Source organism: Melanotaenia boesemani, chromosome 7 (assembly GCF_017639745.1).
Source record: "Melanotaenia boesemani isolate fMelBoe1 chromosome 7, fMelBoe1.pri, whole genome shotgun sequence".
NCBI classification, from domain to species: domain Eukaryota; kingdom Metazoa; phylum Chordata; class Actinopteri; order Atheriniformes; family Melanotaeniidae; genus Melanotaenia; species Melanotaenia boesemani.
The window spans coordinates 4,110,979-4,255,157 of NC_055688.1; the positions used below are offsets into that span (position 1 = coordinate 4,110,979).

Genomic DNA, 144,179 nt, shown 5'->3' on the forward strand with positions numbered 1-144,179 from the left:
GGATAAGAAGAGGTTGAGTGGGAGAAATCTCATGTGAAATTGTTTGTATGATTTACTGACAATATCAGCTTATTTCATGCTTGCATGGATCTGCACCCCCTCCTCTTACTCCTCTGATTGTTACTCCGTTTTACACCTGAACAGCATGAGATGATTCAGTAGGTGTACTGAAGTCTGCTGAGAGAATCAGGATGGTGACAAACCAGAACAAAAAACTGCAGCAGCTTTAAGACGCCTGTGGACCACAGCTGTACAAAGTCCAGTCAGTGTGTTGATGCCACGTAGTCTAAAAACATCATTAATCCACTGCAGATCCTTTTAACAGCAGCTGTGATGTGACAGTACGCTCACTAAACAACAACAAAGCCAAATTCTGTAGCCATGCATTGGAATAAATGGGTAGATCATGGATGGAAGGATTTTATGACTTCATACAGGGCTGCCAACGACATGTGAAGCAGTTTCATGAAACAATAGCAGTACTGATGAGGAATAGATTTATGTCCAGCTGTTTTATAGGCGTGAATTTGTTGATTTGCTGAACTGACTTCATGTCATGCCTTAGTGGGGAGGCCGTTCTAAAGGTTTTATGTCAGCCTGGTGAATAATACTGTTTGCCTATCCTGGATACTCAGGGTTGCTTGGAGTGGAGCCTCCAGCTGCTGTCATAGTTTTCACCAACACAGACTTGTTTTCTGATGAAAACAAGATGATAACTAAATGAAACCCAAGGCATGAGGACAGCTACGACAACGTATGAACAAAATGGATGAACTAATTTATTGTGTAGAAAGGTGGGAAGAGATCCAGTCAGACAACCTGTGTGTGGTAAGGAGGAAGGCCACACATACGGGGGTAGTTCCCTCTAATCAACAGCGTAATTGTTTGCTTTGAGAGCAAGATTTCCTGTTTTTACACTCAAATATCATCTTGCTCTCTTTCTCAAAACTCTGCTCCTCTTCTCAAGTTTAGTGTTGTGGGTTCAAATCTCCTCTTCTCCAGCTTGGTCTCTGTTTCTCACACTCAGACACACTCTCAGCTCTCTCAAAAATGTAGTAATTCAGTAATTCAACTTAAAAGGGGAACTAATATGTTCTATAGATTCATTACATTTAATGTGAGATATTTCCAGCATTTATTTGTTATAATTTCGATAATTATGGCATACAGCTTATGAAAACCCAAAAAATCTAAATCTCAGAAAATTAGGATATTACATGAAATACGACATGTGAAGTCCAGGTCCAGGATCCGTCGGCGTGTGGTGGCTCTGGAAGCACTAACTCCAGCTTCAGTCCACTCCTTGTGAAGCTCCCCAACATTTCTGAACAGCCTTTTCCTGACCATCCTCTCTAGGCTGGTTCATCCTTGCTGGTTGTTCCACCTTCTTCTTCCACATGTTTCCTTCCACTCAACTTTTTATTGATCTGCTTTCATGCAGCACTTTGTGAGCATCCAGCTTCTTCTGCAAACACATTTTGAGGCTTTCCCTCCTTGTGGAGGGAGTCAATGATGGTTTTCTACAAAACTATCAGGTCGGCAATTTTCCCCATAATGGTGGATTCTACTGAAATAGAGTGAGAGACCATTTAAATATTCAGGAGTCCTTTGCAGGTGTTATGGATTAATTAGCTCATTAGAGTTTTTCCCTGGACATAGCGGGGACAAATCGGATTGGACAATCAAACAAGCAGGATGGATGGATATATATATGTATATATATATATACAGTACTTTTGTCTGCTTTAATTAAACTTGCAATCCAACTGAAAACATTGTTACCCTAGTATAACGTAAATAAGTTAGCATAAATTCAACTTCACACACAATTCTATCAACAAGTGGCTATGGTCGCTAGATGCTAAGAAGCTAATGTAAGTTAGCCAGCCACACAAAATATCAACAACTGGCTGACTGCAGCTGAGAGCTGTATGCAGCTGCTAGGACCAAGCCTTGTATGAGTGCTTTTGGACGGGGGAGGGGTCTGCGCAGCACTGACTCCAAATGAAAAAGTAAACTATGTTCATTCACGTCAGTCCCCAAAATTTACAATACTACCAGAAAAAGTCGCTAGATTTGTCGCTAGTCACTTTTGTGAAAAAGTCACTGGAGGGATCTGACAACTCGCTAAATATAGGGACAAAGTCGGACAAAGTTAGCAACATCGAGGGTGTGTCGCTGTGTGCATGGCGGAAGGGCAGAGGAGAGAGGATTTGACTAAATCATATCATAAAATAATATAATTTTTGTCCCGTCTTCGTTCTTGAACTAAAATGTCCATAGATTTTAGTCCAGTTTTTATTTAGTTATTTTTGTTTTAGTTGTTTTATTAGTCTCAGTTATTGTTTATTAATGGAGATATTAGTCTCATCTAGTCTAGTGTTTTGTCCGGTGAAAAATGTGTGTTGATAAAAATATTTTCGTTTAGTTTTCGTTAACGAAATTAACACTATCTTGAGGACCTGGAAACCTCAAATAAAGAGGAACAATTTTTACCTGTCAGGACCATTGCATATTGATTGGTATACAGCATCCTGATCATTGATATAAAATCCTCTCCAAATCCCATTTTTCCTAATACAGACCACAAATAGGACCTCTCTAAGTGGTCGAATGCTTTCATTCACTTAGGAACATTAGTTAAAAGGTAGGCTAATGCATTGTCCTTCTCCTCACCTTCTTTAGGATATAATATCCATAATTATTCCTTCTGTCTCTATCCTCCATGTCAGCAAATTTAGCTTGAAACTTATCCCTCATTTCGCTATTTTGTGTGACTGTTGCTTCCACTTTTTGTAAACGACCCTGCATCTTTGAAATTGCTGCAGTCTGAGACTGATTTCTTCATCATGTTTGTTTAAAATTGCTTGCATTGTAATAAGCTTGTTCATATTGTTTTCTAAAAGGACAATTCCTTAAAGGTAAACATCTTGAAAATGTCCTTGTATTTATTTGCATTAAAATAAAGGGGAATTTGATGAAATTGTGCTGTATATGGTCCCTGAGGTTTTTCCTGCTATTTGGTCGCACTCATAAATCCCCCCATAAACCACAACTAGTCCAAAGCTGTTCTGCACGTATTTTAACCAGAACCTAACTATATTCACCACATCACCCTGTTCAGCAGCAGCTTCAGCGTCTCCTGGGAAGATTTAACATCAATTAAAAAAATCAGTCTGTACATATTTACAGCCATTCATCGCCTCTTCCCTCCATATCTGTCTGACCTACATCCTTAGTTCCACCTCAGGTCCTCCTCCTCTTCACCCCACTACCCCTACCACCCTCCTGGGGATCAGATCTTTCAGCTTCTTTCCCTCCCTCTCTGCACATCAGAAGCATCAACTCTCCATTATTATCATCTGAAACAACAGAGGAAGTTTACTGACAGTTCATGGCACATTTCTCAGTCAAAGCTGCTGCTGCCACCATTGTGTTTAAAACGGAAGCATTTCAGCTTTGTTACAACAACGTGATAATAAACTCTCTAACTCCTCCCTATCTACATTAGCCAGATGTAAAATAGGTGTGCTTCACCATCTGTATGCCTACCAGGAGATGAAGGAAATATGTTCATGTCCCTGAGCAGGCCTGAAATCACAAGTTTATTCATTTAACAGAGTATTTCTCAAATTAATGACTTTTCTAACTTCTAGTTTGAAGTCTTACATTATAGTTGTCGAAACAAATGCAAACAAAGTGGAAATGACAGAAACATTACATAGTTTTCAATGAATATGGAGCAAAACAACCTCAACAACCCTCTTTAAAAGTGTTTTCAACTGTATATTGTGAAAATTTCTCTTTTGTCAGGCAGTTTTCTACAAACCCAGAAAACTATGACCACAGCACTCCTAAAGACAAGCAGTTTGGACATCTCAATAAGGAATAGCTATAGACCCATCTCACATCGCACATTGTGAAGTTAAATAACTTAAAAAGCTGTTTATTTCAACAGCTTTACAAATTCTTGGCACTTAAAACTAGTTTTGATGTTTTTTAGTCAGGCAGTTTCACTGCTGTGGTCCAAATCCTGGACCACTGCAGTTAAACTGTCTTCGTCAAATTTTTTTAACCACATCTATCTAAACACAGATAGGGTAAGATGTTCTAGAACATCCTAGTTGACCATCTGGAAAATTGGCTGGGAATCTGCTGCCCGGTTTTGAATGGGTTTGAAACTACATCGTATCAGGAGTTAACTATAGATCAACCCCCCGTCCCCCAAAAAAGATAATGTAGAGTTTCCCAAAGCTCCCAAAGCGGATGCTGAACAATAGAACCCCCCTATTGTTCAGCATCAGCTTCCTCCCACCAGCTCAGATCATAGAAACAAACCAAGTATCTGATCATAACTATGCTGATGACACTCAGCTCTATATTACTATCTTACCAGGTGACTCTGGTCTCAGACAAAGCTTCCATTTGTGTCTCAGTCAAATTTTCTTCAGCTAAATGAAGATCAATCTCAAGTTATTGTATTTGGCACCAAAGATCCAAAGTGTCCAGCTTCAGCAGGCAATGTTAAAACCAACTGATTAATCCTTAAAACACAGATCAACAGTGGCTTTCATGGGGAAAATTATTGGCACTGAAACAAACACACAACAGAAACTATTCAAATATTTTCTTGCAGGGGTGCTGTTGCTCTCTTTGGAAAGGTTCCAAAGAGTGTAACTCCTGATACAGTAAAAGTTTTTGCGTGTTCTTTCAGTGTCTTGAGATACGGAACAGCTGCTCGTTTGTTGATCTTTGACTGTTCCTGATTTGAAAAGAAGTGGCTTCATCATCATGTCCAGGTCTAAATAGAGGTCTCTTAGCAACATAGTAGTGATAGTGATGTTTTTATGATGAAAATTTATTTTATGATAAATAATGCTGTTATCATGGATCATTGTGGATTTACCAGATCTAGTCTCTGACTAAACACTACATTTTGTGGCTGGATTGTAAACCTCCTGGATGGGATATAAATGCCTGTAAAAGTTCTGTAGATCAACTTAAGGGTAACAATCCATGACAGTTTAACCCCATAAAGCTACACACTACCACTCCTGAGACATTGGTGATGATAGAAGAGATACCACTCGGGGGTGCCGTTTTAAGGGTTAATCAGAACCAAATCAGACTTTTCCCACCTGAAAAAATATCTCGAATAAAGGGACTAATAGCATCCTGATTTCAAAAATTTTCATTTGTTTTAAGTTTTAACCTGGTTCTCTCTAAAAAAAATTGCTAAGAGAACTACAACGATGTTTGAAAAGTACTGTATGAAAAAACTTGCCTTTAATAACCCAGAAACGGACCTATTGTGGAAAAACGTCAAAGCAAAAGACAAATGTGTGTGATTGAGTGAATAGATTCAGATAAAGACATAGATGTAAGCAGCTGTTCAGGCAGTTATGAACAGTGTGTTTCATACAGAAACAAGGTCCTTTCCACCCTCTGGCCAATTCTGGCATGTCACACTTCCTGTTAGCAAGTAAAACTTTTGACCTAAAATAACTGCAGGATATCCCAGCTTTTCTTCTCTAACGTACCAAGCTGTCTTTCAGCCGGTCAGTACAGTTGAGTGCAGTAATTAATCCATGCGGGGAGCTTGTTGTTTGTGGAACATTTCTTCCTCACCTGTGGCTCTTTTCTGTGAACTGCATAATCCCTTTGCTAATAATATATAAAGAGAAGCTTTTTTAAGTACATGCTTTCATAAATGCACAGAAACACTGGACAAGATGGTTGCTCTCATGAGAATACTGGATTTTTCGCTTTCAAATACCTGGAATTAACTGTTTGCTGGTTTTATAGAACCATGCTGATCTGAAAGCTGCAATCAACATGAAATAAATGGAGGGAATTTGAAAATATTGTTAAAATTTGACTTATTTTTCTCCAGAAACTTCAGGTTGTTCAGAATATTTTCTAAAAGGATAGTTCATTAACTGTAAACATCTTGATATGAAGAAGAAGATCCACAAGAGGGTCAGACGCATTGCAGCTGACCCCACCCACCCGGGTTTGTACCCTTTCCATTAGGAAAGCTGTACAGGAACATTAAAAGCACCACAAAAAGACTTAAGCTATGTCCAAACGGCGCCCAAGCTGGTTCAGGAGTGAGAATGGCGGCAGAAACTGGGAGAAAGGCTTCATCATCCCTACGAAACCGCTGTAATACATACTATACTTGTACGTTGGCGATGGCGCCGAGGATGGCTGCTGCATTATTTACCATTATTTATTCCTTATTTATTCTTCTTATTATTAATTTTTTCTTAGTTATGCAACCTGCTAAAGTGAGCCCTATCATACAGTATGATAGAGATAAACTATTATACAGGTCAGTATATCAGGTCGGTGGTGGAAAAAACTTTTTATCGCAGCCACCACTGCCACCAGCTTACAATGGGGAATCTCCATGGAGGCACCTACCTACTGTTGTACCTGAGTGGCGGAGGTAAAGAGGGTCATGTGCTAGAGTCCTGGTCCTGGTTTAACTTATTAAACATGTGCCGATTGTATATGTGTCTTATGAGTAAATTTTTCAGACGGTGGGTTTATTGTAACTCGTGTTCTGCTTTTCAGACGTTGCTGCAGCTCATTGAACCTCCTCACCGTCTGGCTGGTCCGGAGCAAAGCTGATAACTAGTGGGAAAAGATTGTTCTCAATTTTACCGATGAGCAGTGGACAGAGAATTTCTGTATGTCCAGGGAGACATTTCAATCTGTGGCTGCCTGAAGCTGCACTGGAGAGGATGGACACAACCACCTGCTGCAGATACTGAAGGAGATGGAGAACAGCCTGGATGTTTTACCTCCTGCCTTCCAGCTAATCACTACACACCTCTTCATAATAAGCATCATGTTCTGGAAGTTCCACAGACAGAACATACATGTATACATGATGTACACATTTAAAGAGAAAATGTTCCATAGAAAACGCATCATTTCATTTTTTTTTTTTTTTTTGTGTTATGTGTAAAATAAAGATCTCATCATCTGCTTTAAGCTTTGTGTGTTTTATGGAATCATCAGTAGAAAGGTGGAGGAGAAATCCGTCACTGAAGGGTTGGTTGTGACTGAGTTATGGTTTAGAATTATGAGGACATAGTCACACAGATTTAGCGTATATGAAGGTAAAAATATAAAAAGGGTGGTGAAATGTTTACAGGTGTGTAATTTGTGTCAGATCTTGGTTAAACATGATAAACTTCGTTCTGTGATATGGAGCATATTATAAAGTTGATAAACTAATGTAATTTACACCCAGGGATAAGACTTAAAATGTAGCGACCAAAGATGGATTATTTAATATTTCATAGCTGTGATAAGTTAATAACTACTCAATATTTTTATTAGCTAATATTTTATAGATGTGGCCAAAGCACATCTAACAGACACAAACAGAATACTTCAGACTCTTTACAAAGTCATTTATTTTTTTTATAGTGAATACAGCAGAGCAAAAATAACTATTTACATGTGTGTATATGCTCTGCATATCACACTGGCTTTTCCTGCCGCACGCAGGAGTCATTTGCTGCGGCTTTGCCCGAGTAAACATGTCGGTGGTACAAACTGTCCAATTTACTGTTTGTTCGGTTCGTCCCGCTCCGGTTGTCGTGGTCCTTAATTTATTTGTAGTCTTGTGTGAGTTTTCTACGTGCACTGCTTCGCGTTATCCCGCGTTCTCTGACTGAGAGCTGATCGTCAGGAATATTTTTATATCAAAACCTCTCTGAAAATCCTCTGTGGCGTAGACGGTCAGAAGAGCTTCGACCTCCTCGTCGGTCCATTTATCGCTTGCTCTGTTGTTGTTTTTGTCCGTATGTGCAACCGTGTTTTTTAAATGTGGCGGGGACACAAAATGCGGAAATCTGGCAAGGGGCGTAGCTACCAGTCACCTACGTCATGAGGGTTCCTATAGAACCCCGCTCAGACCCTGCCTCGGAGCAGGAGCTAAAATGGTTATAGGAACTGGGGGCTTTGGTCCCGAGTTCCTGTATGTCGGAATGCGCAAAAAAAAGGCCTGGTTCCTGAAAAGGTTATAGGAACTGCAAAAGGTTCCTACAGTCGGAAAGAGCCTTTTGTCTCCACATGGTCATAGTGCCCCAACCCATCAGCCCTCCCCCACTCCGGGGTCCTCCTACATTCAACATTTCTGAGTTTAACTGCTTGTTCGCAACCTGCTCATGTTGCTGTGTCTTCTTTTCAGGCAGCAGTCAGAGATGCTTTGAAATAATCTGAATCATCCCTCTTTTTTCTGGATTGGTAAAAATTAAAAATTTAATTCCCATTTGTGTAATTTCAAATGATCCCACCCTGTCAGCTTGTTAACACTCTTGTGAGATTTCACTGATGCACAGCTGATAAATAAGGCCTCACCCTGATAAGACCAGACCAGCGGAAGCAAGAATCTGTGACCACAGAAATCAAAGTAGAGCTCACTGCAGAACAGATGTGGGTATTTAAAATATTTTTTTATATCAGGACATGATTGTCTATTTGGACTTACTGCATACATGTGCTGCTAACATTCGCTGACCATTATGTCAGGCCCACCTTGTTAGAACCAGGTTGGAACTCCATTTTCCTTCAGAACTGCCTGAACCCTTAAAACTCTGCTAGAGTTTTACCAACCAACCAGCACTGTGACATTTATTGTTAAGCATTTCTCAGAAACGGTAGGATATAACTCTACAGGAGGTTTACAATCCAGCCACTAAATGTAGTTTTATTCAGAGACTCTATCTGGTAAATCCACAATGATCCATGATAACAGCATTATTTATCACATTTCACCATAAAAACATCACTATTACTACTATGTTGCTAAGAGACCTCTATTTAGACCTGGACATGATGATGAAACCACTTCCTGTCAGACTTTCCACCAATCAGAGAGCTTAGATTGACGGTAACGTCCAATCAGGAACCGCCAAAGATCAACCAGTGAGCAGAAAGTTCTATGTGTGTGTGAAAAGAAGAAAAATAATGCTCCTCTATGGCTGGAATAAAGCCAAGAAGACGTTTCTGATGCACGGTGGCGCCACAAAGCAGCTGAGCTGGAGTTGGTTTAGTGAGGATAGCAGGTAAATAGTAGCAGGAATAACTGGAAATGAGGAAAAAGTGGAAACATGGAAATAGTTTCTGTTGTGTGTTTGTTTTAATAACAATATTTTTTCTCCTGAAAGCCAAGACTTGAGAGAATAATGTACAGATGAGAAAAGGCTTGGTCACTGTTGATCTGTGTTATTTCTACAAAGTTCTGTTAGTAACAAATTCTGCTTTCTTGGTTTGGTTGGCCTTTATGCTGCTATATCAAGAGGCTTGAAAAGAAGTGGAAGAAAGATGGGCTACAGGTCTCATGTAAAAGTAAAGGCTGCTAAAAATAAGTATTTGTCTGAAATTTTTGCTGCTAACTCACATAATTCTCGTGTTCTTTAAAACACATTGAACTTCATTTTAAGTGCGAATGAACCTGACCCTTTGCAAGCCTCGAACAAGACTTTGTTGATAAAGTTGTTAATATTAGAGCTCTGATTACACTGCCTTCCACTGATTCATCTACATTAGTGTGCATTTCAGGCTTGCTTGACCAATTCCAGCCAGTTCTTCACACTAGTTTAGAGAAGTTTGTGTCTAGTATGAATCCATGTGGTTTTCCATGTGACATTGTTCCTCCTCATTTGCCTAAGGAGGTCTTTCCCACCGTGGGACCTTTTACCCTAAGCTTAATTAATTTCAGTCAGACATCTGGCCAGGTACCAAAGGACTTTAAATGGTAAATGGACGCTTCTCCAGTCAGTTTGACCACTCAAAGCGCTTTACACTACTTATCACATTCACCCATTCACACACACACACACACATTCACACCCCAATAGGCACATCAGGAGGCAACGTGGGGTTAAGTGTCTTGCCCAGGGACACTTCAGCACGTAGTCAGTGGAAGCCTGGAATCGATCCGCCTACCTTCCGGTTGAAAGACGACTGCTCTTCCTCCTGAGATACAGCCGCCCACTTTAAGCACGAGGTTGTTCATCCTCTGCTAAAGAAATCTAGTCTCTTCATTTATTTATTTATTCTTACACAGTCCTTTTGTAGTTGTTGTCCCAATTGCCATCAAGACAGTGTCCATTTCCTGCAACTCTGTGTGCACCTAGTTAATAGTGGTGATCATGTCCCTCTGCACCTGCAGGACTGGGTCTCTGGCCTCATCCTCTCCAATTAAAGCTGCAGCACCACCCATCCAGCTGGAACACTCAATAAACTGCTATCAAGATCAGGTGTATCTGTACATATTTATTTTATAAATTAAAACAAAAGACGACATTACCGACATCATTACTGTCATCTAGCAGATGCTTTTCTCCAAAACCATTTACTGTGGGCTGCAGCGTCTTGTCTAAGGCCCCGACTGGAAGGTGTCACTGTTCATCACTGTGGGATTCAAACTTCGATCTCCTGCATGGCAGACGGATGCTTTACCGACTGAGATATCCAGCCGCACGTTGATTCTGACTTATAAACAGAAACAGGCGTGGGATGTGCGTGGCTTTGATAAATCCGATGTCACAATCAAAACTGCGCCCTTGGTCAATATCCAATGAGACAATGAGAGATGATTTTTCTTTTCTTTTCTTTTTTTTTAATTGTTATTTAACTTAACACGGTTTTACTTGGGTGGATATGAGTTTTGAGGCAAGACAGGTGAGACATTTTCAGACTATGTCTTACAAACGTAAAGCATAAAGGCCTTCTTTTGACTCTGGTTCAGTGAATCTTGGTCATAGTGAGATGAAACTTCCAGCTGTGGAATCTGTGAGATGAGAGCTTTCAGTAGAGGAGCCGTTTGTTCGTGTTCATGGGGAAACATCATCTGTGTTTATGTATTTTTCAGACTTTGTGTAACAGGTCTTTTATTTGTTGTCTTAACTGTGTTTGTTGGTGATAGAAATGGTTTTAATGAGCTGGTAGCTGAGATTCTGGACTTTCTGCGGATACCACACATGTTTATAGTTACATCTACAGACCTGACGTTACACCTGGAAGCGAGATGTTAACCCTTAACTCCCTGTAGTGGAGGCTGCAGGTGCAGTCAAGCTAAAAATGAAAGTTTAGAAAAATTATAGGCCAGAAATGTGGATAATGAAGCAGCGAAGGTGCATGGATGGAAGTTATTGTGCATATTGTGAATATTTCTCTCTCCTCACCATCTAGAAGCTGTGAGATTCTCATCCTGCTTTCTGTCTGTTCACCTGATGCTGATATTCATCACATATTGTTCCTTCTGTGTTTAGAAGGAAGCAGCTTCACAGCTTTAAATTCATCCTGCTGACTTTTTACCTTTTAGTTAGTAAATCCTGAACATTTCATCCTTCTTTCTCATAAATATTTGATTTTATAAATAAATATCAAGGAATATTTTAACTGTTTCTGTTTAAAGAGAAAACTGCTGCTAAATCTGTTTATGTGTTTAGTGCAGGGGTCTGCAGCCTTTCCAATCCAAAGAGCCATTTTTCCCTCAGCCAGCTAAATAAAACTGCTTTAGAGATGCAGATGTTACAAGACTTTTTGAAGAAAGACAACTTATAATTTTTGATAAATATCTACTATAATAATAATAATAATGGATTAGATTTATATAGCGCTTTTCAAGGCACCCAAAGCGCTTTACATTGTGTGAATCCATTATTCATCCACTCCTCACTCATACCTGGTGATGGTAAGCTACATGTGTAGCCACAGCTGCCCTGGGGCAAGCTGACGGAAACGTGGCTGCCAGTCTGCGCCTACGGCCTCTCCGACCATCACCGAACATTCATCCACACATTCATACACCAGCGATGCCAACACTGGAGGCAAGGAGGGTTAAGTGTCTTGCCCAAGGACACAACGACAGATGACTGCGGGAGCGGGAATCGAACCGCCGACCTTCCGATCCTTGGACGACCTGCTCTACCGCCTGAGCCACTGCCGCCCCAATTCCTATAGGAAATGTGTTGTCATCTTTGAAAAACCACATTTTTTATTTCTAATTTTAGGTTTTAAAATAAAGAAAAATATTAAACTTTTGCAAAAAGAGAATAGACGGACTTTCTTCTATGGGATGTAGATATTTGTGGCAAATGATGTATAAAAAATAATAAAATAAATAAATAAATAAAGTCTATAGTTTCCAACCTAATAACAAAACAATATATAAAAAAAATATTAGTGGTATTTTTAGAGTTATCATGTTGTGGAAATTCAATTAAAGTATCCCATAAATCAATAAAAGTTGCTAAAAACCTGTATTTGTTATTCTATATATATTTAAAAACATTAGTTCTTTAGCATGTTTAGCCATGTATTAAAAGTCATTGTGAAAGGTCCAGAGGGCCACTTGCAGCTCCGGAGCCGCAGGTTGAAGCCCCCTGATTTATTGCTTGAAAACCAGAATTTACTGCATTTTCTTCATATAGCAGTAGCTATCTTCTTTTAGAGGAAAAGGACATTTTGCACAAACAATGAGATTAAAAATTTCAGTTGTTGCTCAGCACTAATAAATAAATATGTTATGGTTTGGTAAACTACATCTATTGATACATTCATTTTACATATCCTGAAAACATCATGTCTGCATGCTGACTGGGATTTAAAGATTCAGCTGCTACAGGTTGGTTCATATATCTATTTAAAAAAAAAAAAACAGGTGAATCAAAAATAGCAAGCAAGAAATGGCTTGAGGTTTTAAGGGTAGAATATGTGACAGTGGTACAAAGGGACTAAATGGAAAAGAAACCATGTGTGTACATGACAATGTTAGCAACATGATGTTTCCTCCAGAACTGCTTATGGTGCATTTCCACTGGGTGTGTGTGTCGCGTTCCGGCTGTGTTGCAGTTTCGTTCCAACCTTCATGGCGGGTCGATCCACACCGGGAGCGTCTCAGTTGCTGAGCACCCACGAGTGCAGTCCGCCTAGCTGGATCCGTGAGATCACAAAATCACAGGAAAACTAGAGAATCTTGTAATTCTGCACTTCCAGGATAAACGTCTTGTCGTGCATGATGAAAAATAAATACTGAGACACCCTGACCAGTTAATGTCGTAATGGTTACATGGTTCAGTATGCGCAAATCTGCACGTGTGCTTTTATTTTGAAACTTACCAGAAGCTTTTACACTGCTCCTGTGTCTGATTTTCTGCCTGCCCCTATCTGAACGGCCTATTTGACGCATTCTGGATGCGTTCTCCGTCAAAAAAAGTCTTGACATGTAACTCCTCCTCTGGTCCGTGTTAGCCACATTAGCCAGCTGCCTCTGCTGCTGTTCGCAGCCCTTTTAGTCAGTAGTTTGGTTTACCGGGTGCTTCTGGGACACCTCTGACACGATAGAGGGAACCAACTATTAACAAAAATGGCTGTGAATAGCTGCAGAGGCTGCGGCCTCATATACACACACCTGGTATAAATTGGGGGTTAATTCTGTGCTGGTTAAACCAGGCCACATTGGTACTAAGGGGCCCAAAGTAGGACAAGAAAATCTCCCCCCACCATTACACCAGCAGCAGCCTGAAGCGTTGATCCGAGGCAGGATGGATCCATGTTTTCATGATGTTTCCAGCAGATTCTGAGCCTAGCATCTGAATGTGGAGCTGAAATGGAGACTCATCAGACCATCAACGTTTCTCCATCTTCTATTGTCCAGTGTTGGTGAGTGTGTGTGAATTGTAGCCTCAGTTTCCTGTTCTTAGCTGACAGGAGGCACCCGGTGTGTCTTCTGCTGCTGTAGCCCATCTGCTTCAAGGCTGGACGTGTTGTGTGTTCAGAGATGCTGTTCTACAGACCTTGGTGGGAACCAGTGCTTATTGGACTCCCTGTTGTCTTTCTATCACCAGTCTGCCCATTCTCCTCTGACCTCTGACCCCTGACATTAACCAGACACTTCTATTGCCACTTACTAGATTAAAGACAAACGTAAACATTAATTCTTCATTTATCCTTTATTACAACTACATTTGTTGTTGATTATTAATGATAAGCATTTTCTCCATCCTCAGTCTAAGTGCTTATCATTCATGTGTCGATTGGTGTCCTTGGAGACAATTTTTCTCTTTTCTTTTAATCAACATGAAAGAAATGGCTGATGGGAAAGCAGTTTCACAGCAGGTTGTGAAACTGTCATTAACAGAGTAATTATCCAATTTCTATCAACCACCAAAACTCCACATTAGATAGAAGAAGAGAAACAGTCAGAATCAGTGAAAGTAAAAGGCCATCCTCACTGCTGAGTGAACCTGTTCACTCATATGGCAATAAAAAACCTTTCTGATTCTGATTTCTGATTCTGATTCCACAGGAATTCAGATGGTCAGTGTCAGCCGGGGCTGTCTGATCAGAGGTAGGTGGAGGGGTTACAGGGTGCATGCACTCCAGGATAGTCCACTAGCCTCAGTACGATTGAGTTTACGCTGCATACTCAAACGAACAGGATCTTTTAAACAACGTGTTCCACTCCCCACCAGAAGAGGTGTTGAATCAAGAATTACTGAAGGAGAAGATGAGACAACAAACAAAGAAGAAAACCGGTTCATCTATTGGTTAATGCAGAACAACTTGTGCTTCCGTCAGAGTAAAACATGGAGCAGCTTTAGGTCTACATTTCTATCAGAACTTTTACTGAGTTATTCAACTCCCATCTAGAGCTTCCAATCCCACACGTGTGCCGTTGTGGTCGCTCCTAAACCGTGGAACTCTTTGCCGTTACAGGTTAGAGACGCCCATCACTCTCCATTTTTAAAACCCACCTGAAGACCCATTTTGATGACCTGGCCTTCAATCTAGCATGAGTCTTGATTTCTTGTTTTAATTGTTTTAATGTTTGTTTTATTATTTTATCATTTTACTGCTACTGTTATTTTTTATGTTTATTTGAAGCTTTTGAATGTGGCATAACAGTAGAAGTTCAGCATAAATTGTGATTATTTCTAGATGGAGACGCTTCAACTGATTTGAATTTCTCAGTGATATGCACTGTCAGACAACATGACCAGAACTCCGTACAAATATCTTACTTTAGAGGTTGTCTGGAATGTGAGAATTGCAACAACTCCTAAATACAATAAGAACTTCATGAGTTCTGAAAAATTCATGTTTGCTGTCCATCTGACCAATTTGCCACTGATTTTAAGAGACTTGTATTTTAACTTAATCCAGTCAGTGGATAAACCTACATACCATCTTGGGCACACCTTGGACCTCATTTCTTTCAATCTCCCTTTGAGATTTTTGAGATTGCCGTCTCAGATCATTCACTGATTCTTTTCGAATTTGTAGCCCCCCCCCCTACCAGTCAGCAAGCCTGGACAACACTGAGACATTTAAAGGTATAACACTTTCATTAAACACAAACTCATAAGGCCACCAGGAACTAAGGCAGAGTCTAAGTGCTACTAGGGGGTGCTAGCTCCTCCCCCAACTACCCCTGCCCTATAAAACAACCTCTCACATTAAAAGCACATTACGCACTGAAAACACATGCAATAAAAAAAGTCCATACCACTGCAACCAGTTTCCAAAAGACAAAACCACACAACATGCAACAAAAACCTGGTAACCACACAACAGGTAGGCAGATGTCACTATCAGCTGGAGCCATTGAGTGGCCTTCCCTCTTGCAGCAGCCAAACTCCAGACCGCAGGTTAACAGTTAAACACAAAAAATAAACAAGAAAAAAAAAAACTTGTACTTGTCAGACTGCCCTTGACCAGTACAATAAAAAAAAACAAGGGAGTCTCAATACCTGACACTGGGGTATATCCCCACATGCTCCTGATCCTGCTCCTGATCCTACTCCGTTCCCACCGCGGGATCCCCAGGATGACTTCAGTCTGCCAGGGATTTCCCCGCAGCACCTGGCTCCGCTGCTCCGTTCTCCCTTGGAGGAAGTGAAGGTGGAATTACTCCCAATCACGCACAGCACTCAGGATTTGCGAGCCCATGCTACCGACAGGAATAAAGGACATTCCTTTAACTCACAGCACCATAGCAGTATGGGTCTCAAATCTACAAATTGTCTACTGGATGTTGTTCCTGTAAGAGTGCTGAAAATGGTTTTAATACTGTAGGACCTAGTCTTGTTGTTCTTATCAATACCTGCCTTAGTCTAGAAACCATCCCAGCTGCTTTTAAACATGCCATGGTTAGGCCTTTCCTTAAAAAGCCTAATCTTGACTCCTCAGTTTTATCAAATTTTAAACGTGTTTTCCACCTGTCCTTTCTGAAAAACAACTCTGTTCCTGAGAAATTTCAATCTGGGTTTAGGTCTCGTCATAGCACTACATCGCTAAAGGTGCAGAATGATATTGCATTGTCTGTTGATGCCATATGTCCTGTTGCCTTTGTGCTGTTGGATCTTACAGCTACCTTTGACATCCATGGCATGGCACTTGAGTGGTTCATGTAATATTTGTCCAATAGAATGTTTTCTGTGATGATTAGTCAAGTGTCTTCTTCTTGTGCTTTGCTCTCCTGTGGGGTTCCACAAGTTTCTCTATTTTGTTTTCCTTATACATGTTACAGCTTGAGTTGATCATAGCCAGACACAAAGTTTCTTTTCATTGTTATGCAGAGGATTTGAAAATCTATCTGCCACTGAAGTACAGTAACACACGACAGTGGTTGGCCCACAATTTTCTACACGGAAATGAGCACCAAACTGAATGTATTGTGTTTGATGACATAGTATCAATATTGATTTGCCACCTTGCCTTTAACACCAATACTAGCTGTCAGGAATTAGGAATAATATTTGATAGCTATTAGGAGTGATAATAGATAATGTTGTCATGACAAGTTTTTTTCAGATACATCTTTTGGCCAAAGTTAAAATGTCCTTGAAAAAGCTATCTATGCTCTAATTAGCTCAAGATTAGAAGATTAGATTATTGTAATGCACCATATGTTGGTGTCTCCCAGTCTTCCCTTAGCTGCCTTCAGCTGGTGCAAAATGCAGCTGCCCGGCTTTTAACTGGCACCAAGAGAAGGGAGCACATCACTCCTATCCTTTACTCCTTCCACTGGCTTGCAGGCCTTTTTAGAACTGATTTTAAACTTTAGTTTGTTTTTAAAGCTCTTAATGGCCTTGCCCCATCTTATTTATCTGTGATGCTAACTGTTCGTGAGTGTGGCAGGGCTCTGAGGTCATCTAACCAGCTATTGCTGGAAGTGCCCAGGTCCAAATTTAAACATTGGTGTGACCGAGCCTTTTCAGTTGCCGCACTCAGGCTCTGGAATAAGCTCCCAACTGACATGCTTCTCATCACGGAGCTGGGCCTTTTTAAATCTCAACTTAAAACTAGGATGGCTTTTAACACCCTGTAGAACGGTGACACTTCTATTTTTATTTCTTTTTTATTTTTTGTGCTGTAATTATTTATCTTACTTTTACTTATATACTTGTTTTCTGTTTCTGTATACTTGTTTTAATTGTTTTAATTGTTGTTTTAATCTTGTGTAAAACACTTTGGTTTACCAGTGAGTTGTTGTAAAGTGCTATACAAATAAAGCATGGTCTGTTGTGTTCTCTAGAAGCCTTTAGGATGTTTCCTGCTTCTTTCCAGGTGTAGCAGTGGTTTAGTTTCTCTGTTTCTCTTTGACTGCAGTTGTTGTAGTTTGTTTTCTACTCTTTGTTCTTCTTTTGTCTGTCTTTTCTCTTCCTAATTCTCCTCTATCCACTTTTTTCCTTTTTTCAGTTATAAGCACAAAACACATCTTAAAAGAATAATAAAGAATAACATTTAACATTTAAGGGGAGCCCCATATCCAGAAGGCTCCTCGTAGCAGAGTAAATTTGTTCGGCACAACACGGCAGTCAGACCATCATTCTGCTGTCATGATGCTGGACAGAACAGGTTAAAAATAAAATAGATGGCTTAAAGTAAAAGCAACCTTATCAGAAGCAAAGAATATTTATAAGTGACCACAAAGGAAACCTATATCACCTACAAATCTTTACAGATATGCAGCAGTTGTGATACATGGGCAGAATCATGTGTCTACTGGGGGATGGTGACACTAGAAGAGCAAGAATTTACTCATTATGAATTTACTAATTATTCAAAGAAAATTTTGCAGCATCTGGTGTCTGGTAGGCAGGGAACTGCCTTCACAATAACTACTGTAAACTCCCTCGGGAGATAAAAGTCAGAACCTCTAAATCAGAGTACAGCTTGTGTCAATGATCCTGATGTTACTGGACCAGACGTGCAGGTAAACATAGAGCTCCTCTGCCCTGCTCTTAGCCGAGTCTCTGTCTCTGTCCTGTCGGGATCAACGGGTGAAGCCTGTGACAAAAATAACACTGCAGTTCCGTACGAAGATGTTTGTGGCCATCAGTAACTCCAGTTTTTTCATTTTGAGGGTGATGAATTTGAGAGGAAGATGCTCGGTAGTGCTGGCCTGTGCAGTTGTTTATGTAGCCGAACATCTGCACCTGACCGACATCCACCCTTTCAATTCTTCTCTCTCCACTGCCTCTGTCACTTGCTGGGTGGGCTGACCATCCACAGAGAGCCGGATGGTTTCACAATGACCTTCAGGATGTTGAATTTCTGGTTAAAGTGATTGTGGTTTTGCAATAGTCCAGAAACAAACAAACGAAAACTAACAAAAACAAGCACCAGACTGGAGTGCTAATGGCCGTTGCACCCGCCGCTTCGCTGCCATCTTAATCTAATGTGAAACAGCTAAATTATGATTAAACATAGTTTTACAGAGCAATATCTAATCAAATTCTGCAGCTTTACATCAACCATATACAATACAAGATACATATACAGTACATTTTATATAGTATACCATATACAGTACATTTTATACAGTATACCATATACAGTACATTTTATACAGTATACCATATACAGTACATTTTATACAGTATACCATATACAGTACATTTTATACAGTATACCATATACAGTACATTTTATATAGTATACCATATACAGTACATTTTATACAGTATACCATATACAGTACATTTTATACAGTATACCATATACAGTACATTTTATACAGTATACCATATACAGTACATTTTCCTATTAGATTTAATGGGAAGGTGTGTTCAAACTGTTACTATATCATCATCATCTTCATCATTCATTCAGTCATCTGATATGAATATAAGTTTAGCCACTTTTGATGGATGAGTATGAAAAGGTTATTGAAGTTAGTGTGGTGAGCTACTCCAGAAATATATGATGCAACTTTGCAGCACAACCAATTTTGTTTCCATCTATTTTTCCACTTATCGCCCCTCAGCAGTTTGCCACTGTGGGCTGGTTGCGCACCTTTCACATTAGTGCCACCCCCTAATGCCTGTGCAAAGTTCATCCCAACCACCAAAGTTACAACAAAAATGCATAGGTTTGCACAGATTTATCTGCACTGTCAACAGTGGAAATTGCAGGTGGGAAGTGGCTTTGGCTGTTTTAGAGTAGTGGGCAGACTGTTGCGGAATTTGTTCACACAAGCTAAGCTAGCTTATGTTCGTGTCTGTGTGCCCCAGTGCTAATGGCCTCTTTGACTACCACACATTCACAAGTCTGTGATAACAAAGTTTTCTATTGTGTCATATCACAGATGTGAAGATAGTAAAGGAATGATCTACTTTCAGTTATCAGACCCCTCACTGTGAATGAATGATTAAATTTATTGTCACTGCCAACAATTACATCAGCAATCATTGGCAGTGAAATTCTTAAATCCCAGGCTCTCCTAACAATGCTAAAAAAAATATAAACCACAATAAAAAAAGTCAAACACAAAAAGCAAGAATACAGTAACAATAAATTATACAGTAAAATATGTAATAAGCAATAAGAAGATGCTGTTATTTAAAGGTGGCGTTGCTGCTGACAGCATTTAGAAGTCTTATGGTCTGTGGTATGAAGCTGTCCCTGAGCCTGGTGGTAAAGGCTTGAATGCTGCAACACGATTGGACGGACCGCTGCTGAATGGTCCACGCCACTGGTCCATGACACTTCAATTTCTGTCTGTAGGAAGGCAGCAGCAGAACTGAGGCGTGATCAGAATTCCCACAAGGAGATTGAGGGAGGGCTTTATACGTGTTTGCGTAAGGGGTGTAAACATGATCGAGTGTGTTCTTGCCACACGTAGAACAGCTGATGTGTTGGTGGTATCTCGGCAGGACTTTGCTCAGGTTGGTGCTGTTAAAATCCCCGGCTACAATGAACGCAGCCTCCGGCCATGAAGTCTCTGCCCTGTCGATAACTTCAAACAGTTCCTCCATGGCCTCGTTGGTATGAGTGTGAGGCGGAACATTCACTTACTGTCATGACAACCGATGTGAACTCACGCTGAAGATAATAAGGCCGGCATCCGATCATAAAGTGGTCCAGGTTCTGGAGTACAGCCCGTAGAAATAATTCTCCCACATCTGAGCACCAACTTGTAGTTCACCATGAAACAGACACCACCTCTTTCCTGAATGTATAGTCCAGACTGGCCGAAAACCGGAGAGTCCCTCGGGAACAATGGTGTTAGTCCGGGATCGAGAGGTTGTACCATGTTCCGTTACAGATGTTAATCTCCCGTTGAAAACGCCATCTGCTCCGACTTTCATCCAGCTTGTTGTCCAATGACTGAACATTTGGCAGAACGAATACTCCGGTAGTGAGGAGTTGAAATAGCTGACTTTGTTCGTGTCATTCATTCATATTTCTCTTCTTTCTCAGCAGGAATCCCTGGATTAGAGTTCTGCTGCTGGTTGACCCCTCTTTCCTGTCCTCTACACCCCCAACTGGTGCAGGAAGATGTCTGTTCTTCCTGGATCTGGTCTTGAAGGAGGTTTTTCCATTCTGGTTCTGACAGAGGGTTTCCTTCCCGGTCCTAGTTTGGATGGAGGTTTTCCTTCCTGGCTGTGGTTCTGATGGAGGTTTTCCTCTCCACTGTCTCTTCATGCAGCTCAGGCATGGAGGATTGACTCAGAGAAGAAGCGCTGATCCAGTCCTTTGGCTTCCTAAGCGCGGTCATATTGATATAAACTGGTTTATATGAACAAAGTTATTTTTAAACTGAACTAATGTGGATTATATAATGGATTTTTTTTCTGGATTTGATCAGTCTTCCAGTGACCCAGCAGATGCTCCTCGCAGAATTTTTTTTTTTCCCTTTCATGTCCCTATTAGCCTTGATTGAGCTACAAGCCACCACTTCCTGAATCCGGCCCAGCTAGTTGCTCTCCTACCCATCCAAGTCCTATTTGCTGGCTTATTTGGTAAAAAACTGGATTATTCATAGTCACATGATTTATGGTCACACAATGTGTGAATGCATTCATTTCACTCAGCAATCTGGTGTCTGATGGAGGTTTTCCCTCCTGGTTCTGGTTTATGGCTTCTGGATATCTGGGCCTGGTGCTTGTTGCAATTTTGCGACTTTGGCACCTAAAGGGTCAAATGAGCTTTTGGTCCAGAGGAGACGGCACTGTTTCTGGTTCCTGTTCACATCTAGCTTCTTCTTTGCATGATGGAGCTTTAACCTGGATTTCAGAGTGAACTGTGTTTATAGACAGTGATTTCTGGAAGTCTTCATGAGTCCATGCAGTGGTTTCCAGTAGAGAATCATGTCTCCTTTTAATACCGACCACGTGTTCCTGCCATCAATTTCACAAACTGCGTTTTTCGCAAACTATAAAGCAATTTTCTCTAAACAATTCGACAAAGTTCAGTTGCGTTTTGCAGGTGTTTTCCGTGAATGGTGTTTAGCGCGTAGCCGTTATTCTGCTTAAAAATCTTGTCCTGCGAGACTCCACTTTGAGTAGGAAGGAGATTTCTAATTCTTTGTAAAACTGCATTTCGCCGTTGTTTGCTATCAAGGATGACAATTAGATTTTTTTACTTTAAAGGATTTCCGTTCTCCTTCCTGCGGTCCTACTCATGCTGCACCATCTTTACTTGAAAAGAACTGGTCACATGACCCACTACACCATGTCCAGTGAAGCATAAATGCCAGAATTATTACACTGTTTCCATTACACTTTTGCGATATAGTTCCATATCAACACGTCTGGAAAACCACCTCATGAGAACGTAAAAACTCTTATCGATATTTAAAAGTTTTTACTAAATGTAGATGTTTCCATTACCAGTTTTTTTACTGTGATATTTAGCTTTTGTGCAATTCTAGGGGTAATGGAAACAAACCTGCTATCAGCTCATCTTTTCCATCACATGGTAAAATGTCTCAGTTTCTTCATCTGACGTGTTGTTTATGTTCTGCTGGGAATAAAATATGGGTTAGAGGGTTAGGGTTAGATTTGGAAATCATTGCATTCTGTTTTTATTTAGATTTTACTCAGAGTTCTAGTTGTTTTTGAATTGGTGATCAGACACACTGAGTGATCTGATGAGGGGTGACCAGTTAATGCTGCTCATCAGTAAGTGGAACACACAGACACACAGTTGGACAAAAGACCTCCATGGTGGAACCAGATGTGCACACAAAGAGATTTACGATGCCACCGTGAAGCATCTATTGTGATGGTAGTTGTTACTTGTTGTGATGTCACAGCGCTGTCCACCATATGCTTCTCCCCCAGAGAGACCAGGCTCTCACTGATTAGCTGAACAGCTTGTAGCCCAACAGGCCATGATGTTGAATGACCTCTGGGGGAGACGTAATTTGCTTGATGGTGTAAGGTTATAACACTCATCATAAAAATGGTCTTCCTGATTACATTTAGTGATTTGTATGGAGAAACTGAGAAAGCTGTGTGTACCTGAACACATCGTCGTGCAGGACCCTTGCTCCCCTGTCTGCTGCTGATATCAGGCTTATGATTATGTTCAAAACAAAACCGGACAGTTTATTTCAGTTTCTATTTATCTGGCTTCCCGTCGTTCGCTGAGGACTAATCTGTTACACTCAGGTGTAGGCATTTTCCAGATACTCACCCATAAAATCTAAATGCCATCTCAGCTGATTCTTCAACAATTACAGGAATTGCATTGTGAGGAAGTGTAAGCTCATGATGGTGGACTGGGCATGTTACAGCTATTTATGCTTTATCAGCCTTAAAAGTGTCTCCTTTAGCTTCTCTCTCCTCCATTTCCACCCTCATCCAGCTCATCAGTGAACCTGGCTGCCCACAGGAGCTGCACAGCTCTCCACCACTGAGGAACAAAAACACAACACAATGAACCCACACATGACGAGCAATAAATGCTGTCGACATAATGTCCTCAAACATTACAGACAAATCATTCAGACACAAACTTCAACTAAAGCCTCAAAGCCAACTAAGTTTTTCCCTCGTAGTGAATTGGCAATATTTCTAACACTGATTACATCTTTTGTGTACACATAATTTACTGTTTTTCAGCATTTTCATGAGACCAGCATGCTTACAGATGTTGTGTATGGTGTACACCGTAAAGAAAACCTTTGCAAATGCTGGATGAAATGTCTGGAGATCAGTGCTGTTATTTGCAGTCTGAACCACAATCACAGAGAAATGTGCTCATGTTCACGGCAACGTGATGGGGCTGCAGCTGGTTACTGGAGCAGTTTGGAAGAGCATTTTCTTCAATATTGGAGGTTTTGATGAGAGTTCTGCAGATGGAAATGTGCCTGTGGAATAATCCTGTGCCACTGTTTTATAGCAGAATCAGAGCACACAGGTATACAAAGGTATTCTACAGATCCTAAAAGACCAAATTTATTTTTTAAAATGTAAAACTTGACAGAAAATGTCAGAAAATTAGTGTTTGATGGGTTATTTCTTTGTTGTAACAATGCATATTAATAATTAATCTTTTACTTTGGAAAGTCTGTTTATTTCCTTTTAAATGGAGACTCATTTGTGAAGAAACTGTATTTGTGGGATGAGCAGCAAAGTTCAGTATGTTTGCTTTACCCATGAAAAACGTCAATCATCCAGTCCAATATAGCAAAACAACACCAAACGAGACTCATCTGCAGAATCAGCTGAGAAGTTTTTCATGCTCGCAACCCACATACTCAACTCTGCTGCTCATCCCACAAATGTATTTTCCTTACAAATGTGGCTCCATTTCTATCCTGTATCTTCCTCAAATTCAGCCCCCCGTTGTGATCTTTGTGGCCAAAAATGTCCAAACACAAAAAGCTACTATAAAATAATTATAAATTAATATATAAATCAATATTTTTCTACTTTTTCATGAATCACCTAAACAATTTCAGACCTGCTCGATTCTAGCAAACATTTCATTTTTAAGATATTAAGCCTTTTTAAAACTGTTTGATTATTTTTCCAGTTAATAGTAAGGGGATGGGTGTATTGCAAAGATTACCAGAAAATTTGATTTGATTTCATTCATCCATATTTTATGTGGTATGAGATTCTTTCTCTGGGAACCTTGGTGGCAAAAAATGTCCCACTGACTTCCATGAAAACTACATAATTTAATCTCACAGTCATTCCACTTTAAAGTAATTTTTTTAATGACAGCATTTCATTTGGAAGAAAAGTGGTGATATTTGACATTTTACTGGATTCCACCAGGTTCAACTGTGTTGAACCGTTTTACCGTAGGACAACCAGAGAGCGTTAAGACTCAGCTTGTTTGTGTACGAAATATAAAAGAGTTTGAAAATGTTGACTTGATGTTGATTAGGAAATTATCACACCCATACAAACCCAAATCATCCCCCAAAAAAATGTACCAAAATGCCCAAAGAGGCCATCAGGGCTCAAAAACACAAACTTTCCAACAGTATAAGATTTTTTACAAAAAAAGCATAATTACAACAAACACTCATTTACTTACTTGTCCTGCTCAAAGTTGAGTATTGATAACTACAGCAGATATTTTGGATCGCCACATCGCAGCTATGACAAATAACCTTAATGATGAGGAATTAACTTGTCACATGCTGATGTTTGGTCAAGAGCCCTCTGAGACCGTTTTCATAATACAGTGTTTCATACAGAGGCTCCATTTTACATTAAATTAATGAAGACAGGAAAGAAAAATCAAGCATTCAAAATAAAAAAAATGTGTTTTGTAAAGGTTCTTCAGTGCCTTAGTGCATCCTGTGGCTGTAGGTACCCTGTGTGTTGGAAAATAATAATGAAAGTAAAATAAAATGAGTAACTTTTATTATAGTTGCTTTTTGAGAATTTATTCTAATAAATGTCATATCAGCAGAGACAGACTCAATCAGAGTAGATATTACCACAGAAACATTTCCATTCTGCAGGCAGTCTGAGTCCTTTATGATCTTGTTGTTGTTGCATGTCCAAATGAAATGAAAGTGAAGCTGCAGTGGTTTAACAGGTGGGGCCTCCACAGCCCTCTAAATGACCCCACTTTGTAATCCACCGCCTCTCAGAGACAAAATAGCTCTGATGGCTGCATGTGCTGGAAAGTAGCCCATTATTGTAATATTGCATAATTCCTTCAAAAGTGCCTGCTTTCATGGATTCCTTCTCAGCCGATGCTGCTGAATTCACTGCAAAGTCCCTCATATTGCTGTGGTTTTTTCACGTCTGTGTGCTCACTGAGGATTTAAGTAAAAACATCTGCATCTATTTACTAAATTAAATCATTTAGGACATGATTACAGCAAACAAATAACATGGCTCTTATCATAACAACCAAACAAGAAGACGACTGAATCATCCAGAGGAGGATATTCCAACTTTTCACCATATAATGTTTGCCACATATGAGCTGTTGTTGTCCTGCAACATGTTCAGAGTTCAGAGAATTTTCCAGAACACTAACCCTTTCCCAGCAGTGTCTCGTTAATGAATGCCAGCATCTCTCTTATGATAGCCAAAGCAGAAGCAATGCCATGTTTTCTGTTAGACTGGGTGGGATAAATGTGCTGGATTGTTGGTGTTTCAGCCTCATTATGTTTCCACTGGTGCTGTTTGGTCCACTTTAACCGAATCCTGGTCCACTTCCACAGATAGTACGGTCCGTTTGGAGTATAGTACACTCGTTCTCACTCTGCTGTGGACCAAAGTCAATCTTTTCTTTTACATACACACCAGCTGTTGATTTCCTTTGTAGGTGCAGAAAGACAAACATATTCTGTACAGGCTAAAGATTACCTTTTATTATACCTTGTTAAACTTCTGACCTTTGCGTCTAAGATGTAGAAAGTAGAAATCCATCTATAAGATAGCATGTTCACCACGAGCTCCCAGTTTAGTATCTCACCTACCAATGAGTCTGTGTCTCATCCATATGAATGTGTTTGAACTGCGTAGATGGAACTGAATGTCTGCAAAGCAACAGTATCATGGTCTGGTTTCCTGAAAGGTATGTATTTGAGAGTGTGCACTGAGGAAGTCAGATTCCTCGCCGAGGTGAGGCCTGAGATCTCTGCTGACTGTAATCCCTCTTATAAAACTAAAAGACACAATGGCAGCTGTTTGCTGTGACTCTTTATTTTAGCAATCCTGGTTTTTCTGAACCTTCCAACACGGTTTTAATACAGAAGATGTGCTGGAGCATTATGACTCTTTAAGATTATATTTACAGCTAATGTAGGACATTAATAAATAAACAGAGTTTCCAGAAGCATTAAGCCTGTCCAGGACACATAAACTCCACCACAACGCAAGGTAACTTCCAGCCATACCCCTTAGTAGTGCGTAATCAGATTTCTTTCCTATAAATTCTATAACTTAACGTTCTTCCCACACAGCGAAATATTTTTGGCCCAAATGTGACCTTAACTTACAGGGTAAAGGTACCATCTGAGTTAGCTTTACAGTTTAGCTTTTACCCGTTAAGGCCCGACCCATGAAGAAATGGTAAGAAAAGTCCAATTTCTTAAATATGAGGTCTTTATTTGGTCCTTTAACAAAATGTAACAAAGAAATTAACTTTTTTTTTTTTTTTTTTTGTGATACATTAAAAATATTATAATAAGGTTTTCTGCTTCTGGGTATCTATTAGGGGACAGAAGACGAATATCAGACATTGCTAAATGTCTCAGAAACTCTATGTGACAAATATGTCACGTCGGGCTCTTATGGGTTAATTTGATATTATCCGAGACACTCAGGAACTCACCAGAAACAGGACAGACGAGCTGCAGGATTAAACTGAATAAATTGAAATGAACTGCGAGCTTTGCAGTGATGTGTACAGCAAGAAGATCTGGTACCTTGTGGAGCCTCCATGTTCTCTTCATGCAGGTGTGGCTTTGAGTGGTTGGTTGTCTCATTTGTCTCATGCCATGACTGAGCGTGTGACAGATTATATAAACTTGTGGACAGCATCGTCCCAACAAGGACAGTGAAATGCTTCCCCAGTAACAAACCCTGGATCACCAGTGACCTGGAAACAAGACAACCTTTGGGGACGGAGACAGGGAGTTAATGAAGACAACAGAAAAACAACTCAAAACAAAGATGAAGTGCAAAGAAGACTGGAGAGAAAAGTTAGAAAGCAGCTCCAGCAGAACAACGTGAGGAATGTGTGGTCAGGAATGAAAAAGATCACTGGCTTCAAGTTAAAGGGGATCAGATCAGACAATCCAGCTCTGAGTCCTGTCGTCTGCAGAAATACTCTGATTACTCTGCAGCTGTGGGGAGTATCAGTGATGGAAGCTGAGTCCAGAGAACTGGTCAATGTGTGAGATGGCGCAGAAGCAATCACCTCATCTAGAACACAAACAAAAGAGGAGGAACAAGAGTAAACAGTGTTTGTTTCAGGGGTGCCCAAGTCCAGTACTCAAGATCTACGATCCTGCAACCCTTCCTCAACACACCTGAATCAAACGACTGGCTCATCACCAGGCGTCCGCAGAGCTGAATGACATGTGGATGAGGGAATTGAGCCATTTGATTCAGGTGTATTGGAGAAGGGTTCCATCTAAAAGTTCCAGGGTAGTAGATCTCGAGAACTGGACTTGGGCACCTCTGGATTACATCCTGAGAGAAGAGGTGGAGGTGGTGGAGGAAATCCTCAGAGTTCAGCTGGACAATAGACTGGACTGGAAATGCAACAGAAGCATCTAGAAGAAAGAACAGAGCAGACTCTCCTTCTGGAGGAAGCTGAGATCCTTCAGCATCTGCACCAAGATGTTTAATCTTCTATCAGTCTGTGGTGGAGCGTTCCGTCTGCTCTGCAGCATCTGGGTCAGCTGAACCAGAACCCGAAGAGTGAAGAAGCGGAGCAAACTGATCTAGAAGTTCCGATTCTGTTCTGACCTGGAGTTCCTGGACAGGGGTGTATCCAGGAAAAATGTTAATGGTGGGGCCAATCAATAGATTTCAATATCTCCAATGTCCATCTGGATCTTTCCTAACTTTGGTTAGAATTAGAGTGAAATCGAGGAATTCTGGAAAAACAGCTTTCAGCTCTTCCCAATTTAAAAACTAGAAGTGCTCACATTTTACTTACTGGTTGGCTGTGTCGGCCAACATCGGTTCTATTACCAAATACATCCATAACATTTCTTTTCACTGCTGTCATTAAATCAGAAGTCTGTGTACCGGGAGAGGGCACTACAAAAGTCGGGCCAGTGATCGGTCATAATCATAATGAAAACGTCTTTAAAGTTAAAGATGTTTTATCCTTGTGAACAGAGAAGTGTGATCCAGTGTTAGATACAGGCTGCTGCTGGCTGTAACCATGGCAATAAAAAAACATTAGCTCTGTAAGACTCTCTTCGCCCTTTTTCCACACAAACAGAAAACATGGAACCGCCCCCTTAGCTTCCAGCCAATCACAGAGTTTCACTTTGATTGACAGGTGTGTTATCTCTGAGCTTCTGCTGTGTTCAATGACACTCTGTAAATGTCAGAATTCTTCCAGTTTATTATGGTGGTGATAAATTTTATTTATCTTATGTTTGGTATCATCATTAATCCAGAAGTATCTTGTCATGTTATTATGATTTTACATCCTCATTTTACTCTATTTTACTTACTTACTTTTAATTATCCAATTTTACTCTGATCTTACATTGTAATTTCCCTCTGAGATAAATAAAGTATTTTTTAATGTCTCATCTTACAGTAGTGTGGTGAAACTGCTGCTGATATTGATCTAAATCTGTGAGAACATTAAATATTAAAACTCATGCTTACATTTTTGCTAGTCTGGCTGCTAGTTTGGTTGTTAGTGGATATGACACAATTCTTCATATGAAAGTCTCTTTTCACAAGTTTTAGAATTAATTAATCTGTCAGTAGTTTATGTTCATGCCTGTAATGGAGCTGAATTTACTGGTGAACTGTAGAAATCACAAATTTGACTATCTAGAAAATGAATCCCTCACGTCACAGAATGCATCTTTTGTAAGTCAAGGTCAGCTTTATTGTCAATTCTGTAGCATGTTCTGAACAAACTTTGATGTGATGAAATACAAGCATATAAGCCAATAAACAAAACAAGCCAAACAAGTACTATCACTAAGTAAATAAACATAATAATAAACAGACAAAGCAAATTACAGTCAGCAGACATGTTTATGGTTATAGTGCAAAAAGAAGATTGACTCAGCTTATTGTCTGATTAGAGTGATTAAAGTGGCTGCACAGGCTGCATAGTCTCCTTCCTGATGGCAGCAGGCTGAAGAAGCTGTGTGATGGGTGGGTGGGGTCTCTCGCCATGCAGAGGGCTTTATGGGTGAGGTTAGAGGTGTAGATGTTTTGCAGGTAGTGGAGAGAGGCACCAACGACCTTTTCAGCTGCTGTTACGATGCGTTGGAGGGTCTTCCTGCAGGACGTGGAGCAGGCACCGTACCACACGGTGATGCCGCTGGTCAGGACGCTCTTGTTGGTGCCTCTGTAGAAGGTGCACATGATGGGGGCGGCGCTCCAGCTTTCCTCAGTTTGCAGAGGAAGTAGAGATGCTGGTTGGCTTTCTTGGCCAGTGATGTGGTGTTGATGGTCCAGGAGAGGTCCTCTGTGATGGGCACACCCAGAAACTTGGTGTTGCTCATTCTCTCCACCATAGCCCCATTGATGGTCAGAGTTGCATGCTGGGGGCGCGTCTCCTGAAGCCCACAACAATCTCCTTCGTCTTCTCCACGTTCAGAGAGAGATTGTTGTGTTCACACATCAAGGCCAGGCGGTCCACCTCGCTCCTGTAGTCTGTCTCATCCTCTTTGCTGATGAGACCCACCACAGTCCTGTCATCTGCAAACTTGATGAGGAGGTTGGAGCTGTGCAACCGTGCAGTCGTTGTTCAGCAGAGTGAAGAGGAGGGGGCTCAGCACACATCCTTGAGGGGCCCCCGTGTTTAGTGTGGAGATGCTGGATGTGTTCCTGCCGACCTGAACTGCCTGTGGTCTCCCGGTCAGGAAGTCCAGCAGCCAGTTGCACAGTGAGGTGAAAATTCCCAGCTGGTCCAGTTTCAGAATGAGCTGAGGATGATTGTGATGAATGCTGAACTGAAGTCTATGAACAGCATTCTGACGTAAGAGTCTTTTGCATCCAGATGTGTGAGGCCTGTGTGGATGACTAAATGGGACATTTTTGTTCTAAAAAAAGTGAGGATAGAAACAGGAGTAGCATCAATTTATCAAACTGCCTTTTAAAAGGGTAAAATCTCTGAAACTGTCTGAATGTTTGGTATTTTTGAACAGGATTGAAATTTTTCCCAGGAAATTTACGCAGAAAAAAATATGAATCTGCAAAGTTTTATCAGTTCTTTGGATGTAGACATTTTTGTCTGTGATGACTTAAGAAGGTAGTAAATTAAACTGATGCCTGAGGGTATAGTGAGAATTTACTTTAGAAATAAAGACAACTGTGCTGGTAAATATGGAAATCGTCTTCTCTTTTGGGCGGCTGTGAGGGTGTGTTTGGGGGGCCCATAAAGCAGATGTGGCTAGAAGTGCCCCTGAAACAATCTTCTGTTCAGGTACACCAGATTTTTGTTAATAAATAAAATATTTGTGATGTTTTAATTAATAATCTGAATAAATATGTTCTTGTTTACTGCATAATGTTTAATGAACTATAGAAACATAAGTTATGTAGAAAACAGGAGATCATGTGACTGCTCTATAATGACCTAAATAAAGGACTATTTCCACCAGACTGTCCCTAAAGGTGAAGATGGTGATGGTGGGAGGGGAGGAGGAGGAGGAAGAGGGGCAGGGAGGAGGGTGTCAGCAGTTAATAACCCCAGCCTCCTCTCCCTGGCAGCATGATGATCGCAGAATTCTCCGGGACTTATTTTCCAGCGGAGCTTGGTGGTGATGAGCGCCCGCGCGCAGAACTGCAGCGCGTGACGCCTGACATTTCCTCCATCTGAGCTGGTAGATTTCACCAAGCAGCGCAGTGTGTGAATGCTGGAGCTTTGGCACACACACGCGCGCGCACAGTCCGGCTGAGAGGCTGATTTTCAGAGCGCACTTCTCTCCGACAAACCCCCCCCAAGCCTTCCTCTCCCTGTTCTTCCATCTGGGGATTGGAAAGTTCAGGACCAGGCGGAGAACCGCACGCGGACGGTCTCGGCTCGGCTGCGTCCCGTCCCACGTCCCTCCGTGTCAACCCGCACCACACCGGCTGTCCCGAGCGGCAAACATGGGTCTCTCCGGGATCGTGCTCGTTCTTCTCTTCCCAGGTAGGAACCCTCCGCTCGGACTGCTGGAAGATGAAGCAGAATGGTGAGATGAAGGAAACGTTTCAGTTTTGGCTTAGAACTTAGATGAGGATGAGGAGGACGATGAAGAGTTTAAATCTTCTCTGAAGTTGTGTTTTGGGGTCATTCACTGATGGAAAAGGACAGAAAAGCTGCAGTAAAAATAAAAAGGTCATTTCGTTTGGTCAGCCAGATTCTGGGCAGGAAAAACGAACCAATGGGAAGACAGAAATGATTTCATCATGCAAAGAAAAATAAAAATTCTCCAACTTGGCCTGAAATTCTCAGCCTGCTCGGGTCTGATGAAGGTCTCTGTGTCAGAGGAGGAAAACATCCACATTTTACATCATTTAAAGTTTTCAGGTTTCTTCTTGTGTCTATATTTCCTGCGCATCCACGATCGTGTTTATTTAGATATAAACAGTTTTTTTAAGGACTTTTAGTTTATTTTCAGCTCTAACTGACATCATGACAGTATTTCATATTTTTTCCTGACACAAAGATGCATTTATTCTTTCTTTTTAATTCATACTTAAAAGCAGTAAAACGGGACTTTGACTTATCAGCACAAACACTTAAATCCAGATCCACTTCCATCCTGACACCTGCATGGCAACGCTTCTTCAACACTTCCATTTTCAGTATTTTCTGCTTCAGTAACGTTTTTTCTGTTTCTAATTAATGAATCTATTGCTGGGTGGTGAGCAGGAGCTCGTCCTGAAAAATCGCCTTGCTGATTTTGAAATGAAACAAAAAGTGGAACGAAACTAACATCTTTCTACTTTAGTGTAAGAGTGGCGGGTTCTGATCTTATGTGCTAAAAGCTTGCAAAAAACAATTAATTAGAAAGAAATAAAAAAGCCCTTGTAAGGGTGTGGTTCAGCTTGAAGTTATGGGTTATGATATCTGTAAATGTTCTGGCAGGTGCAACAGTATGGAGGAAGATTTGGACCAAATGCCTGCAAATTTCAGAGAAGCAAAAGAAAAAATCATTAGATATTTTAGTAGAAAAATCCTTTCTTTTTCTTGTTTTTGCTGATTTGATGTGAAGGGTTCAGTGTCAGAGGGCGTTGTCTGAGCCTCATCAGGATGCCTCATCCAGCCACATTCTGTCTGCAGGATGTGATGAAAGCTGACAGAATTCCCTGGAAAACCACCTGACATCACCTTAAAGCTAACAGGATGTTAATTCTGTTTCAGATTGACTTTAAACGCCGCCTGCATCCATAAACGAAGCCAAATCACAAACAGGGGCTGTGCGCTAATAAGTTAATGGCTGAATTTTCACGTTGCATTGGGTCTGTTTACTGCAGGCTTGTCCTTCCTCTTCTTATTTAAATGGACTCTAATGAACCCCAACCAGCCCTTTGACTGCAGTGGTTAATATGGTCCCTTCAGTCTGAAATGTGACTTTTCTACATCACAGTCATTCTCCACCACCTCAACGTCTCATGCTCCTGCACCCAACAGGCTTGGAAGTTAATCTTTCTCCTGAACACATATATTCGTGTCCATGTTTGTTTGTTTTTTCTGTACATGAGGTATTTCAATAATCTCAGACCTCCAGTGAAGACACTTCTGGTTAAGGATCTTTTGTTGTGATCCGAGCTGCAGCAGGACTAATGAAATTCCCCCACAGTGCTTTTATATACGGGTGTGTAGAGCAGCAGGCCCTCTGTGTTCATTAGCCGTGTTAATGATTGTCCACCTTGTAGTGAAGCTGTAATGTTGAGTGACAGCCTCATATATCTCCCCGTCTCTCCCCTTTAAGCTCACCCATCTCTGTTTTTTCCTCCCCCCCCTCAAGGCTTTCAGGTCATGTCTAAATTTTCTTCTTTTTTTTCAGTCTCAATCTAAATTCCCCTTGGATTTTCAGCTGTGGCGTCAGAATAAATGTTCAAGTAGTTCAATGAGGAAGTGCAGTCAACGACGCCAGCGTGCAAACACATTTGGAGCAGCGGTAGTTGACCATCTTAATCGTGCACAGACAGGTGTGCATGTTTGTGCGTGTTTTATAGGTAGGAAAGGTGTGTAACATGTGGTTTTGTGAATGTGACTGTGAGGGTGACTCATTTTTACCTCATTTTTTGCCACAATAAGAAAACCTTTGGTTTCTTTGTTTTTTCCTTTACTTTCTTACTCTGCTGTAAAATGTAAAATGTTTATTACTGCTTACAATTATTGCTTTAACAAAGACGGGTGGTTATCAGATAAAAAAATACGTGATAGACAACCATCTGTTCCACCATCAGACCAAAACATCTCAGGGATGAACATGTGGTCGTGGAAACCGACCTCATGTGCTCGGACGTAAAGAAAAGAAATGGATTTTTAAGTGTTAGTGAATATTCTAATGATGAGGTGTAGACTGGTAATACTTATATCATCATCAGTGTCTCAGAAGCGGTAGTGTGTAGCTCTGTGGGGTAAATTATGATGAATTGCTACCCTTTAGGTGATCTACGGAAGTTTTCCAGGCATTTTTATCCCGTCCAGGAGGTTTACAATCCAGCCACTAAATGTAGTTTTATTCAGAGACTCTATCTGGTAAATCCACAATGATCCATGATAACAGATTATTATCACATTTCATCATAAAAACATCACCATCACTACTATGTTGCTAAGAGACCTCTATTTTATACCTGGACCTGATGATGAAGCCACTTCCTGTCAGACTTCTCCACCAATCAGAGAGCTTAGATTGACGGTAACGTCCAATCAGGAGCAGCCAAAGATCAAACAGTGAGCAGAAAGTTATATGTGTGTGTGAAAAGAAGAAAAATAATGCTCCTCTATGGCTGGAATAAAGCCAAGAAGGACGTTTTCTGATGCACGGTTGGAGCCACAAAGCAGCTGAGCTGGAGTTGGTTTAGTGAGGATAGCAGGTAAATAGTAGCAGGAATAACTGGAAATGAGGAAAAAGTGGAAACATGGAAATAGTTTCTGTTGTGTGTTTGTTTCAATAACAATATTTTTTCTCCTGAAAGCCAAGACTTGAGAGAATGATGAGATGAGAAAAGGCTTGGTCACTGTTGATCTGTGTGTTATTTCTACAATGTATAATAGAGAAATTGGTTTTTGGAGTTTTTTGTAGCATAAATGTTGGCAACGTGGCTGCATCTGCTTTGTCTTTTAGGTCGTTTTGAACCAATGTCTGATAGAAGTCAGAGGACAGTATATTAAGATTTACTTAGACCATTAGACCATTTACACAGCAAAGCAAAAGTTACTCATGTGGAGCATCACAACTACTGGAAAACAGCAAAATACGGAAAATAAACATCATGTCTACATATCTTAATGAGGGATGGGTAACAAATTTTGAATTTTTAGATAGTCATTTAGTTAATCCAACTATTGACTATACTGTACAACCGTCTTGTTTTCACCAGCACCTAGTAGCAATGCCTTACTACCACCACAAAGTGATGTCAGATGCCAAACTGCAGGACAGAAAGAACACTGCACTGTTGCTAGATTCTGGTGCAAAGTGTTTGGTGCTGTGAAATTCTATGCGAATGGAGTCCAAACATGCAGAACCGAAGACAAGATCCACCAAAAAGTTCTGTGTAGAACCACTTCTGCAAATAAAGCTAGCTTACACTGCTGCTAGCTGTCCAATCATGCTAGCAGGTGCTGAAGCTGAAACTTGAAAATACACAGAGCTGTTCTGACCAACACCCTGTCCAGACCAGCTGTCCAGACCAAAGCCCTGACAGAGAAACAAGCTAATGGAAACATCAGAAACTGAACACTGGAGACTAAATGGAAAAGTAACAGTACGTGTAGATGACAATGTTAGCAACATGATGTTTCCACCAGAGCTGTCTTAATTTTGTGGTGGTTAAACCAGACCACGTTGGTACTAAGGGGCCAAAGTGGTTCAAGAAAATCTCCCCCCACCATTACACCAGCAGCAGCCTGAAGCGTTGATTCGAGGCAGAATAGATCCATGTTTTCATGATGTTTCCAGCAGATTCTGAGTCTAGCATCTGAATGTGGAGCTGAAATGGAGACTCATCAGACCAGCAACGTTTCTCCATCTTCTATTGTCCAGTGTTGGTGAGTGTGTGTGAATTGTAGCCTCAGTTTCCTGTTCTTAGCTGACAGGAGGCACCCGGTGTGTCTTCTGCTGCTGTAGTCCATCTGCTTCAAGGCTGGATGTGTTGTGTGTTCAAAGATGCTGTTCTGCAGACCTTGGTGGTAACCAGTGCTTATCGGACTCCCTGTTGTCTTTCTATCATCTCCAACCAGTCTGCCCATTCTCCTCTGAGCTCTGACATCAGCAAGACATGTTGGTCCAGACAACTCCTGCTCGCTGGATATTTTCTCTTCTTCAGACCATTCTCTGGAAACCCTAGAGATGGTTGTGTGTGAAAATCCCACACTCAAACAACCATGCCACATTCAAAGTCACTTAAATCCCCTTTCTTCCTCATTCAGATTCTCTCTCACTTCAATAAAAGAAGGATAAAAATAGGGGGTGTTCTAAAACTTTTGACCAGTACATTTACAGAAATGTAAAAGTTAATACTTTACTGGTTTAGGACATAAACATACAATTACAGAATTGGGATCCCCTTAATCTTGATCAATCTATTGAAATAAAAGCTAACAACAGTAGTTGGTATCCCACAACATGAAAGTGTCAATGTCTCAATAACTTGTCATGCGTTAAGGTTCATTTCTGCTTTCTGTGTCAAATGTCATCAAAGATCACTGCCCACATCCTTCCATTCGGCCTTTACATCGGCATGGTTGTTCAGTGATACCTGCACCAGAGCGCAGAGTTCAGAGTTCACCTCTGAGTTTCAGACAATAACAAACAGGGTGACGGCGGAGGAGATCATCATGATGTTCATTCTCAGAAAGAGACATAAAAAGAAGCAGAGCTGTAGACGGAGGAGGTCTGTGCTGACATTAAATACGTCCTGCCGCACAGATTCAGACGCTCGTACAGCATTTCCTTACATGCTCCTGCTCCTTCTGTTGTAGTTTTCTTCTTGTGAAGTTGGGTATAGTCATTTCCGAATGTTTGAGGGTTGTGTCTTTTGTTCCCAGATAAACTATTATTCTTTGGAAAGAGGACAGAAATAAGTGGAGGAGATGCAGAAGCTTCGCTATGAATTTTGTGTATAAATTCGTCATGAGATTAGAGGATTATGGTTTTAACAATGCCTGCGGAAAGCAGTGTACGATATAACTCTGGACTCTGGAGGTACTGGAGAAAGTCCTTGTACAGATTATAGATATAATTTATACCCTTTTCTGTATTGCCTTTTTTGTGTGTGTGTGTTTTTTTTTTTTTATTATCTCTTACTTCTTATATGGACCAAATTGTGAGTCTTAAAAAAAGATTTAATTGAATTTGTGTTAGAAGCTTTAATTTGGCAAAATGATCCCTATCTCCCAACAGTAAGGAATCCTTTAAAAAATTCCTGGATCCAGACGGTGATCCGGACCACCCCCAAAATCTAATGTCTTGTTCCTTTATTCCATTTTTGTTGTTTCCTGAAAATTTTACCAAAATCCGTCTATAACTTTTGGAGTTATGTTGCTAACAGGCAGACAGGCAATCCAACCTCCGCCTTGGTGGATGTAATCAGTTGATTTCACATATTTGGAGAACAGATTTTCTCTTCTTTTTTGGGCTGATTGAAAATGTCTGAATTGGAAAAGTGAATGTGAGGTAACTGAGTTTGTTAACCACCAGAGGTCAAATCTGTTGATAAGGAGGGAAGTGCGTCTACTTGGTCATAGATATGTGGGGACGTGATGCACCTTAACACTGGTTGCAATGCTTCAGACACAGAAGAACAGGACGGGTGGTTTTTATTTTTTCATGAGTCTAAGATATAGGCACGTTGACAAGTGACGTCACGCCCACTTGCTCTTTGACCCAGTTTCCAGTTGGAGGGCAAAAAGCCGGTGCCCTCCGCTGTCAGAAGACGTGAAGTTGACAGCAAGTTACGCTAAATCTAAATCTAAATCTCACTCTGAAATATTATTAAATCAGTGTGGTTAACACGTGTAGCTGTAGGCTGTACAAATAGACGAAAGGACAGTCATGTCAAATTTAATAGGTTTCCAGCGGATGTAAAACGCTGAAAGCAGTGGATAACCGCCATGAGGAGAATGCGACTGGATATGAATTCTTACTCTGCTTTGCATGTGCAGTGGGCAGACACTACGTGGCCTTTTAATTTTCCCAAGCAGATCCACACCTGATGCTTCCGTTTCTTGTCGGTTATCTTCTGCGATGGCATTACGGCACACTTTAAGAAACACACTACGTTCATGCGTTCATTGCTGTGGTACAATATCTGCCCCACATGTCCAGACACAAAGAAGTTATGGCCATCTAGTGACTTGTATGCCTTCATCGCCTCTGCTGTATAAACTCTTCGGCGTGTTAATGAGGTAGTTGTAGATATCGCCATACTGAACTGGCGGTCATTTCTGAGGACTTTGAACCCATAGATCGTCAGCTATTTTAAATGGGTCTGTAAGCTTTTCGCTAAATACAGTTAGCTTTGCACTGTACCTTTTGCGATCATCTGCACAAAGATGATCTAAACTAGTAATACCTAAGTCTTTAGTTTTCATTATGTCAACAGATTTGGTCAAAATGACGATATACTTGTACACTACAATGTTTTGGTCATCACGAAAGCTGAGCTTTTTGCCCTCCAGCGTAGTGCAGCATGCGCGGGATTACCGGACGTAAATAATAACATTCAACGTGCGTATAAGTTAAACAAAATAATTTCTTGTTTCCAAGATTAAGGAAATCATTCATGACTTGCATGAACACCTAACACTTGTTAGATTCAGCCATGATTCAGTCTGGCCAAACTGTGGTCATGTGACTTTAAGACGGAAGGTCTTGCGATATCATGAGATCACGTGAGACCTCCAACCATCTTGGAAACAGGACGGCAAAGATCCACACGCTCTGAAACGTGAAAAAAAACACATTGTCTCAGTAAAAGCTAAATCCTGAGCATTAGGTTTATTTCCAGGGATGTTTGTTGAGGCTCATTTGTTGTCTTTAAGCACCTGTTTTTGCATCTTTAGTTCACTAATATGGAAACACGTGCAAACATTTTATACGCTCAGATAATCAACATTAAAAAAAATGGAAAAAATTCCATGATTAAATTTTCTTAGACGAACTTCATTAACAGGAGTTGGATGAATTATTTTTAAAACATAATTGCATTATTGGGAAATTACTTTGGTCAACTATTAAATTAAGTTGAGACCAAATCTAGTTGGAATGAATCTACTGAATCAACTTGAAGCAAAATAGTTTGAAGTCAAACTGTATCAGGGGCCGTAAATAAGTTGCATCATCATTAATTAATCAAGCTGCTTTGACCCAAACACATGAAGTTGGAATAACAGAACTGCATAAAGTTAAAATAAAATTTTTCCCAGACTCAGAGAAGCAGACAGGTGGTTTTCAGTGTGGGCCATCTCACTGCTCAAAAACACCTATTACAGGTGACTGACTGCAGCGGAGGGGGGTGTTTGAACAACAGGAGCCCTCCAGCCGAGCAGAGCGAGACGAAGCGAGGACGTCTTATCTCTATTGATCTGCAGTGACAGACGATGACGTCTATGAAAAGCAATGAGGCTGCTGAAATGAGCACCATAAACCTGCTTTGATGATAAGTGTGGAAAAAAGCTGTTTGGAGTCGGGAGGCGAAGCGATCAGCCTGGGTCAGAGCAGGGAGACGAGGAGGAGGAGGGATGAAGAGGATAAGAAGCTATATGAAGTGAATGAACTTAGTAAAAGAAGTGAGGAAGTCCATCTTCCTCCTCCTGTTGCATTTAATGAAAAATGAGCAACTTACCTGGCCTCCATCCACCTGCCGCCAGCAGTGTGTGTGGTGTGTGCATGTGTGTGCGTTCGTCTTCTCAAAGGAAATGGTGTAGCCAGGGGGGTAGTTTGGAGGTCCTCTGTGTGGTTTGTTGATAACTCGGATTTGGAACTCAAACACCACGAAGGCAGATGGTGTGTTGGCTTCTGCTTCGGCTGTGAGTTCGTCAAGTGTGTGTGAACAGGCGTTGGTTTGAGTGTGTGTGTCCTTACCTAAACTCAGAGGCAGTGGTCCCAGAAGGTCCGCCTGCTCTCTGTGGTGAAAGCCTGGGTTGTTCTCAGGCCGGCTGCAGCTTGACCCTGAGCCCATCTGCTACCATGGTGACAGATGTGACAGAGGCTGGCTTCAGGTTTGTGGTTAACTCAATTTAAACGTAGGATTTCTGACACACATCTGCTGTGGTTCTAAGAAACCTAACTGTCTGGAAACATGCAGCATCCAGCCCTATGTCACACAGAGAGGAGCTTCTCCTGCTGGAACCTCATTATTTCAGATAACGGTCTTTAGGGTTCAGGTTTGATGTTTTCTGGAGCCAGGAGGTGTTCATAACCTCCTAGTCACATCACCAAGAAACTAAAGACTACACATATAACATCAGATGAGCTTATAGCTGAGGTACGGCAGATTTTAAAGTGATGCAGTAGATCTCACAAACTATATTTATCCAATATGATAAATTAGACCAGGGGTGTCAAACTCAATACACAGTAAGCCAAAATGGAAAAACTTGGAACAACCTGAGGGCCAGACGGGTTCAATGTTTATTAAAAATGTATTAAAATGACCTTATTGCACATATTGAACCTGGAACTAACAGCCTATAAATTATCGGCTATAAAACAACATTAATCATTAAATAAATGAAAAGAATTGAAAATAAAACCTTTCCATTTATTTGTTATGACGCACTGGCAGTGCATTGTGGGAGGTGTATTATAGTGGTGTGTGTACTCTATCAGCAGGTCAGCTGCGATAGTAATTAGATATGATCATGCGGGACGAAAATTAATCTTTCACGGGCCGGATGTGGTCCACGGGCCTCGAGTTTGACACGTGATTAAACGTTAGAGGGTTGAAGACGCTTGTGCAGAAAATTCAACTCGGACTTAGACGATCCCAACCATCAGTCTCTATTCATCTATGTATATGTATATATATACATATATATACATATATGTATATATATAAACATGTGCGAAGAGTTGTGTGTGGAATTTGTGTGTTCCATAACAGTGTTTTGTTTTTTGTTTTTTTTTTCATTTATTTATTGTATTATTAACATTGCGTGGGCTCTAGTGTCCTTTATTGTTCAGCAAGTAGATGAGAAAGTGGGTCAAGGAGACGGGATTGAATCTAGTCTGTCTGTGCTTATGAGGCGGCTTCTTTGCAGGGGAATTAAACACCACAGGGTTTTTGGGCATAAGTTGAGGAACCAGCAGCTAGTTTATATTGTTGATCTTGCTGTCACGTTTTATTTATTATTAGATTGGTTGAGTGACCCTGGTGCTGCAGAACTAATTTGACCAATATGATGAAGTTTGTGCTCTGTTAAAACGGTCATTCAGGCTCCAATTACTGGCTGTCAACATAAGCTCTTACCAAGGAAGCACAGAATGAGGCGCCACGGTCCATGCTGTAATGCTTAGATGTCCTAAAATCATCCATCCATCCACCCAGCATCGTCCGTCTTGATGCTGGGAAACTTGAGATGAAGTTACTGGGATTTTGCTACATAGCCAGCTTTACAGACTAGTCGCTGTGGCAATCCCTGCTCCAAACTTCCATCTTTCTGTATCTTTGTGTAAAACCAGTAAGTGTATTTTAATCCAGCCAAATTTCCCACAAAACTGCTCTAATAGATTTTCCATTCTTTGGTCAAATATTGGGACTAAAAAGCAGCTTTTTAGCACTTCGTGTCAACTCTCCGTGACTTTTCCAGACTGTCAGTAAATCAATAAAACTAAATAATACATAAATAATATAAAATAAAGACATACATAAGAGTAAATAAAAACTAAAAATTATTAAAAATGTAAAATAAATTAATAAATGTATAAAAACTAAATGATAAATAAACAGAATAAAATAAGTATATGAATAAGAATTAAAACAAACAAATAAATAAAATAAATAGATTTAAATTTATAGATTTAAAGAAATTAGATAAAAATAAAAATTAATGTTGTGAAATTATTCAAATTTTAATCAGATTAATCACAGCTTACAAATTAATTAATCATGATTAATTTTGATTAATCATCATTCGCAACAATACTGAACTTTGCCCATTTTTACTGTGTTGTATCAACAGAAAGAGTCAGAAGCTCACTTGCGTTTTTCTTTCTTTTCTTTTTTTTTTTTTATCATACAGTTGTTAGTTTCCTGGTTTCCTGGTCAGTCCCCCTGCCTGCCCCCCCATCAAAACCTTTCTAGACCCGCCCCTGCACAGCTGAAGCAGAAATCCTGTTTACCACCTGTCAGCTACTGTGTTAGAGAAGTCCTGCTCTGATTCTTATCTCAGAACCTGTTAATAGTTTCTCTCTTCCCTTTCATGGCCCCTAAATGATCAGACCTGTGTCTCTAACATCTGCACAGCAGCAATAATCTAGAGAAGACGTCTCCTTGCTTCCTTTTGCTGTTTATCTCTCACTACATATCTGAACCTAATCTGTCTTCATAGATGTGTACATGGCTGTTTGATGACTAGCAGATTTTACAGCTGTGTCACTAGCAAACCTCATTAATAGTGAAAAGTTATAGAAAATAAAGGAAAACAATATCTTAACTGGCTGCTGTTATCAACATTTTTATATTCAGCTTCATGTGACAGCGACATGAGTCTGACTGACATGAAGCTGATCGATGTAGCTTCGTACTTTAGCTTGCGCGTCCAAAAACAACACTTTGGGGTAAATACAGTGTGTGCAGAATTATTAGGCAAGTTGTATTTTTCAAGATTTATTTTATTATTGAACAACAACTATGTTCACAATGAACACAAAAGACTCATAAACATCAAAGCTGAATATATTTGGAAGTTGGAGTGGGGCTTTTTTAGTTTTAGTATCTTAGGACGATATCTGTGTGTGCAGGTGACTATTACTGTGCATAATTATTAGGCAACTTAACAAAAACCAAATATATACCCATTTCACTTATTTATTTTCACCAGGGAAACCAATATAACAACTCAAAATTTACAAATATACATTTCTGGCATTCAAAAACAAAACAAAAACAAATCAGTGACCAATATAACCACCTTTCTTTGCAAGGACACTCAAAAGCCTGCCATCCATAGATTCTGTCAGTGTCTTGATCGGTTCACGATAAACATTGCGTGCAGCAGCAACCACAGCTCCCAGACACTGGGAGGTGTACTGTTTTCCCCGAAGAAGTACTTGGATGCGTTTGATGGAGCATTGTCCTGCATGAAAATCATGTTTTTCTTGAACGATGCTGACTTCTTCCTGTACCACTGCTTGAAGAAGGTGTCTTCCAGAAACTGGCAGTAGGACTGGGAGTTGAGCTTGACTCCATCCTCAACCCGAAAAGGTCCCACAAGCTCATCTTTGATGATACCAGCTCATACCAGTATCCTTCCTCCACCTTGCTGGCGTCTGAGTCGGAGTGGAGCTCTCTGCCCTGTACTGATCCAGCCACGGGCCCATCCATCTGGCCCATCAAGACTCACTCTCATTTCATCAGTCTATAAAACCTTAGAAAAATCAGTCTTATGATATTTCTTGGCCCAGTCTTGACGTTTTATCTTGTGTGTCTTGTTCAGTGGTGGTCGTTTTTCAGCCTTCCTTACCTTGGCCATGTCCCTGAGTATTGCACACCTTGTGCTTCTTGGCACTCCAGTGATGTTGCAGCTCTGAAATATGGCAAAACTGGTGGCCAATGGCATCTTGGCAGCTTCATGCTTGATTTTCCTCAGTTCATGGGCAGTTATTTTGCGCCTTGTTTTTTCAACACGCTTCTTGCGACCCTGTTGACTATTTTGAATGAAACGCTTGATTGTTCGATGATCACGCCTCAAAAGCTTGGCAATTTTAAGAGTGCTGCATCCCTCTGCAAGACATCTCACTATTTTTGACTTTTCAGAGTCCGTCAAATCTCTCTTCTGACCCATTTTGCCAAAGGAATGGAAGTTGCCTAATAATTATGCACACCTGATATAGGGTGTTGATGTCATTAGACCACACCCCTTCTCATTACAGAGATGCACATCACCTGATATGCTTAATTGGTAGTAGGCTTTCAAGCCTGTACCGGTTGGAGTAGGACAACATGCATAAAGAGGATGATGTGATCAAAATACTCATTTGCCTAATAATTCTGCACACAGTGTATGTGCTGGTGTGAACTGTGAACTGCAAGTTTCCTCCTTCTCAGCTGAAGCATAAACAAACGCAACAAGAGAGAAAAGACGACCAGCTGATCACCGACAGCCGTCATGATTCACAACAGGAGAGGGAGGGGGAGGATCACGGACACGACCGGAACAGTAACAGTGTTGGAAAACTACGAGAATATGTTTTTTTTTTTTTAAATGCAAGAAAAGTGTGGATGTTGAACCCTCTCACAAGGAAAATTGTGGATGTTCAAACACTGTCATCTCCACCGGTGTGACGCCCTCAAATCCAACAAATCCAACCACAGAGCCAGCCACCTAACACCTTGTTCATCTTCTCTCCAGGTCTCACCGTCATGATGACGGATGTCGCACATGCATCAAAATTTTAATGCAATTCATTACATAAATTAGTTACTGCCATTTTTTTTCAAAGCTTATAGAATAGAATAGAATAGAATAGAATAGAATAGAATAGAATAGCTCTTGCAACCAGCAGCCAGCTGATCAGTGCAGAGGAAAATGTCTAATAATAATAAATGAATAAAAATAAATAATAATAATATAAAATCCTCCTTCTGCTGTTATTTTAGTTAAACTGGACCTTAATAGAAATCTCTGTGAAGTCTGAGTCCCCGTCATGAAGCCAGAGGGATCTTTTTAAGACTTAATGTGTAAATGAGCAGGAAACAGAAGCTCTGTATTAACCTGTCAGTAAAAACGTCTCTGCAGCGACAGCAGGAATGAAGCCTCATGTTCTAATAACAGAAACATCCTGGTTCTGGTCCAAAGACCACCAGGGTCTAAAGGGTGTCAAGTCTCTTGTAAAACTGTAATTAGACCCATGAAGCTGATGGATGAAATGAAGCTGACTTCAGATTGTTCATTTAGTGACATTTTCTCAGATAATAAAGTTTTTATACGTCGTCCTCTGAACAGTTTGTGTATAATTTAGATTTACTGTGGTGGGGGGCGGCAGTGGCTCAGGCGGTAGAGCAGGTCGTCCAATGATTGGAAGGTCGGCGGTTCGATTCCCGCTCCCGCAGTCATCTGTTGTTGTGTCCTTGGGCAAGACACTTAACCCTCCTTGCCTCCAGTGTTGGCATCGCTGGTGTATGAATGTGTGGATGAATGTTCGGTGATGGCCGTAGGCGCAGACTGGCAGCCACGTTTCCGTGAGCTTGCCCCAGGGCAGCTGTGGCCTGCACACGTAGCTTACCATCACCAGGTATGAGTGAGGAGTGGATGAATAATGGATTCACACAATGTAAAGCGCTTTGGGTGCCTTGAAAAGCGCTATATAAATCTAATCCATTATTATTATTATTATTATTATTATTATTATTACTGACACAGACGACACCATGACGATGATAAACTGATGAGAAGAACTGATGCCCCTGAGGCATAGAGACAGTCCCCAGAGTTGGGGAAAATTCAGCATTTTGATGTTCTGGTTCCTGGAAGAAAAGAGATAGGTAGTAAAAGAAGTCAGAGTTGAGACAAATGGAGGACAGAGAGGTTAGACGTGGGAGATTTGTCAAACGAGGTGTGGTCTTTGCTCCTTCATCTCAGGTTAATCAATTTTCTGTGTTCACAAGTTGACTTTTCAGCTTAGAAATATTATTAAAGGTAAATATTTCTTACAAGGGCTCCAGACTGCAAACATTTAGCTGCATTTTACCATCAGCGTTGGAGACAGGAACTGAGTTTTATAACCGTGAGCACCAGAGTGTTTTTTTAATTCCAGATATCACAGGGTAGGAAGCAGAAGACACACAGTCAGGTCTCCAGTCCACTGAGACAACCAACTACGCTCACCTCTACGGTCCCATTGGTCAGCAGCTAATCAAGCATGCAGAAGTACACCCTACCCTTACACCACTGCAGTACAGCTGAGAATGATGTATGACGTCAACCAGCCAGACCGGAGCCGGTTCCACAGAGAGGGGTCCGATGACTGAGGGCTCTGCTACCCGAAGCCAGACCGGGAGCCAGTTCCACAGAGAGGGGTCCGATGACTGAGGGCTCTGCTACCCGAAGCCAGACCGGGAGCCAGTTCCACAGAGAGGGGTCCGATGACTGAGGGCTCTGCTACCCGAAGCCAGACCGGGAGCCAGTTCCACAGAGAGGGGTCCGATGACTAAGGGCTCTGCTACCCGAAGCCAGACCGGGAGCCGGTTCCACAGAGAGGGGTCCGATGACTGAGGCTTCTGCTTCCCGAATCCAGACCGGGAGCCGGTTCCACAGAGAGGGGTCCGATGACTGAGGGTTCTGCTTCCCGAATCCAGACTGGAGTCGGTTCCACAGAGAGGGGTCCGATGACTGAGGGTTCTGCTTCCCGAAGCCAGACCAGAAGCCGGTTCCACAGAGAGTCCAGATCCATTCTACAGAGTCTAAAGTTGGATCTATTTAATGTTCGGACCCAGCAGTCTGGCTCAGTTCTGGAAAAGTGCAACGAATGAAATGTTTGTGAATATTGTGAAAATATTGCTGCTGCTTTCTTGTTTGTCCAGTAAGAATCAGTTTGATCTAGTATGGCTGTTAGAAGGTTGAAGGGAAAATAAGGACTTGGTAGCACGGCTTTGGTTGGCAAAGCTGCATCTGAACAGACCCACCAGCCTTTTGGAACAAGGTCCTCTGGACAGACCAGACCACACTGGACATGTTTGGTCAGAATGTGCAGCATATCAGCACAAACAGCTCAGAGCAGCTGTCAGCACGGTGGTGGAGGGATGATGATATGGGACCAACAGGCTGAAGGGGGAGATGGAGGGGGTGGTCCGGTCAGAATCCAGACCTCAACCTGACTGAGATCCTGTGGTGGGAGCTTCAAAACTCCACCACAAGCAGTTTTTCACACTGGATCTGAATTTAACTAACAGATTATATGTCAGAAGTACAATATGTGTGGTTTACCTGAGGCTAAGACAGAGTCCACAAAAGTTAGACAGATATGAACAAAGCGTAGAGGAGAAGGAGAACTGAGTATCAAGAATCCAAGAGACCAAAACTCAGTTGATCACATGGACCAGGACAGCGTATGATTTGCTCAAGTATTCAGAAGTAAAGTCTCAGAATGGAGATGATGCTGCGGTTACTGCGGAAGCAGATATGAGTAGATGGTATATTCTGACCAGGTATAGCAGAGTGTCGTGGACTCGTTAGAGAAGTGGAATCTCACTGTGGATCATCTTTAAATGAATCCCGAGCCTCCATGTTAACTTCAACATTGTAATCCAGCAGGAGTGTAAAGACCAGGAGCAGCTGTTTGTATTTGTTCACGGTAATTATAATGTTTAGAACAGCAAAAAACTAATAAAATTACATTCTTCAGTCAATATTTGTCTGCGCAGCACCCAGTCCTCATTGAAGAGTAAACTATACGCTCTCTCATGTCAGTCTCCTCCAAAAGTCTCCAATATCACCAGAAAAAGTTGCAAGATTAGTTGGCAACACAACTAGCTGCCGACTGTAAAAGGTGTGCGCCCTTGTCCTTTAGGCAGCTTAATGAAGCCTTGGCCTTGCTTTCGCCCCCTGGTGGTTGGCAGACTACTGGCTGAGAATGTGTGTGATCAGAGATGCAGCAGAGCTGCATTTTGAATGTAAATATGGTTGATGATCAGGTTCATTTAATTGTGGCCACCAAAATCATGATCACAATCAAAATTCGATTAATTGTGCAGCCCTATATCACAGCGAATCAAAGCCTCCTGCAACCTGTGTTTATGTAATAAATGTTTCATATCCAGAACCGTCTGGGTATACAGTGGAACCTAATCTTCCCTGAATGTGTGCTGTGTTTGTTCACACAGCTTCCACATAAAACATACCGACAAGCTTTCCACCATCTACAACCACACTTCAGAAAAAGTCTGTAACATGACTGGGTATAAAAGGAGCATTTCAGAGAGGCAGAGTCTCTCAGATGGAACGATGGACATCTTGCTTGATATTTTACAGAGTAGAAGTGAGTTCCAGAGTTTGGTTGACCTCTACTAGCCTTTCTGTAAAGTGAATGTTACCTGTCAGGTTTGTAACTGGGGTTCCTCCACGCTTCCTCCTTGACTGGATGTAGAAGTTTGTGGAGTGACCAGATCATAATGAAAACATCTGAGCGGAGCATCTTTGTAACTGATCAGGTTCTTGGTACAGGTCCTGCTCTCCGTCACAGCTGATAATTTTTTTTTTCCCTTAGTAACAGCAGAGGAAAATACTTTTTATGGTATACCTAACCCTAACCAGCTTCAGACTGGGCCACATATTCACTTATTAAACTGGAATTTGTCCTAAAACCAGTTCAAGTTCACTTCATAGTCAGCACCGTCCACATCAAATGACTGGCCGCTGTTCTGTCAGTCAGCATATGCATCAGAGTAGCACACATTACAATAATGCGCATGCGGGTTTAGGTGAGGGCCAGGGTTAGGGTTGGGGTCAGGGTAAAGGCCAGGGCTAGGGTTAGGGTTTAGGGGTTAGGGGCAGTCGTCAGTTTGCACTCTGCGTATGTTGATCTGATAATGTATGCTTCACTGACAGATCACCGGCCTGTTACTGTGTCCTGGCGCAGGGACTGTTTGCAGATCATAGCTACTGTTTATAAATCTGCACTATTTGATTTTACTGTTTTCTGTCAGTAAACAGTCTTGATCATACTGAGCTGCGCTCTTTGAGTTATTATGGATCAATCAGCTCCAATATCACTTTTCAGTTTATGTGTTTTTTCTTTAACGGTTATCTCTTTCTTTTTAGACAAATCCTCGCAGTAAGTTCATTACACATTTTGTGACTTTTATAACCTTTGTCTGCATCTCTGTTGAGTCCAAATCTGAAAATTGATTCAGTTATAAGAGCTGCAGTAATGGGTGGAGTCAACAGAGGTCTAAAACAGAGATGGGCTCCTCGAGGGCCCTCAGGTTTTATTTGTTCTCTGCTCAAACACACCCAATTCAAATTAAACGCCTCAACATCTTGTTGTCAATTTCTGCCCAAACATGTTGGAAACATCCAAAACATGCAGGACTGCGGTGCTGGAGGGCCGACTTTGCTGTGCCATTATCTTCTGCTGTACCACTATCTGTAAAATGCCAGCCACGCTCTGAACAGCTTACTTATCATCAGTGAGGATGGACTGACCCTAGGTCTGTTTCACTGTCTGCAGACTCCTCTGCTGGGGTTGCAGAATAAACTACAGAGGTCGTGATTTTTAAGGACATTTCTCTGCAACATGACGAGCTTGTTGTTAAAACAAATGTGTAAATGGTGAAAATCAGGGCAATTTGTAGGCTCATTTGAGTTGATTCATTACAGTGCTCCCAATGTGCCATGTGCCGCCGGACCGTGAGGAAGTCACCATTTTTTCTTCTGCTACGTAAATTTCCTTTAACATGACATCATCTGACTGCCTGACAGATTTCCCCTCACAGATGACAAATATCTACTTTCGTCATAGATCTTCTTCTGTGGTCATTAATCCAGTCTGACTGACCCCGTCTCAGGGCCTGTAAATCTGGTTAAATGGAAACATTTTTTCTGGCTGTGAGGTTGAATAAATGAGTCCAGCTTCAAACCTGGACCTGGACTGAGGGAGGTCTTTACAGGAGCAGCTCTCGTCACACAGTGTTGGGATGCAGCAGACAGCTGACTGGATGTTCTTTGTTTTCAATGGGAAAACAATCATAAACTCTTCTAACAGAGATGGAAGGAGCTGCCGGCTGCCTGCAGACACACAGAGGCATCCAGAGTCTAAGCTCCCCTTCTGCTGTCTGCTGAAGACAAATAAGTCTGGGAAATTAAAACAATTAGAGGCACACACATTTATTATCAGCCTTTTGTCTTTTCTACCAAAGATGAGGAAAACTTTATTTTTCTAGTGGAAGATTTTTAAGGCAAAATGATGAAGCCTCTTCATTTCCAGCGTGCTGGTTGGAACTGTGCATGTTCGCTGTCATGTTTAGATGCCAGTGTTGGCTGATATTATACACACAGCATGCATCTGATTGGTGGCTTCACTTCTAAGTTTTGTGATGGTGTCGTTTTGTTTTGAGTTAAAGGAAAAAAGCTTCAATTGGAAAACATTTATAAACAAAACACAGATACGGTTCAAATTAAACATGTCCTTGTTCTGAAGAGTGATGTCCTGATCCGTCCATCAGACCTGAAGAAGCCTCTGGCTGAACACGCTGTTATTTCCTCACTGTGTTGTGTAGATGATGTGAAGACTTGTCCATCGTGTCCAGCGTCTTGTACAACATTCGTCTCTAGACAATCAGATCCAGGAGGTCCACATCAGCCCCCCAAACAGAACCATAACTTCTGGATCAGGGTTCTGAAGCTGATTCTTCCTAAAAGCCAAAGTAATTTCTATTGTTTGTTAGTGTTAAAGATGAGGTGATTGTTTCTGCTCCATCTCACAAACTGACTGACCAGTTCTCTGTACTCAGCTTCTCGTCCATTACTGACACTTCCCACAGCTGCAGAGTATTTCTGCAGATGACAAGACTCAGGGTTGGATTGGAAGTGTGACGTGTACAGTGTGAAGAGAAATGGTGAGAATGGAAGCAAGTAGATGATGCTGTCCTGAAAGGTGTTGACTTGCTTATTGAGGGAAGCCAATAAGAGCCTCTGCAGTACTTCCATAATGTGACGTTAGGACAGCTGGTCTGTAGTCATCTGGTTCAGATGTTTTTTTAGGTCCTGGAACAAGGCAGGATGCTTTCTACAGCACAGGAACTCTTTTCTGACTCAGGCTGGTCTTGAAAAGGTGCTGAAGAATCCAACATAGTTGTTCTGAGCTGGTTTTCAGGAACCTGAAGCTGAAACCATCTGGACATGCAGCCTTGTTCTGGTTCAGTTTCTCCAGTTGCTTCTTGACCTGACTGCAGGACATAGACAGAGGAGGTCTTAGGAGACAGATGGGCTAGAGGTGGAGACAGTGAATATCTCATGAGATAGACCAGCTAGAGTGGAAACAGAGGAGGTCTGAGGGGACAGATGAGCTAGAGGTGGAGACAGAGGACATCTCAGGAGACAGACGAGCTAGAGTGGAAACAGGAGGTCTCAGAGTAAAGACGGGCTAGAAGTGGAGACAGAGAAGGTGTCAGGAGACAGACAGGCTAGAGGTGGAGACAGAGGATGTCTCAGGGGACAGACGGGCTAGAGGTGGAGACAGAGGATGTCTCAGGGGACAGACGGGCTATAGGTGGAGGCAGAGGATGTCTTAGGGGACAGATGGGCTAGAAATGGAAACAGAGGAAGTCTCTGGGGACTGATGAGCTAGAGGTGGAGACAGAGAAGGTCTCAGGAGACAGACGGGCTAGAAATGGAGACAGAGAAGGTGTCAGGAGACAGACAGTCTAGAGGTGGAGACAGAGGACGACTCAGAGGATAGACGGGCTAGAGGTGGAGACAGAGGATGTCTTAGGGGACAGACAGATCACCTGGTTCACCCTGGGGCATCGTTCCCTTTGTCCAACATCTTTTCTCTGCAGGATGAAATATCCTCAGACATCTTTCTCTTTATCAGAGCTGTAAACTAAATGAACTGGAATGAATTGGACCGTCTAAGATTGAGGTGACTGAATTTAACTGAAACTGAAAAACTCCGCCTGGAGAATGTGTTCATGTTTCTGGCCTGCTACTTTGGCTGTCATTTTTTACAGATCAGCTGCATGGAGATGAGTTATTTTGTGTTGACGTTTCCTAATGGTCCACTACTGCCAGCTAATTCTGGGTAAATAATTTTCTAAAATGTCTGGCATCTTTGAAGTAGTAAAACATGCAGACGGGAGACGCCTGTAAAAATCTGTTTGTAGATTATTTTTTGTCCTGAACATCACAAGTGTTTCATGAATATGAACCAAAATGTGTTCATTTCAGTTTGCAAAACAGACTAAACACAGAACAGATAAAACCTGCTGCAACACTGACAGAGAAGAAGAGGACTGAGAGGATGAAAAGAAACAGAACTGAGTGAATTTAGAGGAAGTGTAGCTGATATGAAAGCACAGCTGTTGTCTTTGTGTCTGCAGTGAAATCCTGAGCTGCAGCCGAATCAAATGTGTGACAGGAGCGAAGTGCTGTGTCTGAGTCTGCAGGGAACGTGCAGCACACTGTAACCTCGGTAAAATGGTGGCAGGTTGCATTTTAATAACAGATCCAACCAAGTTCCCGTGTTGGTGCATTAAGCATCATTAGCTCAACGAAAGGTGTAATTCTGCTGACCTGTTTTATTTATTTATTATTTATTTAATAGGGACAGATACAATAAACATAGATTATTGTGTTAAAATAATCTGATGCATGTATCACAGTGTTTATAGCCACGGCTAACACCTGTCCCTAGAAGGGCTTTTAACAGTAAGATTACATGAAAAGTGAAAATTAACAGTAAATACAACAAAATGTCCTGAGACCAGTTAGCACTAGTAAAAGTCCATGAGGTATGGCTAAAATGAACAAAATTCATAAAGTTTAAGGTTTTGTGTTTACTTAAAATATTGCAGCGATGGAATTGAATGGGCTTTTTATCATTGCTGTTTACAGCATGTTGAGAAAAGCAAAGACATAACCTGAGAGCTGGAAGACATGCTGAAAACTCAGCAAATAATATGAATTTATGTTTGGTTTCAATTACAAAAGGAAACTTATTGATGAACTGATGAAGTTTTAAAATAATAATAATCTACTTATTTGTAGATTTTTATGTATCTTAACAGATTCTCTCTGATAATATTTCTCATGTATTCCTGAACTTCCCAAATAAACACATCCAGACTCCATCCAACAAAAATGAGTTACACATGGACTGAACTCTTGTTAAAGAGCAGTGGGATTCCATGATGGAGGAAACAATCAATATAGCTGATCGGTATCTGTGGAAACAGCTGTAAACAGAAATGTTCTCTTACACATGCAGTTTTATTTTCTTAATGACAAAGTTACAAAATATTTTTATTAGATGGATTGATCATGACGATCAGTTCTGGACGTGTTGGATTGATGGTGATAATCAGTTCTGGACGTGTTGGATTGGTGATCAGTTCTGGACGTGTTGGATTGATGGTGATCAGTTCTGGACGTGTTGGGTTGGTGATCAGTTCTGGACGTGTTGGATTGATGGTGATGAGTTCTGGACGTGTTGGATTGGTGATCAGTTCTGGACGTGTTGGATTGATGGTGATCAGTTCTGGACATGTTGGGTTGGTGATCAGTTCTGGACGTGTTGGATTGATGGTGATGAGTTCTGGACGTGTTGGATTGGTGATCAGTTCTGGATGTGTTGGATTGGTGATCAGTTCTGGACGTGTTGGATTGATGGTGATGAGTTCTGGACGTGTTGGATTGATGGTGATCAGTTCTGGACGTGTTGGGTTGGTGATCAGTTCTGGACGTGTTGGATTGATGGTGATGAGTTCTGGACGTGTTGGATTGGTGATCAGTTCTGGACGTGTTGGATTGGTGATCAGTTCTGGACGTGTTGGATTGATGGTGATCAGTTCTGGACGTGTTGGATTGATGATCAGTTCTGGACGTGTTGGATTGATGGTGATCAGTTCTGGACATGGTGGACTGATGATGATCAGTTCTGGACGTGTTTAATTGATGATCAGTTCTGGACGTGTTGGATTGATGATCAGTTGTGCACGTGTTGGATTGATGGTGATCAGTTCTGGACGTGTTGGGTTGGTGATCAGTTCTGGACGTGTTGGGTTGGTGATCAGTTCTGGACGTGTTGGATTGATGGTGATGAGTTCTGGACGTGTTGGATTGGTGATCAGTTCTGGACGTGTTGGATTGATGGTGATCAGTTCTGGACGTGTTGGGTTGGTGATCAGTTCTGGACGTGTTGGATTGATGGTGATCAGTTCTGGACGTGTTGGATTGATGATCAGTTCTGGACGTGTTGGATTGATGGTGATCAGTTCTGGACATGGTGGACTGATGATGATCAGTTCTGGACGTGTTTAATTGATGATCAGTTCTGGACGTGTCGGACTGATGGTGATCAGTTCTGGACATGGTGGACTGATGATGATCAGTTCTGGACGTGTTTAATTGATGATCAGTTGTGCACGTGTTGGACTGATGGTGATCAGTTCTGGACGTGTTGGATTGATGATCAGTTGTGCACGTGTTGGATTGATGGTGATCAGTTCTGGACGTGTTGAATTGATGATCAGTTCTGGACGTGTTGGATTGATGATCAGACCTAAGGGCTCCTCTGATGCTGTTCGTTCAGTATTATGAACAGTTTTTGTTCCATAATAATGCCTCAAGCTATTAATAAGTTTCCTTGTGTGCCTTCATGCGTCCAGTGAACGTAAGTTTCACGATTTAATGTGAACATGTTGCTCTGAGGTTGTGCACGTGTTGGATTGATGGTGATAACTAGTTCTGGATGTGACATGCTATGATGCTCAGCTATGACATGCAGACATGGAAACCAGGTAAATAACATCAGACTGTTTACTGTTTGATAAAAGGACAAGTGTCAACCCTCTCTAGAAGAAATGTGACTTTAAATGACCATATCAGATTTATTTTAAACTACGTGCGTGGTGACATCACTTCCTGTTGTGGAACGCGATGGCACCCATTAGCATTAGCTGCTAGTATGTGTGCCGGCGGTTTTAGCGTTAGTTGCTAATGTGAGCGGTGAGCACTGCAAAAGACTTTATAGATTAATGTAATCCACACTGGTGAATGAAAACATCTGAATGTGACATCATCTCGGCAAGAGAAGCTGATTGGACGGAGGCAACAAAGGAAACCGGTGTGGGTTTGTGTGTGTGTGTGTGTGTGTTCCATGCCGACCACATCTACATGTCCAGATGTTGTCATCTAGACATTGCTCAACGCTGCATGGCGAGACCGTGGCGCCATGACAAACTTGGATAAGACGCCATGACATCATTAATCAGTATAAATCCCGCAATATTCATCCAATCACCATCAGACTTATAGTGATTAATCAGGGTCCGCTCCTAAACATATACATATGACTACTTATGTTCTCGGACTAAGCTCCGCCCACTTAAAACAGGAAGTGCGTTTTTCAGAAGCCGGAATGAACCTCACACCCTCAAAAGTGCTTCAGATCAGGTCAAACCCTTTCATGATACTACAGAAAAAAACCTCAAGCTCCTTTGTCAAGGAGAACCATGGCAAATGGCGTCCACCGCCATGAAACAGGAAGTACTTGTAACTGACACAATGCACTCCTGATCTCCACCAAACTCGGCAGAGAGGACAGTGGTCAGGCCTGGAACTAATTCAAATTGACATTTGCTGGTAATATGGCTCTATAGCGCCCCCTATAAATATTTAATCTATTAGCTCCAACCATTGTATTGACTGACACTGATGAAATTCAGCATATTAATATAACATGCCAGGGCAAACAAAAAGACCCTTCTTGTCCAAATGTTGTCAACGCCATAGCCCCGCCCCCTGGGAACAGGAAGTCCCACCATTTTAACCCTTTAATACCTGTAGAACCAATTCAAACTAATTAATATAATCCTTCATGAACTCATGGTTGAAAATATGACTGACTTCTTGCAGCATCATGATCAAAATTGCTTCCTGTGATGGTTATATCATTCGCCATGAAGCAGGAAGTGGCTCTAACCCTGCTGTCAGTTGACCAATGGAGGTGATATTTTCCTGTTTTCATTAGAGTTCCAACCTGAACATGGTTCTACATGATAAAAAAACGACTATAGCGCCACCCAGTGGCCACATAGAATTTTCCTCTTGATAAAATCATGTTTGTGAGACTTCAACACAGTTTGTAAGAAACAAGGTCGTGAATGCTTCAGATGTCATCACTGGTCAGAGTGCGGTGCAAGTTGTCCTGTCATGAGGAAAATCATCCCTTAATGCAGACAACCTCTGGAAAAGTGGGCATACGGCTGTGGCGAGAGCGGCCGTGCTGTAGGAGGGAGTTTGTCGGCTGATGGGGCGGTGCAATAGGCCGGAGCGGTGCCGTAGGTGCGAGGGTCTTCATCGCTGCTTGCAGCTTTAATTGGCTTTGATATGCAATCTAATGGAACTTAGTCAGTATGCAATGTAATAAAACACACACCCACACACACAGACACACACACATATATATATATAGATATATATATATCTATATATATGGAGTCTGGGTGGCTGTTCATCTCCAGCTCAGGTCCTCTACCAGAGTCCTGGGAGCTTGAGGGTCCTACGTAGTATCTTAGCTGTTCCTAGCTGTTTCTATGTGATCTTTTCTGGGTGGAGAAGTCTGATGGTTCTCCAGGTATCTGTTGGAGTCACTTCTCCAGTGTGGGGGACACGGCCCCCGGTCCTCCGATGACCACTGGTACCAATGTTGCCTTCACCTTCCAGGCTTTCTCCAGCTCTTCATATGTATTTTCACAGTTTCAGGTTTTTAATGTTATTTTTACATTAGGCATGTGAATGTGAATCTTATTGTTTTTTCTTGTGTTTGAAAAAATACAAAGAAAAAACAGTGAAATAATATAAACTGTAATATTTTAGTTTTCTGTACAGTTTAGGCTTCATTTGGTTCTGATGAAGGTTTAATGTTGTGTCCAGTGATCTGATTATATCAGATAAAGAAAAGCACCCGAACAGCGAGTCCAGCTCAGGTATTCATGTTGTATAAATGCAGAGATAGTTGTAGACCTGAGTTGCATGTTAGCTGTATCTCTTGTTTGGGAATCAGGAGCATTATCTGACAGCCTGTTTACGTCAGAAATGTTTTACACCTTTAAAGTGGATAATTAGTAAAAACTCAATAAAGAAAGTCTAGTTTGTGTATAAAAATAAAACCATCTGATCATCAGTGAACAAACAGATTCAGTCAACACCTTTTTGATGCCAACATGTGAGTGTGTCCATCTGTAACCGGTGTCCTGTGAAACCTGGCAGACTCTTCCTGTTTTTAATAAAAAAGCAGCAGACGTCCTGATGTTTCTGATGTGGCGTTCGGCCGTCTGGAGAGCTGACAGATCCAAACAGTGTGCTGGAGCTGGAGGCTGTTTACCAGTAAAAACATACAGAAATGACCTGTTCTCTTCCACAGTTTATCTTGTGATGTATGTGATTGATAGATTATGTGGTAATTATGGAGCTTAAAAAGTGGTGGATGGATAGCAACATTTGTGCTGTTATTGTGAGACCAAAGCTAATCACTGCTGGCTGTTGCTCCTGTTGGCTGCCATAAAAAGGATTGTGATGCTTTCTTCTGTGTTTTATCATTTTCCTTTTGGGAACTGATAAAGTATTTTTTTTAATTCGTCCTTGCCCGTGTGCTTAGAAAATAGCAGAAGTCAGAGATCTCACTGCATGTTTTAGCCAATCGCTCACACACACATATAAAAAAAAAAAAAAGTCCTGAAAAAATCTTCACAAAAATTTAACTATGTTTCTAAACTTCAAGGATTGAGCAGATGTATTGGCTGGACTGTGTTTGCTCAAAGCTTTCCCAGCCTTGTAGACCGCCTGCTGAGCTACAGGGGCGGCTGTGATAGATGGATTTAGAGAAAAAATGCTGCATATTGTATTTAGAGTGAATATACTATCCACCAAGGCAATCCAAGGCAGGAAGAACCCCTGCTTTCATCTTGTTTCCACCAAAAATGACCCTACCATCTGAATGTGGAGCTAAAATGAAGACTGTAGCCAGTGTCTGTTGTGACCACCATTCGCCTCATCTCCTTCGCATGGAACCTGTGGAATGTTGCTCCACTCCTCACAATGGCTGATCAAAGTTGCTGGACATCGGCAAGAACTGGAACACGCTGTTGTTTACACTGATCCAGGGCATCCCAAATATGCTCAATGGGTGACATGTCCAGTAATAACATAAGTGATATGGCAAACATAACCCCTATAGACCGTTCTCAACTTTTGTCACTGATCGTTTGACTTGCACTACGGCAACATTTGTGGGTGGAAAAAACACAAACTAAGCAGGCGAACTTCTACGCGGCTCAGCTGCTACAGCTAGTTTTTCATGTTAAGAAAAATAATGGTACATCTGTGTTGTACCTTTGGATGTTCCAGCTGATGTCCCAAGAATGGGATTTTATTTTCCAGACTAGCTGCTGATCCTGAACGCCGGCTAAATGGGTTTCTGCCGTCAAACGACATAACTGGAAACTGTCAGAGAGCTGTCAGCTGTGTAGCGAGCACTTTGTCGGTGGGAAGTTTATCAAAAATTTAGTTTTGTATGCTTTCAAGTCTATTCATCATGGGCTGCTCTAATTTTTAATATATTTATTTTAGGGCTGTCAAAAATAACACGTTAATGGCGGTAACTAATTTGTGAGATTAATTGTCTTAATATTTTTAATGTAATTAACGCATCCATGGCACGGAAAGCCCCATACATCCGTCGTTTCTCTGTTAGGATGGTGGGACGTGGAGAGGAGAGATGGAAAAGACAGGGTTTATGCTTCAGCTATGCAGGAGCGGGTCTAGAAAAGTTCTGATGGGGGGCCAGGCAGGAGACCCAGTTCAGGATTACTTGACTCATTCCAAGAAATGAGTCAAGTAATCCTAGGAATGAGTAAATTAGTCCTAGGAATGAGTAAAGTATTCCTAGGAATGAGTCAAGTAATCCTAGGTAAAGGTAAAGTAATCCAAGGAATGAGTAAAGTAATCCTAGGAATGAATAAAGTAGTCCTAGGAATGAGTAAAGTAATCCTAGGAATGAGTCAAGTAATCCAAGGAATGAGTAAAGTAATCCTAGGAATGAATAAAGTAGTCCTAGGAATGAGTAAAGTAATCCTAGGAATGAGTAAAGTAATCCTAGGAATGAGTAAAGTAATCCTAGGAAGGAGTAAGGTAATCCTAGGAATGAGTAAAGTAATCCTAGGAAGGAGTAAAGTAATCCTAGGAATGAGTAAAGTAATCCTAGGAAGGAGTAAAGTAATCCTAGGAATGAGTAAAGTGATGTCTGAGGAGGAACTGTGTAAAAGTAGAAGGTAAAAGTGAACCTGATCACGTTTCTAGGTGTTTAATTGAGGTGTTACGCAGGTAAATATGTCATGAAGCCATCGGCTGATGATGATGCTGATGGGGGGCCAGGCAGGAGACCCAGTTGATGATGATGATGGACACTTCTATTAATGGTCAGAGTCAGAACACATTAGCAGTTTTTAGAGCTGAAATCAAACTTTTCACCACAAACAGCAACAATAAGACATGATTTCTGGTTCTGGCTGCTCGCTCCAGAGTTTCTGTCCCAGAGTGATGAGACAGACGTCTTTGTAACCAGCAGAGTCTCTGCTGTCATGTGACTCCTTGTTTGTGTGGAGAAATTAGCAGAAACTTTAAAGTGGACAGAGCTGTTGTTATGCTTTTCTTACATTCACATATAACTGCTGGGGTTTGAACTGTGTTTGGTTTGGATGTCAGTGCTTGGTAGAGTCTTTTAGCTGAGTTTCTCCCATCATGTTGCTATGCTACATGTTAGCATTGCTGCTTCCTGGTGGCTGCAAACATCTTCTGTGCTGTAGGATCTGCTGCTTCCTGTATAGGGGGGTCCAGTCAAAAATAGGTTTTATTGGCCATTATTACATTATTGTTTGCCACAATTTCAAATTAAAAGTGAGGGTCATTTATTCAAAACATGTTTTGTGAGAAATCCTAAACAATCTCCAGTTTTCTGTGGATCAGTCAAGCCCTGATTGAACTATCAACTCTGGCAGATGAGCTCTCATCCCAGTTCCAGTTCATCTCTGAACAATCGTGTTCTGGTTTGGCTGAGTGACCATCAGAGAGTCAAGGTGGAAACCCGAGCCAGACCTGAATGTGTCATCTGAGCCTGACGCGTAGGGAAAAGCGCTTCCTTTAACTCCGCTGATGGAAACGAGCTGATGATGATGATGTGATGGAGACGGGGGCAGCCTCTGGTCGGAGAGCGTCTGAGAGCCGAGCCTGGCCGTGCAGAGCGGGCAGCCCGATGTGGTGGAGTGTCGGGACTCTGCGCTGCACAAAGACTGTTTGTTGGACGGACAATGTTTTATGTATGTGGTTAGTCTTTCATCAGTATTCCATTTACATACTGTCTACTGATCCGCCACTGAATGTTAAGCTGTTTATGCTCCCTCAGCCACTTTATACTGACACCGAGATGTGTGTACACGAGTGTGTGTCTTAGACAGATTGCTTTGCCCCCTCCCCTGTGGATGTGCAGTATTGTGTTCTGGTAATAATGATGGGTTCTGTGCCTCCCAGTCTCCCTCCCAGCAGGACGCACACATAAAAGAGTCCTTCTATGGGCAGTGGCGTGTGTGTGTTTCAGTGCTGTTAGTTTGCGGAATATGTGTGTTTGTGTGCACATCTTTGTGCGATGCTAAGAACATCATTTTCGGTGGTGCATGCTGATTGTGCTTCATACTGTGTGCGTCCAACCCATCTAGGTTCACATTGCTGCTCTAGCTCGCTCTCTCCTACGCACCAAACTCGCTCTTTTCCATCTATCTTTCCGTTCCCCTATTTCTCCTCTCCATATGACATTTCTGCTGTCCTCAGACTACTTTTCTAAACTTCCCTCGCACATATCAGCTATTGGATTTGGGGGGGGGGGCTCTCCTTCACTGCTGCTAATCGAAGCAGTCTGGAAATAAACAACTCCTCTTGGAGAAACTTTGGACTCCACACAATACAGCTTCTGTTAATGAAACTGGAATAAAAACCTAAAAATCCTCCATTTCTGTAAGCTGTTAGCATCTCCCGTAGCCTGCTGCAGACAGAGGAGTTTGCTTTCACTCCTCAGTCAAAGTTACTGGTGAATGAGGCCCAAACATTGGGCCTCATTCACCAAAATCTTATTAAAATCTTCTTAAATTTGTTCTTAAGTTGTACTTGAGAAGTTTTTTACTTCTCACACACACGGGAATGCGACAATGCTACACTGGCCGTGTGCAAACACACACACTAGAAACAGATGAGAAAAAATAACAACCTGAATGACAAACTGATGAACAAAAACAAAAGATATTGATAAAGATGTGCAATAAAGCCTGATTTTCCTCATTTTGAAAGTTTTTACTTGATCATAAATAATCACATGGTGGGCTACAAATAAAAAATGGCTTTATAAACATTGTGTTTGGATCTTAAATAACAAAATGCTTTGCACTTCACCAGAAGATTTTTAAAAATCTGACAAAACATTTCTGTAGTTTTATTGTATTTTATTGAACAGAACAGCAGAAAACAGCAAAAGCTTGTCGTGGTGCAACAGAAACAGCCTCATATTTTTCCCGTAATGATGGCTGAAGAGAGTAAACCGTCTCATAGACGTGTACGTACACGTACATGGTCCCCACTTCGTTCTATGCGAGAGCCTTCAATGACTGCAGGTTTTTCTATAATGACATTTTTTATAAAATCATGGGATTTACTGTGATATTTATTATATGGTGTGGGCAGCTTCCACATCTGTGAAGCTCCATCAATGCTGAAAAGTACAGGAAGGCTTTTAGAGAAACATCTGCTCCCATCCAGACAACGTCTCTTTCAGGGAAGTTCTTGCAGATTTCAGCAAGACGGTGCTGAACCACATCCTGCATCCATCACAGCAGCATGGCTTCACAGGAGAAGAGTCTGGCTGCTGAACTGGCCTGCCTGCAGTCCAGACCTTTCACCAGTACACAACATCTGGAGCATCATGGAAGCAGAAATCCAGCAACCAAGGTCCAGGACTGTAGAGCAGCTAGAATCCTGCATCAGACCAGAATGGGACAACATTCCTCTCCTAAAACTCCAGCAACTGGTCTCCTCACTTCCCAGACGTTTCCAGACATGTTAGAAGAAGAGATGCTACACCATGCTGAACACCACCCTGGAACTACTTTTTACACCGTGCTGAACACCACCCTGGAACTACTTTTTACACCGTGCTGAAAACCACCCTGGAACTACTTTTTTACACCGTGCCGAACATCACCCTGGAACTACTTTTTACACCATGCTGAACATCACCCTGGAACTACTTTTTACACCGTGCCGAACATCACCCTGGAACTACTTTTTACACCGTGCCGAACATCACCCTGGAACTACTTTTTACACCGTGCCGAACATCACCCTGGAACTACTTTTTACACCGTGCCGAACATCACCCTGGAACTACTTTTTACACCGTGCCGAACATCACCCTGGAACTACTTTTCACACCATGCTGAACATCACCCTGGAACTACTTTTTACACCATGCCGAACATCACCCTGGAACTACTTTTCACAGATGTGTTGCTGCCATCAGATTCACTATCAGCTAATATTTTCTATCACATTGTAAAATGTCTCAGTTTGTTGTTTATGTTCTACTGGGAATAAAATATGAGTTGATGAGGTTTTAAAAAAATTTTATTTATTTTTTATCTTTTTACATTTCACAGAGACCCAACTTATCTGGAACTGGGCTTCAACTGGGTGTTTAATCTGCTGTGTTTTGTGTTTGTTCTGTTTTCTCTTTTTTGTTTGTCGGTTCTTTTCTTCATAGATGTGTTGTTAAAAGTAAACTTTTAATATTGTTTCTTTTTCACAGAACAATAAATTATAAGTAAAAAAATGAAAGTACATGTCTGACTAGTTCTAGAAAGGTTTTATTTTTTGTTGAGTCATTGTGTTTTCTGCATACGATGTCTACCTCTGTTGTGTCCATGTCTGCTTTGTTGAAGCATCTCCTGCATGTCTTGTCTCCTCTCAGGTGTGTTTCCAGCCTCAGGACCGATGTTTCCCTTCCATTCAGCTACGGACTGTGTTGAAGCTCATCGTGTGTGTTCTGTGGATCCGGAGTGTGAGGCTCTGTATCGGGGTCTGGAGCTGTGTGCGGCCGATGCGGCGGTCTCTCCGCTTGGAGAACAGGCAGCTTCTGAGTGCCTGGAAAGACAAGACGCCCTGTTGGCCAAACACCCCTCTCTGCTGTCCTGCAAGTGCCAGCGTGGCTTCCGCAAGGAGGAGCGCTGCCTTCATATCTACTGGAGGGTTCGCCTTCTGCCAGGTGGGCTGCTGATGGGGTTCAGTTATATTAAACCTCCATTTGAGGAAGTGTTGGGGAAGGAGCTGTTTGATGGAGTAAATTCACTGGAAAGATGGTGCTGTGGATCCTATGTAAACAGGGCTCTCAAATTATTTTAATTAGTTTTATTTCAATTGTTTTTGCTGTATAGTATCTACAGAAAGAGCAAGCTACTTGTTGAACGAAGCCCGAGACAAACACATGCTTAGCGTTGGCATGGTACTTCAAGCTTCAACAACTTCAAAGACCTTGTTTATCATGTCAATAAGTTATTCTTTTATTGGTTATTTCATTTGGGGGGGGGGGGGGGGGGGGGGGTAGTGGCCCATTTAGGGAGGGGGGTGGGGTAAACAATCAAGTGCTAAGAAATATTTTATATTAACTGACCTTAACTTGGGTAAACAACAGATGTCCAAGGTTCAGTAAATGCAGCATGTAATATGCTTCTATACATTGTTCTGCATCATCTCTACCATGTTTGAGATCCGTGGTTCTCAAACTGGGGTTCGTGAGATAATTGTGTAAAATATATAGCCTACATTTATCACATAAATTTGGGATTTTTTACCAGGGCTGTCAAAATTAAACCATTAATGAAAAGATAAATCGTTAAAATTAGCACCTTATTTTTTTAACATATTAACGCAAAAACAACAATGTTAGTACACATGCCAGATTAAAAATATAAATTTAACATTATCACCACGAAAGAAGCTGATTTTGAGCATGTAGGTGCTTTGTCACAGCGGTGACATCCTCCTTATTTATTAAGATTCTGACAGTCTTTCAGCCTTATATACAGGTGCAGGGGTTGTTGCATAGGGTCGCAAACACCATTGTATGCAATCATGGGGGTCGTGGCTCAAAAAGCTTGAGAACCACTGTTCTACATCATAATGTAAAATTCATACAGTTTCATCCCACCAACCGTTTCCATGGTGATAATTTCTGTCATAAAACCAGCAGATGTGACCACTGAAGTTAATTAGCCAACATTGATTAAGAAACTGATAAAACTGATGATCTGGATAAAAACAGGATTTTCCTTTTATCAGTGAAGTGTGAGTGTTTGTGCAGCAGTGATAAAAGTCCTACAGCAGCGTCACCCAAAGTAAACACCTGCTTATAAAACACATCATTGGCTGCTTGTTTTACTAGTTTTTCCTCACATTTTTACATTAGATGATAACTTTAGTTGTAATAATCAGTTCAATATTTCATAAAATCTAGACCTAAAAAAGGTCTCATCTGTGTCCCTCTTTTCCTGGTCAGTGCTCCTGCCTGGCCCCCCGTCAGAACTTTTCTAGACCCGCCCCTGCATAGCTGAAGTATAAATTATTTCTACAACCTGTCAGCTACTGTGTTAGAGAAGGTCCTGCTCTGATTTTAATCTTAGAACATGTTCATAATTTCTCTCACTACTTTAATGGCCCCTAAAGAACCAGACCTGTGTCTCCAACGTCTGCACAGCACCAGTGATTTAGTAAAGGCATCTCCTTGTTCTGTGACAGTGACATGGATCTGATTGACGACCAGAGCTGACAGTTATGCAAACTATGTGAAAAGCTGTTTTTTTTTTTTTTTAAGTGCTGGAAAAGTGCGGGTGTTGAACCCTCTCACCAGTATAATGTGGGTGTCAAAGCATTCTCATCTCCCACGGGTGTGACGCTCTCGTATCCATGCATAGAGCCAGCCAACTCACTTTTTCCATATTGCCTCTAGACACCTTCAGGTCTCGCCGACATTAATGATGGATGCGTTAAAAATTTTAATGCAGTTAATCACATAAATTCGTTAATTCGTTATTTTTGACAGTCCTAAAATTTAATATAAAATAATATGAGTGGTTAGCAACGTGGCCTCACAGCAAGAAGGTTGCTGGTTCAAGCCTCGGCTGCTGGGAGGTTGGAACATGCATAGGTTCTCTCCAGGTTCCTCCCACCATCAAAGTGAATGCATGTTAGGTTAATTGGTCACTTTATATTCTCCCTAGGACTGAGTGTGACCATTGTTGGTTGTTTGTGTCTCTGTGCTGGCCCTGCAATGGACTGATCTGAGCTGTCCAAGTGTACCTGCCTCCCGAGTCCAGTTTCCCGCGACACTGAGTTGGACTAAGCTGTTCACAAAATGAATGAGTGAATAATAAAAAATTAATAAAAGAAAAGAAAAGAAAAGAAAATATAATAAAAGCTGTCAAACTATTAAAATTTTAATCACAGAAATTTTAATGATTAATCATCGGATAGTTGTGGATTTTTCACGATGTAAACACCTAATTTGCGATCTGCTAAAAGCTAGGTGTTAAACCTGAAATTGTAGCCACAACAAATGCGTGCTTGACTTTGTGATCAAAGTGCTTTGGTGAAACAAAAACCCGTCTCTCTGCTCTGTCTGCGAATTACATTGTTTTTATTGATTGTTCTGTTTTTGTTGTTATAATTCCCAAAATTCCTATCTAAAGGGCTGACAGGTTTGCAGATTTTTCTGTTCCACGTCGGTCACAATCAGCCATTATGTAGATCTAATGACTTTTTTTTCTGTGGATACGCAGTGATAGTAGGAAGCATCTCCTGAGGAGTGTGTTGGGAACCACCTGCTGAGGAGTGTGGTTGGAACCAACTAGTGAAGAGTGTGGAGGGAACCACCTGCTGAGGAGTGTGGTTGGAACCAACTAGTGAGGAGTGTGGTGGGAACCACCTAGTGTGGAGTGTGGTATGAACCATCTGTTGAGGAGTGTGGTGGAAACCACCTGGTGAGGAGTGTGGCAGAAACCAACTAGTGAAGAGTGTGGTGGGAACCAACTAGTGAGGAGTGTGGTATGAACCATCTGTTGAGGAGTGTGGTGGAAACCACCTGGTGAGGAGTGTTTTGGGAACCACCTAGTGAGGAGTGTGGTAGGAACCACCTGTTGAGGAGTGTGACGGGAACCAACTAGTGAAGAGTGTTGTGGGAACCATCTGGTGAGGAGTGTGTTGGGAACCACCTAGAGAAGAGTGTGGTGGGAACCACCTAGTGAGGAGTGTGGTGGGAACCACCTGGTGAGGAGTGTGTTGGGAACCACCTAGTGAAGAGTGTGGTGGGAACCACCTGCTGAGGAGTGTGGTGGAAACCAACTAGTGAAGAATGTGGTAGGAACCAACTGGTGAAGAGTGTTGTGGGAACCACCTGGTGAGGAGTGAGGTGGGAACCACCTAGCGAAGAGCGTGGTGGGAACCACTTTTTGAGGAGTGTGGTTGGAACCAACTAGTGAGGAGTGTGGTGGGAACCAACTAGTGTGGAGTGTTTTGGGAACCACCTAGTGGGGAGTGTGGTAGGAACCACCTGTTGAGGAGTGTGACGGGAACCAACTAGTGAAGAGTGTTGTGGGAACCATCTGGTGAGGAGTGTGTTGGGAACCACCTAGAGAAGAGTGTGGTTGAAACCAACTAGTGAAGAGTGTGGTGGGAACCAACTAGTGTGGAGTGTGGTGGGAACCACCTGGTGAGGAGTGTGTTGGGAACCACCTAGTGAAGAGTGTGGTGGGAACCACCTGGTGAAGAGTGTGGTGGGAACCACCTGCTGAGGAGTGTGGTGGAAACCAACTAGTGAAGAATGTGGCAGGAACCATCTGCTGAGGAGTGTGTTGGGAACCAACTAGTGAGGAGTGTGGTTGAAACCAACTAGTGAAGAGTGTGGTGGGAACCAACTAGTGTGGAGTGTGGTGGGAACCAACTGGTGAGAAGTGTGGTGGAAACCAACTAGTGAAGAATGTGGCAGGAACCATCTGCTGAGGAGTGTGTTGGGAACCACCTAGAGAAGAGTGTGGTGGGAACCACCTGTTGAGGAGTGTGGTGGGAACCACCTGGTGAGGAGTGTGTTGGGAACCACCTAGTGAAGAGTGTGGTGGGAACCACCTGGTGAAGAGTGTGGTGGGAACCACCTGCTGAGGAGTGTGGTGGAAACCAACTAGTGAAGAATGTGGCAGGAACCATCTGCTGAGGAGTGTGTTGGGAACCAACTAGTGAGGAGTGTGGTTGAAACCAACTAGTGAAGAGTGTGGTGGGAACCAACTAGTGTGGAGTGTGGTGGGAACCAACTGGTGAAGAATGTGGTAGGAACCATCTGCTGAGGAGTGTGTTGGGAACCAACTAGTGAGGAGTGTGGTAGAAACCAACTAATGTGGAGTGTGGTGGGAACCACCTGTTGAGGATTGTGGACCAGAAAGTCAAATGGGATGAATGAGTGGCCTGTGTGATCAGAGACTGCGCTAGACTTTTTTGTTACAATGTCACCATCACTTTAATTTTCCTAAATATTAGTAAAGACATTTTAAATAGCATTTCATTTGGATATTTTTTTTTATACTAATATTCAGTCAGAACAAGCTGAACAGAAATGTCCACACTTATAATATGACCAGTTCAGCTGCTTTGGCATCTTATACCTTCCTTCTGGTCTGCATGGCCTTAAATTATGTGCTTGCTTGTGTGTGATGAAATGTCTCAAGTCGGATCGCTGCAGAGGCTGTTGTCAAGAGGTTTTGGACTTTTGTCTCGGATAGACGTCTCATGGCTGTTTTGATGTTGTTCTCGAGGCTGAATCCGTGCTGTGCTTCCACACTGGAGACTGGATTTACAAGCGCCTCTTCAGCCAGAGGGAACATTTCTCCAAGTGAAGTGATCAGAAGTCGGCGTTCCTTCTACACCAGTGGTTCAGCTGCACCGGTCTGTGACCCGTAGTGGTAATTTTTTTTTTGTGAAGCCACTGAGGTCATGCATCAAGAGAAATAATAGCTAATTAATATGCTCTCTCGCTATCAAGTGGTCAAGGGTACAAACTGTAATCTGTCAAAATGACAGATGGCCTTCAGATTTTTCCGTCACCATCTTAAAAACCCGGTCAACAATGGAAAATATTCGGTTAGTGCGACCTCTGTGTGTGATACATAAACAGAGATGGTGACTCGAGTCTGAGAAAGATTTTACTAAAGTTGTCAGAGGTGGCTCCAGTTAGCATCTACGCAGCCCGTTTTCAGACCTGTGCAGTTTCATCCACTCAGCACTCTGTTACCACGGAAACAAGAAGCCAAAAATCAACAAAGATTTGGCTTTTACAGTGTCAGTGTTGTCATGTGAATGGGACCTCAGAACCTACGAATGTCGCTGAGAGTTGGGAGCTACCTGAGGTCTCTTTTACACCATTTTTAGTTTAACCTGAGACTGAAGCCCTGTATCCACTACCGGGTCCAGGTCAGTGCGCTTCCACAGGTAAAAACTAGGAAGAGTACCAGAATATCCCATCTGAGCCATCCTACTTTATTGGGACCATTCCATTGGGATCTCTATCTCACTGATCCAACTCAAAAGGGTGGAGCTTGACTCATTGCATTTCATTGATTGGTTAAAAGAATAATCACTTCCTGTGTGACTGACAAAGCAGGACCGGCTCCATGTTTAAATATATATGGTTGATTTATTGTTGTTTAAAGTCACATGACAAGAACAAAGAAGACAAACTGCTGGATGTCTGATGGACATTGTGCTCCTCAAAACTTTATCCTTAAGGGTGTATTCATACTGGTGCTGTTTGGTCCACTTTGATCAAACCCTGGTCCATTTCTATGGACATTACGGTTCAGTTGGAGTACTGTGCCGTGAATGCTTGAAAACCAGGGGTCTCCTGGTTGGACTCTTTTCCATCCAGATGGAGCGTCCAGTGAAGGAAGGAGAGGAACTGACGTAGATAAACAGGGTGGATATCTTTTAAAGTAAAACCAGAAACTAGACTGCAGAAATTTATTGTTGATCCATTGTTTGCATGGTAAACGAGACATTTTCAGTCCTGGCCAATCAATGAGCTGGATCTTCTTCTTCTTCTTTCTTCATGGTCACTGGTTGTTCTGGAGAATATTACCTCCTAGAGAGCACTTGATATAACTGCATGACGGGTCCAGATGGTTTGGTCCACTTGAGGAAAGTGCACTGTAAATCCAAACTAAAGGAACTGAGACATTTTTCAAAAGTCCCATCCAATCGAGCTGAGGTTCCCTGGAATATCCTGGAGTGAATGTGTTCTAAGATGCAGGAGCACAGCTGATTCCTGGCCATGTTTAAAAGCAGCTTAGCATCACAGTTTTTAACATTTTCAGAGATGGATTCATCCACATGCAGTTTATTAGTGTGTATTGGAGGGAGCTGGATGATGCGCATTGGACTGATATAATGATGGTAATGACAGAAAAGATCAGCTGATAATCTTTGATCAGCTGATATGCAGCAGGAACCAGCTGTGGAAAATTGTTTGACTAATTTACATTCGTTTCCATCTTTAATCAAGTCTTCCATTTTGACCATAAGTGTATCAGACTGATCTGGTCCAGTCAAAACACTCCATCTTCAGCTCAAACACACACTGGGATGAAAGCATGTCTGGAGAGTTCTGGTGTGATGTGTGCATCAATAAGTGAGCTAACTCTAGCCAGCGTCCTCCTCTTCTTCCCCTGTGGCCTATTAGTCAGCGGAGCATTAGTGTAATTACACACTCTTCAGTTCCCAGAGCTGCTCGGCCGCTCTTGCATGTCATTACCATAAATATATAGCCTGGGACAGGATTTACATACATAAACACTTTACATGTCATTACATTCTTGATTGAGTTTGCACTTTGGATTGTACTTAAATAATTTGCAGGACCAAATGACTTGTCCACTGGTTAGTCAGGGCTCAGTTAAAGGGTTTACAATTGGACAGAAGTTGCTTTTATTAACATGAGATCATGGTGACTCTTTGTTTTGCCTCCGATCAGTGTTGTGCAATGTTTCATCTATGCTGTTTGAAATGACAGAGGGATTTCTGATTGGCTGAACATGTATATGAAATATATTTATATGAGTATATATTTATCTGAATCCACACAGGATTCTGTGTGCATGTCCTGTGATGATACAACCCTCCTTTGAGGCAGATTATTAACAGATTATTTGAGGAAACATCAAAACCAAAATGAATTACAGCTGGGGGAAGGACCTACTTTTTTGCAGGTGGTTCGTTGTCAAGGTTTCCTGGGGAGCAAAAAGGATCAAAGCTGTAGCTGAAGGCATTCATTATACCTGAGTTACTCTGATGAGTCACAATATCTGCTGTGAGAAAGGAAACAAATGTGTTGTGGATCATGCTTGTGGGATCTCCATGTGAACAGTGTGAATCTGCTCTGGCTGGAAGATAAATAAAACAACTGTGGTTGGTAGTAGGGACAGCCTTTTGTTAGACTGTTTCATGTTAATGGTTGTTGTGATGGTTTGATATATAAACTCACAGTCCACTTCATCAGGTCCACCTTCTGGTACTGGGTTGGACTCCTTTTTCTTCCAGAACCTCCTTAATTCTTGGTGTGGTAGATGAAGCAGGTGGTGGAAACTTTCCTCAGAGGTTTTATCCATATCAACATGACAGCATCACACAGTTGCTGCAGGTTTGTCGGCTGCATCCATGATGAGAATCTCCCGTTCCACCACATCCCAAAGCTGCTCTACTGGACTGAGATCTGGTGGCTGTGGAGGCCGTTGGAGTCCAGTGAACTCATCGTCATGTTCTAGAAAGCAGGTGGAGATGATCTGAGCTTTGTGACATGGTGCATTATCCTGCTGGAAGTAGCATCAGAAGATGCTACACTGTGGTCATAAAGGTATACAAGGTAAGTAAACATCAACATGTTGGAGATTTAGTCCTGATAGTTGAAGGTTAAGTCATCAGGCTCCATTATAACCTGCAGTTTCCCAAAATAAACAATATATTCAGACAACCAAGTAAATTTCATGCCAGGATGTCAAAAGCGGCTTACATAAATCACTTACCGACCTACATGGCTGGCTTCTTTGGTGTAGCTGTTCTGGAAATGAGACCCCATCCAGCTCCTCTTCTGTTCAAGTCTTTTAATACTGTGGTGGTTCAGGAACTGGCACGATGCTGGTGCCCCGGCCAGTAAGACTGTAAGATCAAACTGGTTTTCTGCCTGAGAAGATCTGAGCAGTGAAATAGCCTGTATTCATGCCAATCTTCCATAAACGGTAGAAAGTGGCATTTTCTCATTCAATCTAAAGCCACGGTCACAGGGAGAACCCGTCCTTCTGCAGAGCAGAACTGCAGGAGTTGTCCTGAAGGTGCCCAGATTAGTAGAAGATGATAAATCTGCTGACAATCATGAAGTTGACAACTCTGAAGGTGTCAGTTGTGATTTTTTTTTCTCTCTGAGTGAGAAAATGGATGTGTGAGTGTGTGAAAGTGGGTAAAATGATTCCACACTCAGTGTACGACACTTCAGAGCCCACGATTTTCTTTCCAGTTTGTGTAACATCCTGCTTTCTGAGCCTGAGCTGCAAAGTTAGCTTTCGCAGGGTAACATGCAGATAAGTGAATGATGCTAACGCGGCAGCTTGACTGCACATTGCCTGATAAATAACAACACAAACTTTTGGAAGACTGAATTAATTTTAAGACTGTATTGAAGGTCTTCTTACTGTCACTTTAGTTGTGAAGACATCTGCTGTGGTGTGGCAGATTGTTTGGCTGTCAGAAGGTGAACTCTTCTATGAATCCTGTACAGTAGATATTTATCTCAGTTCTTGCTTTGCTGCTTCGCTCTCTTCTGGGGATTTATCACATCTTGCATTCATTCCTCATCAGCCTCAGCCTGCCCAGAACAAAACCTGGACAGGTAATATTTTAGCATACTGAAGCTAGCTTTGTTAAATGTCAGATCTTTGGCTGGAAAAACATTTTAATCAATGATTTTATTACAAAGCACAAATTTAATTAGTTTTTACCAGAAAGCTGGTTAGACAGAGAAAATGATGGTTGTTCTTATAGAAGCGACCCCTCCAAACTTCAGCTCTGTGGGTGAAGCTAGATCACATCAGAAAGGTGGAGGAGTGGCTGTTTTGTTTAATGACTTCCTCCAATGCAGCAGATATCTTAGAAGAAATTAATTTGAATATGTGTCTCTCCAGATGACCTCCCCCTCTCGTGTGATGTTCCTTGACATATACAGGCCAGCTAAACACTGAGCAACGTTTCTGATGACGTTGCTGAACTGTTGTCAGTAATCTGTGTCGACTCTGACGGTGGAGTTATTGTAGGTGATTCCAGCATTCATGCTGAGAACCCAGAGGACAGAGAACTGTGTTCTTGATAACTTCGATAACTCAGCATGTAGAACAGAGGACCCTGTCTGGATCTGGTCATCTCTAAATGTCTGAATACTTTCAAGGTTGTGGTGATGGCTGTTGCTCTGTCTGATCATTCCTATGTTTTCTTTGAGATGCTGTTATTGTAAAATAAAAAAAATAAAAAAAACAAACAGAGGTTATCAAGAAACGACACATTGGTGAAAATACTACTGAAATGTTTCTATCAGCTTTCTCTCCTTCTCTTCATAAAATTAGCCCAGAGTGAGTATTCACCATAACATAATATAGGGAGAACTTATAAAACCAAGTCAGGAGACTTATTATAAACATGACTGGCTACCTTCGGGACCCTCTGCACTGCAGGAGATGCAGGAGGAGGCCTTTGTTCTCCTCATTAGCTCCATGTCAGCTCAGGACAGCGAACTGTTGGAAAATACACAGTCCAATTTCAGCGTAGACAGATAACTGAAGACATCACAGAATCATTTACTCCGCCTGCAGAGCAGCACGCTGCTGAATCTCATTTAACCCTGTTTAATGCCTTAATCACTTATTTGGAATAAGATAATGTTTTAGGGTGAGTTAATAAGAAGGTAGCCTAAAAGATGCTGAAATATTTTTTATTAATGCACAATTTTTACACTTTTTTTCCAATTATCTTGCTCTCCAGACACATCCAACCACTTTTAAATGCTCAGCTTGTATTTTCTGTATAAAACATGGAGCTGCAGGAGCAGGAAAGTCCTCTTAATTAAAACAGAAACACGTTCATCAGTGTTGGAAAGGTCGTCCTTAGATACTTACTGCTCCCAGTATAGACAGATTTAATACAGTCAGAAGTGGAGCGAATGACCCAGAAAGAGAGAGAAAGAGCCTGGGTAAGAGTTTAAGGGAAATCCACTTGGACTCATGATTATTCCTCTACCCAGCCGGCTGCGGGCCACTGATGAGGGGGGGGATTAGGGTGAATGGAAAGGGGACACAGTGGTGGGAAATGTGTGGTTTGTTTGTGCTGACATAAACATCCGGCACCACCACAGCCTCACGGTCTGGACTGGAGGGATGAGCCGACCCAGGATCTGATGGGATGAGAGGATGAGGGGAAAGGAGTTTGTGTGGTCTACAGAGGATGTCCATGTGGGGATTGTTTTTTTTTTTTAATTTTCTTTGATTAATTTCAATCGTTATTATTATTATTCAATCGTTAATTATTAAAACTCATTCAATTTTTAATGTCCTATAATGACAGACTTTTTTAAAGGGTCACACAAAGTCAAATTCACTAATTGTCCTGAATTCAAATAAACTTTATTTAAGTCCAGTAACAATGTTATGTTATTTATATGAAGCATTTATTTACAAACCAACGTACTCGACATGAAAATAAACCAAAATATCTATAAAATAATACACGTGTCATCATACACACACACACACACACACACACACACACACACACACACACACACACACACACACACACACACAACAAACCTAATATTAGTAATAACAATGACACAGTATCATATAAAAATATATCAAGCGATACATAAAATATGTGCTATGAAGCCCCAGAAATATAAAAGCTTAAAGAAAATCTCAGGAAGTTTTGTGAAAAAACTTGCAAATTGGATAAATAAGTAAATGTGAAATAAATCCTGATAATTATTAGCATATGTGTTTCCTGTAGTACCGTGGGGTGTGTATAGCGCGAATGAGACTTACCGACTGTTCAGCGGTCCCCGTCTGATTCAAGTTGTGCAAGCAGACAACAGAACGACCGACATCAGGACCCTGAGCTTGGATCTGACTCTGGGATCAGCTGAAAGACCTGCACCTGACCACCGGAAATACCCGACTAACTCATGGATCAGACATGAACTGGAGGCTAAAAAATAAACTATTTCATGGACTATTTTGTGTTGATCCAGTTTCGCTCTCGTTAGTGAAAGTAAATGAATGATTAGTGGAGTGTGAAGCTCTTCTTCTGCTCTGGGTCACCAGTCAGTCTTCAGTTCTTTCTCCCCACATGATCCCATCATAGAGAAAGTGTGGCTTGTATGATAAATGCAACATGTTTAGTTAGCCGAACAGGCAAACTGAACAGGTATTTGTCAAACCCACCACAGACATCAGACTAATTCTACGACTTGATTTGGGTTAAAAAAAAAAAAAAAGAAAAAAGAAAAAAAGATCCAAACACAGGTCCCATTTCCACCAAGCAATCCAGCTCAGAATGGGACGGTTTTGGTGCGGTTTTCCTCGGTAAACTGTTTTTACAGAGGTGTTTCCACAGCTTATCGTATGCATACCTGGAAGGCGGGGTTTCAGCGACAGGCGTGTCATTTACTTAACATCATGACGTCGTAGCGGTGCGTTGCTTTGCTCTGGCTTCTGTTCTGATTGGGCTTTAGCCTCATCCTGTTTGGATAATCCTGCTAATAAAACTGACACTGTGTGTTTAAATATCTGATGTGTTATAAACTGTGTTTATAAGTAAATGGATGATTAGTGGAGTGTGTGTGAATAAAGAAGGAACTCTGGCTCCTGCTTTATAAGAGATTCATACTGGTTCTCATGACTCCTGATTTTCCAGTCAGTTATTACACCAACAGACAAGTAACAAATAAAAAACTGATCAGTTTCAACATTTGAATAATTAACTTTGTTGGTTGATTAATTCAAATAAATATAAGGCTCACTGCAGTCTAGATTTGTTCATATTCCACTCCACTTACTCATTTTTCTCTGTACCAGTCTCAGAGTGGCCCTGACATAAAAAGATGTGACCTATAACAGTTTAAAATAAATAAAACTCTTTCCAGATTACAGTGATGTGTAAATCCAGTTGTTTTTCTTCCTTTTCTGTTTTAGTCTACATCAAGTCGTCTTAGATTTCTTCTGTTTGTCTTTTTGATGTTTTTACCCCTGTTTGTGTGTTCCTTTCACACAGGGAAGGACGAGCTGGAAATTTCCCCATATGACGACACATTAGACACCCGGATGGCCTCCTTAGTGTCGGGTAAGCTACTCAGACTGGCTTTATTCCTATTTTAAAGTGTCACTAAATAGTTTTTGAGCACATTGTGAGGATGTAAATCAGGCTTTAGGGAAAGATGGGACTGTAGACGAATATAAAAGTGTGATATCAGCGATGGCCACTAGGGGCTGGCAAGACCACATTTTTCACAAATTTGTTTTTTGTTCAATTATCCCAAATCCATGGGAATGAGAACAGGTCAACTATAGGATTGTATGTAATAGATCAAATCAATTAAAATGCCTTTACTTTTCTGAAGAGAACATTTATTTTAAGGGGGGTGAAAACTAGGAGTCAACCCAGACAAGGATTACAGACAGTAGGTGCACATTTACCCAACATATGGGGTTACAGGTATATTGCCACAGATTTAAATCCCACCAATTCTACTTCATAACAAAGAGAAGCTATACTCACTCATTACAGGCTCATCTTACGGGCCTCGTACTCAGCAAAGTCATTCGCAATGCAGCTCAGGTCCAAAGCACTCGCTCTGCTGTTCTCGATATAGAGTATAGTCAGTCCACCGAGTCTTTCTTTAACCCATGCTGCTCCTTAGATAGGTCTTTATCAACTTGAGCTTGGAGAATTAGCGCTCTGCAGTCGCAACAGTGAAGGTATGGTAGGATGTAATGGTAATGCAGTGCAAACATCAGTAAATGATGCTGCCATGGTGCTGTTTTCCACAATTAGCATCTTAGCCAGATCCTTCACAGTTAGCTCTTTTGTTATTTCAGGTTTAAAGCAGGGTCTGAATGTAAATGCAAGGAGTTGGTCGGGGAAACTTGAGGACAAATCCCTGCTGTAGTGTTCCACGAGGCCCAGGTGAAGTGCATCATCCTGTGCTTTGCTGAGTGTGCCTGGGTGGATAGCGTAGAACTCCTTGTTAGTGTCACGCATAGAAATGAACCTCTGTGAAAGCTGGCTGATAATGATGTCAACGCTGACGTTAAAGACGTTTATTCTGAAATAGCTTTCACCACGAATATGCCTTTCATCTTCACAGAGTTCATCGAAGTGGAACTTTATTCTTCTTTTGCCATTTTTATAAACTCACTCTGTGCTCACCTTTTTTTTCTTCTTCTCCTTCTTTTATGGGCTCCTGACCACGACTGGGCCTCGTTGCAGATGCACCATTTGCACCGTTGATTTATTATGCCACTGGATGTATATACGACAAACTTAAAAAAAAAGTTTTTTTTTCTGTGTGTAATGGTGTTGTTTAAAATACAGCCAAGCAGATGATTGTACAGAATTCATACGAACATTTTCCCATCAGAGTTGCCATCAGCAGCTGATAATGTAATAACAGCCAATAACACAATCATTTTGCCCATTTTAAATGCGACAAAGTCAATAATGTGAAAAATTAATACATTTTTGGCTGGTTATTAAGTTTATTGGAAATGTAATAACTGTAACTGATAATGTAATGATAAATAAAATCTTTATCTAAAATATTTTTATGTGCTTAGATATTAACATGAAATTATTCATTTCATGGATAATGGATTAAACATTTAATTAAAACGCATTTATCAAAGGCTGAAACAATTCAGACCTCATTTAAAACTAACTGGACTGGCACTAATGGTACTTCAATATACAACATAGGCAATGACTTGTAAATTCGAGATGTTATATAGTTGGCTTTAATTACATTTAAAATAGGCTAATTTAATAAGTTATTGCCCGTTATTACATTATCTGTTGCTACAAGGTAAAAAATCCTCACTATTTCTAGAAAAACACTGGATAAGATTTGGAACCTGATCATAGTTTGGACTAAAATCCATTCTTTCCACTAGGCTCCTGTTATTTGTCTTGTGTTGTTCATGAACGAGTCGGCTCTAAGAGATGATTCTTTGTAGTGAATGGCTGGCTCCTGTCAGGGGGAGCTGAATCTTCAGAATGGGTGGGACTCAATCAAACAACCAGTTTGTTTACAATGAACATCTGTGATTCAAGAGTGCTTTTCAGCACTTCAAATTTCTCAGAAATGTTCTAGCTGAATGTCTACAGACTACAGATCTAAATTAGATCTGCACAGGATGGTTGTATGTCTGTCTAAATATCAAGTACTGGTATATCATAGTTACTTTTACTCTGTCCCACTTGATGCCATTCCACCCCACTAGCTTCATCTTTCATGCAACTGGATGGTGAGAACCTGTGCCTGAAAGCTGCACAGGACTGCGGCCTCTACGAGAAATGCGGTTCTCTCCGATCAGAGTATGTCCTGGCCTGCACCAAGCCGGGGCACGGGAGCTCCCGATGCAACCAGAACAAGTGCCACAAAGCCCTGAGGCGTTTCCTGGAGCGGGTTCCTGCGGAGTACAGCCTGGGCATCCTGTTCTGCCCCTGCACCAACAACCTGTGTGGTGAGAGGAGGAGGAAAACCATCGTACCGTCCTGCTCCTACCAGATTACGGAAGGTCAGCAACCTAACTGTCTCCACCAGCAGAGCTCCTGTCGCCAAGATGACATCTGCAGGTTAGCCACAAAGCCTACCGTCTCTGTGTGTGAATACATCTCCTTCCTTAGTTTTGTCATGAAAAGGTTCAATTCCCAAAATATAGCCTGGCATCCACAGCAGCAGGTAAAAGCTGTTCAAGGAGGACTAACATGAGACATCTGAGCGTCTCCACAGTTTAGATGTTAGTTCAGCTCTAGAGACCTTAAAAGGCTGATTCATATGATGTCATAGATTGATTCATTCTGCTCCTGGATGTACGACTGTTAGAGTTTTTATAGTGTTCACTCTTTCATGGTCTAGATCAGGGGTGTCAAACTCCGGTCCTTGAGGGCCGGTATCCTGCAGGTTTTTATTGTTTCCCTGATCTAACACAACTGGATAAAATCAAATGGATCCAGCAGCTTCTGGTCAACTTCTTCACAATAACCCAATAATTTTCATTCACTGAGCCGCACACTGAGTCAAGGATGAGACAAGCAGCTACATTTCAGCATAGTATGTAGTAGTATAATATTCACATGTGTCTGTGAGAGGGTAATTCTGAATAATGTCTCAAACGGCCCCTCATAAATTATCATCATCATCATCATCATCAGACATCTGACTTAGCCTCTTGATCCCAAACAAAAGTTCAGGACACTTTTCTCTAAAAACAGCTTTCTGTTGACTTTTCCTTTCATTTGTCAGCTGTTTAGGTGCTTTTCAGAACATTATTTTCAACTCACCATCTGTCACTGCAGCAAATTTAGTTCCAGCTTGATTTCTGCACCTATGACTCCTGATGAGAGGAGCATCCCTCTTTATCTTTAAGAATGACTTAAACTCTCTTCTTCCACACCTCGAATTCTCACCTACTTTGCACTTCTTCACCTTTTCTGCTTGTCATCTGTCTTTGAAATAGATGTCACATTTAATTCCTACACCTAAACTTCTCACAGCACTGAAACTTTAAAGTTGTATTTCATCACCTGTAAGTTCCAGCAAAAAAAATCACAAAATAACTGAATGTAAGTTTTAGAACTTGATTTTCTGTATTGCACAAAAACATGTTGCAGGAGTTTATAGAAACTGCTGCAGATTAAATTTAACAAAACACATAACTGATTGATATAGACCACACTTTACCTAATTAAAGGCCAAAAATGACCCCTAATACAACATTCCTGTATAAGATGGGAAAAACAGCAGGAAATATTGTTTTTGTTTCGGCCAACACGCTATTTTGCACAAATTGTGATGACAATGATTGATCTTTGATAGACTTTGACATGCTAATTCTCAGTTGAGAGGCTTTAATTTAAAATTTACCATTAATGAAATATTTTAACTAAAAAAATATGCATCCCTCTTCACATCAGGAACATTAGCACCTGAGCAGACCAAAGCCAATGTATGAGAGGAAAAAATGCAGCTTCTACCCAGTCTGGATTTATATGCACACAAACTCACCAACCAAAGATTTTTGTTGACTTTGTGAGATTGATGTTGAGCTGTTTGTGTCTTTGCTAGGTCCAGATTGGCTGATTTCCTCAGTAACTGTCAGCCTTCTCTTCTGACGGCCAGCGGCTGTTTGAAAGACTCACCTGGCCTTTGTCTCCGAGCCTACGCGGGACTTATAGGTACAAGACTCAAGGGGAAGGGGAATAGTGGGTAGTGGTTAGTTAGTGGTGGCATGCACCACAAGTTTGTAAGTCGCTTGCACGCACATACATATTAGCACATGTAGCATGGTCAAAAATATTGTTACTGCCAAAAATCCTCTGCCTACTGCATGCACTTGTTTAGACAGAAACAGAAAGTCCTTTTAACAACCACTAAAAGAAGTGCACTTATTTGTCGGGTGTTGTATGGACGCTCACAGCACACAACAAACAGACAACGCTGCTGTCCACAATGCTGAAGGACACAGAACGGATGACCTGTGTTTGGAAAACTTAATTAATTAGATTAAATAAATGAATAAACAATCAATGCTGACAAATTAATACTATTCTTTTAACAAACATCTGGAATCTCCCACCTGAAGGTGGTCTATTTTTAGGGCTTACCCTTAGAGTATGAGTTGAATGTCTCTAGGTAAGGCAAGTTTATTTGTACATCACATTTCATGTACAAGACAATTCCAAGTGCTTTACATTAAACATTAAAAGCATTACAGCGGGGTGCAGGAAGCAATAACAAGTGCATTAAAAAACAAACTGTAAAAGAAGTAAAAGAAATTAAGTAAAAACAGAACAAAGAGATAAAATGCAAGAAATAATGTTCCAGTGTGGGGAATTAACAGTTGTTCTGATAAAAGACAGCAAATAGAAAAGTTTTTAACACTGATGTAAAACTGCTGAGTCAGCAGACCTGCAGTTTTCTGGGAGTTTGTTCCACATGTGAGGAGCATAAAAGCTGAACGCTGCCTCTCCACGTTTATTTCTGACTCTGGGAACAGAAAGTAGACCTGACCCTGATGACCTGAGGGATCTGTTTGGTTCATAACGAGCCAGAAGATCCTGAATGGATTCTGATCCTAAAAATACATTGCCAGGATGTGCCAGAGGAGGTTCTGGCACATCCAATCTTTAATTTGATCCATGCAGTTGATCAGAGTTTGGATCGGACTGTAGTCTCCTGGTGAGATGGTTATGTAGATTTGTGTGTCATCAGCATAACTGTGGTACCATATTTAGTTGTTTTCCATAATGTGAGCGAGTGGCAGCATGTAGATGTTGAACAGCATTGGCTCCAGAATGGAGCCTTGGGGAACTCCAGGTTATTTTAGTTCACTCGAATTTATAGTTACCTATTGACATAAAGTAGTCATTGACTTTTAAATAGGACTCAAACCAATTAATTGCAGTGCCAGAAAGTCCAACCCAGTTTATCAGCCGGTCTAGTGAGATGTTCTAGTCGATGTCCAATGCAGCGCTGAGATCCAGCAGTACCTGGACTGAAATGTTTCCACTCTCTGTGCTCAGGTGGATGTCATTAAGGACCCTAACTAGAGCATCTCAGTGCTGTGGTGGGGTCTACATCTGACTGGTAGTCATCAGAACAGTTATTTAGTATATATCTGTTGAAAGACAGTTTTTCCAAAATCTTACTACGAAAGCAGAGGTTTGATATCTGCCTGTAGCTGCTCATGATTGACAAGTCTGTAATCTGGAAAATATCTAAGGTCCTGCATCCTGAAACATTCATAAAAAACCTAGTCGGCAGGGTGTCAAGACAGCAAGTGGTGGTTTTCAGAAGGCCAATGATCTCATCCAGGTTTTTAGGACTGATTAGAGAAAAGTGTGTCATGGTGTTTATGTCTCTGAGTGGACACAGGGACATATGTCCTGTTTAGTGGAGCTCCTCTGCCTTTCAGGGAAAGCAAGCTCCCCTGAACTCCCCTGTAATTCAAACCCTGTCTGGTTGTTTCTCCTGCTGCTCATACCGGACACATCCAGGTCAAAACCAGTTCAGGTCTGAACACCAAAGTAAAACCAAAAACCAGACTGCAGTAATTTATTGTTGCTTTATTGTTTACTTGTGGTAAATGAGTCATTTTTGGTCCTGGCCAATCAGTGAGCTGGATTTTCTTCTGCTATCTTCCTGGTCAGTGGTTGTTTTGAGGAAAATCACCCCCTAGCAGCATGACGTTGTCCATGTTGTTCGGTCATTGTTTCTCACTGAACTTTGAGTAAAGTTTAGTGTGAAAGCAAACCGACCAAAGGAAGGTGCAATTTTTCTTTAGAATTTCCCACCTAAGCGAACTAAACCTCCTAGACAATCCTGGTTTGAACGCAGCCTAAAAAAAAAAAAAAACTTCCAGGAGGGGAAATGTAGGAATGTTTGTATGAATTTATATCAACTACAGAGCAAGCAGAAACATTTTCATAGTTCCTGTAATTATTCAAAGAAGTCCTTTTTTTGTTTTATTTATTAGCTTCTACGTCAGGGGGACAGCTTTCCCATGATGAGTGGAACCATCTTTGATGTACAGTAACTGCACAGTGACTGGTTCAATGTGAAAACATAGTACTAAAACCATTTATTTAAAAACAAAAAGAAAAGAAAAACATGTAAACGTTAAAATGTCTGATGACACAGCTACAAGTATCACAACAGTAAGTATCATCACAAGTCAGTAAAAGACTGGTAGATTATTTCTTTGCTTAAACAAAGCTTCTCGGTAATAAATCTGGTAAAGTTGTAATTTGTTGGAAAAGCCTGTTTCCCTTTGAAATGAAGCCGCATTTGTTTCTGAGATGAGCAGCAGAGTTGAGTGTGTAGCTTTTAGTCATGAAAAACTGTCCAAATCCTTTCAGCCAAACAGCTGATTCTTGTTTTGAAGTTCTGGTACCCTAGGTGCTTACATTCAGGTGTCTCATTGGTTCCTGATGAGCAGCACTTCTGAGCATGGATCCTGCTACAGCGGTCATACTGTAGCTGTGTCCCAGTTCAGGGTCTACACCAGGAATCACCAACTCCAGTGTCCTGCAGCAACACACCTGATTCAGTTGAATGGGTTATTAACAGACTTGTGCAGAACCTGACAACAAGCTGTTAGATCTCAAGATGGCTGCACCCAATATCCAAATACTGTTTATTTGGAAAAACTCCCACTGGATTTCCGCTGCATCAACTCAGCTTCCAAGACAGCTAAGTATGGGTTTTATCTACAGTCATGCTGCATTAAACTAGAAAACCACAAGCCAATTGTAAAAATGTGCACCATAAAAGCGCCAGACAATGTCAACGGTTGATATACTAGACATTTACTCAGCATTTCACAAGAAACCCCTCCGTAAAAATCAATATCAACCGCTCTGTGCTATTTAATCTAGAAACTTAATGGACAAAACATATGTGAAAAAAATTAAAAGACGACAACAATGGACTACTGGTGGTACTGGGTGCAGCCATGTTGAAATCTGGTATCTCAGGGTTTTCTGCAAGTTATGCGTTCTCTGTTCTGAAAAAAAAAAACCTGGAAACAACCCACATTCCCAACTCTGCTGCTCATCCCACAAATTTACTTACAAAAGTGGATCCATTTAAAACGGAAATGAACAGACAGATTTTCTATCAAAAAGTGTTGTAACAACAAGGAATCAATCCACCAAACTCATTTACTGACTGCTTGGGATAAGTTTAGGAGGAGAGTTTCTGCAGCCAGGCAGGAGGTGTTTGGGTTTGTCCAGAACTGACTGGAGCTTTGTAAGAGTACTAAGTTTGTTTAGTGTCAGAGAAGGATCTCCCATTCTGCAGCATGTTCTGACAGAGCCCAGCAACCTATTCCTGCTTTTTTAAATTAAATGAATCCTACAAACACAAAAGAGAAGCTCATAACAGATTTAATAAAACCCTGCCAAATGCTGCAGCTGCACATAAAAATACATCCACTCGTTTCTTTTCTTGCAAACAGCATCAACTTGGTGCTCACAGCTCAGTTTGTCTTCCAGAACATTTTATGAATAGTTGTACTGTTTTAAGCTGGATTTCTACTTACGTCTGTGTGTGGTCGGCTACAGCATAGCTGACGCTGGTGAGTTTACTCTCACACTCGAGCGTAGGGGTGCACGTTATTTTGATGTCATGTTGCAGTTTCTCCTCCTAACCTGAAGGTGGCAGCAGAGGTGGGATTGGCCTGTAAACTCACCAGTTCTTTTGATAGTTCACTTCAGTTCCAGTAGGTATTTCCTGTTTTAAAACAACAACAGCCTCTCATCAACTTGATCCAGACCAGATCAGGGTCCCCATTAGATAAAAGCAACACAATCACTGAGTTGTCAGTAAATTTAATGCCTTGCATGCAGCCTCTGGATTTATTAGTATATAAGACAAATAAAACCAGTGAGAGGACAAAGGAGTGATCCAGTAGAACATGGAATCAGATAATTAACAAACAAGCCAGGTTATCGGACTCTGATCAATGAGACATTTATCAGCTAAAATGTGAGAAAAGCTAAAAGCTACTAAAAGTCAATAAACAGTAACCGCAGACACGGCTTTGTCCCTCACGCTAAAATCATGTGTACAAGTGTGGCGATAAAGTAATCTCATCCGTAAGGATGGGTTGACTTAATGGTAGTCTATCCAGTGACATGGGACTCTATCAGAATGAAGTTAAAAATGAAACTAAAGATATCTGCTAGCTGTAAAGCTTAATGTTTGGGAAGATGAACACTGAGTCCACCAGAGCCTGGGCTTTACTTTCTTTATAAACTTATCCACCTGAACAGAGATCATCTGGAACAGAAACAGAGCTCATTGACATTAAAATGGTTATTAAAGGAATTTAGCTGATTGGAGAGGTGTCTTTTCTTTTCTTTTTTCTTTTTTTTTTCTCTTTTCTTTTCTCTTTTCCTTTCTTTTCTTTTCTTTTCTTTTTTCTTTTTTTTCTCTTTTCTTTTCTTTTTTCTTTTTTTCTCTTTTCTTGTCTTTTCTTTTCCTTTCTTTTCTTTTCTTTTCTTTTCTTTTCTTTTCTTTTCGAGTAATATTTTAATAATTCCAAAAAGAGCCACTGAGTAGAGCTGTTGCTGTGGGAAGGAGTTGTCTCTGTTTTACAGTGAAGCTGAAGAAGCCTCTGGCTGAATACTCTTTGTCCTTCAGACAGTGCGTCCATCATGTCCAGCAGCTTATGCAGCGCTCTTCTCTAGACAATCAGCTCCAGGATCCAGATCAGTCCCCCGAACTGATTCCTGTTTACCTTGAAGTCGTGATCTTTTTTATTCCCTCACGTTGTTCTGATGGATCTGCTTTCCAGATATCCAGATTTTTTTATGTTCACCTCTTTGCTCAATAACTGCCTGTCTCCTCTTTCTTTTGGATCTTTAGCAGCCATTTCAGGCTTTGGTGATCCAGGACTTGTTATTGGGGAACAATGCTGTCCACATAGAAGTTTATATGATCTGTCTCACACTGTCAGGATAGAGATGTCGTCTCCAGGTGGCAAACAGCATTTCTTCCGTTTCTTTCTCCTCCTGAAACCACCGGCTGCTGTTTGACAAAGGTCGGTAGGTTGAGGTGAGGTGGACCAGATCACGGTCTGATTTTCCCACTGGAGTATGGGCTGTGGAGCTGTCTGCATCTTTGATGTTTGCATAGAATGAATCTGACATTTTATTTTCTCTGGTGGAGCAGCTGACAAACAGAAAGTTGGAAGGGTAACAGAGGGAGGCCATGAATGTGTCGGGGTGGTGTAACCTAGCAACAGCTGAGCTGATGGCGTCACAAGCTGCATCACTAAGGACACTTTTGGCTGACGAAAAGAAAAAGGCTGGAATAAATTAAAATATTTTTTTGAATGAAAATACAGTGTCTTCTTGAAACAATCTAAAACATAACTAATTACTAGAAATCTTCAAATTAAACAGGCAGTGCAGAATCCAGAGCTGACGGGTGGATTTTTGTGAAAAGTTTCAACAAAAGTTGCAGTGTTTTTCATTTTTTCAAATTATTTTTTTAATTGCAAAAGTACCTAGAATTTATTTAAAAAGTTATGCATTATAATTTAAATAGTTTTTACACAAACAATCACATTAGGGTGTGCTTCACAGTTCAGCAGAATGCTCAGGAAAATGGGTCAGGGAGAAAGGGTGTCACGCAGCTACAGGTCCTGGCCCGGGACCCAAACCTGGTCTAGCTGCTTTGAAGGGCTGCAGCATCTGTAGTGAAGCAGAGGCTGAGCTAAGCATCTCCTCCAAGGGTGGACAAGTGTTATACAGAGTGCTTTATACTAATGCTGATAATCTGAAATGTGGAAGTAAAATAGATGGTGTTTGTACATCAGGTAACCTGGAAGAGAACTGAGATAACTGAAAGTTGTGTAAAAGTTGCAGTGTTTGGACAAAAAATTGCAAGGATGTGCCAAATTGGCTGAATTTGCATTAATAGTTATGATCACAACATCACAAATTCTTGGAGGGACTGAACAGCAGTCATGAGACTGAGCAGAATTATAGGAAAGGAAGCCAGAAAGAAGAGTAAAGGCTAATTTATGCTCCCTTAATGTATGTAAATAAGTAGGTCCATTTCAAACATGAATGTGCTCATACTTCCCTGTGCCCTTTACATTGATATGGTTGTTAGCTAATATATCTGTAGAGTTCAGAGTTCATCTTAGAGTTCCAACGTCAGGTTAAGACAACAGTAAAGATGGTGATGGAGATCATGGTAAAGAGACATACAGAAAGGCAGCTCAGTAGATGGCGGTGGGCTGTTCGGCCGTTAAATACATGTTTACACACTACAGCTATACTGTTCAACCCTGTGGTTTCTGGTGGTATTGCTCCATTTACTACGTCAGGCTACGCATCCATAAGCTCTCTGTAAACATACGAAATGACTAACATAAAGGATGGAGAGAAGGTTCCGGATCTGTCTGTAGCGTGAAGCATAAATGGGCTTTAAGGAGGCATGGCAGCAGTGAGGCCTTCTGCTGGCTCTGTCTGTGATGAATGACTGTATGGCTCACAGCGTTTTCCACCAGGGTAGCCGGCCAGAGGGGTTCTCCACCTCTCCTGCACAGCTCAGTGGGGCACCTAATGAAGAGCCTTCCCAGAGGACAGTGACTGCATGATGACTGGTCACTGATCTGTGCAGCCATGCTAGAAAAGCTAAACACACAGTCACTTCATGATCTCTGCTGCCTGCAGACATGTTCCTAAACATCTGCATTATCAAACTTTTTCAATAAATAGATGTAATTTGGATCATTACCAACCGGTTAAGATGCCCCTTGGCTAATAGCCACTGTTACAGGATCCAGCTATGAATAAAGTTAACTATAATAGTTTTAACTATACATATATATATATATTTCCTTAATTATTCATATATATATATATATATCTATATATATATATATATATGATTATATTCTATGCATATTTACATATTAAGTCATTTACATAAAATACTGCATATCAATATAAATACATTTGTTTATTTTTTGGTAATAGAATTACAAACATTTTATTTAATATAAAACCAATATACAGAATATGTCTATTATAAATAATAACATGAACATAAGTGCCCCATGTATTGCATGGTAAGTTTATCCCATGTAGGCGTTGAAGCCATCTTGCCCGTACCTTGTAAAAATGATTAGTTATATTTTTCTTTAGAAAAATAGAAACTTGGACTTTGCGTTATCTCCATTAATGGTTGGACTGATTCCCTTTTCTGTTGTTCAATATCTCTTTATTTTAAATTCCCCTAAAATTACACCTCCACCTCTTTCCTGAAACGTTGTTTGTAGATAATAATAAATTGTTCCTGACTTATATAGAAATTCCACTATGCCATTCCATGTCATTATTTTAGACTTGACAGCATGAATTAACTGATGGTTTATTGCAGGTGTATTTAACGTGTCGTCCGTTTTCACGTACCTGTTTGATATGAACATCTTACATCTCTTGGTTTATTTTACTGGTCCTGAAGTTTTTATTCTGTTTGGACTGAAATTCTCTCGACTTGCCTGGAAACATAGAATTACAGAAAATAAGTTTAGTATGTTTTCTACAACGTTTAAATGATTTTAGAAAGAGATTTTAAGATGTTTGTGTATTTAGGTTTGTTATTAACCAAGAGGTCAGGTTCTCTTTCGCGTTTCCACAGCAACCATACTCCTACCTGGTAACATCAGCCAGATAGTGATAGATGCATCAGCTATGTAACAGGGTGATGTCATAGCGTTGCGACACCTTCTTTGGATTATAAGGAAGAAGAACGTGACTCAGAAACAAAGGCGGAGAATGGTGGACATCCTGCAGGTTTTCTTCTTGTCATCTGGCTTTAAAGGTCCCATATTATGCAAAATTCACTTTTTAATGGTTTTGGAACAGTCATACTGGTCCCCCCGCATGTGTAGGAGACCCGTAAGTGTGAAACTCTTTCAGGCGCTCTCTCTCCCCCCTGCTCCACCTCTAGGGAAGTAAGCGCTGAAATGAGCTTGTTTGAAAGCGTGTACGTTATGACGTCATAAGGGACAATAACCACTCCCCACAGAGCGATGGACCCGCCTACCGGCTCTCAAAGCCCGCCCTCTAAAAATCACCTAGCGCCCAGTGTTTTTCCCTCTTCGGCAACCCTCGTTAGCGGACATGGCTAAGCGACAGAAGCACTGTTCTGTTTGTGGCTGCATAAATGAACACGAAAACGTTTTTTTACTTCCATCCACTGAACCCACGAGGACTGAGTGGATTAATTTTATTTTTGGAGGAAATGTACCCGGAAAACTTCCAAAGGTTTTGCATGTCTGTGGCCAGCATTTCAAAGAGGACTGTTTCCACAACATGGGTGCATGGAAAGCAGGCTTCGCCAACCGTTTGAAGCTGAAGCCAGGTTCAATACCAACTGTCCGTGACACAGCTGGAGAGGTAAGAGCAGTACTGTTAGTCTTCTTGCTCGAACTTCTTCAGGAATGGGTTCCGGTGTTCCGGCGTTTGTTTATCCTTCACTACGCTGTAATCAGCGTCTAGTAACCGCTAAGGCCTAACCTGTCAATCACCTCATGACGGGCGATGCGATGGGCGGAACCAACAGCTGAGCTGCTCCACCAGGGTTCCTCCCACCATAAACGGCACATTTCTGAAGCTGCTAAAAAGAGGGAGGTGAAGAGAAGCCGCTGCACTCAAACTGAGGGTCGATTTGTCCATACCATGGCGGAAATATTTCATTTAGATATTAATGAATGGTCTCAGATTGGGAATAAAGTGTATAATATGGGACCTTTAAACAGCGAAACATTCACCGTTTCTACTCCAGCTGCTGGTGGATTGCAACCACGTTGTAAGAGGAGCTTCGAAAAACAAAAAGACAAAAACAGGAGGAAGAGACTCAAACTAAAGAGTAAAATATTTATTATGATTAGTCAGGCAGGTGTTGTGCACATTATTTTAAGGGTCAGACATTCAGTACTGATGGTTAAGGTTATAGGAAGGGGTTGGAAATACTCTGTGTCAATACAGAGTCCCTACAGGCATATAAACTAGATATATATTGTGTGTGCGTGTGTGTGTGTGTGTGCATCACTGTCAACCATGCTACTAAAGCTCGATTGAGACATTTGCACTTTTTCAAGAATTGGCCTTTCTGGCCTTGAAAACTGCAGATGGCATCAAAACGTTCCTCCAGTCTTTGAAATATCCCTTCAGTCTTTCCAGGAAAGGTCATAGATTCTGCATCTTGCTGCTTTGTGTTGGTGCTTTATCTTTTAGTGAAGGAAAATAACAAAAATCATTTGTGCTTTTCAACCACCAAGTAATCACCTGCTAAACACCCGAACCGTTTTCTTAAAAAAAAAAAAACATAACAGAAAGCAGCTTTTATCTTTTTGATGTAAACCTTTCACTCATTCAAAAACACACATTCTGATCGGGAACTTTCCCCGCTCTGTCCTGCAGGGACCACCATGACGCCCAACTACATCAGCAACGGCTCTGCTGATGTGTCGCTGTGGTGCAGCTGTGAAGGCAGCGGCAACCAGTGGCAGGAGTGTCTGAGACTGCAGCGCCTCTTCACCCACAACCCCTGCCTGCGTGAGTCTGCAGCCTACACTTCATCTCTACAAACAGGTTCCAGAACCTGATGTAAATTCACTGTCTGTCTGCAGCTGATCTGCTGGTAGTGTAAAACATTTATCCTCTGAGCACAACAGGAATATGGTTAGTTTGTGATGGTTATTAATCTGTTTCTCACTATGTTTCTCCATATTTTCATGCTATTGCTACCCAGCTTCCCAACAGCCTCCCGAGGCTGAGAAACCACACTTCACTACTTTTTCTTCTGCTGTTTTGAATGTGCACCATGGCTCATTCAGCCAAAAAACGCAAGGGAACTTTATGGGAGAAAGAGAGGAAAAGAAAGAGAGAAAGGAACAGAGTAAAATATAAGACAGGGGTGAAGATAAGACTGACTTTTACTTGCTGGAGAGATCTCAGAGTACGGGTAGGATGCAAGATGGATGCTGGATTAGCCATCGTTAGGGAGCACATGTTAGAACCCGATTCTTTTATTGGAAGCTCAAGAACAAAAAGAAATAATTCAGTGAAGTTCTGAACTATATCTGGTTTATATCCCTGTGGGGACTCTGTATTCTAGTTCTGGATGCTAACAAACCAAAAAAGGGGGGTCCGTGTTATACATCAATTCGGTTATCTGGATCCTATAAACTCCATAAAACTATTAAATAAAAATGAATGGATAGGTATGTGTGTGTACTTGTACATATGTATGAGTATGCAGCAATGCAAATGTACATGTAGGCGTTTGTTTAGGGGCATATTCATGGATTATTTTATCTCATTTTTTTTCTTTCAAAATAAAGAGAATTAATCAATCATTCAAAGCTATCCGGAGCTTATCACTATATCCTATAGAGAACATTTTCAGTCAGAGATTACTGTGGAACAGGATGGGAGAAGAACACAGGTGGTGTCCAATTATCCAAATATTTAATTTAATATGTAAGGAGCTGGTACTTGAACAGTACAAAAATGGTCTGGGATAAAGAAATATTAAATAGACTGAGTATTCCTTTAATCATTTTTCTTATTATTACTATTGTCGTTGTTATTCTTATTAATATTATTATTATTATTTCTGCATAACTTTATCCTTATAGTTGATGATTGCAATCACATCGTATCTGAAGATTGTTGTAATTAATGTTGAAATTGTTTTAAAACATGTTGGATTCACTCATTTTGGGTGGAGAGCTCTCATGTCCTCCAACATGCCCTTTTCTACATTTCTTTAACCCAATCAACAAATCTTTCCAATCCTTTTATCTCCCCTTCTTTTGGAACTTTTTCTGCCATCTGACTATAATTTTATATAATACCGACCCCAATGAGTCGGATTTACAATCCTTCCACTTATCCACAACTTTTAGCAACATTTTAAGAAGTATTTGGACGTGTTGTACAGATGTGGTAAGTGGTACGGTACCCAAGTAAGGACCCAGCCAAGAAGCTTCTACACGGAACTGTCGTTCTGTGCGCTTGGTTATGGAGGGTTTGCCCCGTCTGATCCCTTGTGGTAATTCACCAAATTCTGAAACACCCTAACTAAATATCCCCTAGTCTGCTAGAACCAACCCCGTTACAGAACTACTTGAAATCTGTGTCAGTGCAGGAATTCTCGAGCAGAATAAACTGTCCGATACATGGACACGTCCACAGTAAAAACATCAACCAAGCAGGAAACCTCACATTAACATGGAAAATAACAAAGAACTTTTTTTCTTTTAAAAAAATCCGGATATTTTTATACTCCTGCTCAAACAGGAGTCTTCAGCTTACGTGGCATCGGCACAATCAACCTTTTTTTTTACTCAAATAAATTTGGAAGATGACCCTCAGTGTTTATTCATTCCTATGACAAATTTTCCGCCTTTTATTTGGTCAAATTAGTCTAAACTATGACAGTCATAGACTGTCCCTCCTGTGAGTCTATATATATATATATATATTTACTTTACATGTGATCATGTTTCAGACCATTCACTTCAGTAAAATAACATCATTAAATTTATGGAATATTTCAGTGAAATTTATCGATCAGAGCACATCATTAATTAGACAATCTTTGTGTTCAATACACAGAAATGATATTAGAAAAGGTTTTCTGCTCACCTTTCTTTAGACAGGTCTGAAATTGTCTGTAGAATGACTTCTCCAACCGACTCCGATGGCCCTCAACGGGTCACAGTCAACCAATCCGGGTCACGGCACCAAATTGTTAGAACCTAATTCTTTTATTGGAAGCTCAAAAACAAAAAGACAAGAGAGAATCTCTTAATAATTCAGCAAAAATTTATTCTAGTTCGGGTCACAGGTAAAGCAATGCAGTGCTGGGCTCAGAGGACTGGTCCTCTTGCTGAGCCCCGAGCAATGGAAAAGATCACATTTTATCACCATATGCCAGGAGACTGCCTCGTACAAAGGGATGGCTTGACCCACAACCGATCATAAATGGCCAGTTATCATAAACGTAAGCAGGACACTCACTGCTCACGCAGTAGATTAGATCAGTGTGTGTGAATGTTGAATTTAGGCGTGTATCTAATGCAACAGACCTGACCGATAACTGATGATTCTTAATCACATCTGGTTCTTGCTTCTGTAGTGTTCCTTAAAAACTAACTAATGTTAATATATATTATATTATATTATATTATATTATATTATATTATATTATATTATATTATATTATATTATATTATATAACGACGGCTAATCCAGCATCCATCTTCATCCTGTTTGAGTTCTCTCCAGACACCAAAAGTCAGACTCATGTTAATGCTTGTCTTATCTCTTGCTCTGTCCCTTTCCGTCTTTCTTTTCCTCTATTCCTGCAATAATGTCCCCTTGGGTTCCTTGATGAACGTGGGGCTTTTAAAATGGCTGGTGTTGATATCCAGTTGCTAACATGTGATGCTGTAAAGTGAAACTTGGCTGTAAAGTGACACAGAATCTGAGTAAAAAACGTTGTGAAGGGCCATTTCCAACCCTTTAGGATGCAAGAAACAAGCCAAAAACAAGTCAGAAATGTGTCATTTTAAGGTCAGAAGGTTACATAGTGCTACTTTAAAATTGACTTAAAACTGGTGTAGTAATACTGATGATCCATTCTGTCCTATATGCCCCTCACTATAAGGAATTTTATTAAAAAAGAGCAAAAATAAACCTGCCTCTCCTCAGAGGTGACTCAGGCCAGTTTACTATTGTTACTATTATTATTAACTATAATCTCAACCATTTGTTAAAAAGAACATTCATTGTTGTTTTTGTCTAAAGGAAAAGAAAAAATGCAAAGAAACATTTTCTCTTGCTTTTATCTTAAAGGGTTAAAGACATTTTTAAAGACACCAGTCAAGTTATTCTGAGTTGGAGTTTTTCTAGTCAAATCTGAATAATTTCACGATTAAATGCTTGTTACTCTCCAGCGGTGCTATTCAGCCTGACTCCGATGCTTTTAACTCTAAAGCATACAGATATGTGGTTGTATTGTGATCAAATCTGAGTGTCAGAATTATGGAGTCTGTGTGAGTGTCTCAATCAATGATCCCGTGATGGAGGGCTGAGAGGGAATAAATAAAAACTGCTGCGACACAGCATCTGCTGAATGTGTCTGGGTGGCCGCCTCCTGCAGCTCCTCTCTCAGCTGGAGCTGAACTCTGCTGCTTTATATTTCAGTCTCACGCTACAGTCTCAGCATCCAAAAGACTCTTGGAAATGGATCCGCAGCATGAGGAATCTGTCAGGTTGGAGAGATGTAACCAGAGGAGCTGAAGATGGGGGAGGGGCTCCACATGTCAGTCAATCACAGCATCTGTCAAACGGGACTGTCGATCCAAACTGAGCCTGAATGTTCCAACCGTAAAGCCTGGATCGATGTGTCAAGGCACTTCCCATAAAACCTGGTGATTTATCAAGCTGACAATGGCTTAAACAATAAAGCTGCCAAATAGAAATGTTGGTTTACACCCACTCAGATGTAGCATCAAGCCAAGCTAACAGCCACTCCAACTAAAGAATTCCAGTAACTCTGAAAGGCCAGACACAGCCTGAGTGAACCTAAATCAATTTGTACCCAACCAGAACCCTAACCCACCTCTGTTCACACCTCTTCTTACAAATGATGCCATTAAAACCCTGCTTTGGACCACATGAGCACAACGTTATAGCAGTAAATGTCATGGTCAGGTTATTAGAAAACACACTTATAGGTGGTGTTGCTGTTTCCATGCAGGTAACTCCATCAACTGGATGGGAAGCCCTGGCTCTCTGCCTGCAGATGCCACTCAGCCTCCAGCTCCTAGGCCCTCCCCGCTGGTCCAGGAGGACAACCACCTCCCAGAGTTCACCAACAATGTACGTACCTTCAGACCATCGTTTCAGACCAACTTTCAGACTCTTGTCTCCAGAAACTTTATATTTGCTGTAACCACTCAGTGCTTCATATAACATGTTGGGCAACAATTGAATTTTTTTTAAATCATAAATCGCGTGAAATTTTTGCAACTAATCACATTTTTAACAGCAAAATATCCTTTTCCTTTAAAAGTTCTTCTATATGAGGAAATGCTGTAAGTTTTGGTTTTCAAATGTGAAACAAACAACTTTTAGAAGCAGTTTTCTCTTTAAACTGTAAGAGTTAAATATATTTTTTATAAATCTCATAAATATTAATGTACTATAATCAAACATTTATGACTAAGAAGGATGAAAATTTTAGGATTTACTAACTAAAAGATAAAAAGTCATCATGAGCTGTGTGAAGCTACCTTCCTTCTTTCATTATCTTTTTATTGAAAACACAAAGAAAATGGAGTCAAAACAGAAAATAAAACAACCCCCCCCCAAAAAAAAAGACAAAAGAGAAAAAAAACGAGGGATGGGCGCTATCATTTCCACTCATTCATTCCATTTCCTCCCATTTCATGTGTTCACGTGTCACCAAAAATTTTCAGGTGAAATCTGACCCTACAGGTTTCACATATTCTGTCCATTTTGCTCATATTCTTTTAAATTTATCCAGTTTGAATTTTAGTGAGAAGGAAATTCTCTCCACAACGAAAATTCTGTGGATGATGATCCATTTGTTGCTGCTTCTGAAGCCATCTTCTGGTGACAGCCGTCCTACTTGCTGCTAGAAGAACAGTAGTTTCCTCTCTTTACTGTTATAGGTCTCCAACGCTAGATTGCCATTGTACAATGCTGCAAATGTAAAAGGATTTATAATACAGTGTGAATATGTTCTCATATTTTAATCCAATAAAGATGGAGAACCTGACAGCCCCAGAAAACTTGAAAACAGTGTACCAGGAACATCTCCAACATGAATCACCATTTTCAAATTTACATAGTTTTGCTTTGGTGTTTTTAAAAATCTCAAAATATTCTTCCAACCGAATTTCCTGCCAACTTGTGGATACAGTTGAAGCCCACTGCACTGACAGATTTTTATCTGAATACTGTTCTTTGATTCTTAATCCTTTTCTTTCCCACCTCTTTCACGTAGCCTGCGTTCTCCTTCCTGAATTGCAGAATGCTCTTCTGTAACTGGGTTATTTTTACATGCATGTAGCCAGTTCGATCAATGACTTGAATGTTTCTAAGAAGTCCATGTTCTCAAAATTCTATTTGATATTATGCTGAAAGTAATTCCTGACCTGTAATCTAAAGAAATCCTTGGCTTCTGAACCAAATTACTGTTTTAAAAGGTTCAGAACTTGGGAATGACCATCAACAAATGAACTATTTGAACCTTTTAAGATCCAATCTTTAAACCTTGTGTCAGGCTGCCTGCCTTTTAAACACAGAAGGATCAATATATGATGAACATCTGCCATTAGGTGAACGGACAGAATGCAGGGTTATAGTCTCAGAGTTTCTAGATTGTGAGGAGAGATAAATATTCACAATAAGCACAACAACTTCTATACATGCACCTTAAGTAAAACTTTATTTGTAGAGCACCTTTCAAAGATATAGAATTACAAAGTACTGTAGCTACAGACATGTTAAAACCACCACAAGACAAATTAGTGGTGCCCTACCCAGATTTCTTGCCTATAAATTCCCCAACTTTCCGTTCTTAGCTTGACCGTTTATAAAGCTGTGTCCAGTTTAGCTATACAATTAATAAAATATTCTACTTCCGCCGTCTGCTTCAGCACTGCTGGGTAAAGTAAAGGAAGCTAAGCCTGAAGTTAGATGCTGCAAGTGTCACAATAGTGTGAGGGTTCTTCTAAATACCAGCAAAAAAGGATTTCCACTGTCGAAGGAGTACACCGAGTGGGGTTTACAATTTTAATAAAATTGTTTCTCTTTAAAAAGAAAACCAGTTCAAAAGAAGTGGAGGCAAGGAACTAAAATACTAAAAAAACAAACAAAAAAAAAAAAAAAAAAAAAAAAAAAAAAAAACCCCTGTCCTTGATCTGAAACTAGCAAGCAGCCAGAAAATGTCCTAGTGTGCTCCTAATGTTCCTCAGTGGAGACAATCCAGTTCGACCAGCTGGCCTGGGTCTGTGGTCATCACCCTGTCGGCTGGATATCCTCGACACACCGCTGTGGGAAGGGGAGAAGAAACCGTAACTCGATTGGTGCAGTTTTCTAGAAGGAAGAAAGAGGTTGCATGCCTATGCTATCCACAAGCTCTTCCACATTCCTTTACTTAGCTGGTAACTGGCGTTGCAGTAGTCCCCTCAAAGCCTGGGCCAATCCTGTCGCTTCCCTGGTCCTCTGCCTGCAGTCCGTGCAGCTTCCTCTGACTCCTTCAGTCCCACCTGTACTGCAGCTTTGTTTCTGTTCAGTCCTCCTTCACTTCTGCACCACTTGATCTGCTGCTTGCTCTCCTGCTCATCCTCCCTCAGTCCTTAAGAAAGGCTCCTTATTACCTATTGTTCAATCCAGAGGCAGGGGGCGTGGGGACCTAACTGAAATCAGCTGTTCTCAGTCATGTCCAGGTGTCTACTCTCATGCAATTAGGAACACAGCAAGTACAATATAAAACCCAGTATAAAAAATCCACACACATTTCGTTGCAAAAAACAAAAACCCATAACTGATCAATAATTAGCTAAAGAAAATAAGGTCCCACTTTGACACTAGCTGCTGGGTAAAGTGAAGGAAACTAAGTCTGAAGCTAGCTGCAGCTAGCTGTTGGGTAAAGTGAAGGAAGCTAAGGCCTTGTACACACATAAAGATTATCCGGCTGTTTTTGTCCCGATGTTGCCTCTTCCCGACCAAGGACAACAAATGCCCGATTATCCTGAGTCTTGTTAGATTTTTCTGTACAATTATCATTTGGTCTATGGTGTGGTACGAGCAGATTTGTCCCGGTAATTGGCTCTAAAATGGGTTGTAGCCAACAATGGGAAATATTGAACATGTTAAAAAAAATTTATTCGATATCTTCATATCTGTGAGGAAAGCCGATGACTCATGAATTGTGACTGTGGATGGTGACAGGGAACGGAATGAAGCCAATCAGAGAGCGACCTGGCTGGGCAACAGAAGGTTTAACATCCGTGTTCACACTGTCTTCAGTCAGGTTTTTTTTCGAATCTGGCATCATTCCGTCGTCCTATATATCCCCCTCCATGCTGTGTTGTGTTTTCCGGTTGTCACTATGTTTCTTCTTTGTTTTTTGCCAGTTGTTGCTATGGTTCTTCTACGTTTTTGTTAGATGATGTTTGGTCACGTGAGATGTCCGACTCGGAGGAATAGATGTCAGTTGCGGTACAGTATTGTTTGTGTTGTTCTGTGATTTGGTTATCGGAGCACACCACACACAGTATGATCAAAACTGTTTAATGCCTGATTTTTTTTTTTTCTTTCTTGTGAGGTTTCTAACTGATGAAAAAATCTCATAAGATTAAAAAAATCCTTACATGTGTACCAGGCTTAAGCGTGAAGCTAGCTGTAGCTAGCTGCTGGGTAAAGAAAAGGGAGCTAACCCTGAAGCTAGCTGTAGCTAGTTGCTGGGTAAAGAAAAGGGAGCTAACCCTGAAGCTAGCTGCAGCTAGTTGCTGGATACAGTGAAGGGAGCTAAGCCTGAAGTTAGCTGCAGCTAGCTGTTGGGTAAAGTGAAGGGAGCTAAGCCTGAAGCTAGCTGCAGCTAGCTGTTGGGTAAAGTGAAGGGAGCTAAGCCTGAAGCTAGCTGCAGCTAGCTGTTGGGTAAAGTGAAGGGAGCTAAGCCTGAAGCTAGCTGAAGCTTCAACAAGGAGGAATCAACTCTCCTCAGCTTTCTGACCTCAGTTTGGAGAAGCAGGAAAGTTTAGCAGCTGTTTCTGTTGGACTTTTCACAGATAGTGGAGGCAACAGTTGAGAGCAGCACGTTACTAAACCCTCAGAAATGTTGCTTCAGGAGCAAAAAGCCCAGACAGAAAGATGAAGAAAATAACTGGTTGTTGTTGAACATTCCTGTCGGTGCAGTGTTTAGCTCAGGTAGCATAGCAGGCACCATATAAACGCATCTAGATCAGGTTCAGTCCAGATGTCTCCCTGAACCACTTTCTCATCTGCCTGCAGGACAACAAAGGACCAGAGCTGCAAGTGGTTCTCTGGACCTTTCGCAATGGCTCTGAATACATGGTTAAAATGCAAAGGAATTAACTAATGTTTTTAAATATAGATATAATAGTGTTTAAATCTATTTTTCTTTATTGGGTTGAAAACTATGTTTTTTTTTTCTCTTTTAATATAATTTTTCATAAATATCTACATCCCATAGAATAAAGTCTGTCTGCTGCAAATGTTTTATTTTTTTCTCTATTTTAAAACATAAAAATATAAATAAAATGTGGTTCTTCAAAAATATCAACAAATTTCCTATAGTAGATATTTGTCAAAAATTATGTTTTCTTTCTTTCTTAACTGCAGTTTTCTCTTTAAACAGCAACAATTTAAATATTTCTTAATATATATAAAATAAAAAAAATATGATAAAGAACAATGAAATTTTCAGGATTAATTACAGTTTTGTCTTTTCCTTGCAGCTCTACATTGAGATCATTCAACATGTTGGTCAGATCGGATAAAAAAGCCAAGTCTAGATGCCACTGGTCATCCTTTAGTTGACTGTATTCTGCATGCTTAGCTATAAAATAAAACTCCCTAATTTCTGGACAGAGCTCTCGAAATCTTTGCAGGAATTTCCCTCGACTAAGCCATCTCACGTCAGTGTGTAGCAACAATTCAGAGTAGTCGCAGTCAGCCTTTTCCGACAGTCAGTCTTTGAAGAGATCTGGCGCGAATAGAACAGGTGATCTTTGTTGCCACATCCATAATTTCCTTCATGTTCATGATCTACCTGCACTCCCTTTGTGATTGACAAGTAGATCGCGATCGAAATATTGGGCACCCCTGTTCTAGATCGTGAGGAGAGATAAATATTTACAGTATGTGTAACTGAACACAGAACATTCTGAAGACCCCAAAATTCCACAAATTCCTCCAGCCTGTTTGTGAAATTAAAGAAATCAAATTCCACCCTGAGCTGAGCTGCCAGTAACCTGGTGATGACCAGGAGAACTTTCTCTGTCCCTTGACCCTTGATCCTGTTCCTTCTGGTCTTCCAAATGGCTAACTTAGCCTCACCAAAAAATGAAATTTAACAGTAAGTGAACAGATTTTTTACACGCAGAGTACCGAGGACCAAAAACAAAATAACTGAAAGAAAACTGTTCTCCAAACTCCTGAACCAAAGCCTTCCAAAGCTTAAACAAACCCATCAGCCGTGAACACTGAACAAAGACATGGTGAACCGTTTCTAACTGGCAACAAAAAGGACACCCAGGCCCTGTGTTCGGATCAAGGTGTGCCAGGTACCTGTTAGTGGCTATGGCCCCGTGCACAACCCTCCATTGAAGATCACCAGACCGTTTATCAATGGGGTGTTTATACCGGGACCGCCAGCAGGGTTTAGGGGATGCCGCAGAGCCAGTACATCGCGACCCCCTGACAGCCGCCAGAGAGCGTAGGTTTGAAACTTTCATGCTGATGAGCCACAGGGCCTGCTTTCCCAGCCCTTCAAACTCCCCCCAACTCCAGTAAAAGTTCTTGGTTCTTCACTTGTGTCATGAGACTAAATCCATCTCAAAATAACCCAGCAGGAAGGTGTGTTTTCCTGATCCGTTGCCTAACAGAAACACAGCTGATAATGAGCATCGGCCAATAAGAAACCTCCGCTGAGCCATGGACATGTGTGTTTGTATGATGGTCCAGAGTCTCAAAATGCTGAAGCTTTAATCCCAGTATAAACCAGTCTGTAGCAGCTGAAGCTTTAATCCCAGTATAAACCAGTCTGTAGCAGCTGGAGCTTTTAATCCCAGTATAAACCAGTCTGTAGCAGCTGAAGCTTTAATCCCAGTATAAACCAGTCTGTAGCAGCTGAAGCTTTTGATCCCAGTATAAACCAGTCTGTAGCAGCTGGAACTTTTGATCCCAGTATAAACCAGTCTGTAGCAGCTGGAACTTTTGATCCCAGTATAAACCAGTCTGTAGCAGCTGAAGCTTTAATCCCAGTATAAACCAGTCTGTAGAAACTGGAGCTTTTATCCCAGTATAAACCAGTTTGTAGAAGCTGGAGCTTTTGATCCCAGTATAAACCAGTCTGTAGCAGCTGAAGCTTTAATCCCAGTATAAACCAGTCTGTAGCAGCTGAAGCTTTAATCCCAGTATAAACCAGTCTGTAGCAGCTGAAGCTTTTAATCCCAGTATAAACCAGTCTGTAGCAGCTGAAGCTATTAATCCCAGTATAAACCAGTCTGTAGCAGCTGAAGCTATTAATCCCAGTATAAACCAGTCTGTAGCAGCTGAAGCTTTAATCCCAGTATAAACCAGTCTGTAGAAACTGGAGCTTTTATCCCAGTATAAACCAGTTTGTAGAAGCTGGAGCTTTTGATCCCAGTATAAACCAGTCTGTAGCAGCTGAAGCTATTAATCCCAGTATAAACCAGTCTGTAGCAGCTGAAGCTTTTAATCCCAGTATAAACCAGTCTGTAGCAGCTGAAGCTTTTAATCCCAGTATAAACCAGTCTGTAGCAGCTGAAGCTTTTAATCCCAGTATAAACCAGTCTGTAGCAGCTGAAGCTTTTAATCCCAGTATAAACCAGTCTGTAGAAACTGGAGCTTTTATCCCAGTATAAACCAGTTTGTAGCAGCTGAAGCTTTTAATCCCAGTATAAACCAGTCTGTAGCAGCTGAAGCTATTAATCCCAGTATAAACCAGTCTGTAGCAGCTGGAGCTTCTAATCCCAGTTTATACCAGTGTGTAGCAGCTGTCAGACTGGGAGGTAAAATGATATAAAATGAATGTATGAATAGATAAAGCAGCATAAAGGTCGACCAGAAGAAGAAAGCAGAATTTATTACTAACAGAACTTTGTAGAAATAACACACAGATCAACAGTGACCAAACCTTTTCTAATCTGCACATAATTCTCAAGTCTTGGCTTTAAGGAGAAAAAGTATTGGCATTGAAACAAACACACAACAGAAACTATTTCCATGTTTCCACTTTTTCCTCATTTCCAGTTATTCCTGCTACTATTTACCTGCTATCCTCACTAAACCAACTCCAGCTCAGCTGCTTTGTGGCGCCACCGTGCATCAGAAACGTCTTCTTGGCTTTATTCCAGCCATAGAGGAGCATTATTTTTCAGGAAGTGGCTTCATCATCATGTCCATGTCTAAATAGAGGTCTCTTAGCAACGTAGTAGTGATGGTGATCTTTTTATGGTGAAAAGTGATAAATAATGCTGTTATCATGGATCATTGTGGATTTACCAGATAGTCTCTGAATAAACACTACATGTTGTAGCTGGATTGTAAACCTCTTGGACGGGATAGAAATGCCTGGAAAACCTCTATAGATCACCTAAAGAGTAAAACATCCATCCTAATTTACCCCACAGAGCTACACACTACTGTTGCTGAGACACTGATGATGATAGAAATGATAGTGCTTGGGGGTCTAGCAGAGTTTTAATGGCTGGTTTGACTTGAGAAGCCCTCACTATGTAAAAAATTAAGTGGGACTTCGGTTTTCCTGCTTTTTGGTGAGACATTCAGGACCAGACATAAACTCTGAAGAAACAAAATGTTCTCTGTCCTCAAACTGAGTTTCCCTCCGTCTGTGGCCCACTGAGGGGTTTTGGCCCGCAAGCGTTGTGTTTTCAGAGCTGTTGGATCACATCTGCATGTGCCAGCCACACATATGCTCTGAGGGCCTGGCTCCTGGCTGCCTCCGTCCAGCTCTCATCATTAAATGTGGTCCAATCCAATCGCTGTCCTGGCTACTGTAACCTTGGCCAGACCACAATCTCCCAGCATGCCCCGCTGCCAGAGATAATCTGGGCCGGCAGACAAGAGGGGATTCCAACCCTCCACTCGCCCACTCTGCCTTCATCTCTGTGTGTCTCTCCCAGTGAGCGGATTAGATGAGGTGTTGGTTGGAAGGAGTGCTTTATTAGCATGAATTTATTCATGCCCATATGTCTTCCTCCTCCTTCTCCTTCTTTCCCTAAATCCTTCCTCTCACTGTCCTTTCCTTGACTCTTCTCTTCTCTCTTTCTTCCCCTTCTTTTTGTCTCCGTTTTCCACCTCCTCCTCCCCCGGTCCATACCTGCTCCACATCTCGTCCGTCTGTCACTCAGCTTCTCATTTTGTCTCTCTGAGGAGCTTTCACTTGTTTCTCTAAAGTGATTTTCCCTCAGTTTGAAAGGTTTCACTTCAAAAAGCTGAGTATCCGCTGCAGCACAAGGAAAAAAAAGTCCCATTTAGATACACAGACTTTGCTTTGTTTTAAATGTTACATTTCCGCAGGGGATACGATCAAATGTGAAGTCGGCTGGAATTTTAATATCACTGTAAACGCCAGCAGTCTGTTCGTTTTCTCATTTGCTGAGAAATCCATTTTGTTTTGACAGTTATTTTCTGGTTAATGTTTGTAAAAAATAAAAAAAAATAAATAAATAAAAAATTAAAGACCATTTCATTTATAGTGAAAAATGGATACTTACTGCTTATTAAAATGTCATTTATAAATGTAGTTTACAACCTTATTTCAGCCTGTTATTAATGTCTGATTCCAGATTATTCAGTAGGTTAGTCATGCTAGTGAAAGATCTACATTAACCCCTTATATCCCTGGCTATTCATTGAAATAAGAACTTATCTATTAGACGGCTGCAAAATAGGGACAGTGAATGTAGCACAATGGGCTGCTGTTGGTTGAAGATAAAGACGGAGAAGCCAGATAATGATTACCAATGCCTGGTTTACAAACACTAAATCAGGGGTTTTTGAGATGTGTCTCCAGAGCTGCAAGTGGCCCTCTGGACCTCCCACAAGGACTCTTACTACATGGCTAAACATGCTAAAGAACTACCTAATATTTTTAAATATAGATAGAATAACAAATGCAGGTTTTTAGCAATTTCCCATTTTTTATGGAATAATTGCATTGAATTCCCACAATATAGTGACACTTAAAGTACCTGTAATATATTTTTAATCTATTTTTCTTGTCATTAGGTTGCAAACTCTGTACCCCCCCTTTTTTATTTATTTATTCATTTTTTTTTAGATCTTCCACAAATCTCTACATCCCATACAATAAAGTCTGTCTACTGCAAAAGTTTTATGTTTTTCTGTATTTTAGAACCTAAAAATAAAAAATGTGGTTGTTTAAAAATGACAAATTTCCTATAGTAGATATTTATCAAAAATGATCATTTACTTGTAACATCTGCGTCTCTAAAGTAGTTTTATTTAGTTGGCTGAGGGAAAAATGGCTTTTTGGCTCTTTGAAAGGCTGCAGACCCCTGCGCTAAACACATAAACAGCTGCAGTTTTCTCTTTAAACAGCAACAGTTAAAATATTTCTTCATATATATTTATAAAATCAAATATTTATGAGAAAGAAGGATGAAATGTTCAGGATTTACTAACTAAAAGGTAAAAAGTCAGCAGGATGAATTTAAAGCTGTGAAGCTGCTTTCTTCTAAACACAGAAGGAACAATATGTGATGAATATCAGCATCAGGTGAACAGACAGAAAGCAGGATGAGAATCTCACAGCTTCTAGATGGTGAGGAGAGAGAAATATTCACAATATGCACAATAACTTCCATCCATGCACCTTCACTGCTTCATTATCCAGATTTCTGGATATAAATTCTCTAAACTTTCATTTTTAGCTTGACTGCACCTGCAGCCTCCACTACTGGGAGTTAAGGGTTAACATCTCGCTTCCAGGTGTAGGTTCAGGTCTGTAGATGTAACTATAAACATGAAAGTCCAGAATCTCAGCTACCAGCTCAGTAAAATCATTTCCATCACCACCAAACACAGTTAAGACAACAATAATTAAAAGACCAGCTACACAAAGTCCGAAAAATATAAACACAGATCATGTCTCCCCGTGTCCACCTGAAGGCATGAACACGAACAAACAGCTCCTCTACTAAAAGCTCACATCTCACAGATTCCACAGCTGGAAGTTTCATCTCGTTATGACCAAGATTCACCGAACCAGAGGCAGAAGAAGACCCGATTCATACTATATATTAAGAGTCGTAAAATGTCTTAATTTGCTGTCTTGCCTCAAAACTCATATCCACCAGGATAAAACTGCATTTAGTTACCAAAAAAAAAATTATTTTTTTTTTTTCCTCATCTTTTGGGAGCAATTTCCCGTCCAAAAATCAAAATTTTCTGCCCATCTGCTTGAGTTTTGGCAGACAAAGAGAAACGTTGGTTCTTCTTCTTTCTTAAGTGCCAGACAGAAAACGTCTTTTCATGTTAATAAAGCTGCTTTCTCCTGATTACATCAGACGCACCGCTGCAGCAGGACCAGACATGGAGGAAGAGGCCTGAACTGCAGCCTCTGCATGTGGCCAGTAAGCAAGAAGTTTGAAAATGGAAAGAAAAAAAAAACAACAACCCTGCGTTAACGCACATTTAAAAAAATTAACGGTGTTAATCAGTTAATGCGTTAATGTTACGCAATGGACCTCGGAGACAGGAGAAGGTTAACAGACTTTATTTACACACAAAGGATAACAGAAGTGGGGTCTTACGACTGGCAAGCATGGAGGAGTAAGCAGAGCAACCCTGGAGCTGAAAAGGGAAGAAGGAGTAGTCCACTCATGATGCAACGAGGTCTGACCACGAGTGAGTGTGGAGCTGGTGTATATATGGCAGGGTGAGTGGACTGGGAACAGGTGTGGCTGGCTAGGCGTCCAGAGAGTGACTGGCTGGAACAGGTGTGGATAATCAGCAAGCCGGAGTGTGATTGCTGTGTTTCATGGGAAGGAGTGAACGTGGCAGGGTGTAACAGTCAACATGCCCTGCCTTAATAAAAAGCTAAAGTTTAGTGTTATCTGAGTTCTTCAGTTGGCAGTGTCATAAAACACCCAATTTTAATCAGCTCCACCTGTTCAACGTCCTGTTCACACAAATATCTGATCAACCAATCACAGCTCAGTACATCCAGTCATGTAGACATGGTGAAGACAACTTACTGAAGTTCAAACTGAGCATCGGAATGAGGAGGAAGGGGATTTAGGTGACTTTGAACATGGCATGGTTGTTGGTCTGAGTATTTAGTGGGATTTTCACCCACAACCATCTCCAGGGTTTCCAGAGAATGTTCTGAACAAGAGAAAACATCCAGAGCAGCAGTTGTCTGGACCAGGATGCAGCAGAAGACACACCGGGTGCCTCCTGTCAGCTAAGAACAGGAAACTGAGGCTACAATTCACACACACTCACCAACACTGGACAATAGAAGATGGAGAAACGTTGCTGGTCTGATGAGTCTCCATTTCAGCTCCACATTCAGATGCTAGACTCAGAATCTGCTGGAAACATCATGAAAACATGGATCCATCCTGTCTTGGATCAACGCTTCAGGCTGCTGCTGGTGTAATGGTGGGAGGATAGTTTCTTGGCCCACTTTGGGGCCCTTAGTACCAACGTGTCCTGATTTAACCACCACAGCCTACCTGAGTAATGTTGCTGACCATGTCCATGAAGTAGACTGTGAATATAAGCTCCCAAACACAGTTTTGTTTTGTTTATTTTTTTTTCTATATGACCTCTTTAATTAGGCTCACCAGGGTTTTTTTTTCCAGTCCCTTAAAAAAATTATAGAAACATCAGATTGTAGAAACTGTACAAACTCACATCATCTAAACTGAAAACTAATAATTTATTAGAATTTATTTCTTCATCAAATAGAATTTCTTACATGGTGGAATACACCAGACTACGATGTCCTTACCCTGCAGCTAAAAACCCTTTCTGCACCATCTGCATCTGTCCGACCAGATGATGGAGAGCAAAGAAATGAGTCAAACAACAAAAGTAAAAAATTTAAAACTCATTCAGCAGTGAAGTACCAAAGGCAGTACTTTAATAGGATGACAGAGGGGCATATGATATCATCAGAAGAGTGATTAGCAGTCATAGCGCTGCATGCACCCTGAACTTCTCCAGATGCTTTCAGTGAAGATGAACAGCAGGCCATCATCAACACTGACTCCTATCCATCAACACTTTGATGTTGAGTTATGAATACAACTCATTTAAGATTATGAAGCAAATCAAGACTTTGTGATGGCAGCTATTAAGCAAACACGCAAAGCAGGACACAGTAAACTCCATGTTAATCACTGCCTGAGCGCTTCCTCCTTCCTTCTCCTCAAGGCGGCGTATTTAGTTGCATTTTAGATGATGTAATGTCACAGCGCTGACTTGGCTCCATCAGTGTAAAACTGAACAGGTTCGCTGGAAGCTCCAGCTAAGCTGGCTCTAGCACCAGCCCCGAACCAGCACCGGTTAGGCTTTTGATGGAAAAGGAGCCCGGCTGGAGTCATGCCTGGTGGAACTCCAGCGAATATTTGTTTTGTTTTTTTTTGGTGATCACTGTGGCTGGGTTATGGTCAGTAGTAGGAATTTTTTGCAATAACTATTTTTAGTGAAATATTTTAACATCTAGTGTCAAAAAAAAAAAAAACTTATGTTAAATCATTAAACATTAATATTTTTCTGACTTTTTATTTTTATAAGTCACTTAAACAACTTCAGACCTGCTCAAAACGACCAAATATCCTTTTTTATTAGCACCCTTTAAATATCTGTTTGATTATTTGAATTATTCCGTTATTTATTGCTCACAAAGCACCTTAGCATGAATTATTTTTCATAGAATAAATATCAGGGGGGTTTTGGTGGTGATTACAGTCTGATCGGCAGTCAGTATATATTTGGTTGCATCAGTTTATTTTATGTAATATCAGATACTCCCTCTGGGGACCTTGGTGGCCAAAAATGTCTCATTGACTTTTATTAAACTACATATTATAATCTCACAGTTCTTCCAGTGTAAATCCAGTTCTCCTTTAATGTCAACATTTGATTTGGAAGAAAAGTTGTGATATTTAACATTTTTACTGGATTCCACCAGATTCAACTGATTTCTAGTTGTAGGCAGATGCAGGAAATCCTGATATTTTTGCCAGTTATATTATGGAGCTGTGGGACCACCAGGATTTTTTTTGTATATGTGTGTGTATGTGTGAAATTATTTCCTAATCAACATCTAATCAACATTTAATAATCAGAAATTATTTTAGAAAACAAATCACTCCAAGCGCCCCCTGATGGTCTCACAGCTTAAAATGATTGAATGTTTGGTAGTTCTGCACAGGTCTGAAGCTGTTCCAGGAATTTATGGAGGAAAAAAAAAAAAAAAGAAAGAGAAAAAATATTGATGTTTGATGTTTAATTTACATTTTGGCCTCCAAAGTGCCTGAAAAGAAAATCTGACACTAAAAAATATTAATGCAATCAAATCAGCTTTGTTGTTTATCTTTGGCATTTTCAAAACTCTAATGAACACCAAAGACCCATCCCCTGATATTTATTCCATGGAAAATAATTCACTTTTTCGTGTTTCTTTTTCTTTTTTTAATGAATAATATAATAATTCAAATATTCAAACAGGCATTCAAAGAGTTAAAACTGTAAAAAAGAATATTTTGTATTTTTTAGCAGGTCTGAATCTGTTCAATTGATTAATGAAAAACAGCAGGAACAGTATTGGTGTTACAGTAGATTTTGTGCATGGACATTATTTGGCCATGAAGTCACCAGATGATGGTAAATCTGAGAACACGGAGGTTAAGTGGGTCCTGAAATTGAATTTGTTGCATTGTGATCCTCATTATAAAAAATAAAAGAATAAATGAGAAGTCATGGAAGTTGAGAAATTTTACTATCCGTCTGCTCCCTGACAGGTGGTGGAGAGCGAGGAAGAAGAGGAGCTGACTCAGAGTCTGGAGGAGGCTGATGAAGGTGGTCAGTTTGATGTCATCCCACCCTACTCAGAGAGGGCCCCCATCTCCACCCTGGGCGCCTCTGGGACCGGCGGGGCCACAACTCTAAGCACCAACCTTACCAAACGGGTCCTACTGGTCCTTCTGCTCATATCTGCCTCCATCAGCTGGGGGTAAAACCGAGGATGAAGAGGATACACACAATCACACACACCTACATGTACACTCTTACATAAACCGGATCAGCCTACCATCTTGGACTGCTTAATGAAAAATTATAACAATTACAGTGAAGAAATGGACTTCATCTTTCAGCTGTAGCTTCCCCTGATCCCCATCTTTGTCCTTCCTTCGGTCCTTCGCCTTCTTATGTGAAAAATAGCACTTTGTTTTGTTCTGGTCTGAGCTGCAGAGGGATGTTGATACTATGCCTTCAACCAATCCAGGTCCAGTTTACACCACTTATTTATTTATTTTTGCACGTAAATATTATCTGGCTTTGTTTCACGTTGCTCCGGCAGTGCTAAACAATGGAAGGTGGCTAGCTTAAATTCTGAAAAAAATGTGAGCTAGTAGCCAAAAAAGATGTCAAGATGAAAACCAACAGCTTTTCCATGAAGACGAGCTGAACACGAAGCATCACTCACATCAGCTGACTTTTCTTTTTTCTGCTGAGAGCTTCATTAGCATTGCATTCACTCATCACAGCTAAAATGCCGCATCTTAGAAAATAATTTTTCATTTTTTATAATGAACAAAGCATGACGTTGCCTCCATACTGAAGCACTTGATTTATTTATTAACAAAACATAATTATTTAATTTTTTGTGACATATTTCAGTGAAGTTCATGACTAGTAGATACCATTAGTGCTATTATGATGCTGGGATCCAGAAACAAGCCCGAAAACTGTAATCCTGATTCATTTGACTGAATTAAAACCTGAAAAAAACAAGAGTTGGACCGAATGGAGTACTTTCAATGACCACCTGTTTCATGTAGGACCAACTTTGTAGGATGCTTTTAAAGTAATGAGGACAAGTGGGCCGCGTTTATGCTAACATCAGTTCAATTGAGCTTTATTTGTTTAGTGCCACTTCACAACAGCTTCACCTCAGGGCAGTTTACATACAAATGAATTTGAGCTAATTCACTGTGATCCAATCAGTGTTCATACAAGCCAATTAATAGAAATAATGACCTAGCTAAGGAGACCAGCGGATCGCATCAAATCTTCTCTTTGATTCAATCCTCCATCCTGAGCTGTGGAGGGCGGATCAAATTCACCATACTGACTTTAGTCTTATTTATTTTATTTCAGGGTTGCTTTTCATGAAGCATAATAAATAAAAATCATCAGCCCTTATTCACCAACATCTTCTAATAAATCATTTGTTCTTAAAATTTATATAAAAAGATCTTTTTTATTTATGTAAAGATTTTTTTTCCAGGACAGTCTCAGCTGTCAGACTGGGAGGTAAAATGATGTAAAATGAATGTATGAATAGATGTAGCAGCATAAAGGCCGACCAGAAGAAGAAAGCAGAATTTATTACTAACAGAACTTTGTAGAAATAACACACAGATCAACAGTGACCAAACCTTTTCTCATCTCATCGTTCCCTCAAGTCTTGGCTTTCAGGAGAAAAAATATTGTTATTGAAACAAACACACAACAGAAACTATTTCCATGTTTCCACTTTTTCCTCATTTCCAGTTATTCCTGCTACTATTTACCTGCTATCCTCACTAAACCAACTCCAGCTCAGCTGCTTTGTGGCGCCACCGTGCATCAGAAACGTCTTCTTGGCTTTATTCCAGCCATAGAGGAGCATTATTTTTCTTCTTTTCACACACACATAGAACTTTCTGCTCACTGGTTGATCTTTGGCTGCTCCTGATTGGACGTTACCGTCAATCTAAGCTCTCTGATTGGTGGAAAGTCTGACAGGAAGTGGCTTCATCATCATGTCCAGGTCTAAATAGAGGTTTCTTAGCAACATAGTAGTGATGGTGATGTTTTTATGGTGAAATGTAATAAATAATGCTGTTATCATGGATCATTGTGAATTTACCAGATAGAGTCTCTGAATAAAACTACATTTAGTGGCTGGATTGTAAACCTCCTGGACAGGATAGAAATGTCTGGAAAACCTCCATAGATCACCTAAAGGGTAAAATATCCATCACAGAGCTGCACACGACCACTCCTGGTGATGGATTAGAGCAGGGGTGGCCAGCGTCGATCCTCAAGAGCCACAATCCTGCAGGTTTTCCATGCATCCCTGCAACAACACACCTGACTCAAATTAAATGGATCCAACAGCCTATAAGGATCTGCACAATGACTCATTAGTTTGAGTCAGGTGTGTCGGTGCAGGGATGCATGGAAAACCTGCAGGATTGTGGCTCTTGAGGACCGACGTTGGCCACCCCTGGATTAGAGAGACCTCCGGAAGATCTGGTGGAGTTTTAAGGGTTAGAATTAGCAGATGAAGCTTTTAAGGAATAAGAGAAATGTCTCACAATCGCAGTGAGGATATTTTTATCTCTCACTTTCTGAACTTATGATTGATGATTGTTTGTTGCGTTGAATGCAGCTCACCTGTCCACAGGTCATCCTAGCAGAGAGTGAGGTGGAGCTGATGTATGACACAGGAATCAGACTTTATCACATTGATGGATGGAGCGGTCCCGTCTCCACTCTCCAGCCACGCTGAATGACAAATTACACCCTTGTCTCTCATTGTTTGATGAACGTCAGGTGCCAAGTGTGTAATGTGTGTGTTTGTGAGCCTGCATGCAGGTATCAAACAGGCAAAGCTTTTTGTTAAATTTGAGGCCTTCTCGCCATAATTTCCACTGTTGTCAGCTCAGCTATACATGCTGAACAAGGTCCATGCACACACATTTGCACACATAGCGGCATGCGTTGAGCCGACGCAGCTCTTTCTGGCTTTATTGCTCCATCTCCGTCCCTGTCTCCCTCCCAGGTGTCTCGGGACCAGGACCCGAGCTGCTACAGGCACTGATATGAATAAAACCGTCATAATAATAATACACCAGAAACAATATGAGCTCTAAAATAAAATGGCAGAACAAATCAAATAGCTCCCCAGCAGGCTAGAAAACACACACATACACACACTTACACAACTAAATAAAAGACTCAGAAAGAGAGAGAGATGTATGGAGGAGAAATTAAGAAAAACCAAGGCTGCGTCCTTGTGTGTCTTTGAGCTCTTCATGTTTTACTTGACGTCTCTTTACCATCCGACAGGCTACGGGGGGGGGGGGGGGGGGGGGGGGGGGCACATCACGTAGTATTAGAGGCAGAAAGGACCCTGGAGCACTAACATGGCGATGAGAACTGCATGCTCTTGATTTTCTGTGTCTTATAAATCTTTTGCTGACACTTTATATTTGTCTTATTTTTCCTTTTCTGATGAAAGTTTAAAATTAGCCTCCACAAGGAAAACGGGGAGGAAGAGAAGCTACCGGCAGGTAGAGATACTACCAGTTGAATCATCTTCTTTGTCCTGTCCACCTCCAACTGGTCCTGGTTCTGGTTTTGATGGAGGTTTTACTTCCCAGTTCTGGTTCTGATGGTGGTTTTTCTTCCCGGTTCTGGTTCTGATGGTGGTTTTTCTTCCCGGTTCTGGTTCTGATGGAGGTTTTTCTTCTTGGTTCTGGTTCTGATGGAGGTTTTTCTTCCCGGTTCTGGTTCTGATGGAGGTTTTCCTTCCCGGTTCTGGTTCTGATGGAGGTTTTCCTTCCCGGTTCTGGTTCTGATGGAGGTTTTCCTTCTTGGTTCTGGTTCTGATGGAGGTTTTTCTTCCTGGTCCTGGTTCTGATGGAGGTTTTTCTTTTTGGTTCTGGTTCTGATGGAGGTTTTTCTTCTTGGTTCTGGTTCTGATGGAGGTTTTTCTTCCCGGTTCTGGTTCTGATGGAGGTTTTCCTTCCCGGTTCTGGTTCTGATGGAGGTTTTCCTTCCCGGTTCTGGTTCTGATGGAGGTTTTTCTTCCTGGTTCTGGTTCTGATGGAGGTTTTCCTTCTTGGTTCTGGTTCTGATGGAGGTTTTTCTTCCTGGTCCTGGTTCTGATGGAGGTTTTTCTTTTTGGTTCTGGTTCTGATGGAGGTTTTTCTTCTTGGTTCTGGTTCTGATGGAGGTTTTTCTTCCCGGTTCTGGTTCTGATGGAGGTTTTTCTTCCCGGTTCTGGTTCTGATGGAGGTTTTCCTTCCCGGTTCTGGTTTTGATGGAGGTTTTTCTCCCTGGTTCTGGTTCTGATGGAGGTTTTCCTCTCTTGCAGCTCAGGATGGAGTGTTGAACCAAATGCAGTCACTTTCCTGCAGGCACTTTAATGAATTGGTTAACTTATATGAACACATTTTTCATAAACAGGCCTAACGTAGATCATAATTAATCCTATTAAAGTTAACTTCATACAAATAAAGCTGAATTTAATTGATTTGAAAGGAAAATGGGAAACATTTTGGAGCAGAAAGGATTCAAAATGAACTTAGAAAATGAAGGAAATGCAAGAAAAAAATGACAGAGAAGGCAAAGAAGGGGTACAAGAGGATCAAGGAGTGTCAGAAGAATAGAAAGGAAAAAAGGAATGAAGAAGTGAGAAAAAAAAGAACAGATGTGGTACGAGGAAGGTGGAGACTACAGAAAAACAAGAAACAATGTTAATGCTGGTTGAGAGAAATGGAGGAATAATGGAAGGAAAGACAGCTGGGGAAGAAAGGAGAGGGCAGATAAAGAAGAAAAGATTTGCTTTGTGAATCCACAGAAGAAATACAGTCCAGAGGGAATGGAAGGATGAGGGCAGAGATGGAGAGAGGGGTGTGCGGTTCTTTAAGCTCTTTCTTTGTGCTCCATCATTGCTGTTCGGTGTTACTGCTGAGAAACACACACACACACACACAATCTGAAAGGCTTTTCTGTGTGAACACACCCTTCACACAAAGGCTCTGTCGGTCAGAGAAACTCAGCTCACCTGATCTTTAAGCAGAGAAGCAGCTGCACACCTGGAGGATGATATCAGGTCAGAAACAGCGGTGACTAATGAGGGTGATGGGAATCTCTTCCACTGTCATGTCAGTAAATCACCACCTTAGACTTTCATGAAGGAAGAAGGAACGAATAAGTTCAGGACACAAGAACTTCATGATAAAAGATAAATGTCCAATTTCTCTGTTTACAAAAGAAGGGGAAGCCCTATGTTCCTTATTGCCTCTGAATGACAAGAAGATGAAGAGCAGTGCTGTATCATGCTGACAGGAACCCCAGCTCGCCCACAGTGATAACCAGTCTGACTCTCCACCCCTCATAAATACGCCCATTAAGCAAAGCAGATAAAGAGCTGTTACTGCTGCAGGAGAGACAACTCACATCCAGACTGACTCTTTTTATAGCTATGGGGCCAAAACAAGCCTTATTTGATATGATGCTGCAGTGGTATTATTTCAAAATATCTCATAGCAGCAGCCACATACTGAAGGTCAGGAATCAAACTCCTCTTTTGATTCCGACCCTTCCAGAGCCTTCACTTCCTCTCTACAGTCTAATGAAGGCCAGCATCCGTTTGTTCCAGTAAGTTTTACGTTTTACAGTAACAGTCTGGTTGGTAGTCAGCTGTTCAAACAGTTGCTCCATCATGTGTGTGTCATCACCTGGCTGGGACTGGCTGCACTCCTCACCTGCTCCCTGGTCCGCTGCCCTCTGGACCAATCGCCGCTGCTGCTTCTTCCCTCCAACGATAAAAGGGCCTCTTTGTAGAAACTGAGGTTTTGGTGATGTGTGGATATTGCATTGTGTCTGAATGATTAGGTCTTGTGGTGAGTCTTTAAGGCTACTCGCTTCAGTTGTTGTGTAACTACTGTTAGTATTAATTGTTTGGAGAATTTTGGGCCAGTTTCTGTCTGGTTTCACATTAGTTTTTGTTTGTTATCGTATAAGTCATGTGAACATGCTTAAACCCTTAAGCCCGACGGACCCACCGGTGGGTCCAACAGGTGTAAACACAGGATGTTGTGTGTAAAAAAGTTACTTTAGTGATGTTAGGATATTTTATTTATAATGTGTCTTAAAGAAGAATACCTAATGCTACTAAATCAACTCTCCAAGTGCATTTAGTCAACAAAGTATTTGTTTAATCACAACCTTGTTTAAGCCACAAACAACAGCGCCACCATAACCAGTAACACCCGAAACAAAATGCAACACAACGAGTGATCCGTTCACTCCACCCCAACATATTGGGTATCAAATGAAACTAGAAAAGCTGCACTTTCATATGATACCAAGCATAAAAAGATATTCGCCAAGCACCTCACGTCAGTCTCAAAACAAACGCAAAGCTAACCTTCGCATATACAGAAGCCTTATCAGATAGCATGTTTATCACCAAATACACCAAATCCCAAAGCTATTCTCACAAACAGCAATATTTTTTATTTTCTTACCTTTTTGTGGTCATTTTCAGTCTATCCACACTGTTCTTCAACCAAAACTTACAGCGTAGTAATCCATAATGTTGAAACTTCGTCATGCTCTAACATGTCATATGCTCCCATTAACAGCCATTTTGTTGTCTTGTTGTGGGTCTTGGCAGTGTAAATAAAGTTTGGTCAAATTCTACAACTTACAAGCTTTCTAACGATATCTTACACTTGAACGACACTTTATCTGTCAGGTATAAATGCTTGCGCGCAAACAAAGGAGCATCATTGCCATTTTGCTGCACCGTAAAAAGCGCATATCGACCAGCGTTCGTTTCTTTGCTTCATTTTGACTTTTTATCCATTTAAAACGAAAGATACTGCATTTATATTCCATAGGGTCTTACCTATCCATTGAGACCAAGGTTATGTATATTGACCTGAAAATTACATTTAGTGTTGATTTAATTTGGGTAGGTCTATTCAGGCGAACTACACCTCCAGAAACCCTAGGGTTCAAGAGGTTAAGATGTACCATGCAAGACCAGCTTCTGACTGACATGCCGTCTCTGCTGTTCTTGTAGCAGAGCCAGAGGATGTTAACAGCTCCAATGGTCTTAGTGCCCGAATCCATCTGTGTGACAGCCGTCTGTCAAATTCCAAAATGTTAAAATCCTTACGTAGTTATCTTGACCATTTGACACTTGAACAATAGGAAGATGTACTATCGTTAATTAGTGAATTTCTGTCTTTTTGGTGATGTTCCAACCTGCATTACTGTCTTTGACGCATGACACAGACCTACATAATGCCAAGCCCATAAAACAGCATCCATACCATGCCAACCCTGTAAAATGTGCTCCTACGAAACAAGGAACATGGAATAATTGTTAGAACATGGTCTTGCCAAGCCCAGTTATAGTCCCCGGAGATCACCTTGTCTGGTGTTCTGTTTCAGAAAGGTTTGGGCATGAGCACATGTTGTGTTACAATAGGGGCTGTAGTTTTGGAAGCTAAATGTTGTCTTGTTGTTCCTTAATGCAGAAATTTAGCTGCCCAGTGCAGGACCTATTTCTTTTTAATAATGCACTAAATGTCTTTAGTGGGGAGCAGGTCTGGACCGCATAGCATAGAGAGGCTGTTTGTTAGCATGTTAGCATGAATAGGCTGTTTGTTAGAATGATAGCATGGAGAGGCTGTTTTTTTTTAGCATAGAGAGGCTTTTTGCTAGCATAGAGAGACTGTTTGTTAGCATGGAGAGCCTTCATCCTACCATATAAGGGCTGTTTGCTAGCAAGGAGAGGCTTTTGTTTTTCTTTTTTTTTATGGAGAGGCAATTTAAATTTAGCTTTGATAAGCTAGTTGTTATCATAGAGAGGCTACTTGTTAGCATGAAAAGGCTAAAAACCATCCAAATTGTGCACTGCAACTGCTGTTCTGAAGCTAACTGAATTGGCTGCTGAGTTTGTGTCTTTTCAGTTTAGTAGCAGACTGCACGGTACATGATTGCCATGTGTTGACATGTGTGGTCACTGCCCTAAACTAGAAATCAGTTATGAGGTCTTTCGTGCAGAAGACATATTAATCACAATAGAACACCATAGTAAATTAAACAAATGAGACTAAAGATAACTAAACTCTTTAGCTCAGTGGTGTGTCTCTCTTCTCAGAAAGCTATATGCATAAAAGCCAGACCACAAAGTCGGCCATTTTTCTGCTTGGTTTTTGCAGGAGAAGCAGATAACTGTAACCTTTGACGACTTCTCAAGTATCATTTTGTCCCTTTTGTTGTGCCATAGGGTGGCTGCATTTCTGCATCTTGTTTTATAGAAGGGTTTATTTTCTTTGCAGTGTAGAGTTTAACCTTATTGCATAGTCGGAGGATCCAGAAGGTATTTTTTAGCATTTTCGCTGCTCATCTGTTGCTCTTGCCCCAATGTTTTTAAAATATTTTGCTGGCAACAAATTGTAAGACTGTATATTTTAGCAACATTTTCAATTATTTCTCCTGCCATTGCCATGGCAACCACCTATAAGCTGTCGGTGCCCTGCTCACTCCTTTGCTTCTTGCCTGTAGCCATCTGAAAGCAGCGCTGCTGTACATGTCTCACTTCAGAAACAGGTGCTGCAGGCACTGAGGATGCACTTCCATTGGTGGATGTCTCCCAGCTGCGCTGGCCTTAACGTCTCTGTGTTGGGAATGGCAAAGTCTGGGCCTATAGTAGATGCCAAATATGAGTGCGACACATAACATTCACATTTAATCCATAATTACTTCCACAGGGGTTGGCTTGAGCTGCTCCGGACTTGGACAGCGTTGGCTTCTCATAAGGCAGAAACATGCTGTGATTGAACTGGATTGAGCAGATTTTTTCTCTGACCTCACAGTTGCTCTAGCAGCAGGGTGTTAAACTCATGGTAGTTTGGGGATCACATACAGCACAATTTGATCTCTTGTAGGCCACACCAGTAAAATATCTTTAGTGGAATCTCTATTTAACTTGTAAAATCTAAAGCAACTTATCAGCAGCTACCGTTCCTCTCTCTGGACTCCACACTTAATAAGCTTGTCAGGTAAGTTTACCTTACCTGTGGGCTTAACTAATGAAGTTTAATTAGGCCCTGCCTCTCTCCCCATCATCACACTCTGCATGCTGCATTCACATGCAGAGCAGATGTCTGACAGCAGAGTAGCCTACCGCTGTTGCGCTTCTGGACGCGGCAATGCAGGTTCCATTAAGAGATTTTGATGTCCATGTGAAATGATTTAATTCGTGGCATTTTGAAGGCCGAGCGCTAACAATATAGGTATGGCAGCCCGCTATAGATTCAATGTATCCCATGTAGGAAAAACACGGCACTAGGTTTTGTGGTTGGATTGTAAACCTCCTGGACGGGATATACATGCCTGGAACTAAAATGAGAAAAGAAGTGAAAATATTACAGTTAATATCTTATATATTGTTTTCACATTTATCAAGTTCATCCCACAGGCCAGATTGGACCCTCTGGCAGGCCGGTTTTGGCCACCGGGCTGTATGTTTGACAACCCTGTTGTAGTGAGGTAGCTGGGTCAATCCCTCCACCTTCTACCACCATGCAAAGGGGTTAATTGGGATCAGTAAGGGGGAGAGCACACGTCTGATTGGCATGGCCAGAGCGACGGCCTCTCATCGAGCCTCGTTCTTCCTTTAATTCGTCTTTTATCGTCTTGGCTGTTTTGTTGTGAGGGCAGGAAGACAAGAGGGATGGATGGGGGGCAGACGTAGTGGACACTGGTGTGATTTACATTAATATGTAGTGAAATAAACATGCAGAGAAGTCATGCGTTAAATCAACTCCAAGAGACAGAGAGAAAACCTCCAGGGTGAGGGAGGAAAACCAGAGATGTGTGTGTGCTTGCAGAGAAATGCTCTGTTTTATTGTTCTATTAGTGAGTACTAGATTTACTCTGTCTCTCTCTCTCTCTCTCGCTCACACACACACACACACACACACACACCATGTCAGATTTGAGCGTCTAGTGTGTCTGTTTTCTTTCTCCAGTATTTTAGCATTCTAATCCATCATTGGCCTGACATGGGGATGCTGTCTCTCTCCCTCCTCTCTCCGTGCTGCTGCACATACACGGCATCCAAACGGAAGATAAAGGCAGAGCAGGAGGAAAAACAAACTCCACGGCAAGGAGAGCTTTATCCGGAGAGATAAAGCCGTGGAATAAAGCGGTGACAGAGAGATCTGGAGCAAGTGGAAACAGTGGAGAAAAGAGGGAGGTCGGAGCGGGAGAAGCAGGAAAGAGAGGGAAATAAAGGTGGAGAGAGGGGGAGGTAGAGGTGTGTGTGTTGCAGCCTGAACCTCCGTGCTCCATTTCACACTCTGTAGGTCTTGATGCATGAGCTCTCCAACATGCATATAAACACACACCAACTCTGTCCTTTTCCAATGTCTAATTCACAAAAACACACACGCACATTTGTTGTCATTTCTCAGAAAAACGTGCACAGACACACACGTGCACAAGTCAGATTCCTTTAGATTCTGTCCTCCACTCGGCTTCTCTCTGAGATCCTCTTCGTGTAGGGTGTTTTCAGATGTCACAGCAACAAACGTTACCGTAGGATGGTTTTAGGTTTTATTTGTCCAGGAAAAATTTATTTTATCATTCCCAATGTTATATAATTTTTATTTTTTTTATTTTAAATCTTATGCTTTAAATTAACCTCTGAATCACCTGCACCTTGTCTGAAAAGCTACACCCAAAAAAGTAGACAAATTTTCTTACACTCCCATATAATTTCTTGGAGTTTGTGTTTGGTTTGGAGGTCAATGCTCGGTAGAGGTTTTTAGCTGAGTTTCTCCCATCATGTTGCTATGCTACATGTTAGCATTGCTGCTTCCTGGTGGCTGCAAACATCTTCTGGACTGCATGGCCCTGATGCTGCCTCCTGTGCAGGCAGGGTCTGTGAAGAAGAGGTTTATTTGTTTGTGATCGGTTCTCATCAACACACTGGCCATAATTTCAGAAAAGCCTAAACAGACATTCTCAAAGTAATTGAAGAACTGCTCCAAGATTATCAGGTTCACCTTCATGACATCCAGGCAAGCAGAGGATGGATTCCCAGTCAGAAACGTGTCTGTTACCATGGCTGAGTAAATGACTATACAACAGAGAAATGAGGAGAATACCTTGATTTTATTTTCGTGATTTTATATATATAATCAAATTATGAAATTATGGCCAGGGATTAGACTCACACAGACTTACAACACATTTGGAAACACCAAGTGAACATGGAGTCAGAGAACATGCTAACTGCACACACAAACACCAGAGAGGACCGCGATGTCTCTGCCCGGCAGCCGCGATGTCCATCACTGTTCCTGAATCTGTTTTTATCCTCAGAGTTAAAGGGTGTAGGCTTGCAGAGATGGATTTATGACATGGAGAACACGCAGCCTGCAAAGAGCTGAGGAACTTGAGTCGGTTTTATCCTGTTAAGCTCTCTGCACAGACTGGAAGTCATGAGGCTTTAGGACGAGGTGTTTTCCTGGTATAAAGGCCACTCACTGCAACAGCCCTGTAGGTAGGAAAGAGCTGTTGGAGAAGCAACCATTGTTTGCTGTAGTAAAGTACTTCAGTACTTCAGACTGGAAGACTCCTGCAACCAAGCCAGTGAATGTATGGTGAAATGTGAAGGATGTGTTCTTCTTTTCTTTCCCTGTGAGTAAACTGTTTTTCAGGACTGACCATTTTGTTTTCATATCTTATTGTTTCCACATTTGTGAAAAACACCATCAAATGCCCTCAGTGATTAACCTGTTTTCTAACTCTGTGTTCAGTTTGAAGCAGCAGAATTTCTGAGGGGAAGTCTGATAAACTGTCTACAGCTGTGTATAAAGGGATGTGCTGTTTGCAGCTCATTTTTATTGTTTGGTAGAATTTCCCTGAATTCCCGCACCTGTAGGATTATATCTCTGCTGCTGATGAACTGTTCAGCTGTACATCTGTCTCTGATTGCGACTGCTTCACACAACCTGTCAAATTAAATGTGACGGGGACTTCATGAGCCTCCTTCCAGGTTCCTGTTCTGGACTCCTGGAAACCTCCTGGACCTTCGGATATACTTCCTTTCATCTAGTACGGATTTGAAAGTGTTTTTGTCTCTTTGGCTGACTGCTTTTCCAGCTTCCACAGATTCACAACTCTGTCTCTTCCTGCAATTTGTTGCCATGGAAACCTGTGTCTCATCTAGGCTGCTGCACCCTGGGTGATCCCAAAAGGTAAATGGAGCTGAATGATCTTTGGCAGTCTTATTACACCTGGTCAAGGTGCGGCAGCCATTTTTGTGTTTTTTTTCCTGATTGAGCCACCTTCCTCCTCTTCATCCTCCTCACCTGTTATCCTGGCGGGGGCCTGGCTGAATAGGACAGAGTCGTCATGGAGACTGAGATGACATACAGAAACACAAACAGTCCTGGACTCAGAAATGAGATGGCTTTCATGAGCGAGTGGCTGTTCGTTCTGACATGATGACAAGTCTCTCCAAAGGGAAAAGAGCCCCGTGGATCGAGCTGTCCCCTGAAGGGATGTGACCAAGATGGGAACACACCAAGCTTCCAGCTCATCCCACACTTTTTTATCCCAGCATGTCAGTGTGCCGAGTGTGTGTGTGTGTGTGTGTGGGGGGGGGGGGGGGCTTGTTGCTGTACGAATGCCAACTGGACTTCTTGCACACAAATAACAAAGTGAAGAAACAAGAAAATTGAATTCATAGAAACAAGTGGGTGATTTGTCAGTAGTTTTAATCTGTGTTGATTAAAAACTGTTGTGTCTCTGTTGGGCATCGATGTTACCTCACATGACATGTTTCTCTTTCTTCCCATCCGGTGACATTACGCGCGGCTGAATGGGAACATGAAACCGTCCATGCCTCTGCTGTGTTCACCTGTGAAAAATAAAATAAATGTTCTTTACTTTGACCACCTGTGTGTTCGTTCTTCTCTAAAAATGTTCTAGAGGTTCCAGTCTGATCACCCTCAACTTTCTTCAAGCTGAAAAAAAAATCCTTATAAATAAAATTATAAAATGAAAAATGCAAAGTTCCTGCAAAGTTTTCCTCTAATTCTGCATGTTTTGGTTTAATAAAGTCATGATGTCCCCTAAAGTCTCTCATCATCCTCAGCTCCAGCAGCTGTCTGAGGACAGAGCTTGAAGAAGTCTCTGTATGCCAGGTATGGAAGGGCGATCATTTTTTCCTGTTGATACCATCAGTTCTTGGTACTTTTTCATCAATATAGATGAAATATAGGATACCTTTTCCCTTAAGAGAAACGTGCATTAGAATCTTTATTGTAGGGGAACATGAAATTTGAATAAAACTAATGAACATAAGTGCTTTGAATATACTGAGTCAAAAAGATAAAAATTAATCTTTTCAAAATAAGAAAAAATTATACTACAAATATACGAAAGTGACTATAATTAACTATGTCATTGTAATATGATAAATTTAATAAAACATAATGCTTAAGAACCTGCATTAAACCAGTAAAATATTAAAACACAACAGCATCACTAATGTGGCATCATCATCATGGCATTGCATAGGCTACCATAGGCCTGAAACTCTCAGAATTGAAAAAAATGTCATGTTTACAAAAGTATTTCCAAATTCAAAAAGTATCAAGTGTGATATTTTGACTGGCAGATATTGAGGTATTTACTCCAACTCTAAGTTAAGCCAATCAGGGCTTAAATTACTCTGGGCTTTCGGGGGAGCCTTATTAAAATATAATGCCAACAAGCCCTCCTGCTGCTACTGTATGCAACTTGTTTAATCAGAAATGGGGACGGAAAGTTCATTTAACAGCCACAAAAGAAGCTTTCAGGTATTTGTTGTTTGGATGAAACAACCAAACAATGCTGCTGGAAACAGAACGGATCCCCTGCATCGTTTGGAAGATTTCATTAATTTAATAAATGAAAAAAAACACAAAGCTGACAAATTAATGCTATTCTCTGCAAGAAACAGTAAATGCAACCTGAAAATGGACATTTTTAGGGCTTCCCCTTAAAGTATCAGCTGAGTGTCTTTAGGGGAGCCGAGCTCCTCTTAGCTCGCCCGTAATTTGAATCCTGAAGCTACACTCGTCACATTCCTGAGTCTGTTTGCAGCATTTGGTTTGCAGGATACCAGAAAACATCAGACTATTATGTATCTGGCCCAAATAATATGAATCTGGACTAACACATAAACAATGTGTTGATGAATCAAATAAATCCTAAATGTTAATGTTCAGTTGGACTCAAAAGTTCCTTGTCACGGTGCAGAAGCTCCAAACTTTACACCGCACTAAAGATTTTTTTTCCTGTTGAGGGGAACCGTGGTGGGCATAGACTGCATATTTACATGTCTAATGCAGTGGCGGCTCCTGAGATATTTACCTGTTCAACTCGCAGCAAGATTTTACCTTTACATCTGTAAACTGAATGCCATGTGCTAGAGCTAGCCTGTGGAGTCTTCGTGAATCTGTCTTTCTGGCTCCTTAGCGAATGATAAATTCAGCAGGTTGTCAGGAAAAATATCAATTTCCTCAAACACGGAGAGATAAATGCTTTACCAGAAATAAAAAAGGGAATTCAAAAACACAATTTATTTACAGGCCGTGATTTTAGGTAACATTCAAGTGCAAATCGAAGGTGTACATGAAGGCAATAATAAGGAGTATATGCACATATACTGCATACATTGAAATTGAAGAAAACGTGTTTGATTTTTTTGGACAAGCTGGCTAATAAAATTAAAGTGTACTTAGTCAAAAGAACCGAAAGACTAATTGAGCACACACATGACATCACAGGGGCTTTCTCCGCCATGTTGGGGGAACCCGGCTTCTGTTGGCATGGACACATTCAGGTTTCTCACCAGAAAACATTGTTTAAAAACATCTAAAACACACTGAAAAAGAAACACCCTCACCGCATGAACTCACAAGAGAAGTGAGTCGTCGTTACGATGCAGTAACACGAATTATTAATGAGCTGATTACAATCTGCCGAAGAACAAAGTTCAGATGTTTCCACCTGCTTCGGACGTCGGTGTTTACCTGGTGTTTGGTGGAAGTTCCTACACCTGCCATCAATTTATAAACTACTGATCATTAAAAGTTCTTGCAACCATTTTACAAGCAGATGGATTAAAACCTACCAGTTTACAAACAGTCGTGCAGCTTCACCATCAGACTCATCATTTATAGGTTCATTAAACATTTTCTATTCTGATGTTTTGATTCTGTAATCAAATAAATGATTTGTTTATCTGGATTCATTCCTGATCGATTAATTTATTCTCGTTGTTTTAAAAGATAAAGACGTGTGTCTAAATATACAGGATTAATGAATTAATTTAATATATCTAGTTAAAACAAAAAGAATTAAAAATATGAAAGCAGTAAATTCATTTATTACAGCTTGCCTGTTTTAAGCAGGTGAAAGAGTAGAAATGAGGAAGCGCTGCATCTCATTCCCTCACCAAGATGAGTGAACAGCGGAAGCGCCGCCCCTTTACCGCTCCCAGAGCAACAAGAGAGAAAGCAAATGTTCCACCCTCGATTTTACATAAGAAATACTAGAACTAAAATAATTACAACATAATTACATATAAAATCTCAAATAAATGTGGTAACCCTATTTTAGGTGTGTCACATGCAGGCAGGTCAAAGTCTTCAGAAAGTTATGGCTCGACACACGGGAGGCGACCACCGACGGCGACAGGTGAAACTCATTGGCACCAGGTGAAACCAAACACATGGGACAGGAGAAATAGCAGCGCTGCGCATCGCACCGCACTTCCCAGGATATTTGACATTTTCAAAGCAGTCCGTGGCAGACGAGGAATGAAGGATGAAGAATCAGAAGATTTTACTCGAGTAGACGGAAGAGAAAGACAACCCTGGTTCATCCTATTTTACAAACATGGTGAATATCATCATTTGATGGCGGACCTCAAGGCTGATCCAAATAAATCCAGGACCTTTATTCGGACAAATTCCCCCCGGCACCATGCGGCTGCTTTTTATTTCCATCTCTATGATCTTTGCGTGAAGTATAGTAAAGTACGGGAAAGTCAGACACAGCTAGAATGATCTGTTCCTCCATGTTGGAAGTGTTTGCAGGTCTAGCCTGCTCTCAGCTCATTGGTCAGTCAATGAAACCCTCGCTGGTTGGTTGTAGGGCCATGCGATAGCAACAAAAATGGAATATTTTTCTATTTTCTTGTGTCGTGTGGCTAATCCCCGTTCACGTCTACGTGAATGAGCATTCACATGCACAAAAGTCACCTGTCGCTTAGCTGGAGGATTTTCGCCACAGCGTGCAAGTTTCATACGATATGATGGAGAAAGAGTGTGCTGCCTCCTGTGTGTCCAGCCCATTACAATGGAAAGTTTGTTGGGGTTTCTCTTCTTCTTGTTCTTTTTCTCCCTTAGTGATCTGTCGCCCTATCACCATTATGGACAAACCGACCGGGTCTAATGTAAAAGAACATGAAAATCTGCAACTGTAAAAATTCTTCAAATTTGTGAAAATATTTTATTTCCACAACAAAAAGAAAGTTTAAAATGTATCACAGTGTCACAAATACTTGACAAATCAGTCGGGACGCTCCTCCTTCGTCTCCTATTGTTTACATCTCCAAGGAGGTCATACCTCCTCCTTCAGCTGTGGTTTACATCTCTGAGGAGGTTGTACCTCCTCAGTCTCTTGTTTCAGTGTCAGAGGATGTTGCACCTCCTTCACCTTTATCACCAGGATCTGTCATGGAGTGGATTCTGCTGGACTCACCAGAGGTTCAGCTCCTGTTGTCACGGCCTCTGGGCCGACCTCCAAAGCCAAGTCTGCTGGTCCCTCCTCCAGAACCCCTCCACCCGTCCAGCTTTGGCTGGGTGGCTCTATGGATGGATATGAGAATAAACACATTAATGAAGCAACCCATGAACGTTGCCCCGTGGAGAAGGTAGGTATTTTAACACCTTTCTGCCCTAGAGGATCTCTTCGTCTTGTGCAGCAGCTACTTCCTCCCTGTCCTCTCATGTTGTTCCATGAATCATGATGGCTGTCGGTAATCAGCTGATCAGCTTTTCTCTATTGTGGTTTTTTATGGTTCAGCTGAGAAGGAGGAAACTAGCAGTTCATGGTTTACACCATTACGTATTTACCCCAAAGTTGTTGTTGGCAGGACCTTCTCTAACATTAGATGGCTTGTGGTAAAAAGGGTTTATACTTCAGCTATGCAGGGGCGGGTCTAGAAAAGTTCTGATGGGGGGCCAGGCAGGAGCACTGACCAGGAAAAGGGGCACAGATGAGACCTTTTTTAGGTCTAGATTTTATGAAATATTGAACTAATTATTATGACTAAAGTGATCATCAAATGTAAAAAAGGAAAAACAAAAAAAAAAAAAAAGGAAAGAAAAACATAAAAACATTTTTTTTTTAGTCAGGAGTTGTTTACTTTGGGTGATGTCACAGGGGCAAGATTGTGGGCCCAAAGAGCAGACAGGAATCTAGAGCTGTGGGACAAAACCTTTTATTTATGGGCAGGAATGGTCCAGTGAAACTGGTTAGATGGCAGGAATGGCGAGAGGCAGACAAATAGAGATTCTGTGGATGTAGGCATGGCTCAGGACAGGTGAGGTATGTCCAGCAGTGTTTGGGATCCAGAATATATTTTTAGGTTTCAGCAGCGTTTTCTGTAAAATATGCTAGACCAGATATACCATGTGTTGTAAGTTCAACAATCTGGTGTTGAATGAAGGAAGGAGTGTGGTAGATATACTGCTGGTGTGATGAGTTGATGAATAGCAGCTGTGCCTTAGAAACCTGTCAGAGCAGAGGGAACAGCCACACACACACAGACACACACACAAAACAAAACGCAACACAACACGTGGGGAAAAAAGGGAAGAAACAGAAGAGAAAATGGAGTCCAGAGACTCATGAATGTAGGACTTCCATCACTGCTGCACAAACACTCACACTTCAATGATAAAAGGAAAATCCTGTTTTTATCCAGATCATCAGTTTTATCAGAGTTTCTTCATCAATGTCGGCTGTTTAACTTCAGTCGTCACTTCTGCTGGTTTGACAGAAATTACCACCATAACGGTTGGTGAGATGATGATGAATGAATTGTGAATTATGATCTAGAACATGGTAGAGATGATTTAGAACAACATATAGAAGTACATTTCATGCTGCATTTACTGACCCTTGGACATCTGACGTTTACCCAAGGAAAGGTCAGTTAACACTAAATATTTGTAGCATCGGCTCATTCTGTTGATACAATACAGTAAAAACGGGCAGATTACAGTAAAAACGGGCAGATTTCAGGCATAATCATGAATGCTGTAAGTGATATGTGTAGCTGTTTGTGTGTATATATATATATATATATATATATATACACACATATATTTGTATGTATAATGAAGGTCAGGATAAGTAGGTTGACAGCTGCTACATGTAAGGTTTCACATGGAGCTGACAGATGATGAGGAAACATAATTTCTGTGTTTCTGCGACAGCCTGCATTGATCAAGTCTTCAACAGCAGCAGAGTGATAGTCAAACTTACCAGGAAGGTGTTTGCTCAAACATATGACCACAATAATAAGTATGCAGATACATAATGATGCACACATAGTACATGTGGGGAACGCTGTAATTTGAATCGACTTTACAGGCACATTGATTTTCCTTCAGGCAGTAGTTTTAAGTACAGGACAGATTGCAGCACATACAAATGGCCTGATACAGCAAGATCCAAGCTGCAGTGACACTGAAAGCATTCCTGCGTTCAACTAAAACTCTGCCTCAGTGAAACTAAAACAATACTGCTCAGCTCAATCCAAGCTATTCACTGTAGGTACCATTAACAAGCTCACAACTTACATGTTATCATTGCCCAATGTTGTAAATAAATCAAGCTAAAAAAAAAAAGAAGAAAATATAGACATTAAAATTGGATATGTGTTAACTCCCTTCTGCTCTCCAACTTGTCAGTGTTCTTGCCAGGGGAATTACTCCTGCCAAACTGTGATGAGAATGAGTCCAAGGGTGTTTTTAATAGAGCCTGTCAGTATGGGACAGATGAAAACACACTGAAATCTGAAAACTCATCTAATGTTGGCACAAAGGAAAACAAGTGCACACATATGGATGCAAACACTGGCAAAAAGAAGGATTGCTTTACTTTTGATACTTACATGTACCTCCTATTGACCAGTTTTCCCCCTTTGACCAATTTAATCAGTATGACACTGGGAAACATTCCACCATACTTTTAGTAAATGTCTGACCTCTTAAATTGTTCTTATTAAATTCAGCTTAATTTATACAGAATTAATTCACAAAAGTCATCTCAAGTCACTTTAACAGACATAATCAATTTAAACCAATTCATTATGATCCAAATATAATAAATCCATTATCTGGTCCACGTTAGTTCAGTAACTTTCTTCATATAAAACTAGTTCATAAAACAATGAGCTAGCTAAGGAAACCACCAGATCAATCAGGTCTGCTCTTTGATTAAATCCTCCATCCTGAGCTTCCTGTTTACTGCACCAGGAGACAGTGGACAACCTCTATCAGAACCAGGACCAGGAAGGAAAACCTCTATCAGAACCAGGACCAGGAAGGAAAGCCTCCATCAGGACCAAGACCAGGAAGGAAAGCCTCCATCAGGACCAAGACCAGGAAAGCCAATCTCCATCAGAACCAGGACCAGGAAGGAAAACCTTCATCAAAACCAGGACCAGGAAGGAAAGCCTCCATCAGGACCAGGACCAGGAAGGAAAGCCTTCATCAGGACCAAGACCAGGAAAGCCAACCTCCATCAGGACCAGAACCAGGAAGGAAAACCACCTGGTTCTCCTGAAAGAGTTAATCCTTAACTCTTTCAGTTTCTAACAAAAACGTTGTTCTGGTTTTTGCTACCACCATGTTTCAAGTCTTTGTGAAACTCATTACATCACATAACCCCACGTGGTTCAAGTATGCACAGAAACAACATACACCACAAACAATCGGAATTACTGTATCCATCATTATTTTTTCCTGCTTATCGGATTGTAAAAAGATTGATTATATATATACATATATATATATATGTATATATATGTATATATATATATATGTTTGTTTATATTCTTTTTTTTTTCTTTTTTTTAACCTTGTCCTGTCCAGCATGGCGGCAACAGAATGATGGTCTGGCTGCTGCGTTGTGCCGGACAAATTTACTTTGCCACAGAGAGCTTTTTGGGTATAAGGCTCCTCTTGATGATCTCATTTTTCTTTCTATATTTATTTAAATATATTTTTTTTTTTCTTATTTATTTGGATTTATGGAATTTATGTAATCTTGCTGGACTTGACCGGAGGGGACAGAACAAAAGAGAAGAGAAGTAAATAAGAAAGTAGAACAAAAGGAAGAGGAGACAAAGACCCAGTAGATAGAGGCAACGGCCCTTCAATCCAACCTAACACCACACAACTAGCTGCTACACCTGTACAGAAACACAACAGAGAATCTCCTTCAGCTTTTACAGGTAAACTAAGCTAAAAAGTAACCAAGACAACAACAACAACATGTATCACAACAACCAAATTACCAGAAACACACGCACAAAAATGTAAACCCAAACAAAAGCATGTCTTAGTGTATAAACCTGCTGGACAACTCTGTGACTGTCAGCATGCAGAGGATGAGGAATGAGGAGGGATCAGAGATGAGTGTGATCCTTTAAATGTGACCACGCCTCCATGGAGGCTAGAGGCGGACTAGGTCGGCCCAGAGATCCGGGAGATCAGCAGCAATCCCGGAGCACGAACCCAAGCCACCCTATCACGAAGACCACCCTGGATCCTCCCCGAGGGCAACAGAAGAAGGCCCCAGCCAAAGCCCCCCCGCAGTCAGCCACCGACCCCGTCAGGCACCGGCCATCCCGGGCAGCCAGAGCGAAGGGCCCAGGGCCCCAAGAACCCAGAAGCATGTTCAGCAAAGCAAGATTCATCCAGTACATTTTATAAATTTATCACATCTTATTTTTATTCGTCATCAGCCACAAAACCTGGACAGGTAATATTTTAGCATACTGAAGCTAGCTTTGTTAAAAGTCAGATCTTTGGCTGGAAAAACATTTTAATCAATGATTTTATTACAAAGCACAAATTTAATTAGTTTTTACCAGAAAGCTGGTTAGACAGAGAAAATGATGGTTGTTCTTATAAACGCGACACCTCCAAACTTCAGCTCTGTGGGTGAAGCTAGATCACATCAGAAAGGTGGAGGAGTGGCTGTTTTGTTTAATGACTTCCTCCAATGCAGCAGATATCTTAGAAGAACTTAATTTGAATATGTGTCTCTCCAGATGACCTCCCCCTCTCGTGTGATGTTCCTTGACATATACAGGCCAGCTAAACACTGAGCAACGTTTCTGATGACGTTGCTGAACTGTTGTCAGTAATCTGTGTTGACTCTGACGGTGGAGTTATTGTAGGTGATTCCAGCATTCATGCTGAGAACCCAGAGGACAGAGAACTGTGTTCTTGATAACTTCGATAACTCAGCATGTAGAACAGAGGACCCTGTCTGGATCTGGTCATCTCTAAATGTCTGAAAATTTTCAAGGTTGTGGTGATGGCTGTTGCTCTGTCTGATCATTCCTATGTTTTCTTTGAGATGCTGTTATTATCAACAAAAAGGCCCAAACAGAGGTTATCAAGGCCTGGAATGAATTTGCTTCTTGCTTTACTGACAAAATTCAGAAAACTAGGCAGTCAGTCAGTGCTTCCATGCCAGGGGCAAGACATATGTCCCTGTGTCCACTCAGAGACATGAACACCATGCCACACTTTTCTCCAATCAGTCCTAAAAACCTGGATGAGATCATTGGCCTTCTGAAAACCACCACTTGCTGTCTAGACGCCCTGCCATCAGGGCTTTTTGAGATATCTTGCAGGTTGTAAACATGTCTCTGCTTTCAGGTGTCTTCCTTTAGACCCTAAAAACAGTCATCATCAAGCCACTACTGAAAAACCTAGACTTGTCACTCATGAGCAGCTACAGGCCGATATCAAACTTCCCCTTTCTTAGTAAGAATATAGAAAAGGCTGTCTTTCAACAGCTATACACTAAATAACTGTTCTGATGACTACCAGTCAGATGTAGAACCCAACACAGCACTGAGACTGCTCTAGTTAAGGTCTTTAATGACATCCGCCTGAGCCCAGATAGCAGAAACATCAGTCCTGGTACTGCTAGATCTCAGCAGAACATCGACCAGAACATCGGACTTTCTGGCACTGCAATTAACTGCTTTGAGTCCTAAGGCAGGTTGTTGGGTTTAGTTGGGTAAAAACTCGACCAAGCATCTTTGCATCAACTAGAACAACCTCTGCAGTGTTTCCTCTGGTAAAAGAACAAAGCTTCAGATATCTTAAAATTAACATTCTGGTAAAATAAAAGGCTGGATCTAATAGCATTGATCTTGTTTCTGATGTGGTCTGCAAAGTCCTCACATGCAGCTTTGGATGGTGGAGGTGGAGATCTATTGTTTTAAACAGGAATTTGGGATTGTATTTTTTGTATGTAATGAAACTGGAAAAGTAAAGTGTTCTGGCCTGTTTAACTGTTTTCTTGTAGAGTTTGAGTTTTTCCTTAAACATCTCTAAGTGAAAGGTTAATTTTGTTTTCCTCCATTGTTTTTCTGCTTTCCTGCAATGTCTTTTGAGGTCTGTGATTTCTTTGTTTCTCCGGTGGTTTAGGTCTGGATCTTATTGTTTTTGTTTTAAATGGAGCTTTAGCATCAACGGCTGACTTCAGTTTTCTGTTAAAATGGTCGACAAGGCAAGGCAAGTTATTCGTCCAGCACATTTCATGTACAAGACTATTCAAAGTGCTTTACATAAAACATTAAAGGCTTTACAGTGAGATGCAGGAAGCAATAACAAGTGCATTGCAAACAACTTAAAAACAGAAAGAAAAAAGCTAAAATAAAATAGATAAAATGCAAGAAATAAAGTTCCAGTGTGACGAATTAACAGTTGTTTTGATAATAAGCAGCATATGAAAAAGTTTTTAACTCTGGAAGTTAAGCTGCCATTTTTTTCTGTCCGATACTGATTCTGATAGCTGAGGTTTAGGTATCTGCCAATACCGAGTACTGATCCAATACCTGTGTTATTTTCTTAAGAAGTCTATTAAATTTATAATTTAAATAAATTATATTTATTATAGACTTTGACGTATGATATTGTTACTGTCATTCAATGACCTAGCATAGGTTAAACTATGAAGCATGAAATTTTTAAATCAGATTAATCACAGTTTATAAATAAATTAAACATGATTAATCACCATGCGTGACTATGCCTGAAATATGCTCGTTTGGAGTGTATTTGTATGGGCTTCAACATCTGCAGAGAGTAATGATTTAAACCTGTTACCTTGCTTTGTATTTTGGCTGTTTCACGCTCACTATCTGAACATGATTTTTCTTCATAGATGTGTGTCTTATGACTACTAGATTTTACAGCTGTGCCACTAGCAAACCTCATTAACACTGAGGTTATATGAAATAAAGGCAAATCATATCTAATTGAAATAGGATGTTACCATTTATTTCATTTTTCCTTCTTCAGCTTCACATGACAGTAACATGGACCTGATTTATATGAGACTGATAATTTTTTGCTATTGCTAGTGCATCAAATAACAAAACTTTGGAGTGAATATGAGATGAACAACAAACTGCTAGTTTCCTCTATCTCAGATGAATAATAAAGAAGCGCAACAAGAAAGACGGTGCTAGCACCAGAGAAGCCGATCAGCTGATCACCAACAGACAGCCACAGAACAACAGGACACAGGAGGAGTAGAAGCAGAGGTGGAGAAGGCGTATTAGTACAGATCTGCAGGAAACAGTTTTTTTTTTTTACATATATAAATAAATGAAAGAGTGTAAGTGTTGAAATCTCACCAGGAAAAGTGTGAGGGATGAGGGAGCGTTAATTACATTTAAAAGCTTAACACAATTAATTACATAAATTAGTTCCTGCTGCTAACGCGTTATGTTTGACAGCCTCAATATTTATTTATATAACTCATGTTTTATTAACACATGAAAACCATGATGGCCACAGAACTTTTTTTTAAATTATTGGGTAAATAAACTCGGATCAAAGAATTACTATTAAAACTATTTTGAAATTGGTCTTAGTGAGGACTGGAGTCCTAGGATCTACTTTCCTGGTTGTAGGTGAGGACTCTGGACTAACTGCAGGTGTCTGATGGACTTTTTAGGGAGACCTGTGAGGACAGCATTACAGTAGTCCAGTCTACTAAAGATAAATACATGGACCGTTTTTTCTAAATCCTGCTGAGATCTTCAGTCCTTTAATCCTCCAGATGTTCTTTAAGTGACAACAGGCCGACTTCACAACTGTCTTAATATAACTGCTGAAATTCAGGTCGGAGTCCAGGACTACTCCCAGATTTCTGGCTTGGTTAGTAGTTTTTAACTTAGCTGTTTTAAGCCGAGTACGGACTTTTAATCTTTCTTCCTTTGGCTGGTGAGGTGTTCCGGGCGCGTCCCACCGGAAAGAGGCCCCGGGGAAGACCTAGGACACGCTGGACGGACTACATCTCTTGGCTGGCCTGAGAACGCCTTGGGATCCCTCAGGAAGAGCGGTTAAATGTGGCCGGGGAGAGGGAAGTCTGGGTTTCCCTGCTCAGGCAGCTGCCCCCGCTACCCGACTCCGGATAAGTGGCAGAAAATGGATGGATGGATGGATTCTTGGGGATGTCATCAGGAGACACGGCATTGATTTTCACAGTTATGCTGATGATATGCAGCTTTACATCGCTGTGATGTACTGGAGTCAGTTAACGTAATTTTAAACTGGATTTTCGATACAAAGTGATGGATGGCAGAGAACTCCTTACAGCTCAATCAGGACAAAACTGAAGTTTTAATCATTGTTCCTGATTATTATACTTAAATGATTTAATTTTAATCCTTCTCAGTGGGTGGGAAATCTGGGTCTTCTTTTTGACTCTGAGCTGGATTTATTCTGCACATCATATATGTAACAAAGACAGGCAATGCCACACAAAATTCACCAATCAGTTGGCGTAATTTTGTCAGATCCAGCCATGCAAACACTTCTTAAACTTAAAAAAGTTTGTAAACCACTGATCTAGAAGATTTCATCTCTGCATCTTCGCTGACGGCATAAATGTTGCACAAAAAAGCAAGTTTAACTTTAAGGGCCCAAAATAACTTTAAAGTGGAAATGCAACATGCTGTTTTTGGCACTAAAATTGCTTATATATACATGAAAAAACATCCAGCCAAAAATCTGTTTTTAAAAATAGTTAAAACCACAGATATTACCAATTTAATTTATTAATTTTACATAGCTAGCGAGTCAGCGAGCTGCCATTTTGGTGTGACATCACTGTCCACGTAATCGGGTTGGTAAGTTGTTTGGCTACGTGTGAAATCCGAAGGTATTACTAGCTACACTACACTACACCTGACAAGCTGTACTACATTTAAGAAAATTACTGCAATGGAGGACGAAGCTGATAGACCAATCGAGCATCCAAATCCAGTTGCCTATGGTTTCGAGCCAATACGCCGTGTGACTCAAGCGATGGTGCAGAGGGAAGAAGATGTGGAGCCGGTGCTTGGCTTGGGATGGAGTGGATTGGCAGCACTACTTGGTGTAGGTGTGGCGATTCCCAGATAGTGGAGTCTGCTGTCAGAAGGCTGACCTGGAGCATGTCATGCGTGGTGAATCATGCATGTTCACACATTTGGATTACTGTGACGGGAGGTGGACATTTTGGAGGTTTCTATACTGTCCCTGGTAGATGTCCAAGTGGAGACATTGGAGCAGTAGAGCAGTAAACAGCGGGTAATTGTTAGTCAAGCTAGCTAATGTTAGTAATAGTAATATTCATTTAACTTAAAATAAATCAATTCTTTAGCGAGACATGAATATGATGGAGAAGATGCAAACAATGTTTCAATTTGCAGTTATCTGACAGAACATTTAAGTTTATTTCACATAATCCAGCTTTTATCCTGATTGTTTAAAGCAACATTGGATTGTGTAGTGGAATGGTAGATCATCTGATTTGGTTCAGGTGACATAATTGGTATTCAGCCAATGGCAGTGCGGTGTCCCTGGCATACAAACAGTTGATTTTAAAGCGGTAGGCAGCTCAGTCTCACTCTGCACTTGGAAACTGAAGGTGATCGCTCAAAAAGATTTCTTCCAGACCTGGTATCCAGCTTCCCACAACACGACTGCTGCTGTTCTGTCTGCGACTTTCATCTGCTTTGACTGGCTTGGGTTTTAAAAGGCTGTAGACTTTTGGTCTTACTTTTATTACCTTTTACTTGTTTATCTACTTTTGGTATTAGAAACTGTAATTTTATTAACAAACTGATGTAGGTGGCACTGAGCAAGTGGTTTGTTGTCGGGTGAGTTTGGTCAGTTTTTCCCTTGTTTTCGAGACACTTGTAATCTTTGGGTCTTTTCCACAACCAGTAAGCCTTGCTGCATTTTTGTTTTTTTCTTGGTTTTATTTATTTTACTGTTTTATTTAAAAATAAATTATTATATTTTTAAATGGAACGTGTCTCCTACATTGTGAAAAAACGAACCTATGTGCCTTTTAGGTAGATTTCCTGGGGTGAAAGTCCCCAGGTTGCGTTGTGTGTTTTTTTTATTTCTTTTTATATTATGTAGCAGGACACCCGGATGTTATGTGTTTCATTGATTGCCGTATGTGGTGGTCGGCTAATTACTGAGCAGGCCGATGATATAAAAGGCAAGCAGGGCGTGCAGGCTGCCTCTTGCTTCCTGGTGGCTGGGTTACGTTAGTTCCTGGTATCCGTAATTTCCCCCTCTTGGATGGTGCAGGTAGGCTAGCAGCCGCTGCTGCAAATTGGTTGTTTGTTCCTCCAGTGCTGCTCACTCTGGTTATTGTTGCAGAGATTCACCGGATATTGCTGCAGGGTGCACTTCTCATCAGGCTCCCGGATCCGTTAGGCTGAGGCTGCAGGCTGCATAACTAGTCGGGGATTCCCTTTATACACAGCGGCGTGATAACCCGCCACCTGACGCTAAGCGGCAAAGGATAAAGCGGGTTGGTGAAGGCTCCGTGATACGAGGTCGTCTGATTCGAGCTGTGGAGTGACCGTGCAGCACTGGATCACGTCTGCTTGGACCGCTGCTGCTTTGCTTTGCTTGGTTCCGTTTTGTTTTGCTTGGCTGTGCTGGTGTGGCTGCTCTTTGCTCGGCGCGGTCACTGAAGAGGATCTTCGTCAGGAGGACGTGTCGGCTAATTTTTGTTTTTTTTCCAGGACTGACGGCTGCGGTGTGTGCGCTGATGCCGTCAGCTGTTTAGCCAGAAGGAACCTTTCATCTTGACTATTAGCCGAGCTGATGTGCGCGTGCCCGTTTTAGAATAGACGTCATTCTTTGTGTTTTCTTTTATCAAGTTTGTGTTGGTTTGTCTTATTTAGCGTGATTATAATTCTGTTTTTTTTTCCTTTATCAGGTGCTGAGCCCTTTGGTGGTGGATCGGTGTCCCTATTGGTGGTTTCCCCCTATGTGTGTCATGTGGATTTGAGTTGGTGTGGTTTGTTCACCCTCACTTGTGGTGTCCCTGGGATCCCCTTTTTTCGTTTGTTTTGGGACCCTTCCCAACCAAGTAGGTCTCAGCCCTGATTAACCCCTTTTAATCTTGTTGGTTATTTTAACGGATATTGTTTTGTTTAATAAATTCATTGGTTTATTGGAAGTGCTGTGTCTGCCTCGTGCATTGTGAACCTGGCTACCTGGTGGTAAGAATTACCACCGGGGTTCATTTCCTCGGGTGGAAGCCCCGGGGTGGCGTTGTCCAACCCTTGCACGACCCCTTATCGCCCCATTCTGGCGTTGTCGGCAGGATTTGCAATTTGAGAGCGGAGACGCATTTCCGGTTGTTTGGGTTTTTTTTTTTTTTCTTTTCAGTTTTTATGTGAGTTATGTTTTAACTTGTGTGTTTTGTGTTTTTTTTTAGTCAAAGCAAAGCAGCAGCTGGTTCCTTGGATCTGACGAGTCTGCAGGCAAACTCACCCACCATTTGCTCCGCCCTTGGGTGCAAGGTAGGCCGAATAGCAATATTCATCGCTTTAGTAATGGCGGAGGAATTACAGGGTCTTCGGGACTTAGTTACACAACTACAGGCTGAGAATGAGAGACTGCGACAGGAATCGGATGCATCCAGGCCTGGTCCTTCTACTGCAGCCCCAATCCCTACTCCCTCCATTACTCCCCCTACTGCCAGTGCCCCTTTAACGGAGAGACTGATTTTTGTACCCCGGGATAGGAAATGCCCCACTTTTAGAGGTAACTCAGGTATAGGATTAGCAGAATGGTTGGAAGAAGTGCAGGTTTGTATGAGGGCCCGCCACCTGTCTGCCTCAGACCAGGCCTTCTTTTTATTTGACCATTTAGAGGGTGAAGCACGTGAAGAGATTAAGTACCGTTCCAGTGAGGAACGTACAGACCCAGCTAAGATTATTGGGGTTCTGCAGGAGCTATATGGCTGCGCAGAGTCATACGTATCATTACAAGAGGCCTTTTTCTCCCGACGGCAACACGAGGGAGAGACTCTGCTTGAATTTTCACTTGCCCTAATGGGTCTCATGGCATCGGTGAGGCAGTGTGCACCTGGTGGTATGCCTAATGCTGAAGTCTTGTTACGTGACCAGTTTATAGAGCATGTGCTGGATGGGGCTTTGCGTCGTGAACTGAAGCAGTTTGTACGAGGGCAGCCTGCCGCCACCTTGCGAGAGGTGCGGAGTGAGGCAATCCGGTGGGAACGAGAGGGTTTGCCGGAGACTGGGAGGGGTCGTAGTCACTCTGTTCCGTCCCTCTTCGGAACCCAGTGTGTGGTTCAGGGTAGCGGCCAGAGAGAACAGGACTCCCCAAATGCTTCTGCACTGCAGGAGTTGAGGGAAATGCTTAGGTTACAGCAAGAGCAGTTGAACAAAGTGACTCAAAGCCTCTCTCAGCTGCAGGGCCTTCAACGGCCTGCCCGTACCGCTTCCCGTGGCCCAATAATTTGTAGGAGGTGCCAGCGGCCAGGTCATCTGGCTAGGGAGTGTGATGGGGCCCGTGTTCCTTCCCTCATGCAGCAGAGCCGGCAATTTCCTCCTGCCCAGGAGCCGGAAAACTAGCACCCCCTGAATTGCAGAGCCACAGTTCAGATGGGGCAGTTGTGGGCTCAGGTTTTGTAGATGGCGTGGAAGGATCCAAGCTGATGTTGTCATGTCCATATATAGATGTGCATATGGGTGGAGTTCCTGTCTCTTGCCTGGTGGATACCGGGTCAATGGTGTCTACCATTACGGAGTCTTTTTTTCATCAGCATTTCGAGCCATGGGGTCAAGAGCGATTAAAATCTTGTCACTGGTTACAGCTCAGAGCAGCCAATGGTTTGGCTATACCTTACATTTGCTACCTGGAACTAGATGTGGAGCTTTGTGGTAGATTTATGTCAGGTTGTGGGGTTTTAGTGGTCAGGGACCCCCCTGGTGGGACATCATCACAGGCTCCAGGCGTTCTAGGAATGAACATCATTCGTAAGTGTTATGGGGAGCTGTTCGGGCAACATGGCCTGGCTCTGTTTGATCAGCCACCGGTATCGGAGACCTCTGAAACTGTCCGGCAGGCACTCCAACGTTGTCACCAAGCCAGCATTACAGCGCATAGGGGAGTAGGAAAGGTCAAGGTCCGTGGTAAAGGGGCCTGTCGTATCCCTGGTGGCGTTATGAAGGTGGTGGCAGCTACCTGCTCAGAGCAGTACTCTGGGGGAACAGTGCTGTTTGAGCCCCTAGATTCAGGGCTTCCAGCAGGGCTCCTTGCGGTCCCAGCCCTGGTACCAGTAGTCCGTGGCACCACTTACATTCCAATTATGAATGTAGGGTCCTCTGATGTACTGCTTTACTGTACTGCAGAGACTGTGAGGGAGAACTGGGACAAAGTTCATATGCTCACTTCTACGCACACACATACATGCACCGCACTCAAGTACACAACTACAGATACATCCCCCCGTGATTCACTGCCTGGGCTGCTCCTTAACCCGCTCCTTCCACTCCCTGGCGGCGGGTCGACTGGACTGCGCTCGTGTCAGCTGCGTCCGGACTTGCTGTGATGGGAGACCCCCCCCCCCCCCGTGTTTCTGATGTTGTGATTGTATGAGTTTTGTTCTTTATGTACTGAGGAGTGTTTTTGTATCTCAATAATGGGCCCTTAGGCCCAGTGTGGAGATGCCTTTTTTATCCTCTCCAGCTACATCTTACTCCCCTAATGTTACCTTTCACCTATATCTAAGATAAGGAGCGCTGTAGAAACGGCTGCTCCGTCAGTCTGCCTGTTCTTGTTGTGTCATATGTTGTTTTGTCTAGTCTTGGATGGGTTGTACTGAAAACATGAATTTTCCTGCAAGGGATTAATAAAGTATTTCTGATTCTGATTCTGATTTCTGATTTATCCTCATGCGGTCGTGGGGTCCCTAGAAGAGGTACAGGTGGTGAGCTTGCCTGCTGGCATTACTGAGGTGCTGCCTCAGGTAGCTACGGTGGCCTCGCAGCTAGTCTCCCCCTCAGTCCAGGAGCAGATAGCCGCAATGGAGTTGTACCATCTTCCTGCAGAAGTGCAAGATAAAGTGAGGGCTCTACTTGGTCAGTACAGCTCCGCTTTTTCAGTCCATGATGGGGATCTGGGTTGCACAGACCTGATCGCTCATGAGATTCCCCTAGAGGATGACATTCTGGTGCGGCAGCGCTATCGTCGCATTCCTCCTTCTGAATATGAAGTCGTTAAAGACCATATTAACCAACTGCTTGGGTCGCAAATCATTAGGGAGAGTAGCAGTCCTTATGCCTCTCCCATCGTAATGGTTGAAAAGAAGGATGGTAGTCCGCGGATGTGTGTCGATTATAGGCTGTTGAATAGTAAAACCAGAAAGGATGCATTTCCATTACCTCGTATTGATGAGTCTCTGGATGCTTTGACGGGTGCGTGTTGGTTCTCCACCATGGACCTGACTAGTGGGTACAACCAGGTGCCAGTGGCCAGTGCTGATCGGCCCAAGACAGCTTTTTGTACCCCTTTTGGCCTTTTTGAGTGGAACCGCATGCCATTTGGGCTTTGTAACGCTCCAAGCACATTTCAGAGGTTGATGCAGCGGATTTTTGGGGACCAGCAGTGCCAGTCCCTGCTGTTGTACCTCGATGACATCGTGGTTTTCTCTTCTACCACAGATCAACATTTGGAGAGATTGCGTGTGGTGTTGGAGCGTTTACAGCGTGAAGGGCTTAAAGTGAAGCTCAATAAGTGCGCCTTCTTTCAGCAGGAGGTACGCTACTTGGGTCAAGTCATTTCTGACCAGGGTGTGTCTACTGACCCCGATAAGATTGAGGCAGTCGCTCGTTGGCCGCTCCCTGCTACACTTCCGGAGTTGCGCTCCTTTCTTGGTTTTGCCAGCTACTATCACCGTTTTGTGGAGGGCTTTGCAAAGCTGGCCGCACCGCTGCATAGACTGGTGGCAGAGTTGGCAGGTCGTCCTTCCACACGTGCAGAAAAGACTGTTTCCAGTCATTGGACGAGTGAGTGCGAACGTAGTTTCGAGGCACTGAAAGACAAACTTTGTTCCGCACCAGTCCTGGCCTATGCTGATTTCACGCTGCCATTTATTTTGGAGGTGGATGCCAGCTATGGAGGCCTTGGCGCTGTGCTATCCCAAGAGCAAAATGGTAAGGTTAGACCCATTGCTTATGCTAGCCGTGGGCTGAGGCCCACAGAGCGTAATATGCAAAATTATAGCTCTATGAAATTGGAGTTCTTGGCCCTCAAGTGGGCGATGACGGACAAATTCCGCGAATACCTGCTGGGCCATAGGTGTGTGGTCTATACAGACAACAACCCATTGCGACATTTGACCTCTGCTAAGCTTGGGGCTACTGAGCAACGTTGGGCGGCCCAACTAGCCTCCTTCGACTTTGAGTTGAAGTATCGCTCAGGCAGTAGCAACAAAAATGCGGATGCCCTTTCTCGTCAGCACCCCCCAGAGCCCCAGGACATGCAAGCCCTAGTCGGTGGCACATCACTTCCTGACCCCTTGCAGCAGGTCTTGCGTGCTGATGAGGCTGCTATTCAAGCGGCAGTGGCAGCCTTGCCCCACCACCCACCATCAGATGTGGTCACGCTTCAACTTGCGGACCCTGTTATTCAGGAGGTTTTGGTATTTTGGAGGCGGAAACAGCGCCCTAATAAGGAGGAACGGAAGCAGGTGTCTCAGTTAGCCTTGGTCTTGTTGCGGCAATGGGACCGGTTTGTTGAGAAAAATGGGGTGCTGTATCGCCAGGTTTTCCGGCCTGATGGGGCAGAGGTCCGGCTTCAGCTGTTGTTGCCGGCTGCGCTAAAAACGGCTGTGATGACCGAAGTGCACCAGGGGCATGGCCATCAGGGGATTGAGAGGACCTTGGAGCTCCTTCGACAGCGGTGCTATTGGCCAGGTATGTCCGCGGAAGTGGCCCAGTGGTGCCAGGCATGCAAACGGTGCCAAATGGCTAAGGATAATCAGCCAGTTGCCCACAGTTTCATGGGTCACTTGCTGGCGTCACGGCCAAACGAGATTCTAGCAATTGACTTTACGGTGCTGGAGCCCAGCCGGAATGGCATGGAAAACGTTCTGGTTATGACTGATGTGTTTAGCAAGTACACGTGGGCCGTCCCTACCCGTGATCAGCGGGCCGCGACAGTAGCTCAAGTCCTGGTAGTGGAGTGGTTTTCAAGATTTGGGGTACCAGCAAGGTTGCATTCGGATCAGGGGCGGAGCTTTGAGAGCTTTCTCATTAAGCAGCTCTGTGCTTTATATGGGATTGAAAAGTCCCGCACTACACCGTACCACCCCTCAGGTAATGGACAATGTGAGCGTTTTAATAGAACGCTGCACAACCTTTTGCGTACGTTGCCGTTGCCCCGGAAACTCGATTGGAGCTCTTGTCTGCCCCAAGTTCTGTACTCCTACAACACCACCCCACATCAGGCAACTGGAGAGTCTCCTTTCCTGTTGATGTTTGGTCAGGAGCCTAGGCTACCTGTGGATTTTATGTTGGGCCAAGTTCAGGACCCTGTTGGTGGTGATGTCCACGAGTGGGTCCATGAACACCAACTTCGCTTGCAGGTGGCTTTCGATGGGGCCCGGGACAGGCTGAGGGTAGCTGCTGAACGCCGCAAGAGAAACCATGATAGGCAAGTCCAAAGTGTCCCCCTTAGGGAGGGCCAGTTGGTGTGGTTGCGTGACCTTGGTGTACGGGGACGCCATAAGATCCAGGATCAGTGGGCCCCAGAGGTGTATTGTATTGTAAGGGCACCAAATGGAGGAGGGCCAGTCTACACCATTGCTGCTGAGAATGATCCCACCAAGACTAGGCAGGTCCATCGGTCTCTTTTGAAACCAGTGGTAGGAGGTGATTCGCCAGGTGGCGCTGCTAGTCCTGCGTTACCCCCTCCTCGGCGGCCTCAAATAGAGGAGGAGTCCTCATTTGACGGCGACTTTTTGGTTTCGCTACCGCCAGACTGCTTGTCAGCTCCTCCATGAGCCGCAGCAGTGATTCCGACCACCTCTCAGCTGTTGCCGTCCCAGTCAACCCCAGGCCCATCTTCAGGGCCAGCCTCATCAGTCGATGGTGCTTTGGCATCAAGTAGTAGTCTTCCTCCCCATGGGGTTGAGGAACCTCTTGTGCGGCGCACCGTTAGGTCGACGGCTGGCCACCATTCTAATGTGCACCATCTTCCAAGGTCGTCAGGAAGACCCGTGTACAGGGTGGCAACTCCCCCTGGTCCAGTGTCTCGCTCTGTGACTGTGTTATTTAGGCCCTGGTGTTAAAATTGAAAATCCATCATCGGGACGATGATTCAACTGGTGGGGGCGGATTGTAGCAGGACACCCGGATGTTATGTGTTCCATTGATTGCCGTATGTGGTGGTCGGCTAATTACTGAGCAGGCCGATGATATAAAAGGCAAGCAGGGCGTGCAGGCTGCCTCTTGCTTCCTGGTGGCTGGGTTACGTCAGTTCCTGGTATCCGTAATTTCCCCCTCTTGGATGGTGCAGGTAGGCTAGCAGCCGCTGCTGCAAATTGGTTGTTTGTTCCTCCAGTGCTGCTCACTCTGGTTATTGTTGCAGAGATTCACCGGATATTGCTGCAGGGTGCACTTCTCATCAGGCTCCCGGATCCGTTAGGCTGAGGCTGCAGGCTGCATAACTAGTCGGGGATTCCCTTTATACACAGCGGCGTGATAACCCGCTGCCTGACGCTAAGCGGCAGAGGATAAAGCGGGTCGGTGAAGGCTCCGTGATACGAGGTCGTCTGATTCGAGCTGTGGAGTGACCGTGCAGCGCTGGATCACGTCTGCTTGGACCGCTGCTGCTTTGCTTTGCTTGGTTCCGTTTTGTTTTGCTTGGCTGTGCTGGTGTGGCTGCTCTTTGCTCGGCGCGGTCACTGAAGAGGATCTTCGTCAGGAGGACGTGTCGGCTAAGTTTTTTTTTTTTTCCAGGACTGACGGCTGCGGTGTGTGCGCTGATGCCGTCAGCTGTTTAGCCAGAAGGAACCTTTCATCTTGACTATTAGCCGAGCTGACGTGCACGCGTGCGCGTGCCCGTTTTAGAATAGACGTCATTCTTTGTATTTTCTTTTATCAAGTTTGTGTTGGTTTGTCTTATTTAGCGTGATTATAATTCTGTTTTTTTTTTCCTTTATCAGGTGCTGAGCCCCTTGGTGGTGGATCGGTGTCCCTATTGGTGGTTTCCCCCTATGTGTGTCGTGTGGATTTGAGTTGGTGTGGTTTGTTCACCCTCACTTGTGGTGTCCCTTTTTTCGTTTGTTTTGGGACCCTTCCCAACCAAGTAGGTCTCAGCCCTGATTAACCCCTTTTAATCTTGTTGGTTATTTTAACGGATATTGTTTTGTTTAATAAATTCATTGGTTTATTGGAAGTGCTGTCTCTGCCTCGTGCATTGTGAACCTGGCTACCTGGTGGTAAGAATTACCACCGGGGTTCATTTCCTCGGGTGGAAGCCCCGGGGTGGCATTGTCCAACCCTTGCACGACCCCTTATCGCCACAATTATATTAAAGTTATATTGTTTTCAAACCCGAAAGGACCACTCGCCACAGTTGGATCACCCTGATCCAGAATCCTGTTATTCAGAATCACTAAGTCTGGATTTCCAGCTTTTAAAACAATGTGGGTTTTCTGCTATGTGAAGATCAACAGGAAGAAGAGTCGGTATGGGGTTACTTTAAGTAAGTTTCACTTGGCAACAACACAGTCCACTTCTATGTATAATTGTATTAATTCCTGTCAGAGCCACAACAAATATAAAACTAATCTGTTAACAACTACATTGTGGATATTCTGGAAATGTCTTCATGAAGGCGCAACGTCCCTCCCGTGACGATGTTAATGACGCACCAGAACCTCGCGGTAAGGAACCGGACCAACCTCTGGCATTCTGTCAGAATGAGGGACGGATGGGACGTTTAGTGAGGGATGCAATCGTTAGACATTATTTCTGACAGGTTCTTTTCTGATTATGCAGCGCTGACTGACAGGAGGATTGATATTTTACGTGTGTTTGTTATAGAAGTTGTTTGAGGTGTATTTTTTGGGGACAAGATGATGTTTTATTCTTGCTTAACTATGCTGAAATCCTGAATAGGAGCCTATGCTACTTCATCCCTGCAACGGTTAAACAAGTCAGATGCAACATATAAATATTAGCATATGCACTGACTGAAAAGATACTGTTATTTGTTCAAATCTGAGGTTTTCCTCCTGAAATCAGCCCTGTAATCTCTGTTGGGATCAGGATGATCCTGTTTTCTTGGATCAAAGTTATCCGAATTCTACTCAGAAGTTTCGAACAACAAAAGCTGAGGATTTTATCCGGATAAGAAATCCAATTTCAAAGTCTGGATTTTTGCTTTTGAACAACCCATTTTCAAGATTTGATCCAATCCGATAACTAAAATCTGATCGGATTACATTTGAATAACCGGGCCTATAAGTTAACCATATTTTAGCTTGTTGCACAACTACTACAAAGTAGTTAATGAACTTAATCATTTGACGCAGCATGACCATCATTCTATGAGTTTATCTACATGAACAAATGTGGTAAGACTAAATGTAACCAATGAATTCTTTCAGGGGGCATCTGGGTAGGCTGAACAGGATCCCTATTCCAACCTGTACCATCCAATCCATCAGAGCTGTTTTCCCCTCCCTCAGAATATCATGGATTTGAGTATGCTTATGATGATTTGTAAATATTGTGTGCAAGTGTTTCCTGTTAAATATGATTTACTGTAATATTTCGTTGCACCAGTGTTTAATTTCTTTTAATTATGAGGTCTACACATGAAATTAATACTGTCTTAGACAAGGATTTATTCTTGGTGGGATGATCTATTTAATATATGCCATTCAGACATGCATACCTAGGTGATTTGAACTGAGGATGGAGGCAGGATTACAAATGGTAAATGGTAAATGGTCCGTATTTATATAGCGCTTTACTGTACCTGGGGTGATACCCAAAGCGCTTTACATTATACATCACATTCACCCATTCACACACACATTCACACACTGATGGCGGAAGCTGCCATGCAAGGCTCTCAACCACG

The 144,179-nt window shown here is 41.6% G+C and overlaps 1 protein-coding gene and 2 long non-coding RNA genes across 3 annotated transcripts; 2 read left to right on the plus strand and 1 right to left on the minus strand.

Annotated features, from left to right (window-relative positions):
* Window positions 1-5,012: 5,012 nt before the first annotated feature.
* On the plus strand, window positions 5,013-21,147 carry LOC121643330. The gene is made up of 3 exons (XR_006011099.1): window positions 5,013-5,098; window positions 6,109-6,110; window positions 21,136-21,147. It is a non-coding gene; the product is annotated as an uncharacterized LOC121643330 (long non-coding RNA).
* Window positions 21,148-31,096: 9,949 nt separating this feature from the next.
* gfra3 (GDNF family receptor alpha 3) lies at window positions 31,097-108,360 on the plus strand. The gene is made up of 8 exons (XM_041989313.1): window positions 31,097-31,590; window positions 62,573-62,866; window positions 75,001-75,069; window positions 77,226-77,580; window positions 79,073-79,182; window positions 88,954-89,088; window positions 93,305-93,426; window positions 107,367-108,360. Exons 1-8 carry the CDS (start codon window positions 31,551-31,553, stop codon window positions 107,580-107,582), a joined length of 1,341 nt encoding a protein of 446 aa, XP_041845247.1. The 5' UTR covers window positions 31,097-31,550; the 3' UTR covers window positions 107,583-108,360.
* LOC121642560 lies at window positions 91,588-109,329 on the minus strand. Its single transcript, XR_006010914.1, has 3 exons — window positions 109,318-109,329; window positions 107,449-107,452; window positions 91,588-91,669 (listed from the first exon to the last, which is right to left on the minus strand). It is a non-coding gene; the product is annotated as an uncharacterized LOC121642560 (long non-coding RNA).
* Between the last annotated feature and the right edge of the window lie 34,850 nt (window positions 109,330-144,179).

What these genes read in the sequence shown, in the direction of transcription:
- gfra3 (XM_041989313.1), top strand. Translation starts at nt 31,551, where the DNA reads ATGGGTCTCTCCGGGATCGTGCTCGTTCTTCTCTTCCCAG. An exon ending in GATGGCCTCCTTAGTGTCGG is followed by an intron (nt 75,070 to 77,225) that starts GTAAGCTACTCA and finishes CCACCCCACTAG; the next exon opens with CTTCATCTTTCATGCAACTG. An exon ending in AGCCTACGCGGGACTTATAG is followed by an intron (nt 79,183 to 88,953) that starts GTACAAGACTCA and finishes TCTGTCCTGCAG; the next exon opens with GGACCACCATGACGCCCAAC.